This window comes from Ochotona curzoniae, unplaced genomic scaffold (genome assembly GCF_017591425.1).
Source record: "Ochotona curzoniae isolate NIBS_2020 unplaced genomic scaffold, NIBS_Ocur_1.0 contig_1, whole genome shotgun sequence".
In the NCBI taxonomy this organism is placed as follows: domain Eukaryota; kingdom Metazoa; phylum Chordata; class Mammalia; order Lagomorpha; family Ochotonidae; genus Ochotona; species Ochotona curzoniae.
Window position 1 is genome coordinate 25,302,638 of NW_024464918.1, and position 121,896 is coordinate 25,424,533.

At 44.3% G+C, this 121,896-nt stretch overlaps 1 protein-coding gene across 10 annotated transcripts; it reads left to right on the forward strand.

Annotated features, from left to right (window-relative positions):
* The first annotated feature begins 33,325 nt into the window (after positions 1-33,325).
* On the forward strand, positions 33,326-121,323 carry NR3C1 (nuclear receptor subfamily 3 group C member 1). 10 transcript variants are annotated; one of them, XM_041000093.1, is made up of 9 exons: positions 33,326-33,394; positions 37,621-38,815; positions 101,839-102,005; positions 105,138-105,254; positions 109,326-109,604; positions 110,274-110,418; positions 113,954-114,084; positions 116,684-116,841; positions 117,331-121,323. In XM_041000093.1, exons 2-9 carry the CDS (start codon positions 37,635-37,637, stop codon positions 117,481-117,483), a joined length of 2,331 nt encoding a protein of 776 aa, XP_040856027.1. In that variant the 5' UTR covers positions 33,326-33,394; positions 37,621-37,634; the 3' UTR covers positions 117,484-121,323. The 10 variants fall into 10 exon arrangements, 9 of the variants coding, with proteins under 9 accessions (XP_040856027.1, XP_040855915.1, XP_040855841.1 ...); XM_040999981.1 differs by lacking the exon at positions 33,326-33,394 and adding an exon at positions 33,472-33,653; XM_040999907.1 differs by lacking the exon at positions 33,326-33,394 and adding an exon at positions 34,123-34,200.
* Positions 121,324-121,896: the final 573 nt, after the last annotated feature.

Here is a 121,896-nt window from a genome sequence, read left to right on the forward strand (position 1 = left end):
ATAAAACTTCAGAGTCTAACCCGGAGGAGAAGAGGGAGAGTGTGGAGTCTCAAAGGAAGAGGGAGGGAATGGACAGTGAGCAGGCATAGTGAGCCGTGACTCTGGAGAGGTGACAGGTTCTGCGAGAGGAATGGAACAAGGGAGGAGAGCAAGGGGGCAGGGCTGGGTGGCATGATGAGGGGCTAGCACAGAACCCTTTCTCTGATGAGACAAGCCTCCAGCAAAGACCTGAAGGAGACAAGGAGCACGGTGTGGGGATAGCTGAGGCGCTGACCACTCTGAAGGACTAGCTCTGAGCTTGGGCATGAAGACATGAAGCCAAAACACAGTGAGCAAGTAAGGCTGAGAGGCCAGGCAGCCCGTGCCAGGCCTTTGGCATTGTTGTTATTGTTATTTTATTTGAGAGAGACACAGAGAGAGATGTTCCATCTGCCTGTTTTTTCCCCAACACGCTTGCTACAGTGGGGCCAGGCTGACACACTCAGTCCACCCCTCTCCTCTCAGTGACAGGCACTCAGTCCCTTTGGCCGTCACATACAGCCTCCCCGGTGCACATTAGCAGGACATGGACTCAAGAACAGAACCGGGACTTGAACACAAGCATCCGTAACCACTGAACCAAATACCCATCCCAGAACTTCAGCTTGACCTGAGTAAGATAGGAAACCTTTGCTTTTCCACAGTTTTTTCTTTCACCTGATCCCATTGGTTGCTGTGTACAGAAGAACACACTCAAGGGCAAGAAGAGCAGGAAGATGTCTCTGGCCACATGGATGAGACATCCATGCTTTGAATCATTAACTAATAGTGGTGAAGGAAGTATCTGTTGGATTCTGGATATGCTATGATGCTGGAAATAGCAAAATTTGTGAATGAATATGATATGAGAGGAGTAAGGATGATTCCAGAACTTTGAGCCCAAACAATCGGAAAGATGATGTTAGAACTGTTAGCAAGTGAAGTGGAGAAGATTTTGGAAGGAACAAGGTTGTTTGTTGAGTGGCACCTAGCAATTCAGTTTTGCATGAGATGCCTATTGGATACCCTTCTGGAATATGTGAGTCTGGTGTTTGGGCAAGATGTGCAGATTCCTAATAGAAATATTGGCCTTCTATGGGAAGATTCTAGATTGCTGGTTTCAGCAAGCCCCATGAGATATAGGTTCACAGAAAAGAGATAATGACCCAAGGACTGATGTCTGAATGTGCTCCTGCGTGACTGTAGGAGAGATGGGGAACCAACTCAGGAGGCTTGTGCTGCAGTTCGGGAATGCAGCTGCTGGACCAGCAGACCAGCATCCCCTGGACAACGACTAGGAATGTGGATTACTGGGCGTCACTTCACACCTGCCAAGTCAGAGCTTCTGCCATGGAACCCTGCCCTCTATTGTTTCAGAAGCCCTGCCATGTGATATGTGGCACACTAAAGTTCAACACCACTAAGCAAGAAGCCAATGTGATACACTCGAAGCCAAGGAAAGAAAACTGTTTCAAAAAGTAGGAAGGGAGCCAGTGCCGTGGCATAAGAGGCTTAACCCCCCAGTCAGCAGTGCATGCATCCTATAAGGATGCTGGCTCAAGACCTGGCTGCTCTCCTTCTAATCCAACTCCCTGCTAATGCTCCTGGGAAAGCATGGAAAATGGGCCAATTGCTTGGGCCCCTGTGTCCATCTGGGATACCTGGAGAAACTCCAGGCACCTGGCTTCAGCCTGGGCTATTCTTGGCTATTGCTGCCATTTGGGAAGTAAATCGGTAGATGGAAGATATCTCTCTCTCTCTCTCTCTCTCTCTCTCTCTCTCTCTCTCCTCTCTCTTTCTCTATTTCTCCTCTCTTGTGCACACAAGTATTCTCTCTCTTTTCTTCTTCCCTCTATCTAGATTTGCCTCTCAAATGGATAAAAATATGTAAGAGGGCCCAGCACGGTAGCCTAGCAGCTAAATCCTCACCTTGCATGCACTGGGATCCTGTGTGGGTCATGGTTCTAATCCCAGCAGCCCCACTTCCCATCCAGCTCCCTCCTTGTGGCCTGAGAAAGCAGTCAAGGATGGCCCAAACCCTAGGGACCCTGCACCCGTGTGGGAGACCCAGAAGAAGCTCCAGGCTCCTGGTTTCAGATCGGCTAAACTCTGACCATTTCAGTCACTTGGGCAGTGAATCACCAAATGGAAGATCTTTCTCTCTGTATATCTGGTTTTCCAATAAAAAAATCTTAAATAAATCTAAATATAAATACATATATATATGTATATGTGTGTATATATATATATGCTACACTAACAACCAGAGCCCCAAGAATAAGGTCAAATAAGGGGCCCCCGCCTGTGCCCCGTGGCTTCAATAAACTTTCCTTTGGCTGACCTGAGCAGCAACTAGTATATCCTCTCGGCTGAAAAAACTCTATTAGATGCTGATGATGAACAAATAAGATTAGGCCTAAGAGTGGTTGGAAGGAGAATAGGGTTGAAAGAAAAGGAAGGGGCGAGAGAGAGGTTGTGAACAAAGACGGGAGGGAAGGAGGAAGGATAAAGAGAGGTGCTATTAAAAACATAATGTGGCCAAGTTAAGAAACGTAGGTAAAGACACAGTTGTTGGGTAGACAGAGGAATAAAAATGATGGATTGAACTAGATTAGTCACTCCTGGAGTATCAAAAAGATCCTCACTCCCTGTGAAGCTGTGCTGTCAGACCCAGACCCTGAGCAACAGAATCGAAGGTCAGCGTTCATGTTCATTTTGTTGAAGTAAAGTAACTCTTTTGCAAGTAAAATGTAAAACTCTAAGAAGTTCAGTACACGGTGATTTAGAGGAAAAAAAAAAAAACTGTTTTTAAAACTCCAAGAAGGAGAATGGTGTTCTAACTGTTTTGTTCTGACAAGATAATGAGATGGGATAAATGATAGCACAAAGATGAAGATTCTGTTTGTCTTAAGTTCAGTACTTTGAAAACAGATTCTGTATGTATGCATGCTTCGTCTCTTTCCATAGCAGCTTTTGAAAATACATAGCATAGGAAAGGAGGAAACGCTGAAAGGGTCACAGTGAAAAGAAGATATTGGTAAAAAAAAAAAAAAGTCAAGCAAGCCAGCCAGGAACAAAAATGATACACCTTCACTCCCATCTCTGTCCCCCAAAAAGAATAAAGTACAAATACTAAGCTCTGGTAAAGTCACTATAGATTATAAATTGGGCTTTGAGCTTTCTACCAACCAAAATCAAGAAACAAATATGATCATTAGTAAAAGCCAGCAATTTCTAAAAGTTTTAGGTAAAACAACAGTTTTATGGACACTAACAGTAAAATCTAAAGAAACAATGTCCTTTGGAGCCACATAATAAAGATCTCAACAACATTTCTTTCAACAAATACAACAGCAAGCTTCTTATCTCATTTTTCTCTTACTTAAATGAGCTGTAACGCTTGTCTACTTCTTAAGCAAAACATTATGGTAACTTCAATGTCTTATTAAATTTTCTTAGCACAAATGCAAATGTATTATAAACTGATCCTTGCCACCAGGGTAACAACTTCACTTGTTGCTTTGTACCCACCAGTTATTCAAATAGAAAAGCAACTAATTTCTTCACCTAATTTCACCAGATATTTTGTATAAAGCAGTGACATACTTTGCAGCAACTGACATTTAACGCTGTCTTAAGCAAGCTTTCTGGAAACAAATCCATTGGAAAGATTCTCTTGTCATTAGAATTCAGTGTGACTGGATGCACTAGGTGAAAACCTTGATTGGAGCTGATGAGGTCAAGGTCACTGGTTCTGCTGTGAGTGTTCAACCGCCTGCAGTCCAGATGTCTTGAGCTGAAGAAGTTCTGGAGACCACCACCATTAATGCCAATTTGACCATGTAATACATCTCTTACTTACTCAACTGTTGCATATGTGATTAAAACTAAACTTACTTACAATCTAAATGCATGTGTAGAATGGTAATGAGGGCCTCATACTAATTTCAGGATCATGTTGTAGAGGAAACAAAAGGTATGTTAACATTTTTATTTATCTTCAAATTAACTATAAATTGTGCATCCTTGTATAGATCCTCCTTAGGCAAATGAGGACGTCTCAGTTATTAAAATGAACGTCCACATCAAAATGAAAATTTTTTTTCTTGGTACCTGCTTGTTGACAGAATTACAATCAATGACAAAATTTCCCTGGAAGCCCAGTTTTTAGTATCCTTCCTCAGGTGGTCAGAGTTTATGTAAGAATGCTCTCAAGCCTTACAAAGGTCCCTTGTCCTTCTTACTAACCCTCCTCACCCTCTTTTTTTTTTTTTTTTTTTTTTTTTGTAGCACTACACATTTGAGTGTAGCTAATCACTTTCACTTCTGCTGGGGAAATTACAACACACTTCTTTAAATGGTAGAGGGAAAAAGCAGCTTAGCTCTTCTGATAGTCAGTCACTGGACTTCGGAGCATCAGTCGTCTGTCAAGACGAGCAGGACTATAAAATGTTCACTTGTACATGAGAAGCCACTAGGTCGCAAAAGGGAAAGGAGCAGAAGTTGTCCAAAAGGGACTAGGAAGAGAAAAAGGAAAGTGATAAAGATGGGGGTGGAGAAAATTAGAGTGAATATTCATACATTTTTACATTCTGCAGATCCTCATTGAGCATGATAAAATATCTGGCACTAACCTTACAAGTTGACTTCCATTAGGATCTGACTCAGGGAATACCTGCTGAATCATTAGCTTGCAGCTACACCAGGAAATTCGCCAAAATTAGGAGAGTCATGGCATTAGGGTCTCTGAAAAATAGGTATGCCCAAGAGTCAGGATCCTCTGATCTTCTCCTGTGAAAGTCTCTGCTCTGTCTTCAAAGCACAAAGCACACCAACGGTAGCTGTTTGTTCATTCAGCATTGTGCAGTTGGCTTCTTCAGGGAAAAAAAGTCTGCGTCACGTCTAAGTCCGATCTTGTTCTCTTGTTGCTTTCCACGTGGTTAGCCCAGAAAAGGGGCTGGCTCTGTGACGATCACTGTAGCGGCAGGTGCAGCGTGGGTCTGACAGATACCAACTTTGATAAGCACTCCATGAATGCCTACTTTATACAAGAGTGGAGAGGGAGAAACTGCAGCTCCTGCCCTCCTGGGGCTTTGGTTGTATCCCACGAATGCGATTTTCCTCTCCTTGAAGAGCAAAGACGACTTCCCAGAGTCTCTTGTATTCACCTATCTGGCAAGGAAGGTAGGTAGCATTTTGGTTCCCATTCTACAGCTGGGTAAAAGAAATTCTCATGAAGTGACTGACAGAAGGTCAGACAGAGGTCAGAGCATCAGACAAGGAAAAGATTGCAGATTGCTGTTGTGTGCTGGGTACTTTAAACTGCAAAGGAGGAAAACATTTTTTCAGGCTTACGTAAAAAGAAGTGTGTCACTGTGAGTTTCTTGGTTTCATGTATTCAGCAAGTGTGTGCCAGCCGCTATTCTAGGCAATGAGGATGGAGCAGTGAACAAAGCCTGGGAGCTAACATCTCGAGGAGATCCAGACAATGTGTTTTCTTTTTTTAAAATATGAAATGTATTTGGTGAAAAGAGCTGTGAAGAAAATGAAAACATAGTGGAGGAATAGAGTAAAAGGAGGGGACTGTTCTCGTGACATGTGAGTAGAAGTCCAGATAACACATAGGAGCAAGGTCTGTGGCCCTGTGGGGGACTCCAAGGAGGGAGTAAGGAGCACCCCATGGCCCCATGGCCCCACGGCCCCATGGCAGGAAGGCGCTTGGCAAAGTGTGAGGAGTAGTGAATGACTAAAGCAAAGAGACTGGGCAGCCATGGAGTGCAGTGGCCAGCGAGGCAGCCAGGAGCCCGGATGTCAACTTTGGCTTTGAACCTAGTGAGGCAGGGAGCTGTTTGTAGAAACAAAGGACTGCCATGCCCTGGCGTCAGTTTGAATGGGATCTCTGAGATTGGGTGCAATGGAGTAAATGCAACAGCAAGGGGACAGTCAGAAAGGTTTTTGCAATCTTCTGAATGAGCCTTGGAAGCCTGGCAGGGGTAGTGGTGGAGGTGCTGCAAGGGGCCAAGACAGCATTTATTTTGAATGTAAAATCACTGGGATTTGCTGAAGGGTGGATGTAAGGGTTTAGAGAAGTAAAAAGGCTTACTAATCAGATCATTGAAGTGATCTTTAAGTCTCTTGCAGCTTATTATTTACTATTTCAGGATACCCGTGAGGGCCAAGGAAAACAGCCTCATCTTGGGCACCCTGCCTTAGCTTGTCCTGTACAAAATGACTTACATTTAGCACCAGTTCTGCCAGTAACCAGCTCAGGCAGAAGAGTGGCAATCCCTCACCCTTAGAGCCCCAGCTATGAACAACGATTCTGCCTGCCTCAAAAATGATGTATTGAATTTTGGGCTGCATGGGTGTGGGTGTTACAGTAATATCTTCTACGCCAGAGTTTATGAGTGACGTTTATGAGTCAATTCAGCTGCTTTTGGGTATATCATTAGTAGATTCCAGGAAGCTCCTCTCATCCCCTCTGCTTGAGTCTGCTTGAGACCTGACACAGTGAAAGAATTTCACAGTTCGCCTCACTCCTTTCTGCTCAGGCTTTGCAAACCCCAGACATACACCCTTCTCTAAAACAGCAGCTTGGTTGAGCTGTCATCAGTCATTAGTCATTGTGGGTGAACACACACACGTATGTGTGTATGTGTGTGTGTGTATATATATATCTATGTTATACATACATATGTTTATCTATCAGCTCACTTTGCTACCATCCTAGCCAACTGAAGCATGAATAAGAGAAAGAGAACGATGAACTGAGGACACAAAATGCAACTGTCAGCGAGTGACTCAAGAAGCCGTGGACAGATGAAGAGGGCCCCCTGGGGGAACCCCCAACCGTAAACCATCTGCATCCCTGTGTCTCACGCTAGCCAGATTGGTCCAGAGTCACAGTGTGTTTCTCACACCTGATAAAAAGGAAGTTCTCAAAGGGCAGCTCCTTGAAACCATTAGAGCCAGTAGCCACCGAAGTCAGATGCTTTAGAAAAACCACCCCATTCATGCAGAGTCACGTGCTTTCTGAACTCCTTTGGCTTGCCGTGTTTAAACAAAATCATCCCAAGCTCCTCTCACGCCGGACCAGTTGTGTGTGTCCCTGCCTCACTTCATTCAGCCTTTGAAAAGAATCCCTTTCCTTAAATATTGTCAGCAACACCCAGAGGGTCTACGCATGGCTGGGAAATCTCTGCTTAGAGTCCCCCACAGTGTTAGCAATCTGTGAACCAGGCTTCCACAAAAATGCAGTTCAAGGTGGAAATCTGTCTCCATCTCCTTTATCACCATAGACACTGCCACCTGGAAGACCTGCGAGGCCAAGTGCCAGTGAATGTGGAACACCTGCACACTACTTAAGCCAAACACTCATGTCACCTCCTGCTCAGCAGAGCAGATAGAAATATCTGTGGCAACATTCAGCTAGTGTCCCAGAGTAACTGTACCCAATCTCAGGTGACCAAGTATGGTCAGCCAAGCAGAGACAATTTTACCCTGACTGTGGCCACTTGACTCATGCAACACTCCCCCCCCCCCACATCTACCAAGGTGGAAACTACTCCTGCCATCACCACCTCGGAGAGAGCCACCTCTGCACCCAAGCCAGCATACCTGTGGGGCACTGACAGGATTTTATAGCTAAAGTCATTGCTGTGATCCCCTCAGCTCAAGGCTCCATTACAGAGTAGTCCAAACCCAACATCTAAATGCCTTTACAATTACTGTTCTCCTCAATGACCCCACTACATTTTCTCCAAGACTACACAGGTGTCCCAGAGTAGCTGGGTCCTACTGCGAGACTCCTTATCAGGCACCACAGACACCAGTCTTTATTAGGATTGCAGTTCCAGTCTAGGTCTACTCTGGAGGCAGTGGTTCCTCCCGTGTCTGTGCTAAGCTGGAGAAAACCCATTTCTCAGTTACAAGTTTGCAGTGCATGGTCTGATAGGATTTCAGTCTTCTGTCTTAGGTTCCAAGGCCCTGTTGAGAATCAGGAGATATAAATCAATGCACTGGAGAGGCAAATGGCCCAAGCTGCCACAGCTACTACCCAGTCCTGGCACCATGCCTGAGCTTTTTCCCGCCCCCCCCATCCAGAAAGGGACTCACAGTACAATCACAAGGACATCCAAACCTTCTCCTCTCTTTTCCCCACATCTCTACCCAAGTACCATCTACAACTGATTGAATTCAAGCAACATTAGATTGAGGCCGATGGTTAACTGGGAGTTCCTAAGTGGAAATCAAAATTACAGCCATGAGCTGCATAATGATGATTCTTTGCACATATGACAATGACTCCATGAGATTATAACAGATCTGAGAAATTCCTGATGCCTAGTGGCTCTGTATTGTCCTCACACAATGCATTACTCACATGTTTGTGGTAATGCTAATGCAAAGAAACCTACTACACTGCCAATCATATACAAGGATAGCACACATAACTTATATGTAGTACACAACACTTGATAACAATACAAATGACTGTGTCCACTGGTTTACGTATTTACCGTGTTATACTTCTTAATCATTAATTTACAGTGTATTCCTTCTACCTATTAAAAAAAAGCAAAGTGGGACAAGCATTTAACACAGCGGTAGAGATGCCACTTGGGACACCCTTATCCCATACACAGTGCCTGGGTTTGAGTCCCAGTTCAGCTTCAGAGTCCAGTTTCCTGCTAATGTGCACAGTTAAGGACAGCAGGTGATGGCACAGGCACTTGGGAGGCCTGTCCTGCCTTCATCCTGGTCCAGCCCTGAATGTAGCATGGTGATTAAGAGACCCATCCCTGTGCCCTCAAAGTTAGGTGTGTTTGCAGTGGTTGATCCTTGCTGAGGAGGCACAGTATGAAGGGCAGGGGTCCAGCATCTTTCTCTGGATAACAGAGGTCTCTACCTGTGTGAGCTGCCACACAAAAAGGCCATAGCCTGGCTATACATAATTGGATTTATTTATCACCCACAGCCGCTGGAGGCTACAAAATCCAAGGCCAAGGCTGCTGGCAGCTCAGGTGTCCGGGAGGTCCTGCTTCCTGTTTCATAGCCAGCTATCTTCTCGCTATGCCCTCGGTGACAAGAGGACAGGGAGAGCGGCTCTGGGTCTCCTTCCCAAGGGCACTAATCCCACCCACGAGGACACCGCCTTTCAGGTTGGATCACCTCCTAGTACCATCTCACAGGAGTTAGGATCCCAGCCTCTGGATTCTGGGAGACACCCATAGCCCTGAGGTGCTGCTTAGCATAAAGTAATACAAAAACACTAAATTCTAGAATATGACCTAAAAGTTAATATTATTCTGTGTCTGCGTATGTATTCATATATATACATATACACAAATTTGTACACTTTTATACTGGATATTTTCCCATATTGTTAGAAAATCATGATGATTTTTTAAGACAGTGCTCTCTTATGAATGGAATATAATTAATGTAGCTTTTCTATTGGTTAATAATCAAGTAGCTTCCAATTGTTATTATCATCACTTCTCTTTAGGACATATTCTTAGGTCTGGAATATCTCATAATGGATACACAGTCACACACATAAGAAATTTAGAAGGTCATGGAAAATACGTATTATGGAAAAACTGTGCATGGGTTTCAAATTTCTCACAGCAATATAAACCTACCCTTTAACTGCATATTTCTAGAAACTTTTTGAAGCTGATGTGTACGTGTGTGTGCATGCACACACAGGTGTTTGGCATTAGTATGGCTTGAATGTGTGATGTAACCAAAGCCCACCCGGGGAGTTTGTCTGGCTTGGCACCCACCGTGTTCCAAGTGCAGAGCTGTCCTGTAGCTCTCATGGTCCCACTGTAGCTCTTGTTTGTGAGAGGAGGCAACCTGGGGCTCACTTCCTAATAGTCTTTGCCTTAAAATGGCTACTTACCCTTGCCAAGCCGCTGAACCTTTTCATGTCTGGGTTATTCGTCTGAAAAATGAGGAAGCACTCACCTAGTTTGTAAAATCTTCAAAACTGTATGAAGACAGTGTGGCTGTGCAGCTACCACATTGGTGGTAGCTACTAATTGGTGCTCTGGTGTTAGGCTTCTGACTTGAGCCCCTGGGTCTGCCTTTTATTCCCTGGTATGATAGATCTAGGGTAAGTTGTTTACTTTCTCTTTTCCTTAGCTTCCTCATCTGTAACAGGGATAGCAGAAGCACTTACCTCATAGGTGAGAATTAGTTAAGGTGGTGCTACATAGGACGAATGTGTGCTAGCTAGTTACTATTATTGTCATTGTTATTCAGCTGTGAATTTAGATGGTGTGAAATGGTTGAGAAGTAGCTGAATCCTTGTTGAATGTTCTTAAAGCTCTTACAGTATAAGTATGTCTCTACCATGTCATTGCAACTTTAATCAAAATACCAAAATAGTTTTCATCAGAATGTCAAAAATGTCAAGCCAAGTTAGCAGAGTCAGAGTTTTGCAAAGTCTGAGCCCGTAGTCCAGTTCAGCAGTGTGTGCTCCAGGGACCTCTGTCGGAAAGCAGGCTGCCAGGCAGAGTAATAAGAGCAAGAAAAGGTCTCAGCCCCACCCCACCCCACCTCCAGATACATACACATGGCTTTGCTTTAACAGCAGAAATTGTTCACTGATAAACCATTCCTTCTTTCTGGGCCCATAAGCAGACATCCTTCACCAGGTTCAGGCAGTTAAGTGTTATAATATAGTTGCATCATGGGCTCTATAATACCTGGTTTAACCACCAGACTCTATTTTGCAATTTGAAGCCAACCATGGATAACCCTGACACCCATGCATGCACCCATAAAACCCTACAAGCCTGGGTGGTAGTGGGGCAAGCCTTGACTACAAGCAGCAAGTCACAAGGCAGAATCCTATAACATGGCTAGAAAAGCAGAAGAGAGCCAAGTGGGAAGGGCCTTGTGCACCTGAGCATAAAGCGGGAGTTGTCCCAACAGCAGAGGGAGGGTTAGAAGGGTTCCATAAAGCAGTGTGGCTTGTCTCTACAAGCCTCGTGCTCAGAAATCAGTATTTCAGCTTTTCCTCACCCTGGAACCACTGATGCATCTTCTAACTTCCACTAGGACGTCTCCTCCTTGGGAAACTCAAAGCAAACTCCTGACAGAGACAGTTTCATCAGGGATGAGGTAACAGGTAGATCTCAAGGGCCTTCCCTAAGTGTCATTCTAACTTTGATGAATTTGCCAAAGCCTTGGTGTGGCTGTAGCCATCAGAAACCCAAATCTGTCAGCTTACTATCCTTCTCTTCTTGCACTGGTGATAAGCATATTTAGTCAAAAGCCCAACTTAGTGATTTCCAACAAAATGCCATTGCTCCGTATGAGTAGCCCATTCTATACTCATAGGACTTAATGCTAGAACCATACTAACAAGGATCTTAACATGGTCAGCACAGTGGGGAGCAAGCCTAACTGTGAGAAATTGCTCTACGGATAGAGTCAGAGGCCACGTGACTTGTAAGATGTCCAGACTAGTAAGTGGTGGAGATGAGAGCTGAATCCTCATCTATGCCCTTAACCTCTACAGCAAAAGACAAATCCTACTAAGAACCCTGTTGTTCAGCAAGTCAATCTGATTGTAGTGTCATCAGGCTGACCTGGTGCAGCCATCTCAGAAGAACCAGTCAGTGCTCAGCTCATTCAGTGTCTTGGGTACCACTCAGTCTGTTTCCATACTGATGATGGCTTCTGCTGCTAGATCAGGAGTTCTCAAATCCTGTCATCTCCTAGAAGGCGTGGGAAAGACCCTGCTGTGATCCATTTCTTCAGTTCTCTTCTCCTTCTTCTTCTTGCCTTATTTGCTATTCTGCTGTCAGTGCATTACAGGTGAATTTCATCATTAAACTCTGAGGGAATTCCCTCTGCCCAACCCCCTACCACCATCATGGTCAGGACAGTCCCCAGGATGACTCCTCATTGTCGCACACTATGACTGCTGTGTACCTCAGAATCTGCATATATTTGCTGTAAGAAAAGGAGCCGTATCTGGGCATGATGTGGTCAGTGAGGACACAGTTTATCCCATTGAGTAATGCAAATGCAAGCCACTGCCTTCCTGTGTGAACCCGGGCTCCCCCTCAGGATTCACACACAAAGCTTGCCAGAATGAAGCGGAAGCTCCTTGAGATGAATGTCTCGGCTTTTGAACTCCTCTCAGAGGGGACAGAAATGAAGGAAAGGATCTCCTTTCCTCAATGCTACGTCCATGGTCTGTATGAACAAATCCCACCTCCACTCCTGCATGTTCTGACAAGGGTCAAGCAAAGTCAATGTACATCTGAGGAAAGGAGAACAGATACTGTTGATGGACTCTTCACCACGAGCTGCACTGGCAGGTGGCAAGGGTGCAGCGGCTCCACGCCAGACCCACAGCTGTTGAGAACCCTGCAGGAGCTGGGACACCACGTGGGCAGTTGGTGCAGTTGTGAAGACGCCTCTTGGTGCCCACAAGCCTCTGCAAAGTGCCTGAGTTTGAGTCTCAGCTCAACTTTCAAGTCCAGCTTCTTATTATCATGCATCCCAGGAGACAGGAGATAATGTCAGGGTACGTCTGAGTCCCTGACATCCTTACGCGAGACCTGAACCGAGTTCCAGGCTCCTAGTTTCAGCCTGGCTCAGCCCTCGCTGCTCTGGGCATTTGGGAAGTGAGCCAGTAGATGGAAAACCAACCAGTCCTCCTCTCTTCTGTCTCTCAAAAAAAAAATAAAGAATTTCAGTCCACCCACCACCACCATCTTGCTGCATGGAGGTTGGGGGCGGCGTTGGGAAACAGTGTGGCGGCTGCTGAGGGGATTTGAGCCAGGTGGGACTCAATGCTAGGGGCCCTAGCCCCAGCCCCCACTGCCAAGTGGTGGGTGAATCCGGGGCTTGCCTGGGCTGGAGAGTTTTCTCCCTTCACAGTAAATACACTGTGAGGGCATCTCTGCAGCCCGGGTCCCTCCTATGCCCACCGCTGCCATCTTGCGGGAGGTGGAGGGTAGGGGTCAGGTGAGTTTGACCTCTGGGCTTGAGTTGACAGACCTCCCGGCAGCGTGGCGGTTGCTCAGAGGATCTGAGCCAGATCAGACTGTTACTGATTTTATTTTTTTTTTATCATTACCGTCCACATATAACTCACATGACATAATCCTCACTATTTAAAAAAGTACATTCAGTGGGTTGCGTCTAATCTTCATTTTTTTACAACCATCACCACTATCCCAGGGCATGTCGGTCACCAGTGTAGACTCTGTACCTCTTAGCAATCACTCCCAATTACATTCTCTCCCAAACCTCTGGCAACTCCTAATCTACTTTCTGACTCTAAGATTTGGCCATCTGCACATTTCATATAATTAAAGTCATATCGCATGTTACCTTTTTTTGTGGGGGTGGAGCTTCTTTTGCATAACATAATGTGTTAAAAGGTTGCCCATGTTGTAGCACACATCAGTCATATTTGTTATGGCTGAATGACCTTCCATTGCCAGGATCTATCAGATTTTATCTAGCTGTACATCAGTTGATGGACATTTAGATTATTACCAATTTAGGGCTCTTTGAAAAATGCTGCTAAGAACATCAATATATAAGTTTTTATGTGGCAAATATTTTATCTGAATGTGTTCATTCCTAAGACTTAAATTGCTGAGTCACAAAATAACTCTATGTTTCCTTTTTAAAGAAACTGCCAAATTGTTTTCCAGAGTGGCTGAACTGTTTCGTAATGCCATCCGCAGTGTGTGAGTTCCAATCTCTCCACATGTTCATCAGCACTTGATCTTTTCCTTTAAAAATCTGATAGCTGTCTCAGTGGGTATGAAACGATACTGCCTACATATCTTACTGGCTTTTCCTTAATCACAATGAACATCTCGTATGTGTTTATCTTCTTTAGAGAATTACCTACTCATCATTTGGGTGAAGTCCAATTGTTCAATTTTTTTTCTCTCTTTTTAAAGAGCTTGTCTTTTTGTTGTTGTTATAGAGTTGTGAAAGTTACATATGCACTCTGGTCCTTATCTTATGTGTGACTTGCAAATATTTCCTCCTAAAGTTTGAGGATGTGGCTTTGTAAATCCAAAGTAATTCAGGAATTATGTTTAATCCTCTGCAGCACAGAAGCCTAATGGTATGTTAACATGGAAAGATAAATGTTGCAAGCACACTGATATACATGTAAGAATATGAATGAGGGAGCTGCTGGTTTTCTTAAAAAGGAGAAGGGTGTGAAGACAGACTCTAAAGAAAAACTGATTTTGGTATTCAGAAATCAATTCGTGCCATATAATGAGCATTTTCAAAAGTCTCTACTATATACTAAGCACAGGTCACAGGACTTTCTTATATAGAGTCCCTGTCTTATTTTTAACTTGATTTTTTTAAAAGATTTATTTTTATTAGAAAGTCAGATATACGGAGAGGAGGAGAGGCAGAGAGGAAGATCCTCCATCCATTGATTCACTCCTCAAGGGCCACAATGGCTAGAGCTGCACCAATCCGAAGCCAGGAGCCCAGAGCCTCTTCCGGGTCTCCCATGCAGGTGCAGGGACCCAAGGCTTTGGACTGTCCTCTACTGCTTTCCCAGGCCACAAGCAGGGAGCTGGATGGGAAGCAGGGCTTCTGGGATTAGAACTGGTGCCCATATGGGATCCCAGCATGTTCAAGGTGAGGACTTTAGCTGCTAGGTCATCATGCTGGGTCCTTAACTTGATTTTTTTTAAGTTATCAACTCAAAAATAGCAAAATGATTTTTATAAAATGAAAATTAAAGATCTCAGACTCCTCAGTTTCAAAACTTGCTACAAAGCTACAGTGATCAAGACAGTCTGACACTAGTTTAAGCATGTGTATTTAGCTCAGTGGAATAGAATCCAGCATCTAGAAACCTCTGTGGTTTTCATTTTTACACACAAATGGTTCTTGGACAATTGGCTAGCCACATGCAATAGGCTATTACAAAATTACAACAAAATGCATTTTAAGATTTAAATCCAAGAGCTGAAAGTATAGAAGAGGACATTCCAGTAATCCTAGTAAAGCATTGCTTGTGGCATCAACATTCCCTATCAGAATGTCAGTAGAAGTCTCAGCTATTCTGCTTCCAATCCAGCTCTCTGCCAATGTACCCGGGAGGCAGCAGAGGGTGGCTCAAGGTCCCTGCCACCATGTGGGAGACCCAGATGGAATTTCTGATATGTAGTATCAGTCTGGTTCAGCCTCAGCCTTTGCAGCCATTTGGTGTGATAGACTCATGAACAGGATCTCTCTCTCTCTCTCTCTCTCTCTCTCTCTCTCTCTCTCTCCCACTCATTTCCTCCCTCCTGCTCTCTCCCTCTTTTTTTTTTTTTGTTGATGTTGTTGGAGGGGGATGAGGAGAAAGAGAATAATAGAGTACATGGGAAGCTAAGAGAAAAAGAAAAGGGAAAGAGAACCACAAGACATAGTTAACGTTTATTATAAGCTTATAATGTTACTGGCCTTGTCTTCAGACATCTCCCTCATGCTTATAGCAACTTGTATGTATTCTAACACTCTTCTGATTTAGCGCTCTGGGTCTGCCTTAATAGAAGACCATAGACTGTGTGGTTGATTAATAATAGAGATTTATTTCTCATAGTTCTTGAGACCGGACAGTCAGGAATCCAAGCACTGGCAGGATCCCATGCCTTGTTAATGCCTGATTTCTAGTTTATGGCAGATGGACAGCCCCTTCTTGCTATTTCTGAATCCACCTGGAGCCATCCACCAGGCTCTTTCTGAAAGTCCCACTTCCCAGTGCCATCACATGGAGTTTAGGTTTCAACATGCTAATTGGGTATGGCTGACAGTCACCTATGGCATCCTCACTTTATGGAGGGGGGCGGTTAGACACAGTGAAAGAATGTGCCCAGCTGCACACCATAAGCAAGTACCCTAGGCAGCTTGGCTGCTTGATTACACTCTGAAATGTTTTGCCATATTTTCTCTCAAAGACTCATATACATGTCCTTGAGTTCTACCCTGCAAGCTTGGTTCAGGAGTTTTTGAGGTGTGACCCAGATATCTATACTTTAAGCAGATTCCCAAATGATTTGATGGACAGCTCAGATGGAAATTATTGCTATAAATGATGGCCAAAAAAAAAAAAAATTCATGGAAGACTCCCTCAAACTTTAGAAGAAAAACCAGAGAAACTAAGAGAAAATGGTACTAGCAAAGATGAGGGTATTGGCTGGATAATAAAGAAGTAGAACTGACTGAATATTGACACTCCCTGCTTTGGCCTCCAGCTATATATTACATATAATATATTCTGTAATTATTATATATAATGTATACATTATATACATATAGAGTATATATATAACATATTCTGCAACAGCAGACACCTTCCCCAAATCTACATCATAGCTAAAGTCTCTGTCGGCCCTGTGAGCATGCGAATGGACCATTTAAGACAGAAGGGAAAGAGGAAACAGAACATTTGTTGCTTAGCGTGAGCCTATGCTAGGTTCTGTGCTAAAAGCTTTACCTGCGTAAGATCTGAATTCTCATAACTATGCCACAAAGTAAGTCGTCTTCCTGCGCTCTGGAGGCAAAGGAGCAGAGGCAGACAAAGGTTGAGAGGCTTAACAAGGCCAGGAAGCTGAGGAGCAAAACCAGGTGCAAACCGGCTAGTCTGGCCCTAGAGTTCACTCTCGCTGATGGGAACCGCAGTGTTGCTTCTGGAGGAAAGATGAGGCCCATTAACATTGCCGTTTAGGAAAGCTAATTGGCGCAAATACCCATTTGAGAAAAACAAACACACAAACCCCCAGTGGCTGGCCCCGACTCGGGGAGCTCCTCCTGCCAGAGGAGACTGCCCCGGGGTGGGTGTCTAGCTGTTGTATCCTGTGGCAGTGGGTAATAAGCCAAAATAGGCGTCAGTTTCCCTTCAGAGCACTCCCAAGCTAGAGTTAAAGCTACCTTCATCTGCTGAATTTCATAAAATCTGTCATCTGAAAATAAAGGTATTTGTCTTTTGTTATCCATGTAGGGGAAAAAAATAGTGCCCCCTCCAATTATTTTGATAAAACGTTTTCAAAAGCTTAATTCTCCCAGGAACTCTGAAGGATTTCTCTAGTTAAAGGAAATGCTAATTCTCCATCACAGGTGGCTGTCTTGTGCATTTGTGGTTGCTTAGGTGGGCCCTGGCTCTCCATCCATTGCATGCCCATAAGAGCCTCTGCTTCCTTCTGGGACAGCCACATATAACCTGCATGCATTGCCAAATATAACCTGGGACCCAAATCAACCCTGGCTCAGGACTGCTGATTCTCGTGAAAGCTTATGGTACCACTATGATCTCCTCAAAGATTTGTATCGAATGATATATTTTTATAAAGATTTATTTATTTTTATTGCAAGGTCAGATATAAAGAGAAGAGGAGAAACAGAGAGGAAGATATTCCATCCTATGATTTACTCCCCAAGTGCCCACAATGGCCAGTGCTGAGCTGATCCAAAGTCAGAGGCCAGGAACTTCTTCCAGGTCTCCCACAAGGGTGCAGGGTCCCAAGGCTTTGGGCTGTTCTCTACTGCTTTCCCAGGCCACAAGCAGAGAGCTGGATGGGAAGTGGAGCTGCTGGGATTAGAACCAGTGCCCATATGGGATCCCAGCATGTTCAAGGCGAGGACTTTAGCCACTAGGCCATCACACCAGGTCTTCAAATGATACCTTAAAAAAATTATAGTCATTCTAATACTTGGTACTATCACAACTCTCTATAAGCAAAGCACATTTGATAGCAGGATATGAATATATCCTAGTCTGTAGAATAGGGAAAGAAGAAGTAACAGAATGTGTTCTTGGTCAAAGTAAAATGACAATAATCCAACTATTGCTACCGCTCTAACACTGGACTATACTTGGCAGATATCATCCCACTGAGCGTGCGTGACATCCCCACAGGTGATCTCAGCACACAGTTAATGGCACCACAGTGATCTCCTGGGGGAATTGCATGGAATTCAACTAGTTGGTCCATTACTCCCGTTTGTTAGATGAGGAAATTGAGGTCACCAACACAACTAGAAGCATCTGAGCCTGGATACTTTCTAGTTCTTGCTCTCCACCAAGCTGGTTCTGCAATGGTTAACAATTCTTCCTTTCAGGGAGACCTTCGTCATCCCTCCAGCCTCAGACCGTGTCCAACTGTCCTCCATCCAACACCAACAACTGCTCGTCCTTAATCCCATTCTGCAGCCTCAAGAAGCCTCCCTACCTTCACCCTCTCACCTCCTGTGTGTCTGTCACATGCTGTGCACACCTTGGTTACTCCATCTGTTTGTTGCATCACATTTTGGTGTTTCTGTCCCCTCACAGCTGAAAGCACATTGAGGGCAGGGCAGGGCCTGTCTCACTTTTCAGGAGCTCCAGTGCCTTACATAGGGAGACATACCGCAGGCATCCGATCAATATGTGTGTCTAGTAAAAGCCTGCAGCTCCAGGTGATGCGAGGCAGCCCACTTAGTCAGTGGGTTCTCTCAAAAATATTCAGGAAAAGAATTGTCCAATACTAGGCATGTAAAGGCTTATTTTTTTCTGGTTGCCATTCCCTGAAAAATGCAGTAGATACATTGCAGTGGTTTTGTTTGAAGTATTCTAAGTCATCCAGATAATGATTTGAAGTATATGGGCGGATGTGCGTAGGTTATATGCAAATAGTATCCCATCTCACATAAGGCGTTTGAGCATCTGCAGATTCTGGTATCTATAAGCAGCCCTGGAAGCAACCCCTTGCAGAAACCGAGGCATGACTGTATTTCTGTGTGGGTGGAGAGAGTTGGAAAGTCCAGAGAGCAAAGAAAGGCAACAGAGGAAAAGTCAAGTACGCCAGATCGTGCAGTCGAGGGGTGGGGGGAAAAGGACACAAGGCCAAGTGTGAAACCCTGTCCATGCTCCTGCAGCCCAATGCTTTGTCCACTATCTTATACAAACTTGAATCATGCAGTTAAGGGTTTTTGATGGAATTGATATACGCAAACAAATGAGTCTTTGGATTGACACATGAGCAGCAATAAATTCATAAAGGTAAATATTGATGTCTGAAGATTGTGTATCTCCGTGTGTCGGAGGTAGATAATCATGGAGTTGGGAAAGCCTGCAGGTGGATGTTGGTTCTGTGAGAATCCAGACAAATCTTTTTGTTTCTCTGTGTTCGTTATTTCTTTTGGCTGTGGTGTTTTGCTAGTTACAGATCTCGTGATTGACTTCTGTGCTTTGATTTGAGCATGCTCGGCTGGATGTGAAAAATCTTACGACTCTCCTGTGTTTCATAAACAGCAAGTCCTACAGTGATATGTAATTTGTGTGCTTTATAGAATTATAGGACCCTGAAGCTGTGAGAGGCCTGATAAATCATGGAGTGAGAATTTCCAGCTTCTGCCTGGATTTCTTTCGCAGAATCTGGCAGATGCTCAGTGAGTCTCACCTCACAATCCAGGATGCAGAGCAAAAGGAATCGGTTTAGAGGAAACCAGCGGAGTGTGTGGGTCCTTTCTGTTGGCCATTTACTTTCTGCAGAAATAACAGGAACTCTTACTTCATCATGCAGTTCTTGAATGTCAGAGACTATGTTAAAAGCTGTTAAAGTATCTTTAAATAACTATTCATTTTCATTTTCTTTGAGAAGGGGTGTGTGTGTGTGTGTGTGTATCTGTGTGTAGGTGCATGTATGTTTTACAGGGAAAGCAAACAGATCTTCTGTTCTCTGATTCTTTTTTCAGATGCCTGCAACAGATAGGGCTAGGCCAGTCAACAGCCAGGAATCCAGAATTCAATCCAGGTTTCCCACATGGGTGGCAGGGACCCTAGTACTTGAGCCATCACCTGGAGCCTTCTCTGGTAGGATATAGAAAGAGGCAGAATCAGAACGGGAACTCTGGCAGCCCAATATGCAGGTATCTTAAGTGGTATCAACTTCTGTGTCAAATGCCTGCTGTACACATAGTATCTTATTTAATCTATGAAAGAACCTTGTGAGGCGAATATTTTCTGGTCTTTATTTTTCAGATAAGGAAACTAAGCCCCCAGAAAGGTTAACTATGTTGACATATGTACTAAAAGCTAAAGTCTGAAGTTTTCTAGCTTGAATTGCAACTACTAACACGTAAATAAATGTTTTTTGAATCTGATTCATGAAATTCCTAGCCACCATCTGTCTCATTCCCTTGCTACGGAGGAGGGAGAAGTATAAAGTTTATGTTCATAAAACTGAAGCAATATTTAAAAATTATGGATTTAATTCAGCTACAGGATTGATTTTTCATGTTGGTGGAGACTTTCTCTAGTTCTCAGGTTTCAAGAATATGAATGCTAAGAAGATATTAAACTTTTCAATACATAATTCTATAAAATTATATTTATAGATACTATATTTAACATAATATATTATCAAGTCTGCTATAAACAGTGGATCCTTATGCAGAGGAGAGCAATCATTTAGGCTGTCTAAAGAGAAGCTAAGTGAGACATTTCTCAGGGAGAATTGTGAGGCTGTTTTTCTTAAAAAAAAAAAAGGCCTAAAATAGAGGAGCAATTTTGGTATTAATAAAAAAAATGGAAATCTGAAGCAGATATGGCCAGAATCAGTGGATTAACTGGAGGTTGATAGTCTCATGTATGTATGCATAACTTAAATAAAGAAGGAGTTTGACCATCTCACCTAGTTAATCATTAAGAGGAAACCGTAGCCAGACTTGTGAAGCAGGTAATGTTTATTTTTAGGCATTCAGCTGGTTTCTCTTTCTGGCTTCCCCTTTTCCCTCAGGGTCACCCAAGTCGTCCTGTAGCCTTAGCCTGTCTTTCTCTCTGAGAAACAGTACGCAATGTTTGCGACCTTTTTCTGAGCCTGCATCATTGCAGATGTGTTAAAGAGTTAACTCCAACCAGGAGAGGCACACAGGAGAGGTGGGGGAATTACTGTTGAAGCATGTAACGGTGAAGTCTAGGGGTGGTCCTAGCCTCAGGATCTACATGCTCAAATTATATAACTGAGAATCTGTGTATCTCCAGATCTCTTTTTCATTTTTGTCCACTTCATTCCAAAGGCAGTTCTGAATGGTAGCTACAGCTGCTGTAAGCTTGTATCCTATCTGTTCTTGCTGAAAAAGGGACACATTTCTGAATAGTTCCAGAAGGCCTACAATTATGGTTCATTTGTATGTCTGATGTACTCAGCTCTGAACAAATGCTCTGAAAGGCCAGGCAGGGCTCACGCCACAGAGCTGGAGTCGGGGCTCATACCCCCACAAATCCTTTGGCCACAGTTAGGGAAAGCGTAGTTTTATAAAGGCAATTTTAGTTGCCAATCCCATGCATGGCACGTGGATGCTTGCTACTGATGTGGCACCTACCCATTAAATGGCCTTGACAAAGGAATGAACTGACAGGATGGAAGTTGGTCATCAAAACCCACAGGGTAACCTGAATGAACCTTTGGGGTAGCTAATAGGTTCACATCAAAACTATTCCTCTTGAATTTACATATTACATAAAGAAAGATGCACCAGCAAGACATGGCAGTACCTTGTACTGTATGGCCACCCATGTCTCCTACTCTAATTGAAGTTTTCTGGAATGTCTAAAAGATCAAAATGGAAAAAGAAAAATATGTTTAAAATAAGACCATTCACATGGTATATTTGAGGACTTAATGATTGGCATGAAATTTCTAAGTGTTAATTAACAAGGGCAAATTTAAATAGGTTATGATATAGTACAATAGATTAGCATGTTGCTAATATCTAAAATGCTGACAAAAGATGTTTAAAAATTGACAAATTTGAAAAACACACATAGCAAAATCCCATTTTTAAAAAATGCATGCATGCACACATCCACATGGAGACAAAAAGGTCTCCAAGTTCTTAAAAATAGTAACTCTTTGGCCCGGTGCTGTGGCCTAGTGGCCTAGTGGTTAAAGTCCTCGCCTTGAACATGCTGGGATCCCATATGGGCACTGGTTCTAATCCCAGCAGCCCTGCTTCCCATCCAGCTCTCTGCTTGTGGCCTAGGAAAGCAGTTGAGTACAGCCCAAAACCTTGGGTCCCTGCACCCTTGTGGGAGACCTGGAGAAAGTTCCTGGCTCCTGACTTTGGATCAGCTCAGCGTTGGCCATTGCGGTCATTTGGGGAGTGAATCATCAGACAGAAGATATTTCTCTTTGTCTCTCCTCCTTTCTGTATATATATATATGATCTGACTTAGCAATAAAAATAAATAAATCTTTTTAAAAAAGACAGTAACACCTCAAAATGGATTCATGAGGGAGTTTTGTGTGTGTGTTTGTATTTCTGTTTTCCGTACACTTGAATATTTATAATAAATGTATATTGTGTTCTAGGATCCGATTCTTTCGAAGGGGTTCTTTTTAGGACTACAGTAGTCTCTAAAGTTGTATTTCATCCTTCAAGTGCCATCAACACAAAAGTGACCATTTGTTTTGAACCCTCCCTTCTATAAAATCCCAAATATCACTCAGCATATCTCTAACTCATACCTCACTTTTCACTGCTCATTATTCTTTCTACTGAATGAGCCTTGTTGAGCAGTATTTCCAAGAAGAAAGACTGACTTGTATAGCAAATGTGGTATGTACTAAAATGCATCAAGCACCGAATAGCTATTTAATAACCTAGATTGGTCCTCCTCCTTCCTTTTTATTTTTTTGAATTTATTCCCTAATTCCAGAGAGGACTTGAAGTAGTTCAATAATAAAGACAAACTCAATAGTGACACATAGATATAGAGTGTTGACAGATAAATGTATAGTTAATCTCTTAGGAGGAATGAAATTGAATAATTAGAAATTCATCACCGGAGGTTCTTTAGGTCTTCTATGATCAAGAGAAACATGTGTGATAAAATCACAGCGAGGTAAAACAGAAAATGAAAATCAGAATCAAGCAAAAAGGAATAAAAATATGTTGGACATCATTCAATAACTATTTGCTGATGGTAATTATAGGGATGGAAAATCCATCAGGCCTATGGAGCTAAAATTAATCAGCAAGTATTCATGGAGTGCCTTCTGCTTCTATTACGGGTCCTGGCTTCCTGCCGGCCCAGTGCCCAGGCTGCAGACATTTGTGTGACATTCAGCGTGTCAAGACAGAAGTAGCAAAATAGGCAGACAGTGGCACGCAGACGCTCACAGCAGCCGCCTGTACCCATCATGTTTGTGGGAATTACAGTCAAGAAAGAGGAATTTGTTCTTCACAAGGCTACAAAACTGATTTAAGTGTTGTCAACATCCCCGTGTCACCTGGAAAAAGCACAATTAAGTGGAGATAGTAGTTATGCAAAGTCACAGTTAATTCATCTGTGTCCCATTTGAAATTTCAAAGTAGGAGCACGCATTCTGCTTTTATTAAACTCAGGAAGTGAAACCTGCAGGACTTGTAATGACTGTGCTTCATAGTCAGGGTTCTTTCCATAGTCGAGATTCTAGCTCGGGACTAATTCCCTTAAAATGTAAAGTACGTTGTTTATATTGCTGTTAACACTTTGATGGGAAGCTGTTGTAGTGGACATCTGTACACTCGCATCACTTTCTTCTAAACAAAAGGGGATCTATCTCGTGTACTCTTGCCTGCTTTCTCTCTCTCTCTTTTTCATTTGCATCCCAGTTTTAGGTGTCTGTGCTGGGCAATGACCTTGACTTGGCCAATTAGAGCAGATCAGTACTTCAAACAGTGTGTGGAAAATGGAATTTTAAAAATAAATTTATCTTGGGGGCCTCTGCCTGCAGCAACAGCATCCCATATGGTCACTGGTTCCTATCCCAGCTGCTCCATTTCAATCCAGCTCTCTGTCTGTGGCTTGCAGGGGTTAGGAGAGGCAGCGCAGGAGCAGGGGATGGGTCCAATCCTTGGGCCCCTGCACCCACTCAGGACACTCCTGGATCCTGTCTTAGAGGGTCAGCTCAACTCTACCTATTGTGACCATTTGGGAAGTGAACGAGTAGATGGGTCTCTGTCTCTCCTTCTCTCTGTAGTTCTGCCCTTTGAATAACAATAAAATAATTTTTTTAAAAAAAGTTTTATTGTGATACAAGGATGTTTGAAATCTATATATGAAGCCTTTAAAAACTTCATGAAAAATGCATAATATGGAAAAAAACCATCCAAGAATTTAAAAATAGTTTTGCAGCAAAAGTGAACTGAGCTTTAAATTCCAGCTTCTGTACATGTTTTTGTCCCTCACCCCATGCAACCCTTGGCTGTAATTATCACTTCAGGAATGAGCCTGTGACCTCACCTGACCAACAAGGTCCCCTCCCCCAAAGAATAACATCTAAAACCATTAGAGAAGAGCTATCGTTGTAGTGGAGCCACTCCACTTACCCTCTGGTACCTCAGACTCTTGGGTAGAGATAGCTCTGCCAGGAATAAACCCAACAGCAATAGGAGCGTAGCGAATTCAAGCTCTTTTGATATCACTGGGACCCCTGCAACCAGTCATGACTGGTCCAAAATGTTTAACACAATATTAACAATCCTCCATTGAAAGTCCTATCTCTATGAGAAATAGATACCCTTCTTAATTCAAATTGACCACACTCTCCTGTAGACAATCATTACTGACCCTTCTCTCCACTGCCATACCTACCTCTCTACCTTCTAACATCTAAATGACTTCTTTTTTTTTTTAAAGATTTATTTTTATTATTTTTTTATTCGAAAGGTGGATATACAGAGAGGAGAGACAGAGAGGAAGATCTTCCGTCCAATGATTCACTCTCCAAGTGAGCACAATGGCCGCTGCTGTGCCGATCTGAAGCCAGGAGACTCTTCCAGGTCTCCCACGCGGGTGCAGGGTCCCAAAGCTTTGGGCTGTCCTCCACTGCTTTCCTGGGCCACAGGCAGGGAGCTGGAAGGGAAGCAGGGCTGCCGGGATAGAACCGGCGCCCATATGGGATCCCGGGCGTGCAAGGCGAGGACCTTAACCACTTGCGCCACCGCGCCGGGCCCTAAATGACTTCTTGATATGCCTATTCCCATGTTTCTGAAGTTTGTATTTTTTGATAGACATTGCTGTATTTGTCTCTACTTCCTCCAGAGCATATGAAATGCATCACAACAATTTTTTAAATGATTTATCTGAGAGAAAAAAATTTTTTTCATCTGCTGGTTCACTCCCCAAATGCCCACAAGGGCCAGGCCAAAGTCAGACCAAAGGCAGGATCTAGGAGCCCAGAACTTAATCCAAATCTTTGCCATGGTTCTCAGGAACCCAGTCATTTGAGCCATCACCTGCTGGTTTTCAAGCTGCAGGTTAGTGGGAAGCTGGAATTGGGAGCAAGTTTGATCTCAGGTACTTTGATATGGAATGCGGTGTCCCATCAGTTGTTTAAATGTTAGGCTAAATGCACCCCTACTCATTTTTGTATCTCTGCAATCTCATACTGGGACCTAACAGAGGTGTTGCTTTTTTCCTGAAAGAATTGTGCTTTGTTGAAAGGTGAATGAAGGGATAAGTGAATCAGTCCCTTCATTCTGTAAGTGAATACCCCATGATTAACTGAACCATCCCTACAGCAGAATCATCAGCCAACCAGAGTAAACCGAATTGGTTGAACCAAGCCGAATTCTCAAAGTGTCAGTCACTGGTCATTGGTATGGTTGAAAATATCTCCTTGCTCTGATAATGAGGGTTGAGAGCAAGGAATTGAGAGGTGGTTCTTTCTTTTGAAAACACATTTTCTATTTTTCAAACACCATGAAATTGAGCAACTTCTCTTGCGAAATGTTAAAAGCAAAACACATAAACTATCAAAACCTGAATTCTGTGTTGTAGGTTATAATGGAGGAAGCATGAGAGCCACACTTTACCAGAAGTTTGCTGGCTGGCAGGCCCTAAGTAGGGTTCCTTACGGTGTGGCACTTCTCTGGGAATGAGGCAGTGAGAAGTGTCAAAGAGGCTACACTCTCTGTGTAGCACAATACAGATGACAGAGGAGACGTGTTTATAGTTAAAGAGGGCAAATTCTGGGGTTGGAGGTGGGGTACTGCTAAGTAGAATTGGCTTTGAGATGAACATAGAATTCATTTATGAAAGCAAAGATCAATAAAATGTCTAACAGCATGAGCAAACTTCTGGTGTGGGCATTTAGCCTCGTGGTTAACATGTCTATATCCCACACCCATAGGCTAGGTTTTCTTCCCAACTCCGACTCCCGATTCCAGGATTCCGCATTCCTGTGAATGTGCACTCGGGGAGGTGGCAGTAGTGGTTCAAGTCAATGGTTTTCTGCCATCCACAATGGGACCTGGATTATGTTCCCAAGCCTCTGGCTGTAGCCCCAGTTCACCCCTTCCCCCGTCACTGCACACATTTGAAGAGTGAGACAGCTGATATGAGTTATATCTACCAGGTTCTTTCTCTCTCTGCCTCTCAAATACATATATGTATATATTTTTAATTAAGTGAAAACTTTTGAGTATGTTGAGAACCAGTTATCACTTTAGGAGTATTCAGGGTTTCTCCTTTCCACCTACACTTCAAGGCAATTAAATATTTAACTAAGAATTAAGCCTAACTTTCTCCATGTGCTTCAGTCTTATTTATCCAGAAAACCTACAGTTGCACTCTCCCCATGAAACCACTGAGGTTTGCCAGATGTCCTCCCCTTAACAAAGGAAGTTCCTGAAAGGCCTCCCCTTAACAAAGGAAGTTCCTGAAAGGCCTCAATGCCATGCGGCCTGGTTTGCCTTCTTTGGGCCTCCAGAATGGCTTCCAAGTCCAGCCATAGCTTCCCACATCAACTGGCACCTCCACTGCCATTGCCCCAGTACAAATTTCCATCATCTTCCCTCAGACTGACGTGCCCAACTTACGGCTCACTCACTCTCTCCTTTTTTTTCCTTTCAGTGCATTTTGCCTGTATTCCACATCTCAGGCAGAATGACTTTTTCACACTGTACACCAGATCATGTCCATTAGTAAATGTTTAACAACTACGGGGGTGGGGGGAGATGGGGGTGCCTACACAGCTAGTGTGAATTTTGATGATCTGACAGATTTACAGCACACAATTTACAAAAAGTCATACAACATCCTCTGTGGCCCATTTTCACCAAATGGAGTCAGTGGATTTTTGCTGATCACTTGTGTTGGTAGCCAGCTCGCAGTTGCAATTTAGTGTTTGGCAAAGTCAGATGACAAATAAATATTTGATTAATATTCAGGTCAGCACAGAAGTCACTCATGCATCTGTAGTTACAACACGAACCTTGCTTGATCTTTTTACCTAGATGAATGGGATGAAAATGAAATGACAAAAATGCATGTTGACACTCAATGCTTATGCAAAAGTGATGTGAGTGACTTTTGCAGAATCTGCTCTTAGTTTCCATGCTGGGAAAATAGTTTTCTCAATTTGTATAGAAACAACTTCTAGGGTGTAGGTAACAATAAAACATAGTAAAATAATCAGGCCATTTTGAGTTTATTATATTTCATTACAAAATTATGAATAATTCAGTTTTAAATGTTGACCATGATTAACAACCAACCTACAAAATCCCTGAAAATTTAGCATTCAGCTCTTGTCAGCTGAGACAGCTGACTCTAGCATGCTACTGAGTTGTAACTCCCCTGCCTGAAATTCTAGATTACCTGTTACACTGGTTATCTGGGAAAGGAACAGAGAGTCACTACTTCTAATTTCTGTTCTGGTGACTTGATGATGCAAAAATTCTATAAGCCTAACCTGGCTTTCCAGACAAGGCTTATTGTTTAAAATCTCCTTGTGAGAATTATCGCATTTGACACATATTTCCTGTGACATACTGGGGCAAATAGCAGTAGCCTTCTTTTACTGATCAGAAAAAAAAAAATGAGGCCCAGGAAAATTCAATGACTGGCTCAAGCTCATTCCCGGAAGTGAATAACAGGTCAAGGTATCAAACTCAGGTCTTAGACTGAACACTTTACAAGAGGCTAGAGAAAACATAGACTTATGCTGACATCAAATTTAAAAAATTATACCAAATGACCTTCACATAATTTTCAGAATCTCAATTGAGCCCCTCTAGTTTTTCACTTAGTTTAAAACAAAACACAACAAAAGCCAACGGGACCTAAATAATTAAGGTGTAAATATGCAAATTGGAATGGCATTCCTCAAAAATGAATTGAGAGAAACACTCTCTACCAAAGGTGCAAAGGAGAGGAAATCAAAAAAGAAGAAAGCAAATGACATGCTGGCGAGTAACAAATGCGATGTTTACTACAGTTACTTGGTGTGCCTGCTCTCATGTCTCTAAACAAAGAGAATGCGAAGCTCCTGCTTCTGACAACATTCGTCTCTTTCAGACAGTTACTTCATTATTGAATCAGGTGTTGTTTAAGTTGTACCATATGCAGACTATCTACTCCACTGGCACACCGCCCCCCCCCCCCGAGCATTTTATGTACAGGAACATAATTGTGATATTTTGGGTTGCCTGTGATGAAATCATTGAAAGCATTATGAGAAGCAACAAAACACTGGGGAGGCTGGTAACAATTTAGCATTTCCCAGTTTGTGTGGCAATTTTAGTTTCAATTATGAAGAGAAGTACCAAAGTGGAATTCATTAAGAACTTGCTGTACTTGTGTGAATTATTTATTTTTCATTTATTTTCAACAACTTGAAAGGCAGAGAGCGAGCAAAAGAGAATTCTTCCATCTGCTGATTCACACCCCAAATGTTCACCACAGCCAGGGCTAGGCCAGGCCAAAGTACAACTCCATCTGGATCTCCCAGATGGGCAGCAGGTGCCCAAGAATGGATCCCTCATTCCTTGCCTCCTGGGATGCATCAGCAGGAAGCTAGATCAGAAGCAGAGCAGTCCTAGCTTGAATGACGCTGTCACAGGGTATGTGGCATCCCATGTAGGGATACATAACCGTGTAGGATGGCTTAAACTGCTGCACCACGATGCCCGCACCCAGTGTGAATTGTTAATAACAGATAAGTCTGGTATAAAATGCAAATACTGCTATCGAGTATTAAAGCATAGCCTGGGCAACTTTGAACTTCTTACCTTAGAAGCTTAAATAAGAAGCCTTTTCCAAAGTCAAAGTGTTATTGTAAAGTCATGTCCTCTGGTAGCTACAGTAATAATTTTTACAGTAGGTTCTGACAAAAAGCAACAGTGGCTTGGGTTGGGTGAATAATTCAGAATTAATACTTACATCCAAAAATATTTTATTGCAATTTATGTTTAAAAAATCATGGATTTAAAATCACTGGGTGAAGAAAGAGAAAAGAATAAATGGAAACTGGAGCCGTGACAAAGCAACATGGATTATAGGAAATTAAGTCACTAAGATATACCCTTTTGGGAGACAAAAATCTTCCACATTTCAACCATAGCAGTGGTAGGAAAAATGTGGTATGCCGTGCTTTCTCCCTAGTTGATACAGTTATTGCCACTAAGGCCAGTTCTCCACTCTCCCTGAGTTCCAAGCACTCTGCGTACTGGTGCCAAAGTCACTTCCTGTGCCCCTCCCTCACATTTGTGCTTCCCTCAGTTGAGCTATTGACAGTTGCTTGTGCTTTTCCCCCAAACATGTTTATGCCGTTTGTGCTTGATTGCAATGACTTAATTTAATTATATATTAAGTAAAAGGATGAAGTATGAAAAGAAATCATTGTTGTTCTATAAAATCTAAGTAGAAAGAAGCCATACAAACAATTGCAATCAACTAAGTGGATGTCAAACAATTGTACAAGATCGGGGTGGGAGCAGGAAGGAAAAATCATAAAAATTTAGAAATCTCCTCTCATTATGTTGTAAGTGCCTTTCATTTCTTGCTCCACTTAAAAAAAAACATACTAGGAAAAAATAGTAATACTAGTAGAGATGAATAATAATTACTAATGATGATGGAACACTTCAGATGTCTCAAGAATTAGTCTGAGTCCTTCGTATGTTTCAAATGTGTTTAGTTTTGTAATGGCAAGTTATACTCTTATTTCTCCCGTTTTACAGATGGTGGAAACTGTGGCATAGAGAGTTAGGTTGCTTGCCCAGGACTGCCGTCCTCAGAAAGATGGAAACTGGACTTGGCCCAGATGGTCTGGTCATGCTCTAGTAATGTGTGTGAACGGACATGGAACCCCAGCCAGGGGGCTTAGAGAAGTTTTAGCCCTTCATCAAAAGATTAGCAGAGAAGCATTCAATCGTACATTTTGGGTTTCCTAAAGGGTGAAGTTTACAAGTTAAATTTTTATTTTGAAATTTTCTATTGCTTTAAATTACTTGAATACTGGTCCAATCACATCAGCTGGAAGGCTTTATCTTCTGCAAAGGTACGGGTGAAAGATGGTTTTCCAGATCAGAGTGAAAGTTGGGATCTGTACGTCATTGGGACAGGAGTTAGCATGAGTACTTAAGCAGCCTTTTCAGAAAGGTTTTCTGGCAATGGCTTGGATCATCTCAATGTGAAAGATGACACAGGTGACGAGAATGGGAGAAACGGGGCTTGGTGACATGTGTTCTCCAGAACAGAAAATGGAATTAAAATGCTTATTTGTGTGCATTTTTGTTAAGTTTATGCAATTTTGCATAGTATGGTACTCTTGTCCATCACTTACCACATAAATGTCAACAGTGGTTTGTGTACTATTCAGGCTTGACGTTTTTTGGGGCTGGAGAGAGTGTTTCTAAGACTGTTTTCCTTCATTCCTTCACATGTTCCATGGATAGTCATTGAGGGAATACCATGAACTGATGATGCTCTGAACAAGACAGACACAAGCCCTGTATTATGGAACTTGTGTTCTAGTGAGGAAGACACAAATACTCCAGCATGCAAAAATTAACATGCAATTGTTTTATTTTTAAAGATTTTTTTTAAATTGGAAAGTCGGATATATTTTCTGTCCACTGTTTCACTCCCCAAGCGGCTGCAACTGAAGTCAAGAGCTTCTTCCAGGTCTCCCACGCGGGTGCAGGGTCCCAAGGCTTTGGGCCATCCTCAATTGCTTTCCCAGGCCACAAGCAGGGAGCTGGATGGGAAGTGGGGCTGCTAGGGTTAGAACTGGCACCCATATGGGATCCCGGCGCATGCAAGGCGAGGATTCTAGCCACTAAGCTACCGTGCTTGGCCCAAAGTGTTTTATTTTTGTAAGAAGGGAAGTACAAGACGTTTAAAATCAACATGATGGAGACAAGATATTTGTAAACACTTTCAAACATTTCATTAATTGATTTGGTGATGCTGTGTAGCTGACTACTTGATTCAATGTTACCATTCTAACATTGTTACATATTTGCCAAGTACCTGCTAGGTAGCTGGCCTCCCTTTCAGGGATGGCTAATCAGTGGGGGAGACAGGGGAAGCTCTTGTCTGATTGTGGTTTTAATGTACCGCTTTTATTCCCACCTGTGCTTTGGGGGCAGCTGCAAACATAGCTCCTCAGAGATTCAGTCCATTTCTTTTCTTGTAGTAGTGCTAACTTCCCAGGGTGGCAAACTAGTAAATGTTACGTTCAAAGACTTAAGACACATGGAACATGTCCAGCTATGCCTGGCTGAGAGTAGATGCTCAATCAATGCTAACTATTGTTAGAAAAGTGTTATTATGATAATGCTGGATTTCCTGTCTTTTCCAGTACATTGGATTTCATGCTCGAATTCTAAATGCACTTACTATAAATCTAAGGGGCTGGTGGGCCGTTTTATGGACATGATGAGATCCATGAGAAAAATGTCTCTAATGTTGCTCTGAACCCTTAGGACAATCATCAGTCCCTATAACCCGGCTTCCTTAGAGTGAAAAACCAGTTTTAAAAAAAAAAAAAAAAAAAAACAGTGGCAGTAGAATGGGAGTGGGACCCACAAATATTACCCATCGATCAGAACTGCGGTTATCCCTCTGAAAAGCAGGTCTGTGTTCATCTACATTTCGTAAAAACAATGTGAACAAATATATTTAGCAGCCTAAAAACTCACAGTTAAAGGACTCTTAAAAATTAGGGAAAATCTTTTGTTTCTGCTCGACTAAAAGTGTTCTCAATGGCAACTTTCTAACTTAAAATTGTGTGAGTATGCTTCAATGTCTGCAGCACACCCCCCCCTTAGGGAGAAATATTGGGAATTCTAGGAACGTCAGGAACGTCACTGAAAACTAAGTGTATCCACTAAGAATTTTGACGTGGGAATGAGATAACATGGACGCTTAGAACTGACTCAGCTGTACCCAGGGATGTGTGAAAGCTCACAAAACTCCTAGATCTTTCAAAAGATATATAAGGATAATCCTCTACTAGCATAAATTATTGAATGATTACTTAATTCACTTTTAAAAAAGAAAAAGGGTTTGTCTGTTTGAAAGGTTTGGTTACAGAGGGGAAGAGCTACCGTATGCTGGTTCAGTCCTCAAACTGGGGGGACTCTGTCTCCCGCGTGGGTGCAGGAGCCCAGGTGCTGGGCCATCCACCGCTTTCTCAATCAGCAGGGAGCAAGATCAGAAGTGGAACAGCTAGGTCTCCAACGGGCATCCATATGGCATGCCGGCACTGAGGGCACCACAACGCAGGCCCCTTACTTTAAAAGTGTGTTCAACTTTGGTTTTTGATTTCCCCCCCGCCCCGAATCAAACTGGGTAACTGGGGACTTAACCCAGTCAAAACACCTGCTTCTAATACTCCACTTAATCAAACAGGCAAGCAAGCAAAGCAGGGCTCTAGGACTGCATTCTGATCTCCTGACTACCCACTGTGAGCCTTCTGGTAGACTTGCACCAAAGTTCAGGAGACGAGGGGCCAGAAGCGGGCGCTGCCAACACAGGGTCGCGGTGCTCCCTTCCTAAAAGTTGTGCCTGAGCCCCCGGCGCTCTACCCAAGGCGCAGCGACTATTTCCTTTGCCAAGATGGCGGCCGCCCAGCCTTCCGGAGGCAGCCCCGCGAGCTCGTCTCCTGAGAGAGGACTTCACAGACGCCTCAGCCTTTCCCTTTGCCGTCAGACAACGCCTCGGCCACCCACCGCTTCTGGAACCCGGGAAGGGCGACTTTGAAAGACACGTCTCGGAGCGCCTTGGCCAAGATGGTGGCCGCGGGGCCGGGCTGGCGTCAGCACCCTTTACCAAGATGGCGGCGGGCGGCTTCCGGCACGCGCTCCCCGAGCAAGATGTCAGAGCGAGGCGGCCGGCGGGGAGCGCGTCCGGGCAGAGCGCGTCCAGGCAGAGCGCGCGCGGCTGCGGCCGAGCGCCGGGGCGAGGGCCAGGTGCAGCGCGGCAGCGCGCGTCCTCGGCAGGGGCCGGCGAGCGCTGTCACCCGCGGCCGCCCAAGTTACCCTCCGCAAACGCCAAAGCAACCCAGCCTGCGCCTCTTTTCGGAGCCGCAAAAACCCACACGATGTGCTGCGGCACAGGGTAAGGTGGCTCGGCGGGCGGCGAGACGGGGGCCGGGCGCCGGGGCGGGAGGACCCCCGCACCGGCACCCCGGGTCCCCAGCACGCCCCCTCTCCACCTCTCCGCTCCGCTCCTCGGGGACGGGCCACGTGTTTCCCTCGGACCGAGCTGGGAGGAGGCGCGTAACGGGAACAGCTGGAGGGAGTTGAACGCTGACATTTTAAAGCTGCGTGCGTTTGTTTTATTTGGAGGGGCAGAGGTTCTCCTGAAAGCGAAAAGGGTGAGCGGCGCACGGGGTCGAGGGCGGCGAATGTCAGGACTCGGAGGGGGAGGGGCTCCGCGGGGAATTTGGCCGTGGGCCCCCGGGGGTGGGGGCTGGAAGGAGAGGTCAGGAGTTTGGGATGGGGCGGGGGGCGCAGTTGGCCAGCAACTTAAAAAAAAAAAAAAAAACTCTTGGGACTGCAACTTTGCTTTTTGGTCCGGCAACCCCTGTTTCTCTTGAATCGCAATTTTCAAAGTGCAAAGAAAAACCCAGCTCGCCGGAGGCTTTTGCATTTGGCGTGCAACTTCCTTCGAGTGTGAGCGCGCTGGGAGGGAGGCCGGGAGGGAGGGGTGGGGGTTGAACTTGGCAGGCGGCGCCTCCTCCTGCCGCCGCCCCGCAGACTCCTGGAAGAGGGTGGGGGGGGGGGACGGCCGGGGCGCGAGGGAGGGTGGGTTTTCGCTTTGCAACTTCTCTCCCGGTGCGAGAGCGCGGCGGCTGCAGACCCGACCGCCCAGACGATGCGGGGGCGGGAGCCCCCCGACACGCGACACCCCCCGGGCGCGGAGTACGTAGGCGCTGACCCCCTCTGCCCTCCCCGCGGCTCCCCACCCCTTCCCCGGAGGGCGTGTCCGGCCGCCCGGCCCCGAGCGCCGCCGAGACGCCGCGGCACCGTTGGGCGTGCAGCCCGCGCAGCCCCTCGCCGAGACGCGGACGGCCCGCACCCCGGCCGGGGGGCGGCGGGCGGCCGGACCTCCCCGCGGCGGGCCGCGCCCCGGCTCCCCGCAGCCGCCGCTGTCATCCTCGGGAGCGCTGGCGGCGCCGGCCGCCCGGGGCACGGGGCGAGCTCCCGAGCGAGTCCGCAGGCGCTGGCTGGCCGGGACGCAGGAAGGAGAGGGAGCGAGAAGAGAAACTAGAGGAACTCGGCTTTCCCCCCCACGTTCAGTCGCCCCCCCCCCCCCCACCCAGAGAGACCAGGTCGGCCGCCGCCGCCGCCGCACTTTTTCTTCTTCCTGGGCTGGGCTGGGGGGTGCCGGTGGGCGGGTGGCCGGGCTGCCCGCGCGCCTCCGGGGTGGCACGGGCCCGCAGCTCGCGGGGTGCTGCGGGGGGCGGCGGGCGTGCAGGCGCCGTCGGGCCGGGCGGCGGCTGCGGGCGGGGGCCGCGGGCGCTCCTGCAGTTGCCGAGCGTCGCCAACAGGTTGCACCGTTCCCCGCGGCGGCCGCGCGGGCCCCGGGGCGGGGAGCGGCCGGGGGCGGAGTGGGAGCGCGTGTGTGCGAGTGTGTGCGCGCCGTGGCGCCGCCTCCGCCCGCCCCCCGCTCGGTCCCGCTCGCTCGCCCGCCGCGGTCGGGCGGCCCTTCGCGAGTCCGCGCTCCCTCCCCTCCACCACCACCACCTTCTCCTCCTCCTCCTCCTCCATTTTGCGAGCTCGAATTTGTGACTGGAGCCCGAGTCACCGGCCGCCCGTCGGGGACGTTTGTTAGTGGGTGCGTGGACACGCCGCCGCCCGAGCGGCCGGGACTGGAGAGGTGCGTGCGCGGGAGCTCGGAGCTGCGGAGCCCGGAGCGGGACGGGGGGCCGTCCTGTCAGGTGGGGGAGATGGGAGACTTTCTCAAATAGGGGCTTCACCGCCCCCACCCCCACCCGCGCCATGGAGAACGGGGCGGCTGTTTACTTACAGTTTTTAGGAAAAAAAAAAGCCTCCTGCTCTTGTTGCTTTCACACGCTAAGTTGTTTATCTCGGCTGCGGTGGGAGCTACGCTCGGTGGCGGGTGAGCGGCGCCGCCGCCCGAGGTAAGTGGCGGGCGGGTTTGGGGGGTCGAGGGAGGGCTTGGGGCGCTGCGAGTGCTGGCTCCCCGAGGTGCCACCCGCTGGGGAGCCCCGACAGTCGCGGCTGCCTACAAACTTTTATTAGCCTAGGGCAGTAGGGGTTGGGGATGGCGAGGGCCGGGTGCTGGTGGCGAAAGGGCAGCGCGCGGATGACAGCGCTGGCCTCTTCCTCCGCCACCGTCCCCCGGCCGGGCCGACGGGGAGGAATCGGGGCTTGGGTTGCGAAGGGAGTCTTTGGCTCCTCTGCAGGAATCCCGGGACTCTCCCCGCACTCCCCCCCGCCCCCAAAGTCCGACCCGTTTCTTCCCTTCCCCCGGGGGGCCGCCCCTTCAGCCCGTGTATTTGTTTTGAAGGTGAGCCCCGAGCCGCGTGTGGGTTTCCGCAGGTTTCCTTTGGGGCGCGGGTGCGCAGTGTCTGTGGCGGCCGGCTTGCGGGGCTGTGCTGGGCTGTGAGGGGCTGTGCGGGGCTGAGCGCGCGGGGGAGAGAGCGGAGAGAGCGCGCCCGCCGCCCCGGAGACTTCGGCTTGGCTGGCGGGATCGGGGCGAGTGGGCGTGTCGGGGCGCCCGCAACAGGTCTGCACGCGTCGCGCTCTCCTGGTGTCCCTGGGGGCCCCGTTCGGAGAAAGGTCCCCGCGCCGGGCAGCGCTGAGTGCGGTGAGTCGTGGCTGAGCGCTGGTTTGGCGTTGGGGGCTTACAGCCCCGGTGAGAAGCCGGGGAGACCTCTCGCCGGGCTTCGCCTGGAGGCCGGGGGTGTGACAGGGGCTACTTGCATTGACGCGGGGGTAGGGGTTGTGTTCGTGTCTCCCCGGAGGGAGCGTTTGACTTGGTGAGATAGCGTTTTGGTTTAGGGTTGGAAGGCAGCTGTCAAAGAAAAAAAAAAAATAATAAAAGGCAGCGTGGATATCCAAGAGGCTCCATTTGATACCTGGTGTTTTGGAGATGGTTACCGGATAACCACGGCGGCCGGGCGGGCAGGGAAGCCGTGGCTTTCCGGGGCTGTGCGGGTCCCCGCCCTGCTGTTAGGGCGCTGCTGTTGGAGCCGCTGCCGGGTGCCCGCGTGCGGGAAGTTTCCTTTGATCGAGCGGGTTTGTTGCAGACAGTCTGCTTGGCAGCCTTTGGTTCCCTCTGAAGGCGAACAGCCCGCTGCCAGCCTGACCAGGTGCAGGACAGGCTCGGGGTTAGACGGCAGAGAAAGTTAGCTCGGGCCCATTGTTACCTGGATTCGCGTGTGATTTTGCAATTCTGCGTCTTTCTGTTAGTACTTAAGTATTGGAGAAGGCAAAATCTTGAGACGTAATTGTGGTTCATACTGAGGGTCTAACACTTTTTTTTTTTTAAGTTGCAGAGGTTTAACGTGGATGTTAATGAGTTGTAAGGATCAGGGAACTCTACTTAAATAATCTAAAGTGTCCTGGGAATCTACAACACAGTACTCTTCTGCTTTTTTAAGTCTTTGGTGTCAGTTGGCCTATATACAACTTCCTTCGTTTTGCATATTTAAGATATGGCGGTAGGCACTATCATATAGAGCGAGTGAGAAAGACGCATTTAAAAACAGGAGCCTTTCCCCAGCGTGGAGACGATAAAGCACACAGGAGTTGTTTATTTTTCAAATAAAATGTGCGTGGTGCACCAGTTGGGTTGTACTGAAAGGGTTGGAACGTGTGAGCAGCTGATAGGAGAATTGGGGGGTAATTATGGGGTAGAGAATTCGGCTGTGGTGTCTACCAAGTGTTGGGTGTATTGGTGCTCACTAGAGCAAACAGGCTTGATTGAAAAGAGGCAGGGATTTTAATATGATCGCAGTGTTTAAAAATTAAATAGTTAGACATCAACTTGAACCTTTAGAATAATAAAATGTGAAGGATTATAATGCCTGTGGTGAGCAACTTTCTATGAGTGACCGGCTAGGGAGCCAAGTTTTCTTAGTTTGATACAGATTTTGTCAGCTATCCAGGTGGATTGCATTGTGGCTTTAAATGGGATCACTGGATGAGAGCAGGAGCCTCCGCTTGTTGTTCCCCGGGGTAGAAACTGGTAACACAGAATGTGGGAGTTTACTTAAAGTTTGGGTTACCCAGCTGCCTCTTATTAGGATCCCAGAGATGATGGAACTGTCTAGCTTATCGTGTGTCCCTCCCCACCCCTTTTGTGTTTTATAGCTAATACTCACTTGATGGACCCCAGTGAATCCTTAACTTCCCCCAGTAGAAATGAAGCCCGCAGTAGTGTGCTGGGTCAGGAGCGAGGAAATGTGATGGACTTTTATAAAACCCTGAGGGGAGGAGCTACTGTGAAGGTGTCCGCATCTTCCTCACTGGCTGCTGCGGCTGCTCAGCCGGACTCCAAGCAGCAGAGACTTTTGGTGGATTTTCCAAAAGGTTCAGCAGGTAATGCCCAGCAGCCAGACCTGTCCAGGGCAGTTTCACTCTCCATGGGACTGTATATGGGCGAGACAGAAGCAAAAGGGATGGGCAGTGACCTGGCATTCCCACAGCAGGGCCAAATCGGCCTTTCCTCGGGGGAGAGCGATTTTCGGCTCCTGGAAGAAAGCATCGCGAACCTCAGCAGGTCGGCCGGTGTCCCGGACAACGCCCGCGGTGCAGCGGCCGCCGCCGCCGCCGCGTCCGCAGCCTTGCCGGAGGAGTTTCCCAAAGCGCGCTCCGAGGTTTCTGCAGAACGGCCAGCTCCGAAGGGCCAGGCCGGCGCCAGCGGCGGGGGTGTGAAGTTGCACCCGGTGGAGCAGAGCACCTTTGACATTCTGCAGGATTTGGATTTTGCTGGGTCCCCGGGGAACAACACCAGTGAGAGCCCTTGGAAGTCAGACCTGTTGGAGGACGAGAACTGTTTGCTTTCTCCTGGAGAAGACGATGCGTTCCTTTTGGAAGGAAACTCCAATGAGGACTGCAAGCCTCTCGTTTTGCCGGACACGAAACCTAAAATTAAGGATAATGGAGATCTGATTTTATCAAACTCCAGCAGCATGCCACTGCCCCAAGTGAAAACAGAAAAAGAAGATTTCATTGAACTCTGCACCCCTGGGGTAATTAAGCAGGAGAAACTGGGCCCAGTTTACTGCCAGGCAAGTTTTTCTGGGGCAAATACAATTGGTAATAAAATGTCTGCCATCTCTGTTCACGGCGTGAGCACCTCTGGAGGACAGATGTACCACTATGACATGAACGCGGCAACGCTTTCTCAGCAGCAGGAGCAGAAGCCCGTTTTTAATGTCATCCCACCAATTCCTGTGACTTCAGAAAATTGGAATCGGTGCCAAGGGTCTGGAGATGACAGCTTGACGTCCTTGGGGACTGTGAATTTCCCTGGTCGGCCCGTTTTCTCGAATGGCTACTCCAGGTAAGAGTGAGACTGTCCCCGTTTGTTAGGGGCGCTGTCCGTGTGGCCTCTGGATTCAGGGGCTCTTTGAATCGGCTCAAGGAGTCTTTTGAAAGTAGATGTGGTTGGTCACCAAGATTTATCTGTACAGAACCGTTGCAGGCTTTGTTTTTGAAGTGATGTTCATTATCAGCGGTTAGAGGTTTTACTTAATAACCATTGTCGTTTACTATGGACACGAAGCAGCTTTTTGTGCTCTTAACTACAAAGACCCCAGGTGACTTACGTAATCAGAAGTTGTGCTACTGCATTGGCAAGTCTGAAGGGTTGGCTTGGGCTTACAGGGTTAACCGTTACTGTAAGTGCTGACTGTGAGCCGGTGCTCTGCCGGGGAGTTCTTTGAGGAACTGGAGCGCTGAGATTGTTCAGAGCCGTGCCTGGTGAGCAGTGTACCAGACCCTAGTCGTACCTCGTGGGTTTGTCCAGCAGGGTCCCGACCTCAGGGAGACTTACACAGACTAATCGCAGACACGTTGAAGAGGAACTGCTGGCAGGGTACCTGCAGGTCAGAAGTTTGCCTTAAGTGTCTGTATTTCTCCTGCCGGCCCAGAAGAGAAGCTTCACAGTTTGGGCCAGCGTTTAATTTCTCTCCCTTCTTTTATACCTGAACAGACACTTTGGCTCACATTAAAAAAAGAAAAATCAGCAAAAAGTAATAATTTCAGTACAGGTGTGGGTTGGTAACATTTGATGCTCACATTTACTTCCTGGATGCAGACAAGTGCTTAGATTCTGTCTACTGGGGTGTGAATGAGGGAAAACATTACAATGTTTGTTACAGTGGTTAGTGAAGTGGCATTTTGGGAAAACTGATTTTTCCATAACAGCTGAAGGTATTTTTTTCTTACATGTTTGGAGTGTTCATTGTTTCAGTAAGTGGTCAATAAGGGTTTTATGTAAATCTCTTTTGCAATACTTTGCTTTTATGAAGGATGTTTTCTTTGTGTCCATCTTAATGTGAACAGCTTTTCATGTGAGGCAGAATGCTTGGTTTTTGCACACACTTGCACGCTGCCAGCCACCTAGGTCTTCAGGTGTCTTAAGGTAAACTCCTCAGGACCTGTTGTGTGAAAATACAACGCCTTTATTTAGAAGAACATGAGGACTTTTTATTGATGTTTTTCTGAATTAAAGGTTAAATTTCTATTCAGTGAGATTGGAGATTTACTGCATAAGCTGTTAGCTTTCAGGCGTTTTAAATGTTTTGGTCTCGGATGTTTGGCAGTTGATTCATGGGCTGGTGGCAGGATTCGTTTGGGCGGTTTGTAGGAACTGATGAACTTGATTCATAAAACATGAATTGCGCAAGGAACAGTAATACATTTTAGGAAATATTGGGGGTTCTGAATGCATTTTGACTAGTCATCATGGTGTTTTTTCATTTTCTTACTAAAAAGGTATGGAACAGACTTCCTGTTCACTGTGGACTTTACACATCTAGGATTTATAACTCATAGGTGAACATGGCAATTCTTAAATCACTGAGTGTTTTTTACGTTTATGGTATAGGATGTCTTGTCGTGTTCTTGGAGCCTTACCTGCGGCAGCTCCCGCGTGAGGAGTTGTGCAAGCGCTGATGACGCGGCTCTTCAGAAGGTCTTTAATATCCAGGGAAATGCTTGGCTGTGTTGCAGTATGTAGTTTGGACTTATAATCTGCAGACTTTATTGTCCTAGCAGAAAGGATTAATACTTTATACCTGGTCATGTAATAGTAGTATGTACATCTTATAGAATTAGTGTAGCACTGGAAGCAGCGATGAGCAAGAACACAGCTTCAACCAGAAAAATGGAAACAATGTTTCTTTTCTTGGCCTCTTTGAATTGATCTATTGTTAGCAGACAGCAACAGTGACAACTAAAGTTGGTGACTGTCCCTCTTCTATGTGTTACATGGCTCTTGCCAAACATCAGCTGTGACCAGTGAGCCCGAGTGTTCAGGAAATCATCAGTATGCAGAGACCACAACTGGGTTAAATACTGACTCTGACTTTATAAAAATATGAAAGGTCACTAATGACCTGCATTCCTTCTAAGTTAAAGACAAAAAAACAAAAACAAATTCTAATCTGACTTTAAAGTATGGTCTGAAATTGCTTTTTCTCAGAATGCGCACACACTGTAGTTTGGGGAGGAGGGCAGTTCTTTCAGATACATCAGCACAGCATGGAGGTATCGCAGCAAATTGAAAATTTAATGTCACCTTTGAGCTCAGAAAAGTGTTTTCTTTTTAAGATTTAATATCATCGACAGTAATACAAGAGCTGCTTTATTGATACTGAAGTCCATTCTGAAGACACGGAACATTGTTGAAGGCACATTTCTGAATAACTTGGTTTTTGACATTGTTTCAAGCTGAAAAGAGGCAGAAGTAAATGATTTTAGCTAGAATTAGAGCTTCTACTTTAGGGTTATGTTGAAATTTTAATGTTAAAAAAGTAGACCATGTAGTGAGAGAAAGAATGATGCAGGATGAACTTACAAGTCTTAGGTGCAGTGTAGGGCTCTGATGATTGTAACCAGGAGAAGCTGGGAGGGAAGCAGATGAAAACACCTGGCCACTTGGCACATCTGTGCAGTGAGGCGGAGTCTGTCCCCCTCTGTCCTCCTCTCCAGCATCATGTTGTGTCTGTGCTCAGAAAGGGTGCAGGCCTAAAGGAGCTACTGTTTCGGACCATGGTTTGCCAACTGTTTAGATGGTGCTTTCTTTACTTCCCACCTTTTTTTTTTAAATCTCAAAGATTGGCTTTTGAGTAAATATGTTTGCTAATTTTTTAGCATTATAATGAGACTCTTATTTAAAACCTGTGTTTTGGTACTAGCTGTGATGAGTAAGAGATGAACCTGTTGTGTGCACAGTGTATAATCAGATGTATTGGAATTCTGTCTTGGGACATTTCCTTTGGCTCTTCCTCTTATTTTGAATCGGTAACACAGTCTTGTATTCATAATGCTGTTTTGGTTTTGTGTTTTTGTGCTGCTGGTATTAGTTTAGCCTAACTACTTTCAGTATATTTTTGAATTACCCTGAAAAATAGCTTGCATAAATGTAGGTTAAGTGCAAAGTGATGTTAATAGTGAAACTAAGATGTGCATGGAGATCGCCCCAGGGGCCTTCTGAGATTTTACGGAAGGAAAGATTTGATCAGAAGGGTTTATTTTAATGAGAGTGTGAAAGAAAGCTGCATTAATTTATATAGTTAATTTGCTCTGCCTGCAGGTTATTGATATAGCCTAATTGCATGAAGAAGTGTTCATTTACATTAGGTTGGCATGGGACGGCAGCAGGGTTCCTCTTTCTAATTCTTATACCTGCCTTCCTAGCAGTGCCTCCTCCTTAGGCCCCCACTGCTTAGAGCAAATCAAGGAAGCAAAGTGGCCTTGTGCTGAATGGCGCTTACTTTCTGAGAACAGCCTGTTCATAATTTCATAGCAAGAATTTATAGTTAACTTGCCAAATTAATGGACCTTTCTGTATTTTTGAATCCTGGAAAACATATGTTGGTCAATCTGTTTCATGAAAGGTTTTCAAGAAATATTTTGCTGAATTAAGCTGTAGTTGAGAACAGATTAATAATGGGCCCTGACGGAAGAAAAGGGGTCTGTTCTTAGTTCCATGGCATCAGAGATCCAGCTGCTCTCATGTTCTTGAGTTTGTATTTTTAAATATGTTCCTGTGGGGAATTTACATTTTAAAAAGGCAAAGATCCATTAGGTATGCCTTTCCCTGTGTTCTTGATGGTAAACTGGTTTAAGGTGTGATGGTATGAATGTGTTAAGGTTTTTTTTTTTAAGATTTATTTATTTGTATTGCAAAGTCAGATATACACACAGGAGGAGAGACAGAGAGGAAGACCTATCTGATGATTCACTCCCCAAGTGACCGCAGCGGCCGGTTCTGTGCCAATCTGGAGCCAGGAACTCTTCCGGGTCTCCCACGCAGGTGCAGGGTCCCAAGGCTTTGGGCTGTCCTCAACTGCTTTCCCAGTCCACAAGCAGGAAGCTGAATGGGAAGCAGGGCTGCCAGAATTAGAACCAGCATCCACATGGGATCCCGGCACATTCAAGGTGAGGACTTCAGCTGCTAGGCCACTGCACTGGGCCCGTAAAGGTTTTTTTTTAAATGTATATTTTCTCATTTTACATATTAAGAGGAAACATTTTCCAGCAACACAAAATCAGCCGTAGATGGTGGTGCCGACAGGGATATGTCTAAGTGCACGGCTTCTGTTAGAGCCTGTGACCTCTGTGGGGTGGGGGAATGAAAGCCGGGAGCAAGACATGATGGCGGTGAACTTAGAAACACCACGAAAAAGCCGGAAGCTGGCAGTCTGACTTTGTGAATTCAAGGAAGACATTTGGGGATGTGCTTGTGTGCCCGTCAGCATTATAATCCAGCTTCTTTCATTTGAGCTAAAAATCTGAAGGTGAACATCTGTAATCCTGGTTTATACAAGGATGTTGTCTTTGGGTCTGCTTTACTACCAAGAAAGAGAAAGAATAGAATCAACACTTAACCTTGTTTTATTTTATATCAACTGAGGTTAATTGTATATTTATCCAACTTTTAGGCTGCTGTTCACCTAAGGGGAGCTGTAATGATCTGAATGTACTCAAAAATGATGTTCTGTGTTGATCTGCCACTGCCTGCTTCCTGCTGCCGTCCGCCACACGCTGAGAGAGGCGCTGCCCGCGCCCTTGCTGATGCGTTACATTGGTTGATGTATCTTTCTGCTGGAATATTTAGAAAATTAAGGGCCTAATTAATGGCAAATATGCATAGTAAATTATGTCTGCAAATGCTAGACAGTTAAGCAGGCGGTTTATATTGCAGTATGATCCTTAAAGCCAATTGTTTTGAATTAAAGTGTGTCATCCCATAATTTTATCCCTGGGCCAGTTTAAATATTAATAACTTACCCTGGTAGGGATGTGTGCTTACACATTTCCAGAGTAACTCACGGATTAACTTTGAACGCTTCCAAATGGCTTGTTTTCAGCAAGTTGCAACAAGCTCTTGCTAGTGTCTGCAACAGAACAAGTTTAGTCAGAGCGCCTCTTATTTCAAAAATCTAATGATATCACACATGGTCCGTATCTGCATCGTATCTTGATTTTTTTTTTTCTGTAGCTAATATTTTGGGAGTTCAACTTAAGCATGCAATGTTTAAGACATAATTTGTTGCAATAAATGTGAACTTTTATTATTTTTTCCTTTTGTAAAAATAAAGTACTACCCTTTATTCTAGTTGATTTCATAATTGTCCATAATAATATTTAGTACTGGCTATTAGGAAAGTGTATTTGGTAGCCACATTGTGAAAGCTGTTGTGAAATGACAGCCCGTTGAGAGCACGTTGTACTCCGTGTGGCTCGGGACCGTGTGCTGGTCACGGGCTGAATGGTACAGTGGCCCAGGTTACAGGTGCTGCTTCACCTTGTGCTGCTGTCATTGTAATGTTTCCTTTTGTGATTACAGAAGGGCCCCCTTAGACTATAGAATGTGCAACTTTTTTTATTATTATTATTTCTAAGCTCTCAGATCCCTTCCAAACAACTTGATTTCGTTATTTAATTGTAGACACATGTAGAAACCCCCGGATGGGAAATCCAGACACCTGGCTGCTAACGCTGGCCTCAGCCGGTCTGTGACCTTGGGTGATTCGCATGTTTTCTCTACAACTTTGCCTTTAAGCTGTCAGTTTGGTAAAGGAAGTGATTGCAGTGGCGAATGGCAAGGAGTGAGCCTAGATTTGGTGTTGCTTTGAGGGATTAAAAATGCTCCAGTATGCGGTGTGTAAACAGTAGCATATGAGCATTGCTGGGGGGCCCAGAGCGGGCCCTTGGGGTGTGACATACAGCGCTCCCCTCTTTTTGTCGTTTGAGAAATTAGAGAATTCCTTAGTGCGCAGCCAGGTTGAATAACTCAGTTGTTGTTTAAGGTTTTCCACAGATGTTGCATCTAGGCTGCTCCCTTCCGGAGTTTCTGGAATAGTTAACCGAAGCACCTGCTAGCCAGGTGTTGCGTGTAAGTTACTCTGCCTAGTTTCAATCTTTAAATATACAGCATGTGTCTTTCCTGTAGATTTTTTCACCTTTTCCTCTCAGTCGTCATCAAGTGCTGGTTATGTGGCGGTGCTGTGCATTCATCTCATGTAATTCTGCGAAAGTTTTTTTTTTTCCCTTTTTTAAAGATTTATTTATTTTTATTGGAAAGTCAGATTTACAGAAAGATCTTCTATCCACTGGTCCACTCCTTAAGTGGCTGCAGTGGCCAGAGCTGAGCCAATCCGAAGCCAGGAGCCAGGAGCTTCCTCCCTACTCTCCCACATAGGTACAGGATCCCAAAGCTTTGGGCCGTCCTCGACTGCTTTCCCAGGCCACAGGCAGGGAGCTGGATGGGAAACGGGGCTGCCGGGACACGAACCGGCGCCTGTGTGGGATCCCGGGCATGTGCAAGGCAAGGACTTTAACAACTAGGCTATGGCAATGGGCCCTGAAATTTGTTTTTCTGTATTTGGTCCTGTAACATCTATGCAGGGATGAAGGCAGCTATTATTTACCTTAATTTTACAGGTGGACAAATCTGAGACCGTTAAACTGTGTAAGAGAAAAGAATAGATAGGAAACTGTAATACTGATTTGAGCACATGTATGTGGAATTGGGTGCGTGGGAGATTTCTCATGGACTACTAATCAGGTTTCCTATGAGCAGTGGCTGTTTAAAGGCACTAACGGGGAGTCAGGAGCAAGACTGCCATGCCCTACCTCCTGGCCTCATCACTTCAGGCTCTCTGCCATGGTCACAATTTTTTTAAAAGATTTATTTTCTTTTTATTGCAAAGTCAGATATACAGACAGGAGGAGAGAGAAAGATCTTCCATCTGATGATTCACTCCCCAAGTGAGCACAGCGGCCGGTGCTGTGCCGATCCGAAGCTGGGAACCAGGAACCTCTTCCGGGTCTCCCACGTGGGTGCAGGGTCCCAAGGCTTTGGGCCGTCCTCAACCGCTTTCCCAGGCCACAAGCAGGGAGCTGGATGGGAAGTGGAGCTGCTGGGATTAGAATCAGCGCCCATATGGGATCCCAGCGTGTTCTAGGCGAGGACTTTAGCTGCTAGGCCATGGCGCCGGGCCCCATGGTCACAATTTTTTAGAAACAGTGAAAGCAGCCAGTAGTTTTGCCTGACTGGATTTGTTGTTTGTGTGTTTACTTTGAAAATGAGAAAGCATTATAAAAATGTAAGGTGGAATTTTGAAAGCTCAGCCAAGTCCGCGGGACTCAACTCCGCCTGACCTTCACTAAGCACATTGCAGGTTGGTCTCTGTAGTGCGGGATCTCCCTGGTGTGAGGCGCTAAGAGTGTCTGCAGCTGGCATTGGTGTCGGCCATGTGTGGTTCCTGGAGGCTCGGGAATCTTGCGGTGAAAGTGTTGCGTTTACAGCCTTCAGGCACCAGGGTCGGGAGTTTTACGTTTCAGTTTGGTGTTTTGGGCAGATCCTTCGGTGGAGCTGCTCGGGGCTTTGTTACGTGCAGGTCAGGTATTCATCTAAATTCACAGGCAGGGATGGCTTTGACTCTGCTTCCTCCTAGGTTGATGTGTGTATCTCTTTTCTAATGTTTGTATTGCCAAGTAGTCTTAGAAAATAGGCACATTGTTATTAAATTTTAACTTGTTCAAAAATGAAGCTATTGGCTGTAGATGGTTTTTTTCCATGTGTATTGTAGTTAAGCTGTGTGCAAAAAAAGATTCTGGGAATCTTGAATGTTGAAATTCATCCATAGTGCATCAATTTGGGGAGGATTATGAAACTTGGTTGAGTACAATTACTAGGTTTATTGTTCAAGTGGTTGGAAAAAAGCCTCAGAAAACAAACTTGACAGATTCGGTGAAATAACTGCTTAAATACATATATGTGTGTGTACAGAGAGAGAGAATGGAGCTAAGTCCAGAAAGCATGTAAATGATGGCTGAAATTGATAAACATGCCGATGTAAAATGTAAGTTTGTAGGCAGCTTTATTAGATGAGACTTTAATTAGAACATTATGTGAAATTTGTCATCTGGTATTTAGCTGGGTTTGTTAAGGACAAGCTAGGATTATAAAATGTGGGGATTTAAACAAGAAAAGCGACACAGGAAACCCCAAGTGAGTGTTGTATGACCCTTCACTGTTGAAGTCGGCGTGTGGTTTGTCGTTCTTGACTGCCTTCAGAGCCACCTTGCAAGGCAGGCTCTGTTTCTAAAAATTCTAAAATTGTTTCTAAATATTAGGAAACATTTATTCCTCAGCTTCGCTCATACCTTACTTGTATGCCTGCAGATGACTTATTTTCTGAAATTTGGAACTGTAACTCTCCTTCACGTTAGCAAATCAGTGTTCATGGAGTGTCTTCAAAGGAATCTCGTTGGGTTTTCTGTGGAAAGTGTTTATGTTTTGAATACACCTGTGTGGAGCGCGTGCCTCCCCATGGTGTGCCGTGGGAATGCTCAGTGCTTCAATTGTGGTTGGTTTTCTTTAAATTGCCTTTTTTTTTTTTAAAAGAAAAAAAACAACCCAAAATCAGCAGACAGACAGAGTTTATTTATTGTAAGTCTGATGTTTTTTCTTAAGTACTTAATATTGAGCTAAGATAGACCTGGCTTGAGAATTTGGACTTGAGACTTTGCTAGTAGGAAATACAAGGCAACTTTGATGCGAATTCCTAAACAGTCTGCAGAGCAGCTTCCCTTCCTGCAGCTCCCCGGGGATTCAGGGAGCTCATCAGGGGAGAACCAGGGAGAAGTTACATCCCTGAACCAGCCAACACAGTCAGAGGGTCGGCACAGAATGCATCTTGTCTCCCTCTCTCATTTAAGGCTTGCTTTATTCATTTGGTTTATTTGGAAGGCAGACTTACAAAAAGAAGAAGGGAGGGAGGGAATGAGAGAGAGAGAGAAGAAAAGGGAGAGACAGAGAGATCTCCCTCTCCAGTGGCTGCAGTGTTTGGAGATAAAGCCAGGAGCTGCTGCTTTGGAATCTCGCGCTGAGCCCCAGGACTTGAGCCCTGCGCAGCTGCTTTCCGCTTTCCTGTGCCATAAGCAGGGAACTGGATCAGAAGTGCAGAAGCCGGGACTGGAACCCATCCCGTGTGCGATGCTGGCACTGCAAGATCGATGATCGCTAACCTGCTGAGCCACCACGCCAGCTTCTTAGTTTCACCTTTTATTCCTTAGAGAACCTGATATGAATATCTCCTCTTAGAGTTCTTTTAAAAATTAAGAATACTTAATTTCTAAATTTTAGGCTTTTTTTTTTTTTTTTAAAGAAGCTTGATTGGATTCGATCCTTTGAAACCATGAAGTTGTATCTAGTGGGACACAGTAGGATACTAGTAACTGTTCTGTTAGTTTGGAAAGTCCTGGAGATAATTTAGTTGTGTAATTTTTAGGTTTATTGTGTGGGGATTAAAAAGAACTCATTTTCTAAAATGCTGTTTCTGCCCTCATGCCCAAATGATTTCTCTGTGTTCAATGGGTAAGGGTTCCAGAAAGAACCATCTTAGCAGGACAGATATGCTTTACTGCTCACTTTGGTTTTGAATTCTGTTTTATTGAAGTTCTGCTGGAGATTAAGAGGGTTTTTTTTTTTTTTTTTTGATAAGTAACAAGTGTTTCTTAGAATTAAACAGACACCGAGGGCTGCGGTTACTACAGTCATTAGATGCTGGATTTGTAATAGAATCTCGGGATAAGATGCTTTTAAAGGAAATGTTCAGATAGACACAGTAACTTTTAATTTGGTGTGTTAGGAATGAGTGACTTCTTAATGGATAATGTCATTTGCCAGATATGTAGAGTGCTTTAGCGGTACCACAGACAGAAGTGAGAATACATGATAAAGTTACAGGGAAAACTTAGAAACCCGTCAGAGAACACAAACAGAATTTTAAGTTCATTTCCAGTGACTGACTAATGCCTAAGCACTGAGAACTGCAGACGCGTTTCAGCCACATTGTTCTGTTAACACTGGAGGAACTACAAAGACATATTCTAGGAATGGAATTTCTAAGATGGGTGGAGTGGGAGGTTAACTGGGGGATGCAAAGGCCCTTCCATTTGACTTGGAGCACCAGGCAGATGTTGAGCTCGACACTTGACATCTGGAGAGGATGGGGAGATAAAAGACCCCAGCCTCAGAACAGTCTGCTGGCTGACCTTCATATCATTGCTTTCTCCCCTGTGTGCTTTTCAAGTAAGTATGTTTATAGGATATCAGACTTCCTCCTGGCAAGGAGGAAGATGCAGAATGAGTTGTTGGCTGAGGATGGAGTAGTTAGCAATAAGCCAGCAGTAGAGTGAAGTGGAAGAAGACAGTGGCTCGTACAGGCAGTCATCCAGAACACGTGCCGTCACGCCACAAGATGGGCTGTGCCCCCTGAGAGTGTGACTTCTGTTTTCTGACTGTTTATCTCTTTACGGTCTGGGAGTGCAGGTTCCTTTTTCTAGGTTCCCCAGGTGCGTGAGCCCAAACCTGAAGGAATTTTGCCTGGACTGTTGTCTCCAGGCCAACCACATGATCCACCTTCGTTTCATGTGCTTTCACACATCAGCTCTGAAAGCGATCATCTCTGACTGCTTCGAAACACTGGCAACGTTGGTATCAGGCTGATGGTTGCTGTCTCATGCTCACTGCCACACTGTAAGCCTTGCCCTGATATCCCTGCATTTAGAAGAGTGGAGCACACAGGAAGACTTCACTAAGTCTTGCTGAATATGAGTGAACAAAACATGACATAAGCCAAGAGGATGGGAAACGCATTATTCCTCCAAGTACACGCTTGCTTCCTCAGGAAAGGACAGTGTCCAGCAATGGTGAACGTCACCCTGAGAGCCGGCAGCGATACGTTTAAAATCTCTTCTGTGAGTTACAGCAAAGGCCAGCCTGACACGGCACAGGGAAGGGAAAACTCAAAGACAAGGAAGTATTAGCTGAAGTTGAAAAAGCAGATGAGGTCATTAAGTAGTTTACCTCGTCAGTGTTTAGGGGGAAAAGGTGGATCACCAAGGACCGGCCCTGGAAGGCAACCAGGAAGAGCCAAAGATGGAGAAGGAAGAACTGGAGCCTCTCCCATTGGGGCGGGGGGTGAGCAGCTCGTGCTGTTGGCATCCGCTGGGATGCACGAGAGGGATCCGTCTCATACATGCGTGCGGTGCCCAAGTCAGGCGAGTTAGTGAAGCCCTACACCGAACAGCGTTAGCTGGTAATGTTACAGAGAAGGAAAAAAAAAAATAGGAATTTCAAATTGACCATATTAAGCAGATAGGCAGAGTTCTGAGACCAGGCTAGGAGTAAGGCACGAAGGCTGGAAGCAGGAGGGAATTTGGTTTCTGTTCCCCGAGAAGCTGGAACAACAGGAAAGCACTGGACACGCCCAGGTTCAAACTTACTACTCCTAGTGGTAGTCTCCTGATTTCCATTTCCCTTCTTAATCCATTCTGCAGACCACTGCCTGGTGGATCTTGCTAGAACACTGCTCTCAGCATTATCCGACCAGAAAATGTTTGCATAGTGGTCCCCCTCTGTCCGCGGCACCCCAGAAGCAGCCTGGGACACGTGGCAGGCAGCAACAGGCGCTCTCTCGCAGCCCCAGGGGGCCCGGGGTTACTACGATTTCATGCCACTCAACCCTGTCTTACCCAGGATGGCATTGCTGACTGCCAAGTGAACATGCTGGCTGTGGTCTCTGAATTGGCTCTGTGTGGGTTGTTATTTTTGCAAATGTATCTTTAAAATTTATTTTAAAAATGGCATGTTTCTTTAGTCGGATTATCCCATGGAAGTTAATAAGCTCATTCTCATCCCGTCTTCTGTTTCCTTCCCTTCATACCTGTCTCCTTTAGCCTCACGCATTTCTCTGTAATCGTAGAAACAGGATAGACATTCTGCGTTGCATTAAATAAGAACGAGATGCAGTGATGCCACTTTACAGCTTGCTTGTTTTTATTTTTTTTAGTCTCCTAATTCAGAGTATCCTTCCAGATGAGCGGATGTGAATCTGACTCCTCTTAGTTGTGAGCTGTTCTATTCCAATTGTTTCTGATAGTCTTCTGTGCTTTCGGCTGCTGGTAAGGATCCCTACAAATAGCAGCCTTATTTTTTTAAGATTTCTTTTCTTTTCTTTTCTTTTTTTTTTTTTTTTTAATTTGAGGACAAAGTTAGAGAGACAGAATGACCAATCATAGGAGATCTTCCATCCTCTGGCTCACTCCCCCCAAGGCCCCAACCAGTGAGGCCGGGTCAGGTTGAAGCCTGGAGCTGCTCGGGTGGCAGGGGCCCAAGCACCTGGGCCACCTTCCACTGCCTTCACAGGCAGAATAGCAGGGAGCAGGCCTGGCAATGCAAGAGCTTGGATCTAAACTGGCACTCCCAGGGGCGCTGTGCCAGGGCTGGCCTCTATAACTTTGTTTCTTAGCATACATCCTCTGTTAGAGGGTTTCTGAATCATGAGAATGTGAATTTAAAGTTTTAACAGCTACTTTCTAAGTACTTCTTACACAATCTCACCTGATATTGTTTGGTTCATTTCTTTACAGTTCAACACATAAATTGTCATTCCTGCCGAATCCCTTGCCGCCAGCCCTGAAGTTATCATAAGGTGGCAGTGTGCCGTATGACACAGCTTGAGGACTATTGGAATTTTGGATACAGTTTTTTTTTTTCCTCTGCCCTTTACACTGCTTACTCTTCCAGTCCACTTTAGTGTCATTTATTTTGTACATTTGCGCTTTTTTTTTTTTTTTGGTAGCTCAGCTCACAGCACCCTCTCCATTCATCTGATGATATCCTGTGGCCACTGCTGAGCTCATGATTCTTTATATATAGCTCAGTAATTAGCACATAGTAGGTAGGCCATACACGTTGAATTAATACTGTTGCTAGAATGTATCACTTCAGATAGCTGCCAGTCTCCTGAAGTTTACTAAGCATGTTTTTGGTAGAACATCTTGCACTTGAGGTGCTCAGTGTAAGTTGGGTGTAGAACCACAGAGAAGAGGCGGCACATGGCTTGAACTTGCAATGCACATGTGCTGCTGTCTCTAGGAAAATTGGGATTGTAAGAATTGAGCAGAAGAGTGGCATTTGTATCAAGCAGTTGCTATATCTGAGGCACAATTCAGTCTGCAAAAGACAGGGCTCTGAGCAAGACCAGTGTTGTGTCTGCCTTTATGGGGCTTCTGGCCAATCAGTGTTACATTTAAAGCATTTGTTGGAAATTTCATGCTGTTTCCAGGAGAGGCTGTGGAATATTTATCCATCCTTTAACATTTATTCAGTGGCTAATTGGCCAGGAACTGAAAAGAAAGTTCAGTGGCAGCCAGACTTTTCCTGGAAGGTGACAGACTGCAGTGAGTAGTTAGGGGCTGTAGGCTTAGTTCCCAAATTAGCCTCACTTTTTCTGTATCTGCATGTGGAGGCAAAGGGATGGGTGAGGTTTTAGGGTTAGCAGCTGTCCCCGGGATTTTACTTGCAGGGGAAGGTACCAGTCCTTGCGGCCATTGCCCCAATATGTAACCCGGTATCCTGTCACTGTCACAGAATCTTAGAATTCTGACTTGAGCTAAGCTTTGTGATCAATCCTCTGTCTTCAGGTGAGTGGGTGAGTGAAGGCACAGCACAATTAGTGATGGTGTAGGTGAGGGTTAGTTAGTTCTTTGCAGGCAGACGCCCTGGGTACACATTCGAGTGTTTAGCAACTGTCTGACCTTGAGCAGATTTACCCTGTAAACTCAGTTTCTTCGCTTTGGAAATGGGTATGGTAAGATGACACGTGTGAACTGCACGGCCCAATATCTGGCACTTACAAAGCACTCGGGAGATATGAGCTATTTTTAGTGACCTTGTTTAAGATCAGACAGCTGCTTCGTGTCGGAAGTTTGTACCTAATAACTGTTCAATTGGCCATTCTGCACTATTCACAAACTTCTGCCATTAATTGATAACTCTCAAGCTGCCTTTATTATGATCTTAATTTTCATATTAAATAGTAGTAGTAGTTGGGAAATGGAGACTTTAACCTCAGGTACCATTATCAGACTAATGTGTTGGCCGTAAGTTTCAAGAGGAACTGAAAACTGCAAATGTGATGGATGTTGTGCAACAATATGTGGTTCTCCTCTGGCTCTTTTCCCTACTCTGCCACACCCACCTCTCTCTGTACAAGTTTCTCTACTTGGCACTAGTCATCAACTCTTTGCACTTCTCAGGAACTTAAGGCTTGGATGAACTAGATCTATCTTTAGCATCTTTTTTTAAAGATATATTTATTTGTATTACAAACTCTGATACAGAGAGCTGGAGAGGTAGAGAGGGAGATGATTCACTCCCCAAGTGACCACAACAGCCGGTGCTGCGCCGATCCGAAGCCAGGAGCCTGGAATCTCCTCCAGGTCTCCCACACGGGTGCAGGATCCCAAAGCATTGGGCCGTCCTCAACTGCTTTCCCAGGCCACAAGCTGGTAGTTGGATGGGAAGTGGAGCTGCTAGGATTAGAATCAGCGCCCATATAGGATCCCGGTGTGTTCAAGGCGAGGACTTTAACCACTAGGCCACGGCGCTGGGCCCTATCTTTAGCATCTTATGTAGAATATGAACTTTTAGACTATTTTAACTCCAAGAATCTACCTTTTTAAAAAAGTAGTGTTCAGAGGCTGTTGCCATGACTTGAGGCTAAGCTTCCACCTGCAGTGCTGGCTTCCCATATGGCTGCTGAGTTGTGTCTCAACTGCTCCACTTTGGGTCCAGTTCCATGCTTATGACCTGGGAAAGCAGTGGAGGATGACTCAAGTCCATGGGCCCCTGTACCTTTGTGGGAGACCTAGAGGAGACTCTTGGCTTAGAATTGGCTCAGCTCCAGCCATTGTGGCCGTTTGGGGAGTGAACCAGTAGATGGAGGGTCTCTCTGTCTCTTCTTTCTGTAACTCTATCTTTTGAATAAAAATAAAATCTTAAGTGGCTTTTATGTAATTCATCTTGTAAATCTTTAAGACTTTAGCCTCTTTTTAATAATTTTTATGGATTCACTTATTTGAAATGCAAAGTGAGCAGAAACAAAGAGGGGAGGCCTCCATCTGCTGCCCACAGTGCCCAGATGCTTGCTACCCCTGTTGCTTGGCTCAGCCAGGATCTCAGAATGATGTCTGGCTCTCCCACGTGAGTCGTAGGGACAAGATTTTAAGTCAAATAATTAAGAATTTGTTGATATTAAGTAATTTGTTAATGTTAAGTAAGCTTTTTCATGTTAGATTCAATCTTTTAAAAACAATCTTTTGTTTGATAGTTATATCTGTTAGTATTTATTACAAACCACTCCCAAACTCAGTGGATCTAAAAATATTTCTCCTGAGTCTGCAGGTCATCTAGGCAGTTCTGCTGATCTGGCCAGACTCTCCCCAGATCTCATGTGAGTTCATTCAGAGTGCCTTTCCTCGGCCAGCTGGTCTGCTATAGCCATGAAGAGTGACAGCAGGACTCATAATCTAGCAGGCTGAGCTGAGCTTTTCCGTGGCAGTGGAGTTCCACAGTAATCAGCAGAAGCACAGAGAAGTCTTGAGGCGTGGGTCAGGAGCAGCTCTGCCCAGCACCTTGTAGTGATCCAAGCCAATCACAGGTTCCGGATTCAGGTGTGTCTGAAATTTTGATCCTTCAGTGTTCAGCAACTAATTGATGATACACCCTGCCGGGGTGGAAAGGAAGTGTCCTTGTGATCAAGAGGATAAAAACTTGGAACTTAGAGACTGAGGTTCAAATTCCAGGTCTATCACTCATTTTCTCAATCCTATTCAAGTTACTTAATCTTCTTGGTAGATACTCAGTTAATGGTTGATTCAGCTGAACCTTAGATGCTGTAAGTTAAAGAAGACGGAGTAGGAATGGAACTGCTGTGATTCTTGCAAACCTGTCTCATCTCACACACTTTGTAACAGATCTACATCTTAGTCATTTTCTTGACTCGCAAGAAAAGAGAATGTGTGCTGGGGAAGCAAAGAGGAATATTTTATTTGAAGACTCAGAATGAAGTGGCAACTCACAGGGATAATTTCTTTTAAAAGAAAATAGCACAGACTCAAAATGGGAGTTTCAGAGCTCTCTGTAGGGCGGGACTGCCTGTGTGAGGTAAAGCGTTGCTCTTAGTCCAAACTACGTCTTGCATCTCTTTAAGGTTTGTGTCCCTGTTAGGCATACTAGATGCTTTAACGCTGGATTTGAGAAATGTCACTTGTAGAAAATAAGTTTATATATGATAGGGAAAAGAACTGTTAATTCACATGAACAGTTTCAGGAAAGTAAAGGGTCACTTAGAAATTTAATCACTTTGATGTCTTACATTCAAAATAGTGATTGTGTGTGATACACTCGCCGTTCCTCCCATCCTTATTAGCAGGAATGGGAAATACAAAATAAAAACACAGCATAAAGCTGGATTAGTGTAATTTATAGCAAGGGCCAGGTATCTTAGATTCCTCACTATCAGAAATATCAGCAGGCATTTTTAACGCATCTCAGGAGGAGTATCGGGCAAGTGCTCTCCAAGACTGGGAAAATGAGACCGAACAAACTCTGACATTCGCTGTTTGTGTTAATAAAAGCAAAGTCAAGTAGATTCTTCTACACTTTAGCTACTGTCTGTGTTTAATAATTGCAGCCTATCCTAAGAAAAGAAAGTTTAGGTGTGGTTCTATGGTTACAGAAAAAGTAGTATAGACAATATAAATGTTTAGCATAAAATCTCCATTCAGCATCTTGCAAGTGAAAGCATAGTGGCAGTTCTTGCTCCGTAGTGTTTGCTTTGTCGAGTTATGGAGAAACAGAGAAGGAGAGCGAGGTATGGACAGAAAGAAGCTGAGCTTCCCCGCGCTCCTTCACTCCAGGCAGGCATGGATTGATCCAAAGCCAGGGGCCCAGAACTCCGTCCAGATCTGCCTCGTGGCTTACAGGAGTCCACGCAGCGGAGCCATCCTTTGCTCCGTAGATGCCCCTTGTGCTGACCTGAGGCAAGGTGAAAGCAACCCAGTTGTGGCCCACCCCTGCCACCTTGGCACTTACTTCCCTTCTGACAAAACACGGGGTCCTAGTGCCCTCCCTAAACCGGAATCGATGCATCATCCGGCAAACTTGGTTATTTTACTTTTAAGAAATGATGCAACTTTAAGAAAGGAAGGAAGCTCTTAAAAGGGGAATTTCAAGCATTACCAAAAAGCCAGGGATACCTAGAGGCAAAAGAGTCTCCCAGTGTTTCTCTGATCTGAGCAGTTTACTCACATCCCTGGGGATGCAGCCCTGCTTTCTCCCTGCAGGAGCAGCAGGTGCCTTGGTTTCTTTCCCCTTCCCTCCCCAGTCTAGGATTCTTCATCCCCAATCCCTGGCTGCGCCTTTGACTGTTACCCTTAAGTCATAATGGATCGGTCACACTGGTGTTAGGAGCCAGTGGTACTGAACTCTTCTTGGATACTTTTAGAAAGGGCCTGGCATGAAGGTTCAGTGGCTAAATCCTCACATTGCACATGATGACGGCTCATGTCCCTACTGCTCCTCTTCCCAGCCAGCTCCCTGCTTGTGACCTGGGAAAGCAGTAGAGGATGTTCCCAGGCCTTGGGACCCTGCACTTGCATGGGAGACCTGGAAAAAGCTGCTGGCTCCTGGCTTCAGATTACCTTAGCTCTGGACACTGAAGCCACTTGGGGAGTGAACCAGAGGATGGAAGATCTTTTCTCTGTCTCTCCTCCTGTCTGTGTATCTGTCTTCCCAATTAAAAAAAAAAAAAACTTTATTTAAAGATTTGTTTTTATTGGAAAGTCAGACATACAGAGAGGAAGAGCGATAGGAAGAAAAATTTAAAAATAGGGCCCAGCACGGTAGCCTAGCTAAAATCTTCACCTCGCATGTGCTGGGATCCCATATGGGCATCGGTTCGTGTTCTGGTGGCCCCACTTCCCATCCAGCTCCCTGCTTGTGGCCTGAGAAAGCAATCGAGGATGGTTACTTGGAGAGTAAATCAGTGGACAGAAGATCTTCCTGTCTCTCCTGCTCTCTGTATATCTGACTTTCCAATAAAAATAAATAAATCTTTTAAAAATGTAAAAACAAGAAAGTGGAAAATTTGTACACCATTTTCCCATTATAAGTTAGCCACCAGGTCAGAGTTAAGGGGTAGAGCCCCAGACCGCGCTCTCAGAAAGTAGGACAGTGGGAGGATCGTCCACTTTGGAACCTCTTCTTAACACCGCAAGTCAGTTCTGTTACCACGGAAGTGGTTTGGAATTCGGAACCCGGATAACAGGAGAGCCCGTAGCCGTTAGAGCCTGCTGCCCTCGTGCCGTAGGAATAAAGGCAAGAGCAGCAGCCCTGGCACGGTCTGCCTCTTGGTGCAGGCCCCGCGGGTCTGCTCCTGACTTGGCCCTGGAGATCTGTCCTGAGCTTAGCAGGGCTCCATGGCTCTGGACGTAGAAGGAGATCGAATGTGGTCGAAAGAAGCCCGTGCGTGAGGTGAGGGCCTCTCTCGGTGTCCCGGCATTCCAGCGGGCCCTGTGACCTTAACTTACCCACGGGTCTTCCCCACTCTGTGGCCGGCTTTGTGCTAACTGCATTTGTGGGCCAAGAAAGGCTTCATGCTTTCACTTTTCAACCTCCACAATTTATTTATCCCACTTACCCTTGTGTGTCACTCATGAGAACAGTTTTTGGCTTCCTGTGACCATCTACATTTATTCCAACTTTTTTCTCCACACTGTTCAACTTTGTAATGGGTAATAATTTTCCTTACTTTGCCTTAGAAAAATTCCAGTTGGCACAGATCTAAGTGCAGAATTGCAGGGAGCCTCCCTTAAAAGCTAAATAACACTCACGGTTTATGAAAATACAGTAAGGCATTATGCTTCGCTTAGAAGGGGAGACATGGCGACAGGTCTCAGAATGCCAGCCTCCTCCTGTGTTTCATATTCTGCCAAACACTCACCCAGGTGTATTAAGAAATGAGTTTGAAACAAGAATTTTTTCTCTAGCTTTTTTTTCTTAAACAAAACACTTAATAGTTCAACTGTTCTTTTATAAATTTTGCTAAAAGTACGGACTGAAATAGTTCTCAAGAAGTAGTTTCTTGACAGAAGTTGCAGTTCACAGCGCGCCGGTTTGCTTGCTTTTGGCATTCGTTTTCTCTGGAAGTTGGCAATGGTAAATAAAAGTATGTCAATCTTTTATTCTTTAAAAACACTGAGTATCATGCTTGTTTGTAAAATACATGTGTGTGTGTGAAGTCTCTTAAAAATGTTACCTAGGCAGCTTCCCCTGCACCCCCAGATCCTGCTCTTAAACAGACTCGCTGCACTGCTTCCCCAGCTTTCTGCTGAGGTAATTTTGATGAGTGTTTTGTTGGTATCGTAGATGTTGCTGTGCACAGCTGCGGATGTATGTCTCCCGTGCAGTTATACACACATTTTTGCCAGGTTTCAACTCTTGTCTTTGTAGGTTTTCTTACAAAGAAAATGTTTTAAAATTGCCTTAAATATCCCAAGAGTCAACCTCCTTGTATTTTTCCTTAGAAATTTTGGGTCATTTGTATGAATTCTTTTCAGCAACGTGTTCTTAAAATTCTTGAAGTCAGCAGTTCAAGAGTAGATGAGATGGCTAGAGCTGGAGAGGCTGTGTCCGCGTGTAGTGTGGTGTCCGCCTGCATACCAGCATTGCGCTCGGGAAATTTGTAGTTTGTCATGTTACAGTAATCTCAATTAAGGAGATGGGCCATCTGCTGCATTCTACTTTCTAGAGGCTCTAAGTCTCTTCAGCAGGGCAGCAGAATGTACATAGCACATCAGACAGCACCTTAGGGAGTTGATGCCTGGCCTAATGGCTAGGAGGCAGCTTTGAATGCCCTTGCCTCTGACTCAGTCGGTGTACCTAGACCTCATGCTGACTCCAGCTCCTGGCTCCGGCCTTTCCACCAGCATCTAGCCTGGAAGGCAGAAGTGATGGCTCAGGAACCTGGATCCCTGCCACCCCTCAGAGCTCCTGGCTGCTCCTCCTGGCCTGGCCCTGCTGGTGGAGATAGGTGGGAGAATGAAGCAGCAAATGGGAGGCGGGTGTGTGTGTGTGTATGAGTCTTTGTTTTTGCTTCTTAATAATAACTAATTATTATTATAAGGGCTCAAGAATTCAAGTTTCAGGAACTAAATTCTCTTCGGTTTTTCTGATTCACTGTGCTTATAATCCCTTGCTTCATTTACTCCTCTGTCAAATACTCTCCACATTTGGGCCATTCTAAGGCTGAGGCAAATTTTAACTATTTAGAATGTGGAAATGTTGTACAAGTACTTATTAAGATAGGTAAATATCCTGGAAAGAATAATGAGGACAGTGAAGACAATAGTATAATATTTCAGATACTAAACATGACAAGGTAGTTGTGAAAGTTGAAGGACAGGAATTACAGGTGGGAATTATTTTGGAGACACCATCTGTGTTTTAGCATAGGTGCCACGTTCTTGAATTATTTCATATGTGTGGGAAAAAATCATATGTTTTGTGTATGGTTTAAAGAATAATAAATGCCCCGTTGTGCCTGCCACCCATGCCTGTTGGTGCAGTACGTCTTTTCCCAGTCTCATCCTGCTCCTTTCTGTGGCACTGCCACTCTGAGTTCTTTGCTTGTTTTTTTCTTGCATTCTTTTACTCTCCTTAGAAAATGTTAACTGACGTATAAACACTGCGTTTATGAGGTCGCTGTATGGTGTTGTGTAATGCTCAGCGAGATTAAGGCGATCTGTGTCACCAGAGTATTCTCTGCTTTATGATTTTACTAGTCTCATATACTCGTATCCCTACATAGTGTTATTTAGTTACATGTGTTATAACTTCGTGCAAGGCTTCATGTAGTCTTTTACAGCCTGTTTGGTTTTTACTCGGCATTGTGTGTATAAGGTTGATCTCTATAATGTTATGCTTATATAAGGATATATGTTGTGCCTTTTGATAAATATGGTACAGCAGTGGACACTTGGATTTTTATTGGAAAATGAGATATACAGAGGAGGAGAGACGGAAAGATCTTCTGTCTGCTGATTTGCTCCCGAGTGGCCTCCATGGCTGGAGCCAAGCCCTTCCGGAGCCAGGAGCGTCTTCCAAGTCTCCCACGCGAGTGCAGGGTCCCAAAGCCTCGGGCTGTCCTCGACTGCTTTCCCAAGCCACTAGCAGGGAGCTGGATGGGAAGCGGGGCACAGGGACACAAACCAGCGCCCGTATGGAATCCTGGTGCATGCAAGACGAGGCCTTCAGCTGCTAGGCTACTGCGCTGGGCCCATTTATTGCTATTTTGAAGGCCCCCTCTTGAGAGTTATACTTAGAAATGGAATAAGGATTTCATTAGGAAAGCACAGCTTCTAGATGCCACCAGCTTATTTGCAAGCATGTAACTAGTGCTCTTTAGTACTCATTGTTTGCATCTGTGCCAGTATGCTTGCTGTGGAATATTTAGTTTTTTTGTGATATCTTAATTACTTAGAAAACATTTAAAATTGGGTTTGCTGTCGTGACGCCGTGGGTTAAGACACCGCTTACACTAGCAGCTTACCATGTGAGCACCAGTTCCTGTCCTGGATGTTCGATTTTCAGCCCTGCTCCCTGCTGATTCACCTGGGAATGCATGAGTTGATGGCCCCCAAGTCCCTGGGCTCCTGCAGCCGTGGGAGAGACCCCCAGGTGAAGTTCAGGCTCCTGGTCACAGCATGGTCCAGAACTGGCCTTTGCAGTACTGGAGTGTTGAATAACAGCAGCTGGCAGATCAGCTCCCTGCCTCCTCTGCCTTTCCATGGTGGTTGGGCCATGCAGCGGATTTCATTTAGTGTAAAAATCAAGGCTTGGACGTGCAAGAGACATTGGTTGTGAAGTGTGAAGGCAGAAGTGATGGCTCAGGAACCTGGATATTTTGGGGTATTTTGGAGCTCTTGTGCTTTACTGGGCTGGAACTGATCGTCAGGTTAGACACATGGGGTTTAGGACCCAGAGACATAGTTGCACTTGTTGATCAGAAAGTAGCTTCTGTGTGATTGTCCCAAGGGTGGCCTGCTTTGAGTCAATTCTGTTGTCCCCAACCCTTTTTTAAAAGTATTGGTTTGAGGGGCAAAGTGAAAGAGGAGACCGAGAGAGATCTTGGATCCACTGGTTCACTTCCCAGATGGCTGCAACCACTGTGTCTGGGTCAGGTGAAACCAAGAGCCATGAGCCCCTTCGGCTTTCTTGGGCTGGCCCGCTTGGCTGCCTGTTCAGGTGCGTGTGCAGGGAGTTGATGGGAAGGGAGGCAAGCAGGACTCCAGAGTGCTGCTCATGCAACGCCAGCATCAGAGACGGTGACTTAACTGGCTGCACCACAGTGCCAGCCCGAGTACACGCCCCGACTTTTACATGCTGAGAGCTGCAGCGGGCTTTAAGGATTCCTGTTAAGCAACCATCATGACCCTTTAATGACACAGTTAAACTCTTTCAGGGAATTTTGAAATTGACAATTTAACATCAAAGACTGCTTAATATCAAAGACTGGTGGGGAAAAAAAGTGGCAGAGAATCAGTTGAGCAGTTGAAGTGTAGGTCCACAATAATACGGCAAACATGTGTGTATGATATGTATAAGGAAAAGACATTTCTAAGACCTCTGCCTTGGGCTCGGCGCGTTGGCCCAATTGCCTAACCCTCCTCTCTGCAAGCGCTGTGATCCCCTTCGGGCACCAGTTCATGTCCCAGCTGCGCCACCTCCCAGCTGGCTCCCTGCTTATGGCCTGGGAAGGCAATGCTGGATTGTCCAAAGCCTTAGGATCCTGCACCCACGTGTAACTGCCTTTCCAAAATAATAATAATAATAATAATAATAATAAATCTTAAAAAAACTTTAACAGAACAGTGTTCTCATTTTTGGTCTTAGTTAACTCATTTCAATGTTAGAACGAGACAAACAGGAAACATTGGTTCACATCTCTGTAGCTTGTTGGTAGTTCACCTGGTCTTACACTTGATTTTTCAGTTGGCTATGGTTTAGGTAACCCACGGACATGTAACGTGAATTTTAGCGGTTCTGTCCTGAACTGACAGTCTTCTAGTGTCAGATAGCCTCCGATTCCAAGCTCCCAGACACAGGTTCCTGAGAACTTGATGTTTTCTATTTAACAATTTCATTTTTTTAAAAAATGTCAGGTTTTCTTTCTGTTGCTACTTTACTCAGTTCTTCAGATTTAGAAAAACTTTTAAAGGTTTTTTTTGTTCTTTATGCTTCTCCATTCATGGCGCTGCTTGGTTATGTCCGTTTGAGGGTGGGAGCCTCAGTTTCCTGCAGTTCAGGCAGGCAGCCTCCGGGATGCAAACGTAAAGGCGGGACACACTTGAGTGCGGGAACTACAAGTCTGCAGTACAGAACATTGACTGGATCCTAATTCTCCCCAAGTGCGCAAGAATCAAGGCTTCGTTTTGGCCTCTCGAAATGCTCTCAGATTAATTTCTCATTAAGTAGAGTGAGCTGAGCAGTAATGACATTAATAGCTTTGAGACGGTGATGCGCATTATTCCTCAGAGTTAACATTTTTCTGATTGTTGAAAAAGTGCAGAGGGGTTGGATTCCCTCTGCCGCAGGCAAGTTTGGAGTACAGTGTTGTCCTTGCCTTGCCTCCCCGTTGCCCGTCCACAGTGCTAACAGCTGAAACGAGGGATGTTCTTTTCATTGATAACACCATTCATGTTCTCAAACTGTCAGGGAATTTTGGGTTTGAGAACTATCCTAAGAGCGAGACAATTGTGGGGCAAATGGGGCTAGATGAACTCTTATTTATGGCATCCTGATTTAGTATTAAAATATGTAAGCCACTAGCACCTCCCCCCAAGCTAGAGTCCGGTTTAAACTGTTCTTCCATACATTTTAAATTGGTTAAAGACAAAACAAAGTTTTGTCTGAAGTGCATTCTTTGTTGGACAAGTGATGAAGCATCTTGCACAAATTGTTTTTATTTGATCCCAATAATCTATGTAAAGGCCTTGAGGCAAATATAAAATGACTCCTATTTTTCTGAAAAAGGAAACGGCTGCAGAGTTTGACTTGCATGATGATGTTATACCAGAGCCAGGATTTTAAACTAGGTCATTAATTCTAATTCTGTGCCTTCTCCCACTATCGGTGCTTCCTGCGTCACAGAATTAGTGATTGTGTATTTCTCATGTCTTTGAGAAGTATATCTGCTTTGTACATCAAAGCATTACTGATTTGTGGTTTTTAATCAGCCTCACCTATGAGGAGTTCTCTTTGTCAGCATCTTTTATTTAAAGAGGAATCGGATAAGTGCTTGGTACAGGCATCAAGCCACTGGCTGGAAAGGCTGCATCCCACTGCGGAGCGCCGGGACTGCGTCTCAGCTTTGCACCCGTGACAGAGCCTGGGATGGAGTTTCTAGCTCCTGGTTTAAAGCTCTCCCAACTCTGGCTATTGTGGACATTTGAGTGGGAACCACTTTTCAAGTAAAGAAATGATTTCAGAAGAATAAAAAGACTGCTGATTGGACAGGTGTTGGTTTCAGGAAAGTGGCTGGAAAATCAAACCACTGTGCTTGATTTTCTTTCAGTTATCCACATTCTTGTTTAGGATGAATAACCGTATCTTGTCAAAGCTAGCTTTGCAGTCCGAGCTCATGGCCTCATAAATCTGTGAATTCATTTCCTCCGATGGTAATTGAAAGGCACAACTGGAAGGAAGCGTCTACAAAAGCAGCACTGATGGCATTCAGACTGCCACTCAGATCTCAACTCAGGAGTGAATTCCCTGTGGAGAAAAAATTCATTTGAATTGCAAGGTCTTGAAGACATCTTAAAACAGGTGACCTTCAAGACAACCCTGTTAAGCTTGGGCTGCTCCTTCACTGTCTGATTTCATATTGTCAAAATGAATAGACAGCACTCTAATTTTGGAGTGCTCCATCATGCAATATTATTAATGTAATTTCTATGATTGTTTTCTATTTTAATAGAAGCTGCCTTAGATCAGCTTCCTTTAAAAATTTTTTTTAAAGATTTATTTATTGGAAAGTCAGAATTACAGATTACAGAAAGGGAAAGAAAAATCTTTTGAGCCTGGAGCGATAGTCTAGTGGCTAAAGTCTTCGCCTTGCATGTGGCAGGACCCCATGTGGGCACCAGTTCATGTCCTGGTGGCCCTGCATCCCTCCAGCTCCCTGCTTGTGGCTTGGGAAAGCAGTCTAGGACGACCCCAAACCTTGAGACCCTGCACCTGCATGGGAGCTCTGGAAGAAGCTCCCGACTTTGGATCAGCTCACTTGCAGCCACTTGGAGTGAACCAGAGGATGGAAGATCTTCCTCTCTGTGTATACCTCTCTCTGTAAATCTGACTTTCCAATAAAAAGGAAATGTTAAAAAATTTATACTTTTATCCACTGGTTCTCACTCTCCAAGTGGCTGCTTGGCCAGGTTGGAGCCTGTCCAAAGTTTAAGAGCCAGGAGCTTCTTCCAGGTATCCTACAAGAATGCAGGGGCCCAAGGACTTGTACATTCTCTGCTGTTTTCCCAGTCATAAGCATGGAACTGGATCAAAAAGTGGAGCAGCTAGAACACAAACTGGTGCCTGTATGGAGCACTGCTGTGAGCATGCGCAGTATGAGGCTGCTACACCATTGTGCTGGCCCCCTAGATGGGTTTCATAACCTCAGAGCTATGGATGCTTTGGACTGGGTAGTTCTTGCAGTTCATTCTGCCTGTTGCAAGATCTTAGTAACATGCCTGGCAATGACAAATCTTACTTACAGTCTCTCTGGATTTGCTTGTTGGAGATGTTTTCAAACCAGTAGAATTGTACTTATGTGGCCCTTTGTGTCATGTCAGGCATCATTGACTCAGCCTGCTCTTTTCAAGGTCCATCCATGTTGAGGCATATTACAATGTTTCTTTTAATGGTTGAATGATACTCCGTTATGCAGATAGACTGCATTTTAGGTGCTTCTTAAGTGAAGCAGATTTATAGTGTTAGTTGTTTTTGCCTGTTACGACGTATGCTGTTACGAACATTTGCATACAAGTTTTGGTTTCTCTTCCATTGATACCCAAGAGTGCAATATCTGGGTCATACAGTCTCTATATTTAGCCTTTTCCACAGGAACTGTGCCATTTCACAGTCCCACCATGATGTATGAGAGCTCCAGTTTCTCCATCTTTGCCTGTACTTGTTATTAACTTTACTGGATATATGGGTATCTCTTTGTTTTTCACAAGTCTTAAGTAGCTAATGATGTTCTGTGTCTTCTAATATGTTTCTTGGTCATTTAGATATCTCATTGGCAGAAATGTCTTGAAGTTATTTGTTTTTAAACAAACCTTTTACTGAGGTTTTTTTTTTGTTTAAGGTCATGTATATATTCAGGGTACTGGATCCTTCCCAAATGTGGGGTCTGCAGACAGAATTTTTTTTTTTTTTAATATGTGTATTTGCTTCTCTGCAAGGCAGAGTTGGAGAGAGGGCGAGATGGAAGGATCTTTGATCCACTGGTTCATTCCCTGCAGTGCCTCAGTGCCCAGGGCTGGGCCAGTCCAAGAACAAGAGCTTCTTTCAGGTCTGCTAAGCAGGTGCACGGGCTCACACACGGCGTCACCCGCTGCTGCATTCCCAGGCGTCAGTGCAGGGAACTGCACTGGAAGTGAGCAGACAGGAACCAGTGCCCACTGGGGATGCTGTGTCGCAGTCTGCGGCACTGACCGCTGCAGGTAGATTGGTCTTCCGACAGCTGTCTTACCACTCTCTCCACACTGGTGTTTGCTTCAGAAAGTTTTTACTTTTAAGAAAGCTCCTCTCCCCCCCCCCCCTTTTTAATTACTTGTTCTTCAAGCATATCTTTAGATAGTTGTCTAATCCAAGATCACAAACAACTTTTTACTTCTGTTCCATGTGAGAATTTTAAGAATGGCATTTACATTTAGAACTTTGATCCTTGTGGTGGCGATAAATTAGGATCTAACCTAAGGTAACGGGTGTCTAATTTTATTATTTGATTTGAAAATAATTCTAGAAGCATTGATTGGAAAGATGATTCTTTCCCAGTGGACTAATCCTGATGCTTTACTGGGCTCAGTTGACCGTAAATGTCCAGTTTTGTTTGTGTGTCCTCACTCCTGGTCCATCACTCCGTATCTTAGGTAATCACTGTGCCGTCTGGGTTACTATATTTTCGTACTGAGTTCTGAAACTGGGAAATTGAGCCTTTTGTTCTTTCAAGATTGTTTTGCCTATTCTTATCTGCACATCATATAAATGTTGGAATCAGCTTGTCCATTTGCCAGTGAGAGACCAAAGTAACATTTTTAAAATGAACTTTTGATTTGGATAGTGTTGAACCTATAGGCTAATATGGTAATCATGCCATTGTAGAAATACTGAGTCTTCCAACCACTGACACCAAGTATTTTTTCATGTCTACAGATACTTCCTCTTCACAATATTTATTTTTCAGTGAACTAATATGATACTTCTTTGGGTTAATGTTATTCTGAAGTATTTTTGTTCTTTTTGATATTACTGTAAACTTGCTAATCATTTTTGGATTGTTCATTGAAACTGTGTAGTAATGTATGTGATTTTGGCTGATGTTATATCCTACAACCTTCACAAATTCATTTATTAGCCCTAGCATGATTTTTAAAATATGGGTTTAGGATTTCCTATATATAAGCTCCTGTCATCTGCAAATAGTTTTATTCCTTCTTTTCAATCTGAATACTTTCTATTCATTTTCATATAATTGCCCTAACTAGAACCTCTAGTATGATATTGAAAAGCTGAGGTGGGAATACGCATCTTTCTATTTGTCTCAAAGAATAGATTGTTAGCTGAGGGTGTGTGTGTGTGTGTGTGTGTTTGGGGCTTTGTGGGTTTTTGTTTTGTTTTGATCTGAAAAGCAGAGTTTGAGAGGGGTATCTTCCAGCACTGCAGTATAACTGGGGCCCATCCAGGGCCAAAGCTAGGAGCCTGGAACTCCATCTGGGTCTTCCACGTGCTCAAGGGGCACTCGTTACTCAGGCCATCTTGCACTGCTTTCCCCAGGTCCATCAGTAGGGAGGTGGGGCAGCCAGGACTTGAAACAGCACTCAGGATGCTGGTGTACCGGGTGTGGCCTCACCCCATGTGCCACCGTGTGGGATGTAGCACTGTAATTTTCACTGATGCTTTTCATCATTTTGAGAAAGTTCCCTTCTATTCCTAGGCTGTTTTTTTTTCTTCTTTATCGTGGCAGGTATAGCTCTGAGATAACAGAGTGGTTTTTGTCCTTTTATGTTACTGGTATGATTTGTCAATTAGCTGATTTTCTTGTTTTCAACCATCCCAGTATGCCTGGGTTTAAGCCTTTCTGGTAATAGTTTGAAGCATTTTATAGGCTTTTAGAATCAGTTTGCTGATATTTTGTTGAGGATTTGTGTGTTTTTTATATTCATGACAGCTACTAATCTGTAGCTTCACTGTGAGATTTTTCTCATTCCTATCAGGGCAGCACTGGGCTCTTCCACTGAGTTAGGGCATGTTGTGGCTGCTCTTTTTGGAAGTCCTTGAGTCGGACTATTGGTAATTCTTTTTAAATAGTTAGTAGATTTTCCCACTAAAGCCATCAATCCCTTCGGCTGTTATAACTCTGTGTAAGAGTTCCTGTTTTCTCCTTGAGACAGTTTTGATAGTTTGTGTTGCTAGTAATTTCATTTAATCGATTTGCTTACAATTTTTAAGTATTTTTTTTTTATGGTAGTTTTGGTTTCTGCATGGCTCAGTGTTTCAGTAACCGAAGTCTTCTCTTTGGTCAGTGGAGCTGAAGTTTAGCAGTTTTCAATGGAGCAACATTGTGATTTCCTGAACTTTATTACTTTGCCATTCTCTATTCCACTTATTGCCTGTAGACTTTATATTTTCATTTCTTCTGGCAGCTTTGAATTAAGTTTACTGTTTCTTCCACTTGACCAGTGAGTTGGAAGATAAAGTTATAGCTGTGAATTTTTTTTTAAAGTAATCAATTACAGCTGTAAAATTCTCTCAAAGCATTCTCTGCATCCCATCCAGTTTTGGTATATTGCATTTATCTCAAAATATCCTCAGATTTCCCTTGTGATTTTTTTTTCTTCTTTACTAACCTGTTGGTCATTTAGAAATACACACAGACACACACACGTATGTTTATATGTGTACATTATATATACATACATAATTTGTTGTTGTTGAAAAGGCAGATTTTTTGGAGAGAAGGAGAAACAGAGAGAAAGATCTTCTGCCCGCTGGTTCACTACCCAGTGGCCACATGCCTGAAGCTGAGCCGACCTGGAGCCCAGAGCCAGGAGCTTCCTCTGGGTCTCCCTTGCAGGAGCAGGGTCCCAAGGCTTTGGGCTGTCCCCTACTGCTTTCCAGCATCCATATGGGATACTGGCGATTGCAAGAATCTAGCCACTAGGCCATCATGCCAGACCTAGAAATATATTATTTAATTTTCATATACTAATTTCTCAGGTTCTGTTCTGTTACTGATTTCCAGCTTTATTCAGTGGTGGTTAGAGACTGTACTTTCTGTGATTTAAATATGTTCAAATTTATTTGACTTGGTCTGTGGCCTAAAGTATTAATCTGCCATGGAGAATGTTTCAAATGCACTTGGGAAGAATGTGTATTCTGCTTTTGTTTAGTGGACTGTCCGATGAACGTCCCTGTGTCTGGCTGGTGTGTAGTAATTGTTACTTAGATCATCTTGATGTTCTACTTTTAGGTTGGTGAGAATACAGTATTAATGTCTCTAACACTTAATTCTTTCCGTTTTTGCTTCTGGTTGCATTAGTAACTTCAGTGGTACACGAGAACGTCTGTCTCTGAGTGAGCCTTTCCATGTTTTGCGATTGTTGCAGATTTCCTCTTTCCCCCACAGTGTGTGCCCATCAGCACAGATTAATCATCCTTGCTTTTGGCCATCTCCTTGGAACCAGATAGGGAAACAACGTTAAAAAACAAAGAAACAAAAGTTAAAGAAATATGTTCCCATCTCTAGATTCTTGTCCTGGTGTTGGTGTGGAGTTGCTGCCTAGTGTCTGCAGCATTTCAGTCTGAAGGATTCCTTTCGGGTTTGCTGCAGGGTAGGTCTGCTCATGATAAATTCCTGCCGTGTAAGTTGTTTCAGAGTGTTCATTTTTAAGACTTGGTGTTTGAAGGATAGTGTGACCAGGTACAGAATTTCTGGCTGACTTGTAATTCTTTCAGCACTTTGAAAATGTCGCCCTGCCGTCTCCCAGCCTCCGTGGTCTTTGTTGTGGAATTGGCTTTCATAGTGAAGAGGACCCACTTACGTGCCATGAGCTGCTTCTCTTGCCTTCAGGTTTTGATAGTTTATGAAGTGCCAAGTGTAGGTATTTTTAAAGTCTGTTCCATTTGGAATTTATTGCATATCTTGAATCTTTTTCATCAACATTGACGGTATTTTTGCTGTTGCTTTTTCAAATTCCTTCATCCCTTTCTCTCCCTTCCTGGTAATCTGATTATCTGTACATAGATACATTTGATGGTGTTTCACAACTCTGATTCTGTTCCGTTTTTCTTCTTATCTAACCTGAGGAATTTAGAAAGAAAACAACCTGAAATAGTAAACCTATCTTCAACTTCAGGTTTCTCTGCTGACTACTTCTCATCTGCTACTGAGCCCCTCCGCTGAATTTTTGTTTTTTTCTGCTGAATGTTAACTTGTTTGAATGTTGCAGTGAATAACTAGGAAATCAAATTCTCTCCCTTCTTCATTATTTGTTGTGGACAACAGTGTAATATTGTAGTAGACACTGGGTATAAAGATGAGGTTTGTATTTTTCTGTTGTAGATATTGTGACGCTTCTGTTCAGTGCCCAGCTAATAACTGGACTAAGAATTCATAAAATGCCTACAAGCAAAATACCTTCCTGTGCTCAGGATTCTGAGTGGTGTTAAGGCAGGCCTTCAGCTCTCACCGATAGGGTTCACAACCTTGCCTAAGCAGTTTGTAAGTCAATAGGATAGAAAGCTTGAGCCCAGCCAGAGCCTGCCAGAGCATTGGGCGCAGTCCTGCGCATGCTTGCAGCTCCAAGATTTCCAGGAATATGTTTATTCTAGCTATTATCTGTCATCTCAGCAGCAAACTAAAGACATTAACATGAATGTTTTCAACAGCCCTCCACCCCCAGAAACACAATATAACCTAGGCCTCCTTTGTAGGTAGCAGGGCTGTAATTGCTTGAGCTGCCACTGTGCTCCAGGATTGCCTGCTGGAGTCCTGAGCTGGAGCTGAGTATCACACCCAGCTGTTCTGGTATGGGGCCCGGGTGTCTCCATTGGCATCCTGCCTACTAGGCCAAACGCCCACCCCAAACCAGTTTTTGAATAAAGACATTCCTCTAAAGGTGGTCTTCCAAGGAGCTGCTAAACAGGTCAGGACAGATAATTATAATTCTTTGTGAATGAGGCCCATTCTGCCTCCTGTGCCAGGAATGTGGGCTGTTATTTTCATGGTTACCCTGGACTGGCAATCACAGGATGGGGCTGGATCAATTAAAGCATCACCAAGTTTGTTGTTCTTACCAAGAATTAGCTGAGGTTTGTTTATTTGGAGTAAGTATTCAGGGGCTGCTTCAAGCCTTTGGTTAATTTTCAAAGAGGTGAAGAAGTTGACTGGGATCGTTTTTGCCTTGTGTGTGTACTCATTTGGTTTTTGAGTCTTCTTACTTAGTTTTTATGGAGAGGTGGAACTTTCAGAGTTCCTTACTCCATGAATTGTGCTCCACTTTCTTGGAGTTGCTTTAAAATCACTTTTTGTAAAACTCAAGCATTTTCTCTCTCAAGTTCCTCCCAACTCTAAATTTTAAAATACCATTACCCTTTTTTGCTTTAAAAAGTGAGTTCCTGTTCTTTTACTGATGTCCTGTCTACCAAATTATTTTTTATAGGAAATGTGGTAATTTCTTAAGGCAGCCGTCAGATGTATTAATGCACCATATTGTGGTACTTGCAAAGGGCTGCAGTTTGAATAGTCTGTGGCAGGGTTTTATTGCAGGGTTTTCCAGAGTGTGTGAAGAACCATGGGCAGCTGGGGGGGCTGCTGCGGGAGGTGGGGAGACGGACAGGGAAATCCACCCTGCGTTTCCAGAGATTTCCCTTAAAGAAAGGGTTCTCATGTCTTTCAGATGCCACTTGTTTTTATTTACATAATTAGAGAAATCAATAGAAAATAGAAAGATCATAGTTCTAATAGTTTGGTAACAGTGTTGGGTTTCTGTGTTTGGTACAATCGGGGCGGATATCAAAATAGTCAATCTTGGACTTTGTTTTCTCCTGAACCTGAACTTAATCAGGGGTGTGTGTGTGGGGGGGGGGTGGGTGCACACGTGTAACATTTTTTTTTCATCTATCAAAGATGTTTACATCATCTTCGTATCTTGCGTAGGCCGCAGTGCAGATATATTTAGAATGTGTAGGTTTCATTCCTTTTCGTATATGCCCAGTGAAAGAGGGTTGCTGGGTCATATGACAATTCTGTTTGTAGCACAATAGAATTAAAAAACCGCATACTCTCTTCCATTCTCCAATTTACATTTTCCAACATACGTTTCTACTAACAGTGTTCTTGGATTCCTTATCCTGCAAACCCTTGACTTCAGTCGTTGCCTGCTAGCTGTATGACCTGTAGCATTGGTTGTTATTATTAAGCTATTTCACAGTGTTTCCCAATATGCATTTCAGTGATAATTACTGATGTTGAGCTCGTTTTCATATACTTGGCCATTTTTATGTCTTTAGAGAAATATCTATGTAGGTTCTTTTCCATTTTTTAAAAATATTTTGTTTTTCCAATAGTTGCATTGTAGGAGTTCTTTGTGAATTTTTCTTATTAATCCTGTATCAGATATGTAGTTTACATATATTTTAAATCCTGTCCACATGTTAACTTCACATTTTTGGTTGTATTCTTTAATGTATGCAAACTTCTGAAGTTGGTATGGTCTCATTTATTTTTACATATTTGGCCTGAATTTTTTTGTGTGTGATAACTAGAAATCACCACCACCAAGGCCAGCGTTGAGGAGCTTTCCTCCCAGGTAATTTTGAGAGTTTTGTGGCTTCAGGTCTAACTTGTAGGTTTATTTTGTAGGTGATTTTGATGCCTTTTGTATATGATGAAAAGCTATGGTCGAGTTTTATTCTTTGGCACGTGAGAATTGTCTCGCTAGCACTTGACATGAAAGACACCATCATTTTCCCATTGTGTCCTGGTGTGCGGCCGACAATTTGCTGCCATATAGTTTGTGGATTTATTTTTGGGTTCTCTGTTCTACTGGTCTGTGTTTTTGTTTTTATGCCAGAACCATTTTGCTTTGGCTCCAAGTTTGTCATGTAATTTTAAATCAGGAAGTATGAAGTCTCTTTGTTTTTCCTTCTCAGTATTCCTCTAGCTTTCGGGAGGTGTTATGCGTGTGTGTGTGTGTGTGTGTGTGTGTGTGTGTGTGTTTCCATATCAATTTTAGGTTTTTCATTTTTGCTATTTCTGTGAAGGGTGATCATCCTTTAACTTCTAAATTGCATTAAACTTGTATATTGCTTTTGATACTATAGTCATTTTAATAATGTCCTTCCTGTCCACGATTATGGGATATTGTTGCATTTGTATCATTTTTTCATTTCTTTCATCAATGCTACATGTTTTAGTATGTGTATCTTTAACCTCCTTTGTTAAATTATTCCAGTTTTTTAATGCTATCATAAATTTTTTTTTCTGATAAGCAGTTAGGCCACTACTTACGTTTAAACATGGTACTGATTGCTTTTTAAGATTTTTAAGATTTATTTTAGAGGTAAACACGACACACAGAGAGACTGAAGGAAAGCTTCCATTCATTTGTTCACTCCCAAAATGTGTGTGACAGCCAGAGATGCATCTGCCATATTGACACACTGGCGTATTGGCAGGGAGCTGGGAGAAATGGAGCAGCCTAGACTTGAATAGATCTGACGTGGGGTCCTGGTGCCACGGGCAGTGGCCTGACCTAACGTGCCACAGTGGTAGCCGGTGGTAATGATTCTGCCTCCTATAACTTCACAGAATTCCTACTTTTATCCTTGGATGCTTTGTCTTGTGTAATCGCCCTTGTCAGTAGTTTGGTGCTATGTTGAAAAGAAATGCTATGAAGTGGCATCCTATCCTGTACTGGTTTTAAGTGAGAAAATTTTGGGTTCCTCTCTGATTCTGATGTAAACTTTAGGTTTTTCAGAAATAGCTTTCATCAGATTGAGTTTTCCTTCTGTACAGAAACTGTTAGGATTTTTTTTCTCCGAAGAGTGGTGAGCATAAAGATGCCTTCTCTGCCTCCATTGAGATGTTTTCTCTTTCATCCTGTTGCAGAGAGGTAACATTGGTTGGTTTGCATGTTCAAGCGGCTCTGCATGCCAGGAAGAAACCCTTTTCAGTAATGCTGTGTACTCTTTTGATGTTTCTGAGTTACCTTTTCTAATATTTTTTCCAATAATTTAGTCAAGATTTTTGCTTCCATCTTTTTCAGAGGTATTGACCTATAGTTTTCTTGTTATTTGTCTGACTGACTTTGTGAGGTACTACTTGACTCATGGAATGTGTTTAGAACTTTAACAATGATCTAGTTGGATGCCACTACAAATGTAGTTAATAACATTCTCATTTACATTGCTGTTATGAATTTTACAAATCTTTTAAACCTGCCTCAGTATCTTTCTGAAACAAGGCAGGTGTGTCTCATGTATTAAAACACAGCTTGATTGTGCACGGAGTTTGAAAGCATTGGTTTGATAATACACAAAGTGGAGAGACGTAATGAAATATGTGAATAGCTTACAGTAGCTTAAAAGTGAACTATGTGCATGAAGCCGCTAGATACACAGTCAGACATTATTAAACGCTGGAATACGCACTGAGAATTGTGCTGGGCAACCATACGGTATACGTAAGCAGATCATGTGATACAGTATTAGCCAACCAGGCTGTTAGATACAGACTGCCTTATGTGGTTTGTTGTTGACCATGTCATTGTGTGGTTCATGGCTGTGGTAGTAAGTTTACAAACTGTGGCAGAGTTCAGAACTCACACATTGAGCCTGTTTTAAAGTTTTCGTTAAATACTGTACAGTGAAAAGCATTTTAGATGATTATTCTTGAATCATGTAAGTGGGAAATGGGGCTTTTCCAACCTGGTACAGTTTTCTGCATACTCAACAGTATAAGCTTAAGACACAAATAACATTTAAATAACATTGAATATGGTCTGGAATCCTTATTTTTGAAATTAAGAGAGGGATTTAATCTTATTCGGCATTTTAAAACTCCTAGCCAACATTTGTGTGTTGTAGTACGTTTCTCATAAGCGGTTCTGACTACATACTTTGGTGCTGTTACATGTAAGCCAGCCCATTGATAAAACACAAACAATTCAGGATTCGTGATGAGCAGAAGCGATCGAGCACTGTGGGAAATACAAGAGAAAGCTTTTGTTGAGATTGGTTGAGGAAGACTTCCAGGCAATGATAAATGAGCTAACCTCTGCAGGTCTGTGGCAGGAACTCCGTACACAATTGTTAAGTGAAAGGATGACCTTCGGATTTTGAGAAAACCACACTGACTCGGAGAGAACTCCTGCAGGAAACTGTTGAGGGGTTTGTTACAATGTAGATTTTTGATGGGCTTCTGAAGTTGGGTTTTATATAAATAAAGGAAAGAAAATTTGGTAGAAGTTTGAAAATGAGGCTTAAAGGTTTTAGGGCTGTGGTTTTCAAACCACGCTTAAATGAGCAGTAACTGTGACATAAATACGGTCATCATTCTGGCTGGATTGTGTTCGTCAAAACAACTCCAGCGGTCTTACTTAAAGAGATTGATATTATCGATTTGAATATATAATCTGTAAATACCATTTTTTAACCTGTTTTATGCATTAGATGTTCTGCATAAAATTTAGGTTTTTAGAAGTTTGAAAACATTTAAAAGCAATAGAGTGGTTTAAAATTTAGAAGAGCTAAAAGAATCTTGCAGTTGAAATTCTTCGCTAATATTTACGCAAAGTATTGGTGCTGGGTATGAGGTCAGTGTACTGCTTGAGCCATCCAAAGGAAGCCATCATGTCCAAGACTGACAATTAAAGTTACCTCTTGGCTAGAATCAAGTCCATTACCTCTGTGCAATGCTGGTTTCTAATGTAGAAGATGTCTCCAAGCTTCCCCCCTCCCCTTTTCATATTTCTTGTGACACATCCACTGTTGAGATAACCTGGGTCCCACTGAGCGTTACTCAGGAACAGCATCTTTAGTGCTGAATGCTCTGTGTAGGCTATTTCAAATAATAATACCCATTTTAAACTGGCACCAAAGCACTGGATGGGATGAGATGTAGAAAGAGTAAAACCTTGGAGTGTTACAAAGTTCATGTATTGGGATAGTGAATGGGAAGAGCTGCTGTCACAAGAGGGTGTGAAAGACCTGCTCAGGTCCCAGCATGCTTCACCACAAATAAATGTCCTCTATTTGATTGCACGCAATGCAGAGAGAAGTCCCCACTGGCTGTTGATCCATTTGGCTTGATGAGGTATTTGTTGAAGAAGGTCATCTGCTCAAGTTCTCTGCTGTTTATCTCGGGGTTTTCAGTTAGATATTAACCAAAATTAGCAGCTTTCAGTTCTGGGAGTCTAACAGCTGTATCAAGGAAGGGAGGAGCTCAAAGTGACAAATGAATCATGAACTTCTGGTCGCTGAGGATAGTTTTATAGTCAAATTACAAAGGTCAGTATTTTTCAGTGAAGCACAGGATTTTCTTTAATAGAAATGCTGTTTTGAAGGTGCTACTGTATAGAACTAGAAAACAAGAAAAAAGTGTGAGAAATGAAGGGTGGGAGGTACAAGGGAGCCCAGCATTGACAGACTTGAACTGCCTGTGCCACCCAATGACAAACTGAAGATCACAGAATGCAGGCCCGGCACAGTAGCCTAGCGGTTAAAGTCCTCACTTTGCATGTGTCAGGATCCCATATGGGTGCCAGTTTGTGTCCTGGTGGGCCCCGCTTCCCATCCAGCTCTCTGCTTGTGGCCTGGGAAAGCAGTCAAGGATGGACCAAAGCCTTGGGACCCTGCACCCACATGGGAGACCCAAGAGGCTCCTGGGTTCAGATCAGCTCAACTCTAGCTGTTTTGGCCACTTGGGGAGTGAATCATTGGACGGAAGATCTTCCTCTCTGTCTCTCCTCCTCTCTGTAAATCTGACTTTCCAATAAAAATAAATAATTTTTAAAAATCACAGAATGGTTTCTGAACTGTATGTAGAGTTTTTTGTCTCTAGCTTCCTCTTTTTTACTTTCATACTCAGTGTTGTGTAGAATTACATATACCCGTGTTTGTATAGATAGCTGTGTATCCTCTTTCATTCAGAGAAGCTTGCAGTTGCCTAAGGCTGAAGCTGGACCCAGACACCTGGAACTCAGTCCAGTGAGTGGCACCTGCGGGGTCTGCCTTGAGCGGGAGGCTGCAGTGAGGTGCCAAGATGGGAACTGAACCCAGCCTCTCTGACGTACAGAATGCGGGCGTCCTAACTGCCGTCTGAATCCCTGTACCAAATGCCTACTGTGTTTTTCTTTTCTTCATTAGTTAAGCTTGAAAAGAAAAATGAAAGCTAGAAACTATTGTAAGGAGTGAAACTAAGGGCTGTCCCTGTGGTGAAGCGGTGTAGGCGGCCGCCTGTGACACCAGCATCCCATATGGGCACCAGTCTGTCCAGGCCTGGAGGAAGCAGCAGGAGGAGGGCGCCAGTGCTTGGCCTTCTGGCACCAGGTGGAAGATGCCATGAGGCTCCTGCTGCTGGCCCAGCCGCAGCCTTGGAGGACATCTGGGGAGCCGAGGAGCAGCTGCAAGATCTCAGCGCTAATGTCTACCCTTGACCCATGGAACTCTGATTTCAAATAACTAAATCTTAAAACAAACAAATAAAATCTAAAATTCCTATAGATATTAAGTTCAATTTGAGGGTTTTTTTTTTTCTGCACTGAATCATATTTCAGACTGCTTCCCAGTGTGTTGATAAAGCAGATTGTTCTCCTGTGTCCAACAGACTAGCCATACTTTGTCAACACAAACTTTTAACCTGTTTATTGAGTAGCTGACTCTTTTATAGCCTTGGGATCTGGAAGTGCCTGAGAGAGTGAGGAAGTCTCGGTGCTGCCACAGCATTATTTTGAAATCCTCTTTTATAAACTATACATTTTCTAAGGCCACGAGTTTGGGCGCCTATCCAGATGTTAACGCTTAGTTTTTGCCTACTGTATTAAATATTACACCCTAGTGTGGGTACAGAAATAACACAGAAGCCAAGCCCCGGTAGTCTGTGTAGCTGTTCCTTCTTATTTGGGCTGAGAAAAAGAGAATTAACTGATGTTAACATGATCATCAACACACGATGCTCGTCCGGAAAAAGGCAGCTGTTCAGATCATAAGGATAATATCACCCGATAAAGGTTTCCTTGTGATTTTTAAGGGAATGTTACGAGGAACGCATGAAAGTAGAAGAAATATTATGAGAGCAAAACATAGTGGGAACTGTGATTCTAAAATTATTGGATAAAATGAAAAGAAGTGGGGTTGCTGGCGCACAGATTATTCAGATCCACAACCCTGTATTAATAAAGACACCGGCTCTGCCATTGGAGCCCAGGAATTATGTGAAATTGTTGGCATCCCAGAAAATGACTGTTGTGAAGTGACCGAGCCGAAGGGCTGGGTGTGCAGACCTCTGCGGGATTGGCCCAGGCAGCAGCTGAGCAGCCGCACGGCAGGGCCGTCTGTCGCACCCTTCAGCCGTGTGCGTCAGTGCCCTCCTCCCCCGACTGCTGCTGTCATCCTGCTACAGCTGAGGGGCTCGGGAAGTTAGTGTCGTTTCCTTAAGGCACTGTTCGCAGGAGTTTGTTCAAAAAGCCTTGTCTTTTTTATGCAGAATACTATTTTTTTTAAAGATGTATTCATTTTTATTGGAAAGGCGGATAAACAGAGGAGGAGAGACAGAGAGGAAGATCTTCCGTCCAATGATTCACTCCCCAAGTGGCCAAAACGGCTGGAGCTGCGCTGATCCGAAGCTGGGAGCTAGGAGCTGTTCCAGGTCTCCCACGCAGGCGCAGGGTCCCAAGCTTTGGACCATCCTCGGCTGCCTTCCCAGGCCACAAGCAGGGAGCTGGAGGGGAAGCAGGGCCACTGGGATTAGAACCAGAGACCATATAGGATCCAGGCATGTGAAAGATGAGGACTTTAACCACTACGCTGTTGTGCTGGGCCCAAGCTGTATTTACATTTATTGGAAAGGCAGATTCACAGAGAGAAGGACAGACCAAGACAGATGTTCCATCCACTGATTCACTCCCCAAAGGCTGCAGTAGCTGGGACTGAGCCAGTCGGAAACCAGAAGCTTCCTCCAGGTCTCCCACGCGGGTGCAGGATTCCCAGGCTTTGGACCATCCTTGACTGCTTTCCCAGGCCACAGGCAGAGAACTGGATGGGAAGTGGAGCAGCCTAGATTCAAACAGTGCCCTTATGGGAGGTAGACATTTGCAGCGGAGGATTGGCCAAGTGAACCATCATGCCAGCCTCTGTTACTGTTTTTGTTTGAGAGGTAGAAGGCACACTCTAGATGCTGGTTCACTCTCCAGATGCCCACCACAGCTTGGCCAAACTGAAGTCAGGAGCTGAGTTCATGCTGGGTCTTCCCTGTGGGTGTAGGGGACCACAGACTGGAGCCATTCCCTACTGGCTTCTAGGAAGCTGGAGGGGCCCAGAAGTCAAACCCAGGTACTTGATGCAGGATGCAGGGGTTCCAGGCAGCAGCCCAACTGCTAGGTCAAGTGCCTGCCTGTTGTTATGCAGACATTTTGACATCAGCTGGAATCTGAGTGCAAGATTTATTCTGAACATTTCAGTCGCAGTCGATAGCAGTGGTGGCACATGGTCTGTGGAAAGCAGTTTAATAGTTTCAGTGAATGAGCTTGGTCCAAGAGAAAGATGTATTGCCTTGTTCTTCTGAACTGGTCGGTGCCAGTGGGAAGGAGCTGACCAAGGGCTACATGGCCAACAGCAGGGTTTCTGGGAGCTGGCCGGAAAATGGTAATTCAAATCATTATGGTTTTCTTAGCTCTTGATAATAAGGATTTTTGGTTGTTTTTCCCCTTTTTTTGTTTATTTGCATATTTCATTTCTGAGTATTCTTTTTGCTAATATTTCTTATCTGAAGCGATTTAAATATTTCAGTCTAAGTTCAGATCAGCTCCATTGAAAGGCACTTAAAGTGGTAAGAGGATACTACCTTGTTCTTGAAGATTGCATACGAGGAGTGACTATCTGACTTACAGATTCCGAGGTTATGCAAAGTGGATTAGAATATTTTGGAGCCATATTAAAAATAATACCTGTAAGAATTTAATAAAGCTTCTAAAGCCTCTCCCTTTGTTGATCTATTTTGAAAAGACACTCTGTCTGTGCCTGTAGGCATTCCTTCCCCGTGGCATGATTGGTAGACGCGGAGTAAACAACTTACTGTAAATGGGCGCCATGCCAGCTGGCTTCCAGTGGCACTGAGCTTGTGACTTGCAGTCAGGGTTGGGAAAAATGCCTTTTAACTTGTTCATTTCCACTTCTTTAAACTTGGGCGGGGAGCGGGGTGGGAGGAGGGAACATTGCTGCGCTAACTTATTAAATAATTCATAATGTCCGTTAGGGCTTACAAAAAGTTTTCAGGAATTCCGTTAGGCTTTTTTTTTTTTGGTACTGCTTCATTGGATTTAAGTACCTCTAATATCATACGAGGTTTTTGAAAAGTAGTTTCAATAATTAAAAGGAAGTCCTCCAAGCCTGCCCCTTGTTAGATGTAATTGAGATCATATTTGGGAATTTGTCCGATCTGCTTTCAGTGTATTTGCAGCACTGGGGGAAGGTGTTCTGTGAAATAAAGAGCTGAGGCCATTTCTGCTCACCCACCCACCTGCTCGGTGAAGAGGAGAGGGTCCTAGCTTCCCTCCAGAGCCCTCCTACGCTCACAGCACTTGGTTGGAGCTAGCTGGGGAAGCAGTGAACTATTAAGCCGGCTGAGTGGCTTCCTGACGTGAAACGTGGAGGCTGCAGAATTCTGTTCAATTTTTAACTGAAAAAGTAACCAGGACCCAGCAGCTCAACGAATATGTGCTTAAATTTTTAAACTAAATTTACAGTGGTTTTGTAGAATCACAATGCTACGAGGAACTTCCCTAAAAGATTAATTGCAGATTTTTTTAAAAGGATAGAAAGTAAGAGTATACATAAAAGTTAACTTGTTAATTGTGTGAAGATGGGATCGTTTCTACATTAAAATGATTTTTAAAATTCTGGAAATATAATTTTAAAGATAAAATTATGCATTCTTAAAACTGTTACTTAAGAATCCGGTAGTGTAATCTGCATTGAAACTCTTGAGTAACTTATTTAGGGTAAGATTCAGTGTAAGATCAGATTATTAAAGCAGACATTTGTTGAACCGGCACTTAAATTTCTGTTTTTTTTTTTTTTTTATTGAATTCAAAATACATATTACCCTCTGATTTCCTTTTTGCGTGAGCTTTTTGAAACTCCTTCATATGCTTACCAGCCAGTCGTGGTTAGACATCTGATGTTAGGTGGCCTTCCCTTTGTCCCACTTACAGAAGTGAAAGTAAGGTCTACAGAGCGTCTGAGTGGACCTTTCCCTTCCTGTAGATCAGTGTTTTTAAGCTTTGGGTCCATAAACCTGTGGGGAGGTTCCAACTGAAGTCAATGACCCACTTCTCAAGAAAGAAAAAACCATGAAACACGCGTACTTAAAATATGTGTGTTATAATCTGCAGGACTTCTCGGACCTGGCTACTGCTCTCTTAAAAAGCTCAAGTTCTGTCCTGATGGTTTGTTTACACTGAGAAGAGAATCCAGAAAGGCTGCAGCTTGAACATCACTATTGTTAACAGCACTTAAAGAATTCAAATAATGTGAAGCTCTTTTTTTTTTTTCCCCTGAAAACCAGAAGAGCAAGTCAAAACTGGGGTTAGCACTTGCCATTTCAAATAGGGGTACTTTAGTTAAAATTACAGCAGTGGGCCAAACAATATGAAAGTTGATGATGAAAGCAATAAAAAAAAAAAAGAAAAACCACAACTAGTTATTATCTCTAAAATATCCTTACTGGTTTAATACAAGTATTAAGACATTGGTCTTTATTTTGTGGCTGAAAACCCCAGCATTTGGGAGAAAAAAATATATTGTAGGAGACATTAAGGTTGCTCCAGTATTAAAGGGATATTTTTGCTGTAATTGGGATAAGATTTATTTTTATTGGAAAGGCATATTAGCAGAGAAAGATCTTTCATTTGCTGGTTCACTCCCCAAATGGACTCAGTGCCTGAGCTGAGCTGATCTGAAGCCAGGAGCCTCTCCTTGGTCTCCCGCGTGGATGCAGGATCACAAGGCTTTGGGCCGTCCTTGACTGCCTTCCCAGGGCACAAGCAGGGAGCTGGGTCAGAAATGGAGCAGCTGGCACATGAACCTCTAGATGGGATGCAGGTGCTAGCAGGTGAGGATTAACCTGTGGGGAAAATAATGCTGGACTCAAGATTAATTTTTCATTAGGCATTCCTTCCTAACCCAAGAAAGTAGAGCTCGGATAAATCAGTTTGTGACATTAATTGAAATTTTAAGTTCACACTGGTAAGATTTCATTACACTAATCTCAGTAAGACTTTCATAAAATATTATTTATTTGGAATACAGGATTTATAAAGTGCACACTTACCTGATGAATGATTCTAGGATCAGTTTTCACCCATTCACCAGGTACTATAACACAGTAAGTCGGAGCAGATTATCTTGGGTATCATACTTCTCATCAGTGCACTTACATTGCAGTGTATGTATGAGTATATTCGGGTATGTAAAAATCACAGAAAACTACAAAACAAAGGAATGGAAATTACTGAGAGAGCAACCTGTAGGTGAGATTACCTCACACAACCCCTTTGACCTGTTAGATCATCTTTAATAGGTCTCTTGAGTTTGTTACAGGCGTCTCTAAGCTGATACCAAAGTCTAAAATGGTATTTTCCCCATATAATTAGTTCCTAATGTGCATGTGGTGTAACTGGAAAGCTGCGAGTTGAGAGTTCAGTGCAGGATGAGTGCCAAATGTCATCTTCCAATTAGAATATGATGTCAGGGGAAGGAACCTGCACAAGCTGCTAGGTCTTGTTAAAATTTCTCTTGTCATTTTACTTAACAGAATATGGAATGAATCAGATGATAATACTGCTCCCTGTAGCATATTAATATTTATAGAAGGCACTATTAAATATTAAGATTCCATTTTATTCCCCTTTGTAAGCCATGTGTTTAGTGCTACAACAAGGGAGTATCTATTTTTTTTTTTTAAGATTTATTCATTTTAATTGGAAAGTCAGATTTGCAGAATGGACAGAAAGATCTTCCATCCGCTGATTGACTCCCCAAGTAGCCACAATGGCCAGAGCTGAGCCGATTGAAGCCAGGAGCCAGGAGCCTCTCCTTGGTCTCCCACGTGGGTACAGGGTTCCAAGGCTTTGGGTCGTCCTTGACTGCCTTCCCAGGCAACAAGCAGGGAGGTGGGATGGAAATGAATCAGCTGGGATATGAACCGGCACCCATATGGGATCCTGGGGTAAAAGCAAGGATTTCAGGCACTAGGCTATTGTGCTGGGCCCTCTGTATTGGTTTTTAAACAATAGCACTCTTTCAGATGGTTTATGTTCATTTGGATAAAATGACTGCAGCCCTAGATAAGTTTTTAAATGAAACAAAATTAAATCAAATTGCTTATATTTTGAAACTTGGCTGTGTTCATTTTAATTAGCATATTGTATAAAGTTAGGTGTTTGGAGTGTAGGCAGTATGACTGAATACATAGATTGGGGCCAAATAATGGAAAAGTTTGTCAGACTCTAAGGCACTAGGATTGTATTTTGAAGGCAGTAGAGACCATGATTTTGAGAATTCATTTGCTGTTTGCTGTACCTTAGACACTGCTATGGCGATGCACAAAGGACATGCTATATAGTCCTTTGGTTTTATTTGGAGACAAGGCCTTCTAGTAGAGATTACCAAAGGTATAGAAACAGTAACATCATAAAGTGGAGTCCTACAGTGAAGCAGAAAATACAGGAACAGACGTGAAATGTGGAAGATGCTTGGAAGGCGTGATTGGACAAATGACGCTGGAGGATCATTGGAGGGTTTTGTTGTTGTCTTTGTTTTTAAAGATTTATTTATTGGAAAATCAGGTAAAATTTAGAGAGGAGAGACAGAGAAAGAATTTCCATCTGCTAGTTCACTCCCCAGGTGGCCACAACAGCTGGAGCTGATCCAACCTGAAGCCAGGAGCTTCTTGGGGTCTCTCACGTGGGTACAGGGTCCCACGGCTCTGGGCTATTATCTGCTGCTTTCCCAGGCTGTTAGCAAGGAGCTGGATGAGAAGTGGAGCAGCTGGGACACAAACCAGCGCCCATAGGGGACCCTGTGGCTTGTAGTGTAAGAATTTAGCCATTGAACCTCTGTGCTGGGCCCCCAGGATCATTGGTTTTCACAGACACAAAGCTGACATTTCCTCAGCGACACCTATCCCAGGTCACCAGTGATCCTTTTGTCCTTAAAGTTAGTGAACAGGAGTTGAGAGCGACAGTGCACCCGTCCTGTGCTAGAAACCACTATTCTATTTGTGAAGGCTTTTCCCTAAGATTTATTTTTAAATATTTAGTTACTGTAAAGTCAGATATACAGACAGGAGGAGAGACAGAGAGGAAGATCTTCTGTTCACTGATTCACTCCCCAGGCGGCCGCAATGGCTGGAGCTGAACCAATCCGAAGTCAGAAGCCTCTTCCGGGTCCCACGGGGGGGGGGGGGGGGGGGGGCAGGGTCCCAAGCTTTGGGACGTTCTTGACTGCTGTCCCAGGCCACAAGCAGGGAGCTAGATGGGAAGTGGAGCTGCCGGGATTAGAACCATGTGGAATCCTGGTGCATGCAAGGAGAGGACTTCAGCCACTAGGCCCATTCTCCCCACGATTTTTGTGACAGAATTCTCTTGCTGTCTTTATTCCTCCTACCTTTTCGGCCATGTTTCTGCAGAGTTCACTTCCCTTTCGAGTTGCTCTGCGGGATCCCGTCCTTGCCTGCTGGTGTCCCTCCGTCACGTGTGCAGTGTGTCCGTAGCTCAGCTGTGTTCTCTTTACCCCTTCCTGCCTTTCTGACTGCACACAGGGTGTCCTGTCGTGAGTGAAGTACAGGTTTCTCAAACTCAACATGTTCAAAATAAGTAGCCAATGTAAAGGCTGGCTTCCTCCTGTGTTCCCTCTCTCAGCAGGTGTATGGAACGTGGTTCACTATGGTAAGAGTTTGAATCTGAGTCTTCAACTCCTTTTCCCCTGCACTGCCTGTTGCTATTTCAGTTAGCAAGCCCTCTTCTCTCTAACACCTCCCAGATCCTTCTCCCTCTTAATTGCTCCTACCTTAAATCAGACTCCCATTATGTCATAGTTGCAATATGTGACAACATCCTGACTAGTTAGCTGGCTTTGTCATCTTCACTCTGTGTACTGCCACTACAGCTTTCAAACAGTTCTGACCTTGTCATTGCCCTGCTTATCTCACTGCCCTCAGGCAATCTAACAGCTTGAAATGAAGGGCCTTTTCATTGTCTTTGTTCTTGTAGGCCACCCCCTCTTCAGTTTCTGTCTCACGTCTATTCTTCCTCATCCTAAAACCCAGCCAGCCCGTTCCTGAGCCCCTGTGCCCGGCTGAGCTACCCCTCCATGGCCCCAGGCATCTGTTGTCCAGCAGGGGTGTCCTTGGCTTGTGGATGCTCCCTTGTTTCTGCCTCCGGCTAGCCTCTCTGCCTCATGGAGGACACCGGTGTTTTTCTTTTTTTCCATGGTGATGCACTCAGTGTCTGGTATATGTGTGATATGCTCTCAATGCTTATTTGTCAAATTTACAAATAACTTGAAAAAGTGAGCAGGAAGAAGTTCAAGGCTCAGGACCATGAATAGCAAAAGTGTAAGGAAGGAGCAGGTTTGGCATGGGAAGAAGTCTTTGTTTTGGGGTTTGTAGTATTTTAGCTCCGTAAGCCTGATGCCAGAAGCTGAGCCCTCAGAGTGGATAGAACCATCAAGCAGTGGGTACTGGAGTGTTGCAGGATGGAAAACAACACAGCTGAATTCCAGAGTAGACCCACAGACGTTAGTAGGAAAGTGTATGGGATGAGAATATGAGCCTGCTCCTGTCACGCAGCCCAGCCGGCACAGGTCCACAGTGAAGTGTCACGGCAGAGGGGAGCGGGAGGAGAACGCGGATCCCGTTGGCTTGGATTTTCTCCGACTGAAGCACAGTTGCCTGGAGCTCAAAGTCAGGAGTACTTCCTGTGTCCTGTGTCCTATGAACATCACAGGGAGTGTGTACTTCCACGCGCCCAGATGGTCCTTTGGAAGCTTCTCCATGCACTCAGGAAAGGAGGCAGCTGAGGCATTCTTGAGACCACCGCCAGTGCACATTTTGAGTAAGCAGTGCACTGTAACAAGGAGTATGAGAGCGAGCAGGCAGAAACGTCCTCATTTGTTGCCAAGTACTGTGTACTGGCCGTCACTGTCGGTGCTGTCCTTTTATGCCTGGCGACCCGGTGCGTTGGAGGATGCAGTCACCGCAGCAGGTGAGCAGTACGAAGCTCTGCGGTGACAGGAGATTTTAGACTGTGACTGCAGCTCCAGCACTGTCATGTGGGACCACTCCTGCGTGAGCCTTCAGGGAGCAACTGTCATCAGTGATTGAGGAAACAGATTTATGGGAAGCAAAGCCGCAGAGAAAGTGTGTCATTCTTCCTGTCAAGCAGCACAGGTTGGCGCTCTGGCTGCCCACAAGCCCGGGGCCCTCCCCCGCCTAGCAGCGTTGGATGGGGAGCTAGGATCCCCAGCAGGAAGCATGGGCCAGCATGGGTACCCCCAGCCACAGCCACATGGCCGGGGTATCCAGACACCTGCGCCGATGATCAGACTTACCTGGACCCCACCCACCAACACGGCAGCATGGGCGGAGCCTGCTCTGTTTTAAATTGCTTGTTTGTAGTTTCTTATATATTATTTTTCTTGAGAGACAGACAGTGGCAGGGAGGCAAATGGAGTAAACCGCCATCAACTGCCGTCCCCCAGGCCCTGCCACAGGCAGGCCTGGACCAGGCACAGAGGCAGAAGCCAGGGACTCAGTCTATACCTTCCCTCGCATGGGTGGGAGAGCCACTGGCTTGAGTCACCCTGCTGACTCCCAGCTGCCGGAACCAGGATGCAAACCCGGGTGCTCTGAGTGTCCTACGATCAGACTTTAGAACTATTAACATCTAAGGTGAAATGTGTAGTAGTTTTCATTTGAGCAACAACTGAGATTTTTTTATGATTTATTTTTTATTGGAAAGGTAGATCAGACTTATGGAGGAGAGACAGAGAAAGAACTTTCATCCACTAGTTTGTCCCCCAAGACCTGCAACAATCAGAGCTAAGCCTGTCCGAAGCCAGGAGCCAGGATCCTCTCCTGGTCTCCCAGCCGGCTGCAGCGTCCCAGGGCTTTGGGCCGTCCTTTTCTGATTTCCCAGACCCTAAGCAGGGAGCTGGATAGAAATGGAGCAGCCTAGATGTGAACCAGCATTTGAAGGTAGAGGATTAGCCAATTGAGCCATCGTGCCAAGACCCAACAACTGAGATCTTGGGATTGTTTCCACATGGTCTGTTACTTGTATTCCAGAATATGCAAATTGGGTAAATAATTATTTGCTAATTTGCAATTTTGAAATAATAAATTAGGGTTGGTTTTTTTTCCCCCAAGACCTCTGTGCTTTTTTCAGATTACTTTATGTGATGTTACAAGAAAAATATGATATGCTAAGAGCAAAATGATGCTGACATAATTAAATGACTGGATAAAGGCATATTTCCTCTTTTAGCCTGCACCCTCTTTATGAATCGAAGGGATACAGTCTGTACAGTCCCGGGCCAGAGCAGAACAGGAGGCTGTGTCATGTTAGAAATGGCAGATCTGTGCAAGTGGGAGCTTACGGAGAGGAAAGCCAAACAAAGAAAGCCCAGACCGATGCCTGGCCGCAGCAGCCACCTCACTTCATCAAGTGGATGTCCACTCGCGTGCATGCTCATTATTTCTAGCTTTCTGTGAATGTACTTTGGTCTAGATGTAGTATTCAGACACAATGCAAGGTATACCTGATAATCTATTTTTCTATTAAAGACAAAGTAACAGGTGTTTAGCATAGCAACGGAGAGCCTGGTGTTTGGAGTGATGTATACTTCATTTGGGATCCAAACGCAGCTATTTTCTGGTGGTGTGCCCGTCTCTGCAAAAGTAACTGACCTTACTGGACTTGAGCAAACCTATTCAGAAGGACTAATGATGTTGCTTCTGGGGTTTTTCTAAGGATTAGATTGAGATAACATTTTACGTAGTACTTTAACTATGTGATACATACCAGTCTGAGGGCTTAATTGCTAGTTTGTTTTGCCTATGTGCTAACAGGACATATTAGAAAAAAAAAAAACTAAGAACTATGTCATGTTACAAAACAAATTTAGTATAATATAGAGTTATGAAAGACTGTTGGTAGCCTACATTTTTTACTCAACATTGTTTTAGTCCTTATAAGCCTGGACTCCCAAACTAGACATAATAAAATAACTTAAAAGTTGTTACCTATTAAGCCTTGCAAGAACAACTAGTAAAGTTCTACAGTCGGGAAGGGGAAAATGTCAGCCTAAGTTATGCCACTTTGTAAAACGTCTCTGATTAGTCATCAGATTTTCCTGAAGGATATTTCTCTGATGCGGGCTTACATAACCCCGTGGTCACAGGTTGGAAGCCCGAGCCTTGCAGGTGTCTGCAGCACTAGTAGAAGCCGCAGCCTGTTAACTTGCCCGTTGTGCTGATACGGTACTTGGAGCTCCTGTCTTAAATTTTGCACCTTTGGGAATGTAACTTGGGACTCCCCTAATCTTGGGAGCCTGCCTGGGCAGTGTTTTCTAGTATTGCTTTAGCATTTTTGTTGGTTTGAAAGCCAGATAGACTTCCCATTGCGCTTGTTCATTCTTACGTGTTCAGAAGGCTGGGGCTGGGCCAGGCCCAAGGAGGAGCCTAAGCCAGAACCCCCACCTGGTGGCTGGAGCTGTTACCTGCTGCCCCCCCCCCCCCCCCCCCCCCCCCCCCCCGGTGTGCAGCAGCAGGAATCCAGGGTCAGGAGTTGAGCTGGAACTCACCCACAGGGGAACACCTGCTCTGTCTGCTGTAGGCCCTGGAGACCTCTGTGTATGCCTTCCCCACTGCTCTGCTTAGCTTTCCAGCTCGTAGCACTGATATATTTGCTCCTGGAAGACTTTCCTGATGGTCTCTGTATGTGAAGGCCCTTTTCATTGGGTCTCTTACAGAAAGCTGTAGAAAATTCATGAAAACACAGGAATAGAATTCTCCTAGGATGGGCCCGGTGCTGTGGCCTAGTGGCTAAAGTCCTCACCTTGAACACACCGGAATCCCACATAGACGCCGGTTCTAATCCCGGCAGCCCCACTTCCCATCCAGCTCCCTGCTTGTGGCCTGGGAAAGCAGTTGAGGACCGGCTAAAGCCTTGGGACCCTGCACCCTGGTGGGAGAACCAGAGGAAGTTCCTGGCTCCTGGCTTCGGATCGGCTCAGTACTGCCCGTTGCGGTCACTTGGGGAGTGAATCATCAGACAGAAGATCTTCTTCTCTGTCTCTCCTCCTGTCTGTATATCTGACTTTGCAATAAAAAGAAAATAAATCTTAAAGAATTATAATCCTAGCTACATAATTCTTTCTCCTAGGACCTGATTATGATCATTCATAATTTTTCTTTGTGCTCTTGCTCAGTACTTTATGAATCTGTCTTCAAATTTTTTGAGGCATTTCATTCTCTTGGTTTTTGGTCATCTCTTTCTTAAAAGTTGCTTCATTAAATATAGATCCAGCAGATGCTGGTCAGTGTCATGGGAATGCAGAGGCATGGTAGTGAAGTAGTGCCTCAGTTGGAGTTCTGTTCTCAGAGAGCTGCCATTCCACTGACCTTGAACCTGCAAGCTGTCATTTATAGTGAGGACATTAATAGAACCTACTTTCAAGGTTCAAGTAACAAGATAATTCCTAATAAAGTACTTGGTACAGTGCCCGCTGCATATTAAATAGGAGTAAGCATCAGCTCTGGGTCATATTATCAAAAATTAACAGATTGAACCAGGTAAACTGAAAGGGAAGAAGTTCTGATATTCTTGCACTGCCCCGTTCTGTGCCACACTTACATGACGCCTTCCGTTCCCCGCGCTGTTTGGGCTGTGACTCTCCGGAATTCCTGTAAAAGGTCAGACACCAGTCTGTTGTTTTGAACGTGATGTCAGTGGAACAAGTTATGATTCAACAGTTTTATCACTCTGGACCATCATCACATGGATGGGAGCCAGAAAGTGATAATAGGAAGACAGTCATTTCTCCTTTCTTCCTCTGCCGTAAAATCCTATTCGTGTTGAGCTGATTGCACCAACATTTCATTGAGGGCATTTCTACAGAGTATGTTGTAAATGAATCCAGCCAGTGTATTCTAAATAGATGTTCTGTTTTCCACAGATGCTACTTTAGTCACTAAGGGTAGTTGTTAGCCACACTTTTCATGTCCCTGTAAAAAGCAGTGGTGGATGTATGTCTTCTCGTTTATGTCAACTTTTTTTTTTTAAAGATTTATTTTTATTATTTTTTCATTGGAAAGGCAGATATACAGAGAGGAGAGACAGAGAGTAAGATCTTCTGTCCAATGATTCACTCCCCAAGTGAGCGCAACGGGCCGATACTATGCCGATCCGAAGCCAGGAGCCTCTTCCGGGTCTCCCACTCGGGTGCAGGGTCCCAAAGCTTTGGGCCGTCCTCGACTGCTTTCCCAGGCCACAGGCAGGGAGCTGGATGGGAAGTGGAGCTGCCGGGATAGAACCGGCGCCCATATGGGATCCCGGGCGTGCAAGGTGAGGACCTTAACCACTTGCGCCACCGCGCCAGGCCCTATGTCAACTTTTAATAGCATTCTGATAGCTTCCTGATGTCAACTCTTCTTTGTAAAGTCACTGTTGCTCCAAAAGCTTTCTGTGAAGAATACCATTTTTGCTATAAGCCATTAAGCATTTACCATTCTGTTCACAATGACTCAAATGGTAACCTTAAAAAACAATACCTCTGTGCTCCAACCAAGTCTTTGGCAAACAAACTTCTCTTAAAATTTACTGTTTGGGGCTACTCTATGGCACAGTGCCCCTTTGGGTGCAAGTTCAGTCCCAGATGCTCCACTTTGGTTCCAGCTCATTGTTACCATGCCTATAAGGCCCAAGTGCTTGGATCCCTGCAGTAACACAAGATGTGTGGAAGAAGCTGCTGGCTTGAGAGGGGCCCTGACCCAGCCCCTGCAGCCACTTGAGAAGTGAAGCCGCAGGTGGGAAATTTATCTTTTTGTCTCTCTCTCTCTGGCTCTTTCTCTGGCTCTCTCTCTCTCTCTCTGGCTCTCTCTCTGGCTCTCTGTCTCTCTATGGCTCTTTCTCTCTCTGGCTACCTCTCTCTCTGTTTCTCTCTTTCTCTGGCTCTCTCTCTCTCTCTCTGGCTCTCTCTCTCGCTGGCTCTCTCTCTGTCTGGCTCTCTCTCTCGCTCTCTGGCTCTCTCTCTCTGGCTCGCTCTCTCTGGCTCTCTCTCTCTCTGGCTCTCTCGGTCTCTCTCTGCCTCCCTCTCTCTCTCAGGCTCTCTCTCTGGCTCTCTCTCTCTGGCTCTCTCTGGCTCTCTCTGGCTCTTTCTCTCTCTCTCTCTCTCTCTCTGGCTCTCTCTCTCTTTCTCTTTACTCTCTGGCTCTCTCTCTCTGGCTCTCTCTCTCTGGCTCTCTCTCTCTCTCTCTGGCTCTCTCTCTGGCTCTCTCGCTCTCTCTCTGGCTCTCTCTGGCTCTCTCTCTGGCTCTCTCTCTCTGGCTCTCTCTCTCTCTCTCTCTGGCTAGCTCGCTCTCTCTGTGGCTCTAACTCTCTCTGGCTCTCTCTCTTTGGCTCTCTCTCTCTCTGTGTGTCTGGCTCTCGCTCTCTCACTCTCTCTGGCTCTCTCTCTCTCTCTCTCTGGCTCTCTCTCTCTGTCTCTCTGGCTCTCTCTCTCTCTGGCTCTCTCTCTCTCTCTGGCTCTCTCTCTCTCTCTCTCTCTGGCTCGCTCTCTCTGGCTCTCTCTCTCTTTGGCTCTCTCTCTCTCTCTGCCTCTCTCTCTCTCTGGCTCTCTCATCTACTCTCTGGCTCTCTCTCTCTCTCTCTGGCTCTCTCTCTCTCTCTCTCTGGCGCTCTCTCTCTCTCTCTCTCTGCCTCTCTCTCTGCCTCTCTCTCTCTACTGGCTCTCTCTGGCTCTCTCTCTGGCTCGCTCTCTCTGGCTTGCTCTCTCCCTGGCTCTCTCTCTCTTACTCTGGCTCTCTCTCTCTCTATCTCTCTCTCTCTATCTCTGGCTCGCTCTCTCCCTGGCTCTCTCTCTCTGGCTCTCTCTCTCTTACTCTGGCTCTCTCTCTCTCTCTCTCTCTGGCTCGCTCGCTCTCTGGCTCTCTCTCTCTGCCTCTCTCTCTGGTTCTCTCTCTCTCTCTGCCTCTCTCTCTGGCTCTCTCTCTCTGGCTCTCTCTCTCTTACTCTGGCTCTCTCTCTCTCTCTCTCTCTCTCGCTCTCTCTCTGGCTCTCTCTCTCTGCCTCTCTCTCTGGTTCCCTCTCTCTCTGGCTCTCTCTCTCTGGCTCTCTCTCTCTCTGGCTCTCTCTCTCTCTCTGGCTCTCTCTTACTCTGGCTCTCTCTCTCTCTCTGGTTCTCTCTCTCCTACTCTGGCTCTCTCTCTCTTACTCTGGCTCTCTCTCTCTCTCTGGCTCTCTCTCTCTCTTTGGCTCTCTCTCTCTCTTTGGCTCTCTCTCTCTCTGCCTCTCTCTCTCTGGCTCTCTCTCTCTCTGGCTCTCTCTCTCTCTCTCTGGCTCTCTCTCTCTCTCTGGCTCTCTCTCTCTCTGGCTCTCTCTCTCTCTCTGGCTCTCTCTCTCTCTGGCTCTCTCTCTCTCTGGCTCTCTCTCTCTCTCTGGCTCTCTCTCTCTCTCTGGCTCTCTCTCTCTCTCTCTGGCTCTCTCTCTCTCTCTCTGCCTCTCTCTGTCTCTCTCAGGCTCTCTCTCTGGCTATCTCTCTCTGTCTCTCTCTCTTACTCTGGCTCTCTCTTACTCTGGCTCTCTCTCTCTTACTCTGGCTCTCTCTCTCTCTCTCTCTGGCTCTCTCTCTCTGGCTCTCTCTCTCCCTGGCTCTCTCTCTCTGGCTCGCTCTCTCTTACTCTGGCTCTCTCTCTCTCTCTGCCTCTCTCTCTGGTTCTCTCTCTCTCTTTGGCTCTCTCTCTCTCTCTCTGGTTCTCGCTCTCCTACTCTGGCTCTCTCTCTCTCTCTGGCTCTCTCTCTGGCTCTCTCTCTTACTCTGGCTCTCTCTCTCTCTGGCTCTCTCTCTCTGGCTCTCTCTCTCTCTGGCTCTCTCTCTCTCTGGCTCTCTCTCTCTTACTCTGGCTCTCTCTCTCTCTCTCTCTCTCTCTCTCTCTCTGGCTCGCTCTCTCTGGCTCTCTCTCTCTCTTTGGCTCTCTCTCTCTCTCTGCCTCTCTCTCTGGCTCTCTCTCTCTCTCTGGCTCTCTCTCTCTCTCTCTGGCTCTCTCTCTCTCTCTGGCTCTCTCTCTCTCTCTCTCTCTCTCTCTCTGGCGCTCTCTCTCTGGCGCTCTCTCTCTCTCTCTCTCTCTGCCTCTCTCTCTCTGGCTCTCTCTCTCTACTGGCTCTCTCTGGCTCTCTCTCTGGCTCGCTCTCTCTGGCTTGCTCTCTCCCTGGCTCTCTCTCTCTTACTCTGGCTCTCTCTCTCTTACTCTGGCTCTCTCTCTCTCTATCTCTGGCTCTCTCTCTCTTACTCTGGCTCTCTCTCTCTCTCTGGCTCTCTCTCTCCTACTCTGGCTCTCTCTCTCTTACTCTGGCTCTCTCTCTCTCTTTGGCTCTCTCTCTTTGGCTCTCTCTCTCTCTCTGCCTCTCTCTCTCTGGCTCTCTCTACTCTCTGGCTCTCTCTCTCTTACTCTGGCTCTCTCTCTCTCTCTCTCTGGCTCTCTCTCTCTCTTTGGCTCTCTCTCTCTCTCTCTGGCTCTCTCTCTCTGGCTCTCTCTCTCTCTCTCTGGCTCTCTCTCTCTCTCTCTGGCTCTCTCTCTCTTACTCTGCCTCTCTCTGTCTCTCTCAGGCTCTCTCTCTGGCTCTCTCTCTCTGTCTCTCTCTCTTACTCTGGCTCTCTCTCTCTCTCTCTGGCTCTCTCTCTCTTACTCTGCCTCTCTCTCTCTGTCTCTCTCAGGCTCTCTCTCTCTGTCTCTCTCTCTTACTCTGGCTCTCTCTCTCTTACTCTGGCTCTCTCTCTCTCTATCTCTGGCTCTCTATCTCTGGCTCTCTCTCTCCCTGGCTCTCTCTCTCTGGCTCTCTCTCTTACTCTGGCTCTCTCTCTCTCTCTGCCTCTCTCTCTGGTTCTCTCTCTCTTACATGGCTCTCTCTCTCTCTCTCTCTCTGGTTCTCGCTCTCCTACTCTGGCTCTCTGGCTCTCTCTCTCTCTCTGGCTCTCTCTCTTTGGCTCTCTCTCTCTTACTCTGGCTCTCTCTCTCTCTCTCTGGCTCTCTCTCTCTCTTTGGCTCTCTCTACTCTCTGGCTCTCTCTCTGGCTCTCTCTCTCTTACTCTGGTTCTCTCTCTCTTACTCTGGCTCTCTCTCTCTCTTACTCTGCCTCTCTCTCTCTGTCTCTCTCAGGCTCTCTCTCTGGCTATCTCTCTCTCTCTGTCTCTACCTCTCTCTCTGGCGCTCTCTCTCTCTCTCTCACTCTCTCTCTCTCTCTCTGTGTCTGGCTCTCTCTCTCTGGCTCGCTCTCTGGCTCTCTCTCTCTCTGGCTCTAACTCTCTCTCTCTGGCTCGCTCTCTATCTCTGGCTCTCTCTCTCTCTCTGTCTCTCTCAGGCTCTCTCTGTCTGCCTCTCTCTCTCTCTGGCTCACTCTCTCTCTGTGTGTGTCTGCCTCTCTCTCTCTCTGGCGCTCTCTCTCTGGCTCTCTCTCTCTGGCTCTCTCTCTCTGCCTCTCGTTCTCTTGCTCTCTCTCTCTACTCTCTCTCTCTCTGGCTCTCTCTCTCTCTCTGGCTCTCTCTCTCTCTCTCTGTGGCTCTCTGTCTCTGGCTCGCTCTCTCTCTCTGGCTCTCTCTCTGGCTCGCTCTCTCTGGCTCTCTCTCTCTGGCTCTCTCTCGCTCTCTCTGGCTCTCTCTCTCTGGCTCTCTCTCTACTCTCTGGCTCTCTCTCTGGCTCTCTCTCTCTCTCTGGCTCTCTCTCTCTCTCTGGCTCTCTCTTACTCTGGCTCTCTCTCTCTTACTCTGCCTCTCTCTCTCTGTCTCTCTCAGGCTCTCTCTGGCTCTCTCTCTGGCGCTCTCTCTCTCTCTCTCTCTCTGTGTCTGGCTCTCTCTCTCTACTCTCTGGCTCTGTCTCTCTCTGTCTCTGTCTGTCTGCCTCTCTCTCTCTCTCTGGCTCTCTCTCTCTCTGTCTGCCTCTCTCTCTCTCTGGCTCACTCTCTCTCTGTGTGTGTGTCTGCCTCTCTCTCTCTCTGGCGCTCTCTCTCTCTGGCTCTCTCTCTCTCTCTCTCTCTCTGGCGCTCTCTCTCTGTCTGGCTCTCTCTCTTTGGCTCTCTCTCTCTGGCTCTCTCTCTCTCTCTCTACTCTCTGGCTCTCTGGTTCTCTCTCTCTCTGCCTCTCTCTCTGGCTCTCTCTCTCTCTCTGGCTCGCTCTCTGGCTCTCTCTCTCTCTGTGGCTCTCTGTCTCTGGCTCGCTCTCTCTCTCTTACTCTGGCTCTCTCTCTCTCTCTCTCTGGCTTTCTCTCTCTTACTCTGGCTCTCTCTCTCTCTCTGGCTCTCTCTCTCTTTCTGCCTCTCTCTCTCTTACTCTGGCTCTCTCTCTTTGGCTCTCTCTCTCTGGCTCGCTCTCTCTGGCTCTTTCTCTCTCTGGCTCTCTCTCTCTCTCTCTCTCTGCCTCTCTGGCTCTCTCTCTCTGCCTCTCTCTCTGGCTCTCTCTCTCTGGCTCTCTCTACTCTCTGGCTCTCTCTGTCTCTCTCTCTCTGGCTCTGTCTCTCTGGCTCTGGCTCTGGCTCTAAGTCTCTCTTGCTCTAACTCTCTCTGGCTCTCTCTCTGGCTCTCTCTCTCTCTCTGGCTCGCTCTCTCTCTCTGGCTCTCTCTCTCTCTCTCTACTCTCTGGCTCTCTGGTTCTCTCTCTCTGCCTCTCTCTCTGGCTCTCTCTCTCTGGCTCGCTCTCTGGCTCTCTCTCTCTTTCTGCCTCTCTCTCTCTTACTCTGGCTCTCTCTCTTTGGCTCTCTCTCTCTGGCTCGCTCTCTGGCTCTCTCTCTCTGGCTCTCTCTCTCTGGCTCTTTCTCTCTCTCTCTGGCTCTCTCTCTCTTACTCTCTCTCTGCCTCTCTGGCTCTCTCTCTCTGCCTCTCTCTCTCTGCCTCTCTCTCTGGCTCTCTCTACTCTCTGGTTCTCTCTGTCTCTCTCTCTGGCTCTGTCTCTCTGGCTCTGGCTCTGGCTCTAAGTCTCTCTTGCTCTAACTCTCTCTGGCTCTCTCTCTGGCTCTAACTCTCTCTCTCTGGCTCGCTCTCTCTCTCTGGCTCTCGCTATCTCTGGCTCTCTCTGTCTCTCTGGCTCTGGCTCTAAGTCTCTCTTGCTCTAACTCTCTCTGGCTCTCTCTCTGGCTCTAACTCTCTCTCTCTGGCTCGCTCTCTCTCTCTGGCTCTCTCTCTCTCTGTCTGTCTGCCTCTCTCTCTCTCTGGCTCACTCTCTCTCTGTGTGTGTGTCTGCCTCTCTCTCTCTCTGGCGCTCTCTCTCTCTCTGGCTCTCTCTCTCTCTGGCGCTCTCTCTGTGTCTGGCTCTCTCTCTCTGGCTCTCTCTCTCTCTCTCTACTCTCTGGCTCTCTGGTTCTCTCTCTCTGCCTCTCTCTCTGGCTCTCTCTCTCTCTCTGGCTCGCTCTCTGGCTCTCTCTCTCTCTGTGGCTGTCTCTGGCTCGCTCTCTGTCTCTGGCTCTCTCTCTCTTTCTGCCTCTCTCTCTCTGGCTTTCTCTCTCTTACTCTGGCTCTCTCTCTTACTCTGGCTCTCTCTCTCTCTGGCTCTCTCTCTCTCTGGCTCTCTCTCTCTCTGGCTCTCTCTCTCTCTGGCTCTCTCTCTCTTTCTGCCTCTCTCTCTCTTACTCTGGCTCTCTCTCTGGCTCTCTCTCTCTGGCTCTCTCTCTCTGGCTCTCTCTCTCTCTGGCTCTTTCTCTCTCTGGCTCTCTCTCTCTCTCTCTGGCTCTCTCTCTCTTTCTCTCTGCCTCTCTGGCTCTCTCTCTCTGCCTCTCTCTCTGGCTCTCTCTCTCTGGCTCTCTCTACTCTCTGGCTCTCTCTGTCTCTCTGGCTCTGGCTCTGGCTCTAAGTCTCTCTTGCTCTAACTCTCTCTGGCTCTCTCTCTGGCTCTAACTCTCTCTCTCTGGCTCGCTCTCTCTCTCTGGCTCTCGCTATCTCTGGCTCTCTCTCTCTCTCTCTCTAGCTCTCTCTCTTACTCTGGCTCTCTCTCTCTTACTCTGGCTCTCTCTCTCTTACTCTGGCTCTCTCTCTGGCTCGCTCTCTCTCTGGCTCTCTCTCTCTTGCTCTGCCTTTTATATAGTTTGTTTGGAACTGTGCTTTGACCAAGGCAATAAAAATGACTATTGCAACCATTTTCAAACTCGAACAGTCTACCAAACGTTTGAGTGAGGTTTTTTGTATGCCGCATAGCAAATGGTTGATTCATTATTGGCTGAGCTGCTTTCATTGTTCATATTTGTTAGAAATGATCTTGAGGAGATAGTTGTCCCTCCAGGGGAGGAGACAAAGTTTAGGTTCTTCTAGATCCTTTGCGATTCCATGTCAATTTTATCATAGGATTGTGTTTGATACTGCCTTGATGCATGAATCAATTTGGGGATGAGATGTAACTGAACAGCATGCATCCTTCCATTCACTTGAATCCCTTTTTTTCCTTAGCATTTTCCAGTTTTTTCTGTAAAGCTAGTACACATATTTTGGCACCAATTTATTGTATTTTAAAATTTTAATTTAAAAATTTTAGACTAGAGGAAAAGAGGGTTTGGCGTGTTTATGTGTGCCGTACCGTGTCGACCAGGCTAAATTCCTTCCTGATTTGTAACCCAGCCAGTTTCTTCATGCTGTTTCTCCTTTCCATTCTCACCGTGTTCTCCTTCTGGGATTTCATGCAAGTGCATGCAACACTGTACGATCTGGTCTCTCAGGTCATTGAGGCACTGCAGCAGTTGCTTCAACCATCTCTGCATGTGGAATTCTTGGGTGCAGTGACTGCTCTAACGCACAGAGCAAGGCCTCCAAATTGAGCAGCAGGAAGTGGGTGGACAGGGTAAAAGAAACGGTGCCTTCTGGTAGATGCTCCGTCTCAGAGGGACCTGAAAAATAGGCAGGGAAGGAAATCCTCTCCCAGATGCACATCATGTGCACACTCCTAAGGAAAGCTTTTAAAATTGTGTGTGAAAGGCCGACAGAATCTCTTCTAACTCAGTGTTCCAAGGTCCACAAGTGTCTGCTCCCTCGTGGAGTGTGTGCGGGCAGGAAGCTGGTCCTGGAAGCAGAGCCAGGACTCTCACCCAGAGATTCTAGTTTGAGGTCCAGGCATGTCACACACCATTTTAACCATTGTTCAGACTGCCCACCCTAAAATGGATTCTTTTTTATTAACATTCAGAAAGCAAAACAACAAAGATCTTGTAAATTAAAAGACAGGACACTGAAATTCTCAATGGATCAGAATGAGAGACAAAGGGAGAAAATACCCTGTACTGCGGGGAACAGAGCAATGGAAAATAGATGAGTCTAAGGAGTTCCTAAAGACAAAATGTGGACAGAAACAAGAAGGAAAACTCAAAAGGGAGAGAGAGAAGCTGCCCCTAGCGACTAAGTCACCCACGTCCCAGACTGGAGTGCTGGGGTTCAGATGGGTGCTAGTCCCCGTTCGTGCGCATGCACCATGGAGGGGCAGCACGCAGGACTATAGCAGAAGTGGACTTCTCACTCCAGACTTGGTAGAACTGGACTGAATCCTGCCTTCCGCTGTGGCCTGACGCCTGCCCCGAGCATCGCACACAGTCGAGCAGTGAGCTAGTAGTCAGGGACTCTGCCTTTCACATCTACTAAGATAGTTTTACTGTAAAAGCAACACATACATACACAGTTTAGTGAATTTAAAGCTAGTATTTGTGTACCAACCAACCAGGGCAAGAAATCAAACTGAGCCAGCATCTGCAGGAGCCTTCCCGTGTACCCGACAGGATTACCATGCCACTCTGCTCCTCCTCCCCAGAGGCAATAACTCTGCTGACAAATACGATGATGTACTTCCTTTTGTTTTTAAACTACACACGCACACACACACCCCTTAACACTAAAGCTTAGTGTTTTTTTTTTAAGATTTATTTTTATTATTTTTCTTATTGGAAAGGCAGATATACAGAGAGGAGAGAAAGAGAGGAAGATCCTCCGTCCAATGATTCACTCCCCAAGTGAGCGCAACGGCCGATGCTATGCCGATCTGAAGCCAGGAGCCTCTTTCGGGTCTCCCACGCGGGTGCAGGGTCCCAAAGCTTTGGGCCGTCCTCGACTGCTTTCCCAGGCCACAGGCAGGGAGCTGGAAGGGAAGCGGGGCTGCCGGGATAGAACCGGCGCCCATATGGGATTTCGGGCATGCAAGGCGAGGACCTTAACCACTACGCCACCGCGCCGGGCCCTAAAGCTTAGTTTTTGAATCATTTACTAATACATATGCATTACATCTTTGACTCAACATCGTAGCGTCCATTCATATTATATATATAGCTAATCACTATATATAATTATGTCCTTAGAGGTGTTTACAAGCCCAACTCAGCAGTATGAACCTGTGAGTAGTATTTATGAAAATGCCTTTCACATCCTTTAACATTTTACTGTTCACACACATTTTCTTCAAGTATGTATTTCTTCATGTGTGCATGTCTAATGACGTACTTGCGGATCACAGGCTAATGTGACTTTACTGAGAAATGCTGCTTTCCAAGGGGATTGTGCCCTGTGCGCGCTGGTGGTACGGTGGTGAGCACAGCTGCCTTCCGAAGTGGACCGTGCCCCTGACAGGACAGTCCTGTTTGGTCTTTGCCAATCTGGAGGGGGTGGAACAGTATTTCATTAAGGTTTTCATTTGCATTTCACTGACAACTAATGAGGCTGAGTGACTTTCCATATGATTATTGTTTGTTGTGAGTTTCCTGTCCTTGGAGTTGAATCTCAATAATACTTTGCAATGGTAATTATAATCTTAATATAATCTATAAACTAGGGTACAAGTGGCTGGGGTCCTTTCTCTTACAATTAGCCTAATTGTTTTGCAAGCTTGTTGGTGCTTTTAGAGGTTTTTTTTTAAAAGACTCAATTTAGCCACACTTTAATTCTTGGCAGGCACCCATGGCCTGGCTTGTCATTTCTATAAAAAGAAAGCTTTAAAAGTATTCTTAATCAGACTTTGAGTCAATCATTTTTTATTTTTACCCCCCAATCTGTAAGCCTTTTGGAAGGCTGAACAAATCAGACAACTTCTTTCGTATCTCACTGGTTACTGACATGACAATACTGTGGAACTTCCTGTCTGCGCCCTACCCGATACAGGGTCCCTGGCATTCTCACTCTCAGTGGTGGAGGCCTCTGAAATTGAAAACAAACCGTCATTACTGTCATGTTGTTTGGGTCTGGAGTGAACCGAAATAAAAACATGTGTACTATACCATCTTTAGACAGAACTACTCTTTTCAGGATCATTGTCTTGTCAGGGTCATATGCATTGCAAATTTGGATAGAGCTAAAAGAAATATTCTGTGTTCCCTCTAGAAAAGGTTCTGAATATCATAGATTGTACCATCAGTCTTGAAAATACGGTATATAAAAAACTGACTTGAGGGCCAGTGTTGTGGCCCAACAGATTAAGCCACTGCCTTTAATGCCACCTCCCATATTGGAGTGCTAGGTTGAGTCCCAGCTGCTGTGCTTCTGATTCAGCTCCCTGCTGACAGGTCCAGAAAAGCAGCAGAAGGTGGCCGGAGTGCTCGAGGTGCCTCACTTCCTGTGGCCGTTTGGGGAGTGAATGAGCTGATGCAAGATCTCTGTCACTTGTTCTCTTCCCACTCTCTCCCTCTTTTCCCAGAATCTTCCACTGGGCTGTCAGTATTCTAGAAAAATAATTTATCAATGATAAAACAGTTGAGGATTGTTATTTTAGAAAAGTCACTTTAAAAAAAAATTTTATTGTAAAGGCAGACATACAAAGAGGAGAGACAAAAGATCTTCTGTTCACTCCCCAAGTGGCCGTTATGGCCGGGGCTGAGCCAATTTGAAGCCAGGACCTCTTCCGTGTCTCCCATGCAGACACAGGGTCCCAAGGCTCTGGGCCATCCTCTGCTGCTTCCCCAGGCCACAAGCAGGGAGCTGGAAGGGAAAGGGGGTAGGGGGGAGCAGCCTAGACACAGACCAGTCCCCAGAGGGTATTGTGGTGCTTAGAAGGAGGAAAATTAGCTATTTGACCTGTTATCCCAGGTCCTAAGCATTATTCTGTGCTCAGTAGGCATCTTTTTGAGATGATGGAAATGGCCTATCTTATGCTTGTGCTACTACTGAGTATTATGTATCAGAGAATATAAAATGTTATGTTTGTATGTATGTAATATCTTACTAAGGGAGATTTTAAGTAAATAAAGGCCCAGTACTACAAATTTAAATTTAGGTTACTGTCTTGTGCAGGTTTAGCCACTGCCAGTAGTGCCAGCATCTCATATGGACACCAAGTCCCAGCTGTTCCACTTCCAACTCAGCGCTGTGCTGAAGCACCTGAGAACCTGGACGGAGTTCCTGGCTCCTGGCTGCAGCCTGGGCCAGGGACCCATTCACTGCTGCTTTTTGGGAAGTGAACCAGCAGATGGAGCATCATTTTTTTTTTAAGATTTTTTTTTTTTATTGCAAAGTCAGATATACAAAGAGGAAGATCTTCCATCTGATGATTCACTCCCCAAGTGAGCACAACGGCCAGTGCTGTGCCGATCTGAAGCCAGGAAACAGGAACTTCTTCCAGGTCTCCCACATGGGAGCAGGGTCCCAAGGCTTTGGGCCTTTCTCAATTACTTTCCCAGGCCACAAGCAGGGAGCTGGATGGGAAGCGGAGCTGCCGGGATTAGAACCGGTGTCTGTATGGGATCCCGGCGCGTCCAAGGCAAGGACCTTAGCTGCTAGGCCACGCCGCCGGGCCTAGATGAAGCATCTTTTTCTCTGGTTTTCCTTCTGTCCCTTTTCCTTTGAAAGGAATAAATCCTAGTAAAATGATACAGCCTCTCCACTCTGCTTTGGGGATACTCCAAAGGTAAAGCCCTTGTGTTTGTAAAGATTTACTTATTTTTGTTGGAAGGACTGAAGAGAGTCTTCCATCTGCTGGTTTACTCCCCCAAAGGCCCCAAAGCCAAGAGTGCTGCTGGCCTCTCATGTTTAATTTTGCAGAAAATTATTTATATTTCTTAACAGAACATTGTCAGTGCATGGGTCTGAGGAGTGTTTTGTGGTTGCTAGAACCTGAACTGAATGTCCGTGTGACTGTGGAGTAAGAAGCAAGTGAAGGATGTTTTGTTCCCCTGACGGTCATGGTGAAGCCCTAACGTTGTTCGCTTCCTCCTCCAGCCCAGGAATGAGACCAGATGTGAGCTCTCCTCCATCGACCTCTGCCACAGCCTCGGGACCACCTCCCAAACTCTGCCTGGTGTGCTCCGACGAAGCTTCGGGATGCCATTATGGGGTCTTGACTTGTGGAAGCTGCAAAGTATTCTTCAAAAGAGCAGTGGAAGGTAGTGTGTATTTTGAAGAGTTTTATGTTTTATTTACTGGTTCCTATTTCTGAAACAGGTTTTTACATTTTTATTGTATGCTAAGCCCATATGGTAGAAAGGAGAGGGTGGTCCCCAGGTATTCCAGAAATCAAAAAGTATGTTTGAAAAACCAAACAAACAGTGTTAGGATGAAATAGAAAAGCGTAAATTAATAGGAAGCAATCTGGTCAAGAGAGCAGATGGTTATATTATAAGCAGAAGGTTACATTATAAGAAAGTGCTTATCTGGGATGTTTGGCTTAGTGGTTAAAATGCCTCCACCGGGACAACTGGGTTCAAATTCAGGTCCACTCACGCTCCCTGCTAATGCACACCTCATCCTTGGGTGTCACTCAGGAGGGAGAACTGAATTGAACTCCCAGACTCCCCGCTCAGCCCTGGCCCTTGAGATACTTTGGGAATGAACCATCGCTTGGAAGCTTTCTCTGCCTGAGAGGTATAAAAATAACACTTTTTAAAAACTTAGTAGGTGCAATGGTGGAATGGAGATGTTCTCTGCCATAAGCTAGTTGTTTCAGAGCCATTAACTATAACCTGCCTAGAAAAATGAATGACAGAACTGTGAGAAATGCAGTTCATTTGCCTTCTGGTTTTCCTGTTAAGCCAGGGCACCGTGCTAAAGAACGTCAGTGCCTCTTCCCCCCGTCACTGTCAATGCTCACCGGCCACAGACGGGAGGTCAGGTGACGTCACTGTATCAATGTTCTAGTAATATAAACTGCACCCCTGCTGACAGAGGCATGATCCCCAGAGAGCTCCCTGAAGTGCACTCTGCAGCCAGTGCTGACTGGTGGGAAACTGCACTTTTCTGTTACCACCAGTGTGTCGTCACTGAAGCAGTTATTAGGCACCACAACCTGAATGGATGACAAACTTCTGATGAGTTCTGAAGGTATGAGGCAATTTGCCATGTAAAAATGGTTATTTGCTGATAGTTGTGTTCAGTTCATAGAGTAACTTGTTCCCCTGCAGAGAGAGGCACACTTGGCCTACGCCACCTACGAGTCATGCGCAAAGCATAACCCTGCATGGTGCACAGTCCCCAACCAAGGGCCTGTTGCTGAGCTCAAACTCAAAAGGAGGAAGCCACTTCTTGTTCCCAGTTCAGCACTTTCTCAAGTATTTCCATTACATCATTGTAGTGGTCACAGTAATACAGTGCAGCTGCATGTAGTAGCATTGACGCATTGAAAGTGAAATTCAGAGTGAGGCATGAACATTTAAAGGAAAGCATGTGCATTAGTGTTGTTTTCACATTCATGTTAAAACAGCGCTACAATTCAAATGACTACAGGCACCAACTGTGTCATTTTGTAGCATTAATTTAATACAAGGGAAGGAGGGCAGGTTTACTTGGTGGTGGTGGTGTGATTTTTGAGAATGCATACATGCATGCCTAACCTCAAAGCATTAAAGCTAGACAGACCTGCCAAGTGCAAGAACACTGCAGACGCCGAGCTCTGCGCTGACTCCCTACTCTACAGTGTCAAGGTTCTCAGAGGGCCCTTTGCAACTCTACAATTTTGTGATTCTTTGATAGGCATTTTACATATATAGACACAGTATAAAAAATTGCTTCAAAACCCAGATTGGGATTTTGGAGGACTTCATTATAAAGCTGTCCCTACTATGATGTCCTATTTTTGAGTACATTTTTCATGCCTCAGATGAATACAATTTTAATGGCTGTGAGCACTCGGATGCTAGGAAGGAAGATTAGTACTTGACAGTTTAGGAAGTTGGGGATCAGTACGGGAGTGGTGGACTGGGGGATTCCAACGCAGCTGTCCCCAAGCAAGTTCTTAACCCCAATACTACACTGACTCCCCAAGGTAGATAAACTTGTCAACTGCAGGCGTAATCTTGTTATATCCCAAAGATGAACTCAGACTGAAATTAACAGCTACCATTTATTGAATGCTTGAAACTGCTGTTAAAAATCAGCAGATGGAAGATCTTTCTGTCTGTATCTCCTTCTCTCTGTAAATCTGCCTTTCCAATAAAATATATATGTATTTTAAGGGTTTATTTTCGTTAAGATTTGTTTTTATTGGAAAGTCAGATGTACAGAGAGAAAGAGACAGAGGAAGATCTTCCGTCTGTTGATTCACTCCCCAAGCAGCAGCAACAGGTGGAGCTGAGCTGATCTGAAGCCAGGAGCCTCTTTGGGGCCTCCCACATTGGTGCAGGGTCCCAAGGCTTTGGGTTGTCCTCAACTGCCTTCCCAGGCCACAAGAAGGGAGCTGGATGGGAAGCGGGGCTGCCGGGATTAGAACCAGTGCACCCATATGGGATCTGTCATGTGTCAAGGTGAGGACTTTAGAACTGTGCTGGACCTGTGGTAGCCAAGTTTTAAAAAGAGTTGTGAAGTGGGCATTTGAGAGACAGGTAGCACCTGCTTGAATTTTTTCCTTACATATTTCCCAGGGAATGTTTTTTGCCAAGAGAAAATTATGGTGGTTGTTGTTAACATGTTATTCAGTATTGGACATGATTTGAAGGTGAAGATATATTCATACACCCTTATGTTCTAAAGGCATGTGAAATAATGATTTCTGTAGGATTGGCATACAAGAGTTGAATTTGCCATATCTATTTAACCTGACTGGATAGATGCTGGCAACTTCAACATTCAAGACGAAATTCTTTCGCGGAGGGAGGAGGCATCTAATTTGTATACGGTATTGTAAGATTGACTGTCATTTTTCTCATGGGCCTCTCATGTTTTTTGCCAGTTGTCACTTTATTCAATATTCCTTTTCGTATTCAATCACAAGTCTACATAGTGATAAAAGGTATGTTCTGTATAAGACAGTTTTCAGAAATGCTCACTTTGGAGAGTTAGTGACTGCACTGCAGCACACAAGGGATTTGGAGAAGTGCCGTTTAAAAAAATTAAGGGGAAAACATATTTGTGCACTTTTACGTATGTATACCTGTTTTCAGATTTTTGAGCAAAGTGATGCTTTGGTCATGGTGTACTGACAAGTTCACTGCTTCCTTCCTCTGGTCTTGGTCATGATCTGCCAAGAAATAAACAGACTCTACATAAAAGAACTGTGGGATTTTAACAGTGCCTTTTATTCTATTCAGGACAGCACAATTATCTTTGTGCTGGAAGAAATGATTGTATCATTGATAAAATTCGAAGAAAAAATTGCCCGGCGTGCCGTTACCGAAAATGTCTTCAGGCTGGGATGAACCTGGAAGGTAATGTCTAAAGAATCTCCTGTGTATCTTAGGAATCTTTAATCATTTTTAAAATGTAAGACTCAGGTTCTAAGTGCTCTGCTGGTATGCTGGTGCAGTGAGAACTTCTTACGTGAGTACATGATGTCTGTTCACTCATCAATTCTAATTAATAATGCCAAATCATCACAGTTCATATACTAAAAAAAGGCATTAGTTAAGGATGAAATGCACACTAATTAAAAAAAAAAAGGAAAGTTGCTTCTAGTAGACAGATCCTTTATTTTAATTGCATTATAAATAATGCTAATTATTTCTGCTCCATTTCTCAGCAAAAACTAACACTTTTTTCTCTAATATAAACATGGGTATGTACCTATGAGCTTTGATTTTTAAAGCTGGTCAGCAGCCCGTGAAACTCTGTTTTTCTCATCCCCATGCCCACCCGCTCACCAGCACGTGCAGATTGCACTTTCAGAATCCTGTCAACACCACAGAACCTGTCCACCTTGGCAGCCGTTTTGAAGTCTTGTCATCCTTTCACCTCATGTTTCAAGATTGACTGGTTCTCTTGCCCCTGGTGTATTTTTTTGTTTCTCTTTTTTAGCTGAACTGTCTTTTGGCAACCTTATTTTATCTTATTTTTAAATTATATTTACATTTAAGCAGTTTATACTATTCAAGTGAGAGTTTTACAGAACTTCATGCACTGTAGGAGCATCGTAACAGACTTATAACTCTAATAAGCAATATATTAACAACTGAAGAGTAGAACAATCTTAGGCGAGTCAGCAGAGCAATCCCCAATAACTTAGCAAGTGAGGAATAACTGAACTCTGCATCCTACCTTAGTGAGGTCTAGGAAAAGCCAGATCAGGAACCTGAACAGTGAGGTACAGGCTGAGCAATTATAGGCCAGCTGACTTCTTCCTGTCTGTTCAATGCCTTCTATATTAGTCTGTCTTTCTGAGCTAATTTTGGGGTTCCTGAGCAACCCTGATGGTCATTGTTTAAGAGAGGACAGGGAGCCAAAGTTGAAACTTAAGTAAGGACCAGAGAAAGCTCCTCTCCGCGAGTCAAGAAAGAAATTTACAATTCTGCTATCTCTCAGGACCACCCAGGGCTCCTGGCTGTTGCTCTGATGTATCACCCTATGAAGAGGGCTCAGAGCTGAAGCAACTGTACTTTCATCTTAATACTTTTTCATCCTGAAAACTATGGCATTGGAGATGTTTCCTTCTCAGATTTATTTACATGCCCTTTTTTTTTTTTTTGCCTTTACTATCTGTAAACAACATCCAAGAAAAGTAAAGTGCTAGAATAAACATAGGTCTGGTCATTTAAAACTGGAGAAAGTGAAACTGACCTTTCCTGAGGCACAGTGCAGCGCCGGGCTAGCTGGCAGCATCCATCACAGAACTGGGGTGTCACAGCACCAAGTCCTGACGGCAGGGACTGCTTCTTTGGAAGAAAACAGGATTGAGTTTTAAGAAGCTGAGCAGGAATTAGATGCAAAATAAGGGCACAGAGATGATCAGATTTGTATTTTGGAAAGACTAACCTTAATTGAGAGACCAATTAAACCATGGTTCTGTTGATAGAATAACCATTGCTGCTTTCTGGAGCTACTGTGTCATGCATGTGTTATGAAACAAAGTAGATTGACCAGCACGAGTAAGTAGTCTTTAAGTCTGACTAGGTTAAGTACTCCCTTAAACATCTGCTGCCTAAATTCTTCCGCGTGATTGACAACTCACAAAGATGAATCACAAATTCTTTCACAGTTCCCTTTCAGAACCAGAGGGGTATTTTTTGTTAACAAACCACACAATTATTCCCCACTTTTGTATGTATCAGATTTTGGCCAAGATTTTAACCAGCTTCGCTTGCTGCTCACGAATTCCCAAAGTGTGTAATAAGCATTTGACAGTTTCAGAATAGGTCAATCACTGAACTTTTTAGGTCTTTAATTTCCTTTCAGTCTTACTCTTTGCCCTGAAGTGTCACGCCCAGTGAGGTAGTGTGATATGGGGCTGCTGCTCTGACACAGTGAGTTAATGTATGTCCTGTGCTTGTGTCATGGCTCTTCACCTTGGTTCCAGCTTCCTGATGACCAGTCTTTCAAGTGCTGAGCCGCAGATGAAGCTCCAGGTTGCGCCTGGCCCGGCCTTCCGGAGAGCGAAGCAGCAGATGGACGATCTCTGTGTTATCCCTACTCAGGAGCAGGAAGCACAGCCAGGACTCACATCAGGAACAGTATAGAATGGCAGCTTTACTCGCTGTGTCACAGTGCTGGCCCTGAAATGAATATTTCTTTTTAGAAAATTTATGGTCTTTGAATTTTGCATGTTAAAATGCTTCCCTGGTTAGTTCCTTGAGAAACAGATATTAAATTATGAAGTAATAATTCTGATGGACTAGGAATGTCCCTGTTTGTTCCCTATTAGAAGACAATCATAGCAAACTTCTTGTCGTGCAGTTTGCCACCACTGCCATTCTCAGCTGCCCAACAGTTGGAACTCCACACATAATTTTGTCTGAGCGGTAGTTTCTCAAACTACTGTATTAATCAAATGTATCATTTTGTAAATTGTCAATGGAAGATCAAAGGAGTGGAGAAACTAGCATTTGTTCAGTCACTATGCTAATCTACTATTCCTATTAAGGTAATGTTGGACTATTAAAGACACCTTACAGTGGAATCCAGCATTAGACTACCCATCTATTTTATCAACAATGAAATGGTACCCTAACTCAAATTAAAGGATAATGTTTTAAAAACCCAAGCTCATGGGCGTGTATATGTAGTTTTAGTCTTTTTCCTGATTCCAGGTGAATGCTTATTGCCAGAAATACTTGGCAGAGTCACAGCGGATAAGAACAATGTAGTTGTGACCTGTGTTTTACAGTTCTCAATTTTTAGAAATACTGTGTATGCAGCGCTTTTCCCCTGTGTCAATTTTAACAATTTCAACAATAAGCTCTCTCAGATTCCAGTTATCTATATAAATGTAATTTAGTACTGCAAGTGGTGCATTTTGACACTGTTGTCCTATGCCCAAAAAATCCCAAGATTTATTTTAAGGCAACATTGCTCACTGCTTAAAGTGCGCAGCATTGAAGTCTAGATAAGTTATTCAGTGGCATATATTAAGTAATCACAAGCTTTGAGCAGTTGAGTGAATTAATTATTCAACTGAAACCTCTAGAGATGTATTTCTTGTTCCATTCAGTACAACATAATTGGCTTCACTAGCAAGTATCCCATGTTCTATGGAACGATCTTTACAGATCCTCCCAGCTTGTGGTTCTGACATGCCATGCGGAAAGAGGGTACTGTAAAACATTTAACACTATGGTTAATGTAGGTTTTTACAGCTCTGGTTTGGTGTATTGATTTGGGACATGCATCTTTTTATATTGTCAACCAAGTACAGTCCATGATTTCTGATCAGGATTCAAGTGACACACTCTTGGTTGCTTAAAGGTTTCCACACCAGTTAAGATGTGAGCTCATACTTCCCAATATGGAATGTGATATCCCAGTCCAGCTTCAAGCTAACATACATTCTGGGAAGCAGGGATGAAGACTCAGTTACATCCCCGGTTCTGTCCAGGTCCAGCCTCAGTTATGGAGGGTAGTGGAGAACGGGCCTGGCAAACGTGAGATGTAGTTGTCTTTTTGTGTGTGAAAATAACTATAGATGAGTAAGTAGAAGGATGACTTTAAAGAAATTATCTTTGCTCTACATAGAGTTGCCTCATTTGAAATTTTCATATTTAGAGTAAATTTGGGACCAAAATAATATATATTCAAATCTATAATGATTTGTTCATACTGTTTAAACAATGTTATGCAAGTTTTTCTTTTATGTTTACTGAAGAGGCTGGCTTATTTATAGGAGGAATGCTTATGGAAACAGGATTCTATGGATCCTTAACTTTCAGAAAAACTTTGTGCTCTCATGTGTCCATCATAATTGCAAAATAAAATTTTGTGCAATTGCTTCAGAAATTGAAAACACATCTTAAATAAACTATGAAGCCTTTTTTTTTAACAATTCATTTCTTTTCTTTTTTTAATGCCAACAGCAAGAAAAACAAAGAAGAAAATAAAAGGAATTCAGCAGGCCACTACTGGAGTTTCACAAGAAACTTGTGAAAATCCTTCTAACAAAACAATAGTTCCTGCCACGCTACCCCAACTCACCCCCACGCTGGTGTCTCTGCTGGAAGTCATTGAACCTGAGGTGTTATACGCAGGCTACGATAGCTCCATTCCAGATACCACTTGGAGGATCATGACCACACTCAACATGTTAGGGGGGCGGCAAGTGATAGCAGCAGTGAAATGGGCAAAGGCGATACCAGGTAAGAGGCACAGGGTGACAGAGCCACAGTGCCAACTTTGTTTCTTGAATAAAATCACAGGCTCACTGGGCACCTCATCTCAGGACCTGTGGACAAAGCAGAGGCACTTCTGTAATAGACATTCCACATTGCCCCTCACTTTTTAGTTACCCCCACAGTGCAGAATTTTCATAGAGGATGATGTTAGAAGAAAGGAAACAATATAAATTTTAAGAATTCTGTTGGTTTTGCTGCAAAACTAGAAAAGAGCAAGCTGTCTGTAAAACATGTTCTAAGGAGAGTAATTTCAACTCCGTGATTTTAAAGGTAACTAAGTAAAAGTTTTGCTATTGAACTATATGAGCATCAGCCTAACATACCTAAAAACGACTACCCTGATGTAACAAAGGGTGAAAAATGACTATCAGGGAAAATTAATTTAGACTCATTGCTTCTAGACTCTGCTTTCGGTCCTCGACTATTTGATTGTGAGGCAAGAAATGACAAGCTGGCTACTCCTAGGTCTGCATACATGGATGCTACACTTAAAGTGCTCAAGCTATGTGTCAGGTGACCCAGGAAAACCAGGCACCTTTCCTTTACCTCTTAAGCAGCCCACCCCAAATAAGGTTAATTCATAGGGTGCAACCCTTGAATTACCAAAGATAAACTATCTTCCTACTGTTTCAGGATTCAGGAACTTACACCTGGATGACCAGATGACCCTGCTGCAGTATTCGTGGATGTTCCTCATGGCGTTTGCCTTGGGCTGGAGGTCCTACAGACAATCTAGTGCAAACCTGTTATGTTTTGCTCCTGATCTGATTATTAATGAGTAAGTAGTATATGAATCATTTTTACTGTAACAGCTGACATTTTCCTGATAGGCTATTTTAAGACATTAGAATTGAATTTCACTCACTAATGTAAAAATTAGGTAAACTGGGAGCAGGGCATATGTTAATAATTCATATATGCCACTATTACTGCCCCAGAACATTTGTTTCAAATAGCTGGCATCTGTAGGCTCGGTGAAACCTGTGGCTAATATGAGGGAATCCCGTTTGTGACAGGATTCAGTCCCCAGTGGACTCGGTAGGGACCATTACCTCTGCTTGGGCTGAAGCAGGGACACAGCCAGGACTCGTCACATCCGTTGCTCACTTGGAGGACTGACGAAGCCTCCTGACGTCATCAGTCGCCGCCTCGTTCCGCGCAGGCCTCTCTGTGCAGTGTTCCCTCGATGCAGTCTCCTCCCTCCGTGCACAGATAGCTTCAGCATAAACTTGGCATGGTTTTCTCTTGTACATACTCATTGTCCCACCTTAAAACACACTCTCAGCTCATGATGTTCACCTCAATTCTATCCTCCTGGCTCTTCTCATCTTTTACCCGATAACAGACCTTTTTGTGCTAGTTGCTTAACTCCTTCCTTGAACTAGAAACCCAAAGTCCTTGCATACCTCCCCACAACTCGAGATTTGTATTCCTGTGGAGGGAGGGGGACATGGGCATTTACTTGCGATCTCTGCATGCAGCTGATAATGCTCCAGAAAACACTGTTGTCCTGAACCACCCCATATAATGGTTACATTGCTTAGTTTTTCTCTTCTCTAAAAGGTAGCACATTAACAGTACTCAGTCTGGACTGTGTCCATGGACACATTTGGAGCAAATAGGAGGCTTGAGATCTGTGAGGACAGCCCAAAGAAGTACACAGCGACGTATTATTTCCTACCTGACACATTCAATAGAGAAGAATTACAGAAGAGCAGCAATTTGTCCCAAATGTTACATGGGACAGCCTAACTTTGAGTTCCAGACTCCAAACATTGCATTTTGGTAGGGAATAAGTAACAGCATGCATGTAGGGAGCCACAGATGGTAAGGTATTTCTGTATTCAGTACTACTAGGTAATTCCAAGGCCATGGATTGGCAGGAGAAAGGAGAAAACCCACCTGATACAAGGATTTTAGGATTCCCTCCTTGCTGGCTCAAGTGTTATGCTAAACGGTTTCTATCCTGTATTAATTCATTGATATTTGAATATTCACACTGTGCCAGGTACTATTAAGGAAACTTGGAATAGTTGGCAGAGGGCTCATCTCTGCTAACATTTTAAAAAGGGAACTCAAGGGAAGAAAAAATCTCTTTCCCAGAGCTGCGATGTAACAGTGCAACTGGCCAGGACGGAGAGAAGTGTGCTACTTACATTACCTCTGCACTGAGCACTAAAGAACCAGCTGCACAAAGGGTCCAGGCGGAAGAAGGCAATTGAGAAGCACTGAAACAAGCTAGCCTGTTTGGGGAAGGGAAGGAAGTACCCTAGGGTTATGGCCTAAAACACTATCAGAGAAACAGGAAGCCAACACGATGCTCTTCACACTCACCATACGTGCCCAGTGCAAGCAAACCTCAAAAGCTTCGTGGAAAAATGTTTACACGTGGATTGCAGGGTTGTTTGGCTCCATACAGTTTTTTCATAATAGGCATTTGCCCAGACTTTTGAAAGCTCTCCACCACTTAGGACTGGAGCAGAGAGAAGGCACAGGCTCCTGACCTTTAGTTGGTGACTCAACAGTGAGGAAGACACAGACAGCTGCGCGTCAATAATACTTTCAGATTGTGATGGTTTGTGCTAGACAGTTCCGATAAGGTAGCCAGCAGCTTCTTGGAGCTATCATTTGAGCAGTGAGACCTAAGGAAGGGCCAGGCTCCACAGTGAGCAGCAACGGGGTGAGGCACGGGAAATGGAGATAATGTGATCATGGGCACTATGTGTCATTGTTCCCCAGCCTTCAGCTAGGAGGGACACTGCAGCCAGACCACACACATACTGTGCGTCTGGGTCCGAGAGGAAGTAACCTTCACTATGTTGCCAAAACCCACCTTTTATCACAATGGAACAACATTAGATTATTCCAATAAATTGAAATCAGCTGGTCAGTGTATTTAGCTTCTGTGCAAACTAAAGACATTATTTCAGCATTCAACCATGCTTTCCGCAAAATCTCATCAAAGTGTTAACAGTCGCTTTTTACAAGGGAATCTGAAAATGAAAACAAGTAGCTTTCTGTTAAATATGAACTCATTTATGGAGCTACAGTTTAGGATTTATTTAAACTGAAGCATATACATCATAGCCTGATCTCGCCATGTACGTTCCTTATGTAACTCTTAGACTGCAGAAAAAATTTTTTTCAATATATTCATACTAATTTTGTTTCTGCAGTGATTTAGACATCAGATACTTGTTATGGGGTTATTTTTACTTAGCCACTCACTTTCAGGAACAAACTGGGTTGAAGTAATTCTTGATTCCTCTCCTGTGTCCTTCAGCTGCTGTGCTTGAGCTGGGAGTCTCTCTTAAGTCCACTGTATTTCTATATTGCTCCATGCCTGTCCCAGATTCACGGTATCAGATTATATATGGGGCCGGCACTGTGACATGGCAGGTACAGCTGCTGCCACACCAGCATCCCATTGCACATCAGTTTGAGTCCTGGCTGTTCCAACTCAGCCAGTATGCCTGGGAAAGTAAGTGTTTGGACCTCTATAACTAAGAGAAACCCAGGTGAAGCTCCTGGCTTTCTTTAGCCAGGTCTAGCCTAGGCCATTCATACCTTACCGGAAGTGAACCAGCAGATGAAGATTCCTGTTTTTCAAAATAATCCTTTATAAAACTCATGGTCTGACTTGACCCTCTGTTTGTAGGGTCACAGTGTCCTGAAAACACCTGTTTTCTGGTGAAATCCAACAAGATTTTTTAAATTCTAAGTGCCATACTACATTGTAAATCTGTTGCAGTTTTAATTAAATGAGCATTTGAAGCATGTCTAGGAACTCACAGGCGTGAAGATCACTCCCAGCAAAGCTCCTGATGACCATGAGGGCCTTGGGAGGTGTCTCTGTTAAGAGAACACTTTAAATTAAAAGAGCTCTGGCAGCTCCTGCACGTACAGAATATTCATTCACATGTCACAGATGTAGCATCTGTAGTCAAGCTCCAGTGCTGGCCCTATTGCTGTCTTGAGGATAGAATATTGTAAAAAAAAAAAAAATACATAAAGTAGAATCGTGAACTGTTGTCTGGTTGATTTAAATGAGCAACTCCAAACATCACTGTGAACACTTTAAGTAGTAAAACAACACATAGTAGGCATGATATAAAAATGTTTTGCAATATAAAAATCACATTACTTGGTAGTACTGTAGACCCAGTAACTAAGTTTGGAGCAAAGCCCTCCAAAATTTTCATTTTATCAATAGATCAATAGAATTAACAATAATAGCAAGAAAACACAAGAAATGTATGTTTTGGGGAACTCCGCCTATCTCTAACTCTGACACTGATATTTGTCTTTGACAGAGAAAGAATGAGTCTACCCTTCATGTATGAACAATGTAGACATATGCTCTTTGTTTCCTCGGAGTTGAAACGGCTGCAGGTGTCTTATGAAGAGTATCTCTGTATGAAAACCTTACTGCTTCTCTCTACAGGTTGGTAGAATGATTCTAAAATCCACCCATAAATAAGGGCAAAACATAAGCAATTACTCGTCAATCCAGTAATAGTGATTCCACCCCCTCCACTGGTGTCTCCTGCTTGGGCACATGATTTCCATAAATGTAAAATTATAGGCAAGCACAACAATGCAATAAAAATAAGATATGCAAGTGTAATAAAAACAGGGGAATGGGAACTGCCCAAGATTAAAATTACTGATTAGAATTTGTGTAGACTTTTCTATTCTTTAATCTTTGAAAAAGCGTCACTACCTGAGATACAAAGAAGGCCGACTACAATGCTGTGTTTCTGTTTTGCATTGCTATTTAGCACATGGCAGTATTCATTATCTAAACACAAAGTTACCTGTTACAGCAGTAACCTTTTTTACTGTAATATAAGTTTAAAATATTATTACCTCAAAGAACAAAGATAAAATATTATATTCTTACAATTTTATCTACAAATAGCTTTTTCAACCAATAAAAGTTGTTTTTGACTTATATGATAAAGGACTACTTTCCAAAATATAGAAAGATTTCTTAAAAGTTCAGTAGGAAAATAAGATTTTAAAATACCTCAACAGAAATGTCACCAAGGAAGATACACAGTTGTTATTAGTTATGTGATGAGAGGCTCCATGGTATGTATTGTCTGCGAAAACAAAAATGTACATATACATCACCAAGTGATAAGAAGGATACGGAAAAACAGGTATCTTCATTCACTGCTAGTAGAGACAGTCACTGTAAGATAGGCTGGTGGTTTCTGCAAAGTTGAATATAGTCTCACCATATCAGCTGGCACTTACGTCCCTTGATACTAACCAAAGTAGAAGAGTTATGTCTGCACAGAACAGCCACATGTTTTTCTAAGTTTGTGGTATGTCCAGAAAGTGGAAAATTATTGAGCACTAAAATGAAATAAGTCCTCAAGCCATGAAAAGCCATGAAAGAGCCTTAAATGCCAAATGAAGCTAATCCGAAAAAGCTATATAAATGTACGTACAATTCCCATCGTGACACCTATGCACATGGCCAGACTATGTCAAAGCACAAAGGTTAGGAGTTAGTCCAGGGGTCACGGGCTGGGGGGAGGAACAGGAGGAGTGCAGTAAAAATACTCTATGCAGAAGGAATGTGAGAAATCTTCTACCCTCATTCCGTTGTTTGCTATAAACCTGACACTGCTGTAAAAACTAGTCTTCCCATCAGTTACATTACAGAAAACATTTCATTTTTGTTCTGGAGGAACAAGGTGAAGGTACTAGTGATAGCTGTTTTGTAAAAAACAAATTTTAAGAATTTATTCATTTGAAAGCCAAAATGACAGAACGATCCCCAATCCTGTAGTTCAACCCCTCAAAAAGCCACGCTAGCCAGGAGCCGGAGCCAAAGCCTGGTGTTTCAGCCAGGTCTCCCATGTGAGTGCATGTTTAATCCTTGTCACCTCCCAGAAAGCCCCTCCTCTGAATGCTACAGGTGGATAAAACCTCCGTGGGGCCAATGTCTGGGCATAGCAGGCTAAGCCTCTTCCTGCAGCACAGCATCTCACGGCACTGACTCAAGTCCCACTGCTCTACTTTTGCTGCAGCTCCCTGAGAATGGCCCAAGGTCATGTGACCCTGCACGCACACCGGAGACAGAAGTTCCAAGCTTCCAGCTTTGTACCAGCTCAGCTCTGAATTTAATTTGGGAAATTAACCAGTAAATGAAAGATCTCTTAACTGTTTTTGAATAAATAAATCTTTTTAAAAATTTTTAAGAAACAAACAAAAACAACCTCCACCATGAGTTTCATAAGGAACAAACCACAAAGAGAAACTTCAGCAATCTTAAAAATAATATGTCGCCCAGTTGACACTAAAACCCTTTAGGTCACCACAGTCCAAACTGCATATCAGGTGTTTGGTTATAACACAACTGGTGGCTATCTAACACACAAGTTTAAGCACATTTTGCAGTTTTTCCTAAAAAGCCATTTTTTACTGGTAACTATGGTTTTGTAGTTGCTGGACAACTTTAAGCTATAGATGCTGCACATTGCTGGCTTCCAAGGCATACATTAGTCTATTCTACTTTTGTTCTACAAGTTTTAATGGATCTAATGAACATTAACAGTATTTCAAAATAGCGTTTTCCAAAACCCACAAAAAAAGCAAAGATTGTTGGTACAAATTTAATCAAATGTGTAGCAGTATAGCTCTTAAAAGCTTGTTGTTAATTTGAGTAAGCAACTAAAGTCGATGTTTAAGGTGTGTATATATGTATACATACATTTCTTACACTGTGGATAACAAAAAAAAAGGAAATTGAACCACTCCAAAGAGGAGCAGCCTTCTATCTCAGTACTGGAACTAACCCCAAATGCGTAACAGCAGCCAGAGATAAACATCACGAATTGCTTCCCATGGTCATCACCAGCTCAGTTTTATACATTAGAAACCAAGTGATTTACCCAAGGCTAAATTCCTTTGGTTATAATCTATGAAAATGCTTGTCTTTTAGAATGTATTAAGGGTACATAGACAGTGTAAGTCATGCGAATACCTTACAAGAAATTTCTTCAATTGACTCCATCTTAACCTTTTAGTTCCTAAGGAAGGTTTGAAGAGCCAAGAGCTATTTGACGAAATCAGAATGACCTACATTAAAGAGCTAGGAAAAGCCATTGTCAAGAGGGAAGGAAACTCCAGTCAGAACTGGCAGCGGTTTTATCAACTAACAAAACTCTTGGACTCTATGCATGAAGTAAGTGTGAAACAAAGCCAAATGTAAGATGGATTTCCTGGGACATAAAGTAGGCTCTGATTATAGCATGTATTTATATGCCAACTGTCCCACCTCATAGATTGTGCCACCTCATAGATTGTGGTGCTGTCCCACCTCATAGATTGTGGTGCTGACCTGAGTTCAATTTAAACTTCAGTTTTTTTCTAATCTTGTAAAGTTTCAAGTTGCAGAATGTTTAAAATGGTAGATTTTTTAAAAGTAGAATTATTAATAATATATACTTTCATATATTTTGGTTCTATACTTCCCCGTGAAACAATTCATTTTCACATACAATCCAAAGGAATTTAAAAAGTCATGTGTTCCTAAGTGCTTATCAAGCTCAACTTTTTTCCACTTCACTGTATTCTAGGTGAATATTCATATAATATTTATAACAAATATTATTAAGAAGTCTTCCTGTTGATGAGTTTTGAAGCCTAGTCATCACTATGTTTTCTTTTGCAGGTGGTTGAAAATCTCCTTCACTATTGCTTCCAAACATTTTTGGATAAGACCCTGAGTATCGAATTCCCAGAGATGTTAGCTGAAATCATAACCAATCAAATACCAAAATATTCAAATGGAAATATCAAGAAACTTCTGTTTCATCAAAAGTGACTGCCTTAACAAGAAAGGTTGCCTTAAAGAAAGTTGAATATAGCTTTTATTGTACAAACTACCAATTCGTCCTGTAGAGGTTTTATTGTTTTATTTTCTTCCCTCTTTAGTTGTGTCCATTTCTGTTTTGCTTTCAGTACGCACTACACGAGGTATACAGAGGGCCAACACTTGGGGACAGAAGCAGGTGCCATCACTCTTTTGGTGATGGCAAAGTAGACAGTGAAACGCATGTTGGTGTGTCCCAGAAAGTAGGAACAGTGATATGGGGTGAGCTCCGTGGTCAGCGATGGCACCCCAACCACCAGAGTCCAAGTATGTGTGCTGAACTCGGCTCCTGCTTCTCACAGCTGGCTGCATAAAACCTCCTCGACCTTCTGCTGGTGTATTCCCCCTGTATAGTTAGGATAGCATTTGATTTATGCATGGAAACCTGAAAAAAGTTTACAAGTGTATATCAGAAAAGGGAAGTCGTGCCTTTTATAGCTTTTACTGTCTGGTTTTAACACTTTACTTTATATTCAGTGAACTACGCTTGCTCATTTTTTTCTTACATAGGTTTTGTATCCAAGTTATTGTACAGCTGTTTAAGATGGGCAGCTAGTTCACAGCTTTCCTAAATAAACTAAACATTAATCTTCTGTGTGAAAATGGGTTGGTGCTTCTAACCTGATGGCACTGAGCTATCAGAAGACCACAAAAATTGACTCAGATCTCCAGTATTCTTGTCGAAAAAGCTCGTATTTGTATATATCTGCTTCAGTGGAGAATTCTAGATTGTGCAGATTAACCGTCTTGATACAGAGCACCTAGCCCAGTGACCTGCTGGGTAAACTGTGGATGATGGCTCCAAAAATAAACAAAAAAACCCTATTTTTAAAACCATAACCACCAAGAGGCTCTGTCTGCACCTGATGCCCTATCTGCAAGTGGCTAGCTGGTGACAAAGTTGGCAAACTAACAGTCTGTCAGACCTTGTAGTAAGCTAATGTAACTTTTTTTAAAAGTTGTAATTCCAGAAAACAAGCTGTAACATGGCTGAGAGGGTTTCAATCAGACCAAGTAATTACTCTCACTAAACTCTACCCCAAAACAAATCTCTCAGATGGCAAAAGTGGCTAGACACCCATTTTCACATTCCCATCTTTCATCATTTGGTTTCTCTTTCCTAGCGGTGCGGGAAAGCTCAGCTACTGCTAGCTGTCATTTCGAACCGCCTGCCAGACATCCACGCTCATCACAGCAGTCATCCCTACACGTGCCATAGCGTCTAACACGAGCCTTGCGGGTTTCTTCATTCTTCACTGTCGAGACTTATGATTTAAACAGAATAGAAGCTGTAGTAGCCCTTTCTGTGTGCACCTTACCAACTTTCTGTAAACTCAAAACTTCACATATTTACTAAGCCACAAGAAATCTGATTTCTATTCATGGTGGCCAAACTGTGTAATAGGAAACTGAAAAGCTAATATTAAAAATATGAAACTTCTAATATATTTTTATATTTAGTTATAGTTTGATATATATCATATTGGTATTCAACTAATCTGGGAAGGGAAGGGCTACTGCAGCTTTACATGCAATTTATTAAAATGATTGTAAAATAGCTTGTATAGTGTAAAATAAGACTGATTTTTAGATGAGATTGTTTTATCATGACATGTTATATATTTTCGTAGGCGTCAAGGAAATGTTGACGGATACCCTATACAATTTGTGGTGTGTGCAAGCATTCATGCAGGCAGCAGTGCTCAGAACACCCACAGGCTTGCTCTGGGGGAGGGGGGATGCAGAGTACCCTGTGTGTAGTGAAGGCTGCTGAGGCTCTGACCCAGTCAACTCCCAGGAAGGAATCCTCTACTCCCATTCTCACCATCCTTTGCATCCCAGGAGGGGAGCCGAGTGTGCTCAGGTGTCACTGGACAGTCAGGGGGTGTGTGCGAAGAGCCACCGTCAGGAACAGGGCTCCTTTCATACGCCAACTCCAACAGGCTCATGCAGTTTGGCAATAAGACACAGAGGAACCAGCAATATGTAAATAGTGCAGCATTTCATAGCTTGCCAGTAATACACTAATTCCTACAGAGCTTATTTCCAAATAAAATGAAGACATGTTTAAGATTTTTTTGAATGTCACTTCTTGAATGTCATTTTCAGTATTAGAGAAATTATTTAATAACATAATCATCTGCTTTTTAAATGCTCTGTAAAAGGGAGTTCCTTTTATAATGATTTAAATTGATTCCTAAGAACCTTAAAATGGATTATAAGCCAAATGGATATAAAATGTACAGTGCCTAACAAATACCGCTTGAATATGATCAATGACAGAGTTGAAATTCAAAGAACATCTAGAAGGTAGATTACTGTTCATTCATGAAATTATGTATGGTTAAAACCAGAAAGCACATCAGGCCTTAGTCTCGCTTTAGACCCAACAACCTTGGCTCAAAAAACAGAAAGTACTGTGGTGTCACAGCAAGTCAGCTGATATTAACACAGCAGCGGCAGAAAGCTTCTTATTTAGTGGGAAAGCAGCAGCTATATGTGGGCAAAACAGAAATTGACTAAACTGTACTTTGTGTAGTTAGGGATTCAAGTGAAAAAGATAAGGTACTGCTTCAAACCAGCTTCTTTCTATGCATGCAGTATCCTGTCACCCAAAACGATTCAAATTTGCAAGCAACATTAGTAAGAGTTGTTAATAAGCCTAGTGATTCACGACAAATCCTGACAAGTTCTTTTAATTACTGGTGAGGAAATGTGACTCTTCTGGTGTTTGTTGCAGTGCACTACTTTACAGTCAGCCTGAGTAAATAAGAATATAGTCTTTGGGATATATATATATAATATATATGCCCCCCCAGAATTACAGGAAGGGAACTAAAGAGCACTTTGCTTCTCTTGAAGAAAAAACTCGAACACTTGGAAGGAGAACTTGATCGGGTCAGGGTCTCCTAAGAGCTTGGCAGCAAGCAAAGGATGCAGCCTGCAGGTAACAGGCCGACTCCTGTCAGGATGGAGGGGAAGGGCGATTCCACTTCTGCTGAAGTCTTAGCATGTTAGTTCCCTCTAACACCCCAAGGCTACATCACCATCGAGTAAACATTAGTACACTTAGATTTGTCAAAGTCCAAGAACTGTAGCAGCCTCCAGTGGGATTTCAGCCTTGGTTCGTTAGCGCAGTGACTAGCTGTCCATGAATGTGTTTTTATGTGCCTGAAAAGCAAGTGTAAGGACACTTTAAATCACTTTGTATGAAAGTTGCATCATTTTCTAGACTATTTTCAGTCAACCTGGCCCACCCAGGATAGTGACCTGGTTTTCAGGAAGGGATTAGCTTCTCTAGAAATATATGAAAGATTTTATTTTCTGATGTAAGGCTGTCAAAACACCCTCCACTAACTCACTTACTACACAGAGATTCGAGTGTGTCAATATTCTATTTTGTATATTAAACAAATGCTATATAATGGGGACAAATCTATATTATACTGTGTATGGCATTATGAAGAAGCTTTTTCATTATTTTTTATCACAGTAATTTTAAAATGTGTAAAAATTAAAACCAGTGACTCCTGTTCAAAAATAAAAGTTGTAGTTTTTTATTCATGCTGAATAATCTGTAGTAAAAAAAAAAATGTCTTTACCTACACAGTGAAATGTCAGACTGTAAAATTTTGTGTGAAAATGTTTAACTCTTATTTTTCATTTAAATTTGCTGTTCTGGTATTATCAAACCACACATTTGTACTGAATTGGCAGTAAATAAATGTTAGTTAGCCATTTACAGCAATGCCAAATATGAAGAAACATAATAAAAAAATCTGCTTTTTTTCATCACATGGCTCCAATATACTTCTGTAAAAGTTGTAGAGTTTGTTTTTTTGTATTGTTTTCACCGACAGTCAAGTTAATATAGACATTTAAATGTGAACGGGCTAATGTTGCATAAGTGGAAAAAGCTCAGCCTTGGTGCCAGGGGTCCAGATTCCCATCCACACTTTGGATGACTGTGTCCCAGCTATGGCTAAGGGTCGTTTGACAGTCTTGCCCATGAAAGATGACATCTTATGCAGACATGTTACCTTGAGATGACAGAATGAACATTTAATAAAGTGGTAGCAGTGGTGACTATAGAAGATACAGAAGAGGAGAGAAGTGGTTAGTTGCTGTTCTGCTGTGGTACTTTCCAAAACAGGTGTTGTCCTCTTATCCGTGGAATGGATGACCTAGCAAATGTCCTTGTAAATACTCTCCCACAAGAGACTGCATCATTAAAGGGAAACAGCATACAATTTAAAATATGCAAATTTGCCTTATCCATCCTATGTGTACCAGGTACTATGGTAAAGAAACAACATTAGTAAAAGTACTGCTGTCTTCAGGCAGATCACAGAATTGGCAAGGTAG

What these genes read in the sequence shown, in the direction of transcription:
- NR3C1 (XM_041000093.1), top strand. Translation starts at nt 37,635, where the DNA reads ATGGACCCCAGTGAATCCTTAACTTCCCCCAGTAGAAATGAAGCCCGC. An exon ending in TTCTCGAATGGCTACTCCAG is followed by an intron (nt 38,816 to 101,838) that starts GTAAGAGTGAGA and finishes TTCCTCCTCCAG; the next exon opens with CCCAGGAATGAGACCAGATG. An exon ending in GGCTGGGATGAACCTGGAAG is followed by an intron (nt 105,255 to 109,325) that starts GTAATGTCTAAA and finishes TAATGCCAACAG; the next exon opens with CAAGAAAAACAAAGAAGAAA.